The sequence below is a fragment of the Catharus ustulatus genome, chromosome 9, assembly GCF_009819885.2.
Source record: "Catharus ustulatus isolate bCatUst1 chromosome 9, bCatUst1.pri.v2, whole genome shotgun sequence".
Classification (NCBI taxonomy): Eukaryota; Metazoa; Chordata; class Aves; order Passeriformes; family Turdidae; genus Catharus; species Catharus ustulatus.
The window spans coordinates 5,374,874-5,501,162 of NC_046229.1; the positions used below are offsets into that span (position 1 = coordinate 5,374,874).

General features: G+C 45.8%; 5 protein-coding genes and 1 non-coding gene across 12 annotated transcripts; 2 read left to right on the forward strand and 4 right to left on the reverse strand.

Annotated features, from left to right (window-relative positions):
• The first annotated feature begins 13,371 nt into the window (after positions 1-13,371).
• Positions 13,372-74,458, forward strand: USP24 (ubiquitin specific peptidase 24). 3 transcript variants are annotated; one of them, XM_033067433.2, is made up of 67 exons: positions 13,372-13,834; positions 25,725-25,890; positions 26,854-26,921; positions 28,312-28,455; positions 28,908-29,030; positions 29,915-29,950; positions 30,500-30,565; positions 32,075-32,140; positions 32,946-33,020; positions 33,742-33,900; positions 34,996-35,110; positions 35,606-35,709; positions 36,848-36,955; positions 37,404-37,499; positions 37,601-37,762; positions 39,610-39,717; positions 40,312-40,461; positions 41,130-41,261; positions 41,760-41,871; positions 42,113-42,189; positions 43,000-43,140; positions 43,293-43,346; positions 43,527-43,642; positions 44,340-44,406; positions 44,564-44,674; positions 45,048-45,146; positions 45,227-45,397; positions 45,898-45,983; positions 46,110-46,203; positions 46,451-46,606; positions 48,912-49,009; positions 49,747-49,842; positions 49,996-50,224; positions 51,038-51,197; positions 51,479-51,634; positions 52,182-52,252; positions 52,975-53,135; positions 53,549-53,610; positions 53,904-54,095; positions 54,344-54,461; positions 55,755-55,899; positions 56,611-56,730; positions 56,927-57,052; positions 57,258-57,356; positions 57,568-57,650; positions 57,862-58,003; positions 58,325-58,444; positions 58,804-59,027; positions 59,452-59,576; positions 60,129-60,270; positions 61,190-61,340; positions 62,345-62,440; positions 63,084-63,187; positions 63,272-63,385; positions 64,111-64,207; positions 64,420-64,536; positions 65,141-65,233; positions 65,553-65,655; positions 66,483-66,604; positions 67,048-67,161; positions 67,418-67,483; positions 67,754-67,820; positions 69,715-69,793; positions 70,359-70,434; positions 71,152-71,238; positions 71,687-71,797; positions 71,954-74,458. In XM_033067433.2, exons 1-67 carry the CDS (start codon positions 13,529-13,531, stop codon positions 72,014-72,016), a joined length of 7,797 nt encoding a protein of 2,598 aa, XP_032923324.1. In that variant the 5' UTR covers positions 13,372-13,528; the 3' UTR covers positions 72,017-74,458. The 3 variants fall into 3 exon arrangements, 2 of the variants coding, with proteins under 2 accessions (XP_032923324.1, XP_042635496.1); XM_042779562.1 differs by lacking the exons at positions 71,687-71,797; positions 71,954-74,458 and having other exon boundaries at positions 67,754-67,824; positions 71,152-71,239; XR_004418705.2 differs by lacking the exons at positions 67,418-67,483; positions 67,754-67,820; positions 69,715-69,793; ... (2 more) ...; positions 71,687-71,797; positions 71,954-74,458 and having other exon boundaries at positions 66,503-66,604; positions 67,048-67,134.
• Positions 74,459-78,953: 4,495 nt separating this feature from the next.
• Positions 78,954-84,162, reverse strand: PCSK9 (proprotein convertase subtilisin/kexin type 9). The gene is made up of 12 exons (XM_033068138.1): positions 84,025-84,162; positions 83,761-83,946; positions 83,527-83,650; positions 83,227-83,360; positions 82,749-82,890; positions 82,479-82,675; positions 82,186-82,369; positions 81,787-81,957; positions 80,861-81,009; positions 80,597-80,762; positions 80,170-80,351; positions 78,954-79,972 (listed from the first exon to the last, which is right to left on the reverse strand). The coding sequence occupies exons 1-12, from the start codon at positions 84,160-84,162 to the stop codon at positions 79,805-79,807; spliced, it is 1,941 nt and encodes a 646-aa protein (XP_032924029.1). The 3' UTR covers positions 78,954-79,804.
• A 2,319-nt stretch (positions 84,163-86,481) lies between these two features.
• TRNAG-CCC lies at positions 86,482-86,552 on the reverse strand. The gene has a single exon. It is a non-coding gene; the product is annotated as a tRNA-Gly (tRNA).
• A 2,472-nt stretch (positions 86,553-89,024) lies between these two features.
• BSND (barttin CLCNK type accessory subunit beta) lies at positions 89,025-91,790 on the reverse strand. The gene is made up of 4 exons (XM_033067019.1): positions 91,614-91,790; positions 90,557-90,636; positions 89,980-90,222; positions 89,025-89,301 (listed from the first exon to the last, which is right to left on the reverse strand). Exons 1-4 carry the CDS (start codon positions 91,788-91,790, stop codon positions 89,025-89,027), a joined length of 777 nt encoding a protein of 258 aa, XP_032922910.1.
• Positions 91,791-93,071: 1,281 nt separating this feature from the next.
• On the reverse strand, positions 93,072-104,984 carry TMEM61 (transmembrane protein 61). 5 transcript variants are annotated; one of them, XM_033066930.1, is made up of 4 exons: positions 99,881-99,899; positions 99,533-99,614; positions 95,514-95,923; positions 93,072-93,716 (listed from the first exon to the last, which is right to left on the reverse strand). In XM_033066930.1, exons 3-4 carry the CDS (start codon positions 95,858-95,860, stop codon positions 93,251-93,253), a joined length of 813 nt encoding a protein of 270 aa, XP_032922821.1. In that variant the 5' UTR covers positions 95,861-95,923; positions 99,533-99,614; positions 99,881-99,899; the 3' UTR covers positions 93,072-93,250. The 5 variants fall into 5 exon arrangements, with proteins under 5 accessions (XP_032922821.1, XP_032922822.1, XP_032922823.1 ...); XM_033066931.1 differs by lacking the exon at positions 99,881-99,899 and adding an exon at positions 99,747-99,806; XM_033066932.1 differs by lacking the exons at positions 99,533-99,614; positions 99,881-99,899 and adding an exon at positions 104,703-104,984.
• Positions 104,985-113,010: 8,026 nt separating this feature from the next.
• DHCR24 (24-dehydrocholesterol reductase) lies at positions 113,011-122,266 on the forward strand. Its single transcript, XM_033067892.2, has 9 exons — positions 113,011-113,349; positions 114,220-114,375; positions 114,813-114,918; positions 115,175-115,293; positions 115,384-115,647; positions 116,367-116,510; positions 117,372-117,569; positions 118,317-118,495; positions 120,068-122,266. The coding sequence occupies exons 1-9, from the start codon at positions 113,092-113,094 to the stop codon at positions 120,219-120,221; spliced, it is 1,578 nt and encodes a 525-aa protein (XP_032923783.1). The 5' UTR covers positions 113,011-113,091; the 3' UTR covers positions 120,222-122,266.
• The last annotated feature ends 4,023 nt before the right edge of the window (positions 122,267-126,289 follow it).

The following is a 126,289-nucleotide window of genomic DNA, read 5'->3' on the forward strand; positions in this document are numbered from 1 at the left end:
GAGCCACAATGCTCACAATACCCACCTGCTCAGGCTCCTTAAGGAATGCCTCTTTCCATCTGAAAAAGCAATCTGGCACCTTTATTTGTTATTATTTATTTCAAGCTAGTAAGGACATGTCAGTCTTATTGCACAAACCATCAAGGCACTAACTTCAAAAGCAATGAACCTTACACTTCACGCTTATTACCGGGAATAGAATTATAGGGCTTTTTTTTTTTTTTTTTTTTAATGGAGAACTGGAGTGATCTGAACGCAGACTGAACTTAATCTCCTGAACAGGCCACAGTGAAATCTTTATTCCGAGTGTTTCCAAACTGCAGGGCAGGTTGTGTCTGGGTTATGTCTCTCGGTCCCGAGCGTGCCAAGCGCTGCAGCTCCCGGCAGGTCCTTGACACGCTCCCAGCAAATCGGTGTCTTGGCTACCAGCCCGTGGGGACAGAGCAAAGCACCAGATACGGCACCAGGGTGATAAAAATGGGCAGTCGGGGCTGCAGGGAGCAGCTCCGGAGGAAGCAGAGCCAAGGACAGCGCGCTCAGCAGGCTCAGAGGAGGCTGCGATGGGGAGTGCGGGGGGATGAAGCTGAGCCCAGCCTGAGAGGGAAAGGGTTCTGCCGAGCTGGGAAGGATCCATAGGCTATCCAAGAGTGGCCTCTGGTGGCAGCAGCAGAGCTGCCGCCGTGGCAGCGCTCCCACCCGGAATGCACCTTCCTTATCTCCCCACTACCTGAGTGACTCACGGCAGTGAATCAACAACCCTCGCTAAATCGTTTGGGTCTTGCCGGCAGCTCTAAGGTCAGGACGTGGGTTTGGTCAAGCTGAGGCGTGAGAACTGTAAATCAGATTGTCTGGATTTCCCCAGCTTACCTGGGGGTTGTCCAGGCTGGCACAGCCGGAGCTGCACAAGCCTGTCCCCCAGCAGGGAGGTTGTCACAGTGCCCCTGCCAGCAGCCATCCGAGGCTGGCTTCAAATCCTGCCTGGTTCCATAGGGAAAAAAACCAAAAAACACCTCTTTGGATGTTTTTACAGCTTTACCTTTTCATTACAGTTTTAAATAAAGTTCTAGTTCAGAGGCCTAACCTCAAAAATTGTAAATCAGTAGAAAGATATCAAGTGGAGATTTGGGATGATGCTGGGCTTGGAGAGTGCCTTTCCCTGCTGCTGGCACAACCAGTGAGTGTGCCAGGCACAGGAAAAAGCACCAAGGCTGGATATGGAGGCAGGAACTTGCCACTTTCACACAGCTGGTTCCTCACCAGAATGGGAGCCAGGACATCACCACCAGTACTGGTGAGCATCCTCTGCATGGCAGACTCCCAAAATGTCACAAAACTCACCGAGGTCACACAGACACTGCCCAAAAAGGAGGGGTGAGGAGCAGAGGCAGGGAGGTCTAGTGACAGAGAAAGCATTTCTTCCCATGATGGCAAATCTGTACTGAAATTTTTTAATGGCACTTTGCCTTCCTGGCACTTCAACTCCTCCCATCATAATCTGATTTCTGGGGGTCCTGGCTTGAGAAAACCTGAGGCTGCCAGAGGAAAAGGCAGACTCCAGGAATGGGCATTGGGGTGTCTCTGCTGCTCGCCAAACCCACATGCCAAGGGTGCTGCCAGTCTGATGCCCCTTGTTTTCCAGCATCATGGGGGCAAGTGCCAGATCCTGTTAGCCAGCATAGGTTTTCACACCTAATTCTGTGTTTTAGCTGTCACAGGACAAGAATGGGTAAGGTAACCATGTTAACCCAATGACTCTCTGCACCTACTGGCCCTCCAAGACAGCCAGAAAACAAAATCAGGCACCTCAGGCCCATCTGTAAGAATTAGGCACAAAGAATTTTGGGGTTTTTTTAGAAGAAATTGGCAAAGGCAAGCAAACTGAGACATCATTTGAACACCTCTTGCTCTGAACACTGTGTGCAGTCAGGCTTCTTTACATCTGGGGCTGGGAATGCTCTCCCAGGACAGGCACCCTCTGCTGTGTGGTGCTGTGGATCAGAAGTGATTTTTTTTTCCTTTAAAGAGCCTTATAAAGAGTACCAGCCTGGCAGAGTGCTGAGCAGGTGTCCTGTGCCCCAGGACAGTGGGTTTCTAAACAGGGACATGTCAGGATTTTGTCAAAAGCAAACAGAGAGCAAGCCTGCTTCCCCCATTCAAGCACACAAAACATTCCCATGTGGGTAACTCTGCCCTGCTCTTCCCTCTGCTTCCAAGGAGAGTTCCCTGAGCTCTCCCTCAGCCTGCCCAGGCCTCCCCCAGCAGCTCATGGACCCAGGCAGTTTCTGGGAGATGTGTATGAACTCCCCAGCAGCACCAAAAACCCAATGCTCCCATTGCCTGTGTAGGTGTTAAGATTTTGACAGAGTTTGACACACTGTGGGCATAATCCCTGGGGGTTCCCAGAGCTGCAGGCACTCAGGGTGATTTGCAGCCCACATTTGTGTGCACAGTGAGGGGACCTGACCCCCTGAGCAAGGCAGGTAGGAGAGATGAGATGAGATATTTCATAGCGGGGGTTTTGCTGTTTTTTGGGGTTGTGTTTTTTAATCTAGCCCTGTAACTCTATGTGAATACAGAGATATCCATCAATCTGTGCAGCCCCAGGACAGTGGCTGTTCTGAGACACTGTGACCCAAGCACTGCCTGTTTCCAGCTCCTACTCCTCCAAGGGTTATTTGCTGTGAGTACATGCACTTCCAAGTCACAGAGAGTTTTTTTTTGCTGACAGTCATTATTTTGATAAAAGACAAAACAGAAGAACACAATCATACTGAAAAACAGCAAACTCTTCCTCATCCTCACCTCCATCTTGCTGTAACATGAAATTCCAGTAATCTAAAAAAGAGATAGAGAATGTTAATGAGGTTCTCCAGGTCATGAAAAAGATTGAATACAGTGTCAGACTCTGCCAGGGCAACATAACCCACACAAAGGCAGGGAGAAGAACAACATGTAGAAGAAATGGAAAAATGTGGGACCATGACATCCCAGTTGTTATAATACCTGTGCAGAGTCAGCCTGACACAATCACAGCACCAGGGACAGGCTCTGAGTGAGCATAACCTCAAAAGGGGTAAAAAAGATTTGTTGTCTTTCAAACAAGTCTCTGTTCCCAGATTGCTCCCACATCTCCATTACATCTGGAAGAACAAATTCTCTGAAAAGTTTATGTCATAATTACGATCTTCCAACATTTACATAAAACTCTCATTTACAAGCAAAACCAGATGAAAATCTTCCCCTGCATGCTCAACAATCAGTCTAGCAGATTTCTGTGGTTTCTTACATCACTTTCTCACATACAATGATAAAATCACTCCTAAGCTATTTTTCTCACAGTTGATTTCACACAATGCTGAAGCTTCATAAATCTTGCTGTGAACTCCTGGAGGGAATGTTGGAATCACCTACAAAGTCTGCACCTCTGACCGAGTTTATAAATCACAGCACATTCCAGGTTCCAGTAATCTTCCCTTGGCTCAGGGATGCTCAGGAAAGGCAGGTTCCTCAGCCCAGATCCACAGCCCATCCCTGGCCAAGGGAGGGCAGTGTGTCCTGCAGATCCAGCCAGCAGCTCTCAGGGAGTCTCATTTCCTGACTGCAGCCACACCACATTAACCTCCTTACAGCAATTAGATGTTGGGATCCCCCCACCTTTCTGTGTGATCCTACCTGAGCCTTTTGGATATTGAGGTGAGGCCTCAAAGGTAGGTAATTTCCCTCAACTACATAAAATCACAGAACATTCTGAGTTGGAAGGCACCCCACATGAATCATCAAATTCCAGCTCTTGGGTTTACTAAAGTTTTATATCAAACTGGGAGACTTCCTAACAGGTATGAAAGCAATTTTTTTTTTCTGGAAATAACATTAATCAGCATCCTTAATCTGAATGCAAATATTTCCAAACAAGTTTACGAAGGCAAGAAAAGACAACAAACAAACAAATCCTGGGAGTCAGAAATAAGGGTCATGTTCCCACTCAGGACAGCCTGAGAAGCTTCTCTCCTATTAGTCATCAATAAGTCTTCATGTGGAAAGGTAAAAGACAACCAGATGCACTAACAATCCTGCTACATTAACCTTGCTCTTCAGGAGACTGCATGTTTTAAAAAGTCATTTTAAAGTCATTTGCAGCGTGCAGGAGAGGAATAATGGAAGCAAATGGCTGTATCTGCTTTCAGAAGAATTTTTGAGTACAGACACTAACTCCTGCATGCCTGTGACTGGACTGATCCAGGAAAAGGGCCATTCCCTCCTGCACACCAGGCTGAATGTGCTCCAGAAAGGAAAAGTAGAAGCAAGTGAAGGCTGAGGTTGGATGCAGCCTTTGCTGTGTAGAAGGAGCAGAGAACAGGAGAGGGGGCTGTGCAGCAGGAAAAGTGCTTCTCCCTGCCCTGAAGATGGGAAATCACACTGGAACAAACAGAGCTAGTGGGGAAACAACATGCTGCTTCTCCATTTCCTCATCTGCCCCCAGAAATCCACCCATGAACCTCAGGCAACGCTGTGGCTCACAAGTGGTGGATTATTTCCAGCTCTGCCACTAACCTCCTTTGCAGTACTGGACAGATTCTCCCCTCCTGGTGAGGATTACTCTTAAATCAGAGCACGAGCTAGAGATGTAGAATCTCTCTACACATTTATAAATAGCTCACCTACACATTTCACAGGAGGGCAAATGCCAATAAGCAGCTTTAATGGCAGCCCCTACAATGACAAAGGCAGCAGCAAAAGCACTGCCACCTTTCTCCAGCGTGTCCTTTCTTCCCACATCCATCATACTAATGGGGACAATTAAAACCTGGGAGAAGCCCCAGGACACTGACAATTAGTGACTGTAGGCCAGGCCTGAAACATGGTCAAGGATCAGTAGTTACAAGTCTGTGAAACAGGCTGGGCAAGTCATGAACTGAGCACAGAAATGACACCTCAGGTCCTCTCCTCATCCTGCCCACAAGCCTGGACCACATCTCACACATTTTCTGCACCACGCTGTGGCCCTTCTCCTGCCCACGCAGCAGGCAGAGCTTTTCACTTGCCAAACAGCTTGGCACAGATCACAGCATGGGGGAGAGGAGAGGTTTCAAGGCATAAACAAAACAAGCCCAACCTGGCTGGTGGCAGGAGAGCAATTCATCACTGTTAAATCTGGCCAGGAGCAGCACTGTGGTCAGCACTCGCAGCCTTTGGGACGTGCCGCAGATCAGGGCTGTGCCACTTGGCCGGACCCCACGAGCAGAAAAACACAGAGCCACAGCCACAGCCTTCCTGTGCATGACCTAGTGCAGCAAACACTTCTGTTTGTCTGTCTGTCTGTCTGTCCTGCACCCCACGGCACAGCCAAGGCCCCTGAGTGCAGGGACAAAACGAGTTGGATCACTGATCTGCAACCACATCAGCAGGACTGGCTGCTCAGAAGGCTCCCAGAGGAATGTGCTTGTTATGCTGGAGTTTCTGCCCCAAATCCTACAAGCCTACAATCCTGCTAGGTCATCTGATAAGCACCATCCCCAGCAGAACCAGCTCAGGTGCTGCTGCTGACTTCTTCCAGCATTACTATGAATTTAGCTGATTTTAAGCAAATATATTTTAAATTATTGTGTGTGTCTGTCTTTGCCCATTCACCACTATAAAAAAAAAACCCAAAAAACAGACTGTAAAACACAGAAAGTTCTTTCAGTCCCTCAGCACACAGAGCACCTTTCTTTCCGCTGGGGTCTCTAGCTTTGACAGAATCAGCCTCAAATTAAACTGGATCCAGCCTGACCAGCAAAAGGGGATTTCTGCTGGAAGACAGGATTCAGGACTGCTCAGTAAATTAGACTTTACTGGTCAGAGCCCACAGCTCTGGTGCTGTAAGGATGAAGTAAACAGCCTCTGCTCCATAGGTTTTTAAAAGCAGCAGCTAAATGCAGCAGGGAGAAGCAAGGGAATAATTAACCATATAATTATACCACCATGTAGTGTCTGATGGAAATTGCCATCTTGAAGCAAACTGATTTCCACCATGATTATTTGTGGGCTGAGGGAAGTAAGACTTTTACTTCATGCTTTCAAGAAAAAGCCTGGATGTACTTGTGAGAGCAGCATGCAGGCAGCAGAGATTGCAGCTTTTAGGGAGGGCTGGTGGCCCTGCACAGCGTAATGAAGCATTAAAAAACAAGAAAAGCTGTTGCTGCAGTTCGGGAACAGATCAAAGGCTGGGAGCACCCCAGGAGTGAAAAGAGCGCTGATAACAGGGTACAGTAACAGGGCTGATACATGGGTGCGACTCAGCCCTGAAGCACCTTGCTGGTGCAGATAGCGAGCCTGGAATGAGTCACTGACACATCAAATGCCTTGTAAATGGGACAACACGGCTGTGCCTGCCAGCAGGCAGATGAGGAAGGAGAAATCCAAGGCTTTAGGCTCTCACAGCCTTGAAGAACCCCTAAGTGCTTCTGAAGAATTAAGCCTTGTGATGGAACCAGAAGTATTCACACGCTTCATGCAATCCCACCTGCAGATCCCAAAGCACTTTCCCTGGCACGGGACAGCTGCTGCCTCCCACCCAGAGCTGAGTCCCAATTCCAGCTGCCCTTCAGCCAGCACTTCATAATCTGCACAAAATGTCAGAATCTGCCTGAATGAGAAATGGAGAAATCCTGTGAAAACGCAGCCACAGCAACGATGATGTTAAAAACATTCAAAAAGGGAATGAGGTTCTTCCATCACAGCCCCTCTGCCTAAATACCTCCAGATTTTTAGTCAGGATAATGGTTTTCACCTCTCTCACCTCCAAACTCCTGCTGGTGCCAAGCAGCTGCAGTGTTCTAGTACAAAACCCTGGCAGCAGAAGCACAGCTTTGGGTTTCCAAATCCCTGAGGGCACACAAGGTGGTATTTTGACCAAGAAGCAGAGGTGCACTTTAACAGAAGTAGAGGGTTAGGGACCAGTCTTTAATATCAACCATTTTTTGGTGCTGATATAAAGCCCAGCATCACACAGGCCCATGCTGTTTTGGAATGGAGTAAAATAAAAAATAAAAAACACCAGATCTCTAAAATGGTTTCCATTTGATGATTCCCTCCCTCAGACTCCTTCCAACCTATTCTGTGTTTCACTAATTAGAGCTTTAAAAAAAAAAAATCCTGCAGCTTCACAGACTTGTTTCTCAAGCTTCAGTGCAGAATTTAAACAATGAGAAACTGAAGAAGCAGGTCTTGCTTTAAAGGTCAGCACCTAATTCAGAAGGAATCTGCAGAGGGCAAGAAGCCAGCAAGGAGTTCCCTGTTCTGTCACATTGCGCCACGTTTCGGTGTACACCAGGGAAATGCCAACTGCTTTTGTTCCTGGATATCACACACACACCCACCGCAGAGAGCAGCCCTCACCCTCAGCCTGTCACTACAGGCTCTGTCACCACACCACAGCACACACCCTGAGCCAGACTGAGGGAGTCTGAGTTTATCCCATCAGAGCTGGATTTGCTGTGTTGTTTTCTTCCTGCCTAAACAGTCTCCTTGCTGTTCCCCACCACAGTCAATGCGTGTTTGCAGTGGTTTCGTGTTCTTATTCACAGCTTTACTGATTATAAGACTGGTACCACAACAGCCAGGACATTCACAGTGTCACACATGTGTTAACATCACTGGCTCTGTGACAGCATTGAGGGATCCCTGCAAGGGCACCAGCAAGCAAGGCTGGGACAACTCGAGCACAAAACAAAAGCACTCAAAGGCTGCCCTGTACAACTGTGTGGTGCCTCACAGAACTGTTCAGTGCCACAAGAAGTTTCCATTGCAGACTGTCTCACTTCTAAAATGTCACTGCCTGAGCTCGTGCCTGCACAAATGGGGCTCTACAGTCAACTATTACATCAAGTTTCCTCAGCTAATTTGGCTGCAGGAGAGAGTGAGCATCCAAGTGCCTGCCCCTGAGTGGGTCTCTCCGGGTGCTGCTGTAGTTTGACACTGAATATCCTGTTTGTATCATTTCTCCCTTTCACCAGCAGCTCATCCAGAGCCTTTCCAGCATCAGAAATAATTCTGTCTTTGCAGTCCATCTGTAACTGAACTCACAGGTCAACACATCATTTATCTAAACTGACAGTAAAGAACTGCAACCAATACAGGGAGAGAAATGATCTTTTAAAGAAGTGATTTTACCTACAACCACACACATTAAAAATGGATTAGTCATTACTGCAGGTTTTTTTCAGGGCTCTGTTCCAAATCTGACTCTATTGAATGGCTTCACTCTGCACTTCTGCATCTGAGTGCTTTCAGCTTGTTTTAAAGTTCAGCTGTAGCTTTCATTTCCCACAGGCTGCGAAGCTCGTTCCAGGAAGAAGGAACAACCTCCTTGCAGTTGTTTCATTTTCCAGCCCAGAGCTGCGGAGATGTGTTGCAAGACCCACAAGATGCTCTGAGCTGGAAACAAACTCACACAGTGAAGCAGAGGGGGCAGATCTGCTCAGCCCCTGGAGTCAGCTGTTCTCTCCTCTCAGCCCTGTTTCCCTTGACACACTGTTCCACTCTCCACGCTCACGTCATGCTGTTTCCATTCAAGGGAAACAGTATGAAACTTCATTTTTGTATTCAGGAGGCCAGCGGGTACCCAGCTTCTGCTGCAGAAAAACGGTCATGGTTCAGCTCCAGTTCCCTTTGGATGCTGGAATAACAACAGGGACAGACTTGCTGGAGGAGGCACAGCAACACCACAAGATCTGTTCACCTTCTTTCCCTTTCAGCCCCACGATGGTTTGTAGCTGTTGCAAACATGTTGAGGAGCTAATGGTATCCCTCCATCCCCCAAGAGGATTGTTAGATATCCATCGTAAAAGCCGTGTGTTTGAGTTAAATATTGTAATTATGATTACTGGTGTGCATGAGTCCCAGCTTGAAACCACGGGAAGCTGCCTCTGCAAATCATTGCTGACAGCAGGCAAAGCCTTGGCGGCTGCCCCAGCTCAAATCTCCTTTCTCGATGGACAAAAGCTGTGAAGGCAGCAAAAATTCCTACCATAGACAAAGTCTAGAAGTGTTTTGTAGGAATCTGTCAGCTGGTGCTTGTGAACACACTCACACGCTTCCTGTGCTTGCTAAAATCTGTTTTGAGTGAGGCTGCACAGCTACCTGAGGAGTCTAAAACCTCTGTGCATCTACTGTCTTATTTCTACATTGCAACTGTACCTTGGAGGGAGGTATGAAGTTTTTCTCTACACACACACTTTGAACCTCCCTGCTAAAGGCAGCCAAACACAATTCATCAGTATCTGTATATGAGAAATGTGATTTTCAATAACTCAGGGGGATTTTCATTCTCTAGCTCCCAAGGCACTTCCTTAAAATCCACCTATTTCGTTAAGCTATAAATAAACTAGAAACAGGAAACTGGGAGAGACTGGGTGGGACAAGGAACACAAGGAAGGAAGGAAGGAAAGATAAAATCATTCAGAAAACCTAGATTATTTTTTTGCAATACTATACAAATATTTGGTTCTGCAATATCCCAGATACTCTTTTTTCAGATAGTAGAGATATCCTTTGGCCCAACAGGCAGCTACACTAAACAGCAAGTGCCTTGCCCATCCAAAATATAAGATTAGGGCGACCTCCATAAACATTATTTACAAATATTCCTCTTGTCAGTGTTTGGTATCTTTAGGGGTACAGGGACAAGACATTTCTCCCCAGCAAGTTACCTTCTTGCCTCCAGGGGGTGATGACATTTCCTGCAAGACACCAATTGCTCTGCCATCCCTTTGGTTAATCTAATTCAAGTCTACAAAAAAGCTTTTACCTTGCAGCCTGTGGAGAGTGTTTCTGTTCATCTGGTAGACAGGACAGAAGCCCCTTCTTAAAATCCTGAGATCCAACTATATTAGCATCCCAAACCATTAACATCAGTCAGAAAAAGAATGTTCTCTTCCAAACAAGGGAGGTTGGATTCATCCAGGCTCACACACCCTCCTCACTCATGCAACAACTGCAAAGGAATATTTTCTAGCTACTGTAGCCCTCATTTTCATATAACTCCTTCTGTGCTTATGGACTGTAAAGTGGTAGAATCCTGTCATTAAATTTTGTCCTGATTTCCCATATTTAGCCATTATTTATAAACAGCAAGTTTTAATTCATGCTAAGCTTCCCTCAGTAATGTATTCCTATGGCAACTTGAACAAAAGAGGAGAAAGATACTCTCTTATGCTGAGTAAAACACACATGAAATTGAGGATTTGGTGGCAACATAATGAACTTCAGGTCTCTTCTATAATAACCTCTGAGTATTTATGCAACAATCATGGATAGGGCAGTACAACAAAGAGGGAAACAAAATCAGGGTGGCATTGGTGTTTTCCAAGCAAATGGGATTTTGGATGGAATTTCCCAACAGCTGTAAACAACAAGGAAACCTCCAAGTTCAATAAGGCAGAGTCACTTGTTAGTTTGGCTGTGAGTGTATGTTCCACCAGAACAACAGAGTTGTTTCTCTTTGAGGGGAAACACTGCATTCACTGTTCAAATAGCAAAAGAGCTGTAAACACAGGACTGGCTTTAGAACAAATGGATGGAGAAAAGCATAAAAGCATTCTCATTAAAAAGACAAATTATTCAAACACACTTACTGTAACATTGCTGCAGAAGTCAGTGCAATTCTCCATCACACTCTATTTTTATTCTACCATGATCAATCCAAAAGGGCAGGTTCGATGTCACAGCACGACCACTTACCAAAATAGGAGTTTCATTCAAAAATGTCTTTTTTCTGTAACACAGAGGTTTCTCATGTCAGAAATGCCTCAGAACACTGATGCAGTCAGTGAAAAGCATCTACCTTCCACATGGTAAGGCAATCAAATTACTTATAATTGCGTTAATATCTCACTGGCAACTACACAGGCACAAACTCCAAGTTATCTAAAGGCAGATCTTGGGGACATTTGCTCCCCTCCCTCAGTTTATTTCCTTCCCTTTTCTCCTTGCAGCTCCTGGTGCCCCACTGAGAATCACTCACTGTTCTCTTTCGTTGTTCTCAGACAAGTTTGCTCTGCTTCTCCCTGCAACTTTTCTAGACGTGGCAATGCATGAAAAACATTTGCAAACTGGGACTTGCAGGCTGAATAATGTCTAGAAAAGGATGCACCCATTCCTTCACCGAGCTGGAATGTGTGGTCTTGTCCTTCCAGCAGTCTCAAGAGAGGTGCTGTCAGTGAAGTCTGTAAAAAATGCTTTGAGGACCAGCACCCCTCACTGTCAGTTATGTTGAGCTGCTGTGTCCAAGTGTTATTCTCACCTACTGGTAAATTCAAATTTCACCCCAATTTCTTTCAGGACAGCTGGACTACAGGGCGTGAGTAATTTAATGGCAAAGTATCCTCTTCTTCCTTTGTCGCTTGGGATTACAATTAATTCTTCCATTACTTGTGTAGTTTTCACTGATTAGCTCAGCACAAATTTACAGGAGCACTTCCTTGAAATAATTCTAAAAGCAATAATGACATCTAATAAATTTCTTACTTTTTCCTACAAACTTTTTTTTTGCATTAGTAGGGGAAAATTATGCCAACCGACTTCATCAGGCTGTGAGGATTAAACAATCATTTATAATACCCTTTAAAAATGAGAAAGTGTCATTTAAATGTTAGTCACATGAGTAAGCAGTGAGTCAATATTCTGCATATTAACTGAATGCATTTGAAGTGCTGGAGTTTGTCTGAAGCCTGCCAAGATTGAGCCATAACAATTTTTTATAGCTGGAGATCAGCCTGAATAAAAGACCTTCCTGAGATCCAGAAGGTGAAGATCAGAGTCATATGCACATTATTTCCATTCCACTGAATGTCAGCTTAGAGAAAAAAAAATATCAGAGAGGATTGAGCAAGATGAAGGAGCTGTGATTACTTTTCAGGAAAGCAAATAAGGAAAATGAGATCACTGGTGCCATATTGCAATCTAAAAATTAATCCAAAATCTGCCAGTCCAACAGAGTGATCCATCAGTTTGTCTCTTTCAAAGACCAACACCAAGCTCTGAAAGTTCTTGTTGGAGACCTACATACTGCTTGTGTCCCCTACAATTGAAACTTTCCTGTATGCTGAATGTGAGTTGTGTCTGAGATATCAGACAGGGGTTTCTGGATTCCTGACCCCAGTCAGTCACTGCTAACACAAAATAGTTTGCTGAAAACATGAGCCTCCAAAACCAAATGTTTATAGGCAGATACCAGCACTGATCTTGACAAATCTTTTCTCTGTTTCCTACTTCCTCCTCTTCTTTGGAAACAGAAAATGCATTGTTACAATGAGGTAATAAATTTTGGCTGGGAGAGTGCCAGGAGATCCAGATCTGCTGGCTTCTGTGCAGTACAAGAGTTCACCAAGTGTGCTTAAGGACTACATACAACTTTTTGCTTTGGACACCAGAATTTTATTCTTTTCCCTGATTCTACTCTGCTTCATTGTGTATATACTGGGTTGGAAGGTAAGATCATCTAGATGCAACGCCAACCACCTTTCACTGTCCCAGGTTGCTCAAGCCCAGTCCAACCTTGCCATGGACACTTCCAGGGATGGGGCAACCTGTGCCAGAGCCTAACCACCCTCACGGGGAAGAATTTCCTCCTAATATTGTATGCTTAAAGAATGTAATTCCAGTAACTCCACGATGCGCTCCCGGGATCCAAAGCATTCTCCCAGCACTGCCACTCCACTCCATCCGCCACTGCAGGGGCAGGAGCTCTGGGCAGGGGCCGGAGTTCGCTGGGCCATGAACCGACCCCATTCCCTCAGCCGAGCCCCGCCGCTCGCTCCTGCCCTCAGGCTGCCCCGGCTGCGCTTTGCCGGGCCGGCCGTGCCACCGTGATTACCGGCGATAGCAGCCGTGATTACCGGCGGCAGGAGCCGGGCCTGGTAGCCCACCCCGGGCTGCCCATCCCCGGCAGGCCGTGAGACACCGCCACGTCCCGGTGCCGGTCCCCGTCCTGGTCTCGATCGCGGTCCCGGTGCCCATTTCCATCCCGGATCCTAATCCCGGACCACATCCTCGTCCCAGTCCCCATCCCCGGTCCCGATGTCCCGGTCTGCATCTCCGTTCCCGTTCCCATCCCGGTCCGGCTCCCCGCTCCCCTCACAACGCCGCCGTCCCTCACGCGCCCCCTGGGCCACGCCCCCTTCCCACGCCGGTCCATTCATCCCCCCCGCCTCCCCCGTCACGTGACGCGGGCCCGGCGGGCGCTCCCCGGCCTGGGCTCCGCTGCCGCTTCCGGGCCGGGCCGGGCCGGGGGCGGGGCAGGGGCGGGGCCGGGGCGCGCGCGGGGGGGCGGGGCGGGGCGGGGCGGGGCGGCCGCCGCGGCGGCGGCGGCGGGAGGGGAGCGGCGCTCCCGGCAACATGGCGGCGCGCGGGGCGAGCAGCGCCTGAGCCCGGCGCCTCTCGGTCCGCGGGGGTTTCCCCCCGGCCCCGGCCTCCTCTTCCTCCTCCTCCTTCTCCTTCTTCTCTTCCTCCTCCTCCTCCTCCTCCTCGTGCCCCGCTCCCCGGCGCGGCCATGGAGAGCGAGGAGGAGCAGCACATGACCACGCTGCTCTGCATGGGCTTCTCGGACGCGGCCGCCATCCGCAAGGCCCTGCGCCTGGCCAAGAACGACATCAACGAGGCCGTGGCGCTGCTCACCAACGAGCGGCCCGGCCTCCACTACGGCGGCTACGAGCCCATGGAGAGCGGGCAGGGCCCGCCGGGCGGGCACGGCTCCCCCGCCGGCGGGCAGGGCCCCCGCGGCGGCGACGGGGACGGCGGAGGCGGCGGGGGCGGCTTCGACCCTCCGCCCGCCTACCATGAAGTGGTGGAGACCGAGGTGAGCTGCGGGCGGGTGGTCCCGGGGCGGTGGGAGCCGCCAGCAGCCTGCCCGGTGCCGGGGCCCGGCGGGCGGGGGTCGGGCCGGGCATGGGGCCGGGGGAGGTGCCCGGGACCCCCGGTCGCTCCCCGGGCCCGGGACTCCTCATCCTCCCGCGTTCCCTGCCTGCCGCGCGCTCCCGAGCCCGTTCCCTGCGATCGCTGCAAGGTGAAGCGCACCCAGGGTTTTCCTTGGCATTCCAGGAATGTGTGGCTACCGTAGGGCTCTCCTTGTCGCTCCCCCTCTTGTGCCTTCTTGCATAATCCCGGTGACTAAGGGCTGTCTATTTTTTTTAGCTGTTTGCACAATATGAAGTAAATCGCAGTGTGGGTATGACTTTACATACAGTTTTATTTGGATAAGCTGAGCGTAAGTTCTGAAATAGGAACGCGGTGAGGTCAAATGTTTTTCACAACCCGAGCTTAAACTCATAACTTAGGGCTGTGATGTAAAATAAAACTGAAGTGGATAGGAGTGCTGGAGAATGTCAGGTTCTCTCCTTCCTCCTTGTTTGCCTTTCTCTCTCTTCCATCGTCTTCCAGAGCTCCGAACCCTTCAGCCAGCAGATACACTCCTAGTGCTCTCCTTGCTGGCTGGTACAGCCTTACAGTGCTTTCCTATAAAGCCTTCTCCTCCTCCTGGTCTTTTCCCAAAACTTCACAGGGTACTGTTAAGAAAAGAGCTAATTAGTAGTGTCCAGACTCTGGGACTCGTGGAGGTGAGAACAGCAGAAAGCTCCTCTGTGTGATACTAAAGGGCCACCTTGTGCACTCAAGAAGTGGTCAAGACCAGATGCTTAATCTCGTGAATAAAACCAGGAAACTTCGTGTACCCTCCCAGGCTCCAGTGAAGAGTATCCTGAGGGTTTTCTGTGCCAGAAAAGTGCTCCCTTTCTGTGCATGCATGTGTACGTGTCTATAAATACATCCATGAAGAATCCATGGGCGTATCTGGTGCGTAACTACACTTGCACGGATCATCCGTATCCGTAGCCTCGGCGTACTGACGTCCAGCCCTGTGGAATAAAGATAGGTGATCCTGCTCCCTGAGTTAACTGGGTTAGATCCTGAGCTCCCCTAAGCTGCTGGTGTGTGCTCCTGGAGTAAGGTGATCCGTGGGATGGCACGTGTGCCGCGCAGAAGCGGAGCCGCTCTTCAACTTCCCCGACCAAAGCGCCAGGGAACTGGTTCCCAACCTTTCCTGTGAGGGATTGAGAGTGAATGAGGGGTTTTGTTGGCATTTGGGTTGGATGTGGTTATAGCTGGGACAGTCTGCCTTGTCAGTGTGACATTTCAAGAGAAGCTGTCAGTGTAAACTTCAAAGAAGCGCTTTTTTCACCGCTCTTGTTCCCACCACAAATGGCACTTTGACAACTCTCAGAGGATTCTCCCGCCCCCCATTATTTCATCCTGTATTTCTGATCAAATTTACTTATGCTTTATAATAGTTTCCTTTGCACGTTCTTGTTTGCTCTGACTTTTGTTCTTTTTAACCCACAGAGAGAAGTTAAAACATTTCAATGTAGGTAAATCACTGCACAGAGCATTTCAGAAGGACTGGGGTGTCTTGCTATATGAAACTTCATATAAATTCATACCTCAGTTTAGTAATTGGATTCATTTGCATATGAGCATCTGTCAACTCCTGCACGTGCATGCAAAACAGTATTTTTGTAATAAAAGAGTTACATCTATAAAAGTCCTGAGATTGGAATTGTTGCCTGTGCATATTTGTCAAACACTGCAGTACAATTTAACACCTTTTGACATACACTTTATGAAAGGGGGAAAGTGATATATGATCAGTTCTTGGTTTTTTTAATTCGTCAGCTGTAACCTAGCATTAAATTTAATAAGCTACAGCTATTCTTTAAGTGGTTAATCAGTAATTAATCAGGTTAATCAGTAGTTTTCCATTCAGCAGAAGCTTATGGAGCTTCACAGAAAGCCATTGCAGAAGCAGATATATTATTCATTGTAGTCATACACATTATGGTGAAACATATTGTACCCCATGCTGTCTTGTGGTAATTCAGATGTTATTTCTGGTTTTCTTCCTCTCAGTATCATCTCTCTTTCTAACAGCTCTTTGAGTGTGTATTCCTCCTTCCTTCATAATATCAGTTTTAACTTCAGTCAGGAGGAAGTGATGTGTTAGATTTTTGGATTTTATATATCAGCAACAGGAGATCAATCACAGGAGAGAATTCTTAGAAATTTTCCCCCTAGTAAAATGTTCCAGTCTAACGCTTCATGAACAAAAGTTAGGATTAGATGTTATAATTTAAAATAACAAGAATACTTCAGTCATTCTTCAAGACACGTTTAATGGGTCTGTACTTTGAATTTACATGCTTTTTTTGGCTGAGCACACTTTAGCATGCATATAAGAATAGGTCTATGAATGATTAAACACTCTGCATTTTCCCTAATCAGTAATGAATCCATTATGTTTGCATATGCTTATTTGGTCTCTATTACATAATGTTAAAATCTGTTCAGCATTCATGTGGATCAAAGAAAGGCTTGTCTAGTGGTTTTCTTTGAGAGGAGCACAGCAGCCAGATCATATCATACTAGTTAAAACATGTTTTCTTTAGATAAGATTTTAAAAATCAATGTGAATCCTCTTTCAGTGGTCCAGACTACTGGTCTTCAGGTCTGCCTGAAGGTGTTAAAGAAGCTTGAATTTGAAGTCACTGGCCCAGAAGCAAGATAGCTGCTGTGAGCTGGCCCAAAGTATGCCCTGTGCTTTCTTTCTGTATGAGGCTTGAGGTGAAGATATGCATAAATTCCAGTTTCATGAGGCTGAAACTTCAGTTTCAGCAACCTGGTGTTTCCCAGTTACTTCAGTTTTAGGTCAATAGCTGTGATGTGCCTCTGGCTTTGGTGCTGGTAGCATGACCACCCTTAACTCATCAAAAGGAAAAGGCCAGACAAACTTGGAAATGCAAAGGGGGCTTCAGTTCATTTGTGCAATCTTCCTGAAACTGCAGGAAATTCATCTTGAGGTTTACAGCTGGTTGGAAGTTTTGCCCTTTGTAGCACCAAGCCACACTGATAGACTGAGGTCACCTGTTTTTCCAAGAGGTAACTTCGTGTGTTTGACATAACTTCTATGTTTATGTCTGTCGACAGAAGTAAATCTTGCAATTTGGCAAGAACGTGGTGTTTCTGTGTTTATTCCTTAGGCAACATGCAGATTGTCATGGTGTGATTCTGTGCTGAGGGAGGCTATGCTCATCTCTTCATCTGACTGACAGATAAGCTGCTTTATGAACTGCTGCTAAATCCTTATAATTTAAGACAAGACTATAAATGAGTGTGATGACAACGTCTGGCAGTGTGTCCATGAATTGCCACAAGTGCCACAATTGCTGGCTTTAATGAGTTTCAGAGGAATGAGGTGGAGGAGGCTAAGCAAATGCGAGGATTGTGACCAGAGAACTCGAAATTGTGGGGAGGGGCAGGTAAAATATTAAACATATACCAATGGTTTGTATAGCCTTCACTAAAATAATCTTAATTTGCTTATAAAACAGCTCCTGAGAGCCATTACTGTGACCTTTTGGCTAAATTGTGATGAACAGATTATATTACCCCCCCTGGCTATTCCTGTCCCCTTCAGCATGTGCTCTTTTGATTTATGTTTTTTTAGTTGAACTGGATCAAAAGCTCAACATGCCAGATTTTACTAGGTAAGGTTTATAATAAAACTTGCCCAAGATCGCTTTTGAGGTGCTGTTTGACTGCAAGAGAAGGGATTTTGTGAAAAAAAAAAAAAACAGGCTGGCGACTTTAGTGAGTGCCAGTGCCAGGAGCATTCTCACTAGTCATGCTGCAGAACTGTGGTGTTCAAACCCTACCTCTCCTCATTATTAAAGCTCAGAACTGAAAGCAGTTCTGCCACAGATGTGCTGCGTCACGGTGGGTGTGTAACTTAACCTCTGGTTTAGCTTTTAATGTGTAAAATGAAGATAATGGGGTGTGCTTTATTAGGAGAACCATGGACGTTAGGCTTGTGAAGTTCTTTGATCTTTGAATGGAAGGAGCTGTATTTATTTAAAGACAAAGAAGGTATTTAGCCTTCAAGCAAATGAGATGGATTTCACGCTACAATTCTGCACATTTAGAGTCAGTCTTCTCTCTTGTAAGTAGTCTTGAGCTTTGCAAAAGTGAGTATTTCTTGCATTCTTGTGTGGAAGTTTAATAGTGTGGCTTGTCTACGAATTGGCCTTGTAAAACAATTAAGCAATCAAATAAAGCTCTGTGGTGGAGTCTGGCATTGAGTCCCTGGCTGGATGCCATCAGAATGTCAAGTGGAATTAGTGTTTTAGCACTCCTGGTTTTCAGCATCACTGTTTTCAAAAATGAGTGGCCCTGGTGTGGAACCTCTTGCTATATTCTGATTCCATTAACACTTCCTTGAAAGCATTTGAAAGAAAATACTCTGGGTTTCATTATTGATATAACACAGACTAATGGAGATGCTACATGGAGTTAGGGAAGTAGGGGTGATACTGAGAAGTGCAGCTGGTTAATTTTAAATGTAAGCTTTGTTTTGAATAACTCACAAAGTCATTATCATGTAATGTGATTGTTAGGGTAATTGCTGGATTGAGAGGAGCACTCTAATTACTGATTCATTGGTGAAGGTGATGCCTGCAGGGTTAGTGAAGGTGGGAGACAGCTCTGTACAGCCAAATTCTCAGCTGGGCAGGAAGTGTCTCTGGTCTAATGTCCTCTGGAAGCATTTTTTGGTCGTCTTCCCAGTTTACAGTGCTATTCTGTGGCAGCTGTTTAATAAGGAAGTGAAATACTGAGGAAGAATGAGAATAAAAACAAATTAGCCAGTGTTAGAAGTTAATTCCAGCAGATCATTTGGATTGCTTTTGGATTAAGGAACAGTAGCTCTTTGTATGAGGAGGGCAAAGAGGAAGTGCCTGGTTCTTTTGTAAGCTTTTATTTTGAAAAAAACACGTATTTGTGCTGCTGTAGGAATAGCCTTTGGTATATATGTTTCAGGGGCCAAATGAAAAATTAATTTTAAAAGCCAATGTTCCCAGTGTTTCTTGCCACTTGATCTTCCTGCCACTGCTTTACAACAGTTCTGGCTTTTCTGATGCCAGATCAGAATGCCTCTTGAGAGGCATTTAAAGATTTTTTCATATTAGTCACAATTTTGCAATTACACACTGTCAAAATCATCTCCTTTGTCAGTTCTGGTTTTTGTTTTCACTGTACATTAGTAGAGCAGAAGTATAGATGAGTGTTCAGCAGCATTATTGAATTAATTTTCCTTTCCAGACCCTGACCTTTGGTCACTATAATGTTACAGTAACCACTTTATGTAGTGCTCTGCAGCACTCCTCTATTAATTCCCGGTGTTTTGGCAAAGGGATATGCAAGTATTGACTTAAAATTAAGTACTGAAATGTTAAGCATTTGTGATTCATTGTTTTAAAGCACAGTGTTTATCTGATATCACACCAAGTTATTCTGAGTTATTTGGGAGCAAGCATGAGATTTTGTGCTTAGGAAAACTCAAGGGAGAAATAATGGTGTTGATTCCAAGTCTGGCTGTTTGTAGTTACACTAATGAAGTAAGTTTTTTAATATATCCACAGACAATAGGGAAAACACATGGAAGATAAGTGTTTTCCTTGGTTCCTTATGAATGGCATTCCTAACAGTGCTTTCCATGACCTCTCCCTCACCTACAACTTATCAGACTTCAAAATACATTGCCAAAAGTGGTTGTAGTGAATCTCTGCCTCAGATTTCACTGAATACTGTGGTAATAGCAGCATAAAAGGGCAGAGAGGTTCCTTGTATTTTTGAAGTTAAATGGAGGTTTTAATTCAAGTGCTATTTTTAAAGAGCCTCGGTTGTTTTGTTTTGCTGTGATGCTCTGTTTATCTTTGAACAAGTAGGCAAGTACATCAGGGAGTATTGCCTGGTAACATCACACCATCACCCTGGAAATCAGGGAGGGAGTACAACCCATGTTTTCAGAAACTCTTGAGTTAATTCTGAGCTTTACTGAAATTATTTTTAGTTTTCAAATTTATATCATGTTCTTATTCCCAGTCTTGCACAGTTCTTGGTTGTGAGAGATGGGGGGCAGAGGGAAGGTGCAACCATAGGGGTTTTGTGGTTATAATTTGTTATAATCCTTTACAGCTACTTAGAGTTTAGTCTAAACATGCATCCTTAATGGTGTCCTTGTGTAACTCTCAGTTAAGGTCTGTATCTAAAACCATCTGTAAGAAAATTCACTAAATAAAACTGGTTTTTCTTAGGGCATCTTTATGATGGGATGAGAGTACAGATCAACTTCAGTTGGGTGGAGTCTGTAAAGGAGGATTTGTTTTCCTTTAATAGTAGATTGGTATTATTCTTTCATATTAGCATTACAAAACACATTTTTTTTCTTGTGACGAGACTGTATTTGTTTGTGTAAAGTAGTCCATAGTAGAAATTTTAAGAGCTTCATTTCTGTGAAAAAATAGCAAAACAAAACATCTGTGTATCTCACCAACAAGCTTATGCTCTCTTAGCAGAACATAAACAACAAAAAACATTCCTATCTGTTGCTACATTTAAAATTTTTGCATCCAAATATGTTTCTCTGGATGAAAATTCAAGGGTGAGATGCTATATCTCTTTAGAACTTAAAACAGTTAAAAACTGTGACAATACTTTGCAAGTAAATGTCTGTATGTCAGTAAAGCATTCAGGAAATCACAGTGGGTTTTCTTATTGCCAGAGAAGAAACGTAGTGTGGAAATTCCGCACATGACACCATTTTTTGAGTCTTACTAATGCTGACATATTCACAAGAGGATACCAAGCTTGCTCTTAGCAGTGTGAGTTCAATGGAACAGGCAGCTAGAAAATACTCTCCAATTTTGTTCCCACATCTACTTAACATGAGCTGAAAGTTCTTTAACTGTCTGGAAGACCAGTTTGTAGAAAGCAAATAGGTTAAAGGTATGAAAATGTGACAATTTTTTAAAATGTTATATACATTGTTCTTAGTGTTTATGTGTGAGTGCAAGGTGATAGCTTAGAGTTATTGAAAGGCTTTGAATTCTCACACTTGTGTTTCTGTTCTAGGTAACAGAATATCCCCCTTTTAGGAGTTAATTAAAAACAAAAAAAGGTTTGACATCCAGGCTTGAAAGTAAAAGCTGCTTTGTCTGGCAGGCGGAGGGACTGTCAGGTCATGACTTCAGGATTCATAGCTTCTCCCACAAATCGATGGGCACAGTACATCAGAGCAGAGGAAACTGTTTTTATGGGTATTTGATGTATTTCCCTCACCTTGCCTCCACCTGAGCATTGCAGTGCTCTGCAAACACTTGTGAGTGGTCCATCAGTGCTGTGGCACAGGGGAGCATCCCTGCTGACACTTGGCAGCTGGAAAAGCTGTAGCATGGGAAAATTGGTTTCTTTATATTGACTGACTGTGATAAAAACTGAAAGGTGGACCTAAAATTTTTGTCTGCTTCATGTATTTTTTTCATTATTACTTTTCAGAGCAGTTAAACTTTGTCCTCTTTGTAGGTACAGAGTAACAAGGTTTTGTTGGGGGGGTGTTAAACGATGCAATGAAACTTCAAAATCTGTTTTCTTGGCTATAAAATGATGGTTATTTTGTGAAAATCACTTATTAGAGAGGCATGAGGTGGAGGTAACTGCTTGTTCTGCTGGTGTCTTAGTCTGATCCTGTTTCTTGTTGAATGAAATGTGATGGTGGGGTTTTGTTTCCCAAGTTATACTGGATTCAAGAGTGTCAATGTGACTTAACTATGGTGATAATAGATTCTGTTGGTAGCCTCCTGTCAAAATCAAATTAACAAATTTAAATTATAATTTCACTGTAATTTCATTACTAAGGCTGCCAATTAGAATCAAAACAAGTCTTAAACTCCTTGTTATTTTATGTAAAGTGACTGGTATGGGAACTGTCAGTGGCTTTAGTTAAACAGTGTTTGATGAGTTAATTAGCTGAATACTGTGTGAATACATTTTGAAGCTTTAAAAACTGTGACCTTTTGGCAATCAAAGTTAATTCATATTTCACTTTTTTTGCAAATCTTTGTTCTGTGTTACTTTTCAATAGAAGGTTTTATGCTACAGATTTAAGCAATGCTTTATTGATCAGATGTTGAACAATTTTTGTTTATTCAGCCTTGCAAGCAAATCTGGGAGTTGTCAGATCCCCAGAGAGGGAATCTCAAATCAGTGCTTGAGTCTGTTCCTGTGAGGGTATTTCTCCAGGGAGCCTGTGTGTGTGTTTAGCCATAACTGTATTTTCACACCTTGAAAAATAAGCCAGAAGAGCCAAGACTGTTAGAATGAGGGCTTTCTCAGGGCTTTTGTGCAATAAGAGATATGTCAGAAGGGGTGATAAACTGTAGTAAAGGTTTGTCAGTAAAAGTTTGTTGGTTTCATTATTTCAGCTGCAGAAATAGTCACAGATTCATGATGTGCACCATGACTTCCTACTGCAGAAAAGAGTGATTGTAACAGCCTTTTAGACAGTTTTATCTTTGGATGACCCGTTGACCAATATTGGCTTTTTGCTCTTCTGTGGAAGAACATCCCTACAAATCCTTACCGTGTTGGAGGCCAGTCCAGTGCTAAGTCTGTTCAACCAGAGTTGAAGAGTCCTGATACAGATCATCATCAATTGGCTGACACCATTCTGAAGTCACCTACTTGAGGGGAGGGAGATAGCTTTTTATATATATATTTATTTATAAATAAGCAAACAAACCCCACGTGATTCCCCAAAGCCAAGATTCAGAAAATCACTTTTTGGGAGGCTGACATGGCCTTGTATCCTGTTTACTTCTGCATATACCATAATTTTTCTTCACAATTTTTTATTTCCTCCATGGACCTTTGTCAGTAGAGTTTGCAGTGACTGTTCCTGAGCTCCTCAATTACAGAGCATTAATTGTGGATATGTGTTCAGGGCTGTGTGGCATTTGTGAATGTCAGCAGAGAAGTGATTTCTTCAGGCTGTATTGGAGTGTAAGATCTTCAGCCAACATAAAATGATGCAAGAACTGAGCTGATGTTTCACCTTGCTGCAGCAGCTGCTGGTAATAAATCCCTCACTTTAAAGAGCAGTGCCCAAATTGATTTTAAAATTGTGTGGTGAACAGTTTGGACTTTTCCATGTGCAGGAAGATACTAATTATAAAGGAGCAGCAGTAAGTGTTTGAAGAGGCTGTTTCTTGTAGTAGATTTAACAAGTACAACTCAGTCTGCACTAATATAATGTGACTATAGCTGTAATCTCCCAGAAATGCAGAGTGTTAAATTTATTAATGATTTGGAGGGGAATTTAGGTTTTGAGCTGCCTGGTTGTGTGTTTCAGACTGTCACAGGTTTCACAGGAGCTGTGAAGCAATGTGGATGTGATCTGTTCTAAAATTAATAAATAAACTTGATACTTTCTGCACATGGTTTTAGTAGCACTGTCAAGCAGGAAGCCTCATTGCCTCTAATTCCTGGAAAGTGCCAAAGGTGTGTTCCCTCAATGCAAATAGTTCCCATTATTATTAGGGCAATATTCCAAATACAACACTTGTTTTTTGTGTAACACCATCTTTTCACTGCACTGTTGGTAGACTCTAGCAATAGCCCAGATGTGTTTTAAGCATAATTTATGATAATGTGGGAGCTGAATGTACAGTGAAGAACATGTATTATTTCACTTTCCATATGAATTTCTGTGTCATGGAACCCAGCAATCACTTGTGTGGAAACAGGTAACTTATGAGCAGCATTGCTTGGATGCAGATGGGAAAGCAGAAGAAGTGGGTTTTTTCAGCTACAGTAGAAGGTCTGCATTGCTAATCTGCACCTCCTAAAATACCAGTTGCTGTCACTGCTTTTATTTAATGTGAACACTTTCCTCCAGGGAATGAAGCAACTATTGCTCTGTTTCTGTAACATTTAATGAAATGTTGCTTTCCTTGGCTATAATTCGAGGCTGGACTGTAGTCCTTGAATGCCCAGCAATTGGGTGTTTATGTTATACTCAGTCTGCCTTTATTTTTCTAAAAGTTCATTCCTGCTCTGTCATTGTGAGTGCTTTCTTTATAACTGCACACTTGTTTTCTGTAGGAAATGGTTTTGTTTTCTGCATGGGTGTTCTTTGCAGATGCTGTGTAATTAACAGTTTAACTCCTAAAAAGTACTTCTAAATAATTTCAGTGTCTTTTCATGTAGGCCTTCAAACACACATTCTCCAAAAACTGAAGTATTTAAGCAGGGCATGATTTACTGGATGGGAATCACATCGGGCTTCCATGCACAGTGCTGGATAAGGTGACCACAGTTTCAGAAGCTGATGTTCAGGTCTGCTGAAATACAACTTCCCATAAAGCCAAACTGAGGACTAAGTGTTTAGCAGGGGGTTGGAGAAAGGTGGCACTTTATTTCCCAAACAGCAGTAGGTGGTTTTTTCTAAGCAGTGTTCTGTTCCTATAAATTGTCCTGCTGCTCTCCAGAACATTAGTAAGTCCAGCCCGCGTGCTGTCCATGAACTTTAAAGGTTAATCTCTGTACAATTACTGTTCCCTTGGCTTAGTAGTTCAGTACCATTATGAAAGTGAGTGACACATTTAACTTTTTTAAAACGGGTCTAATCCTGCAAATAGCAAATGCAGTGAGAGCTGGAAGCTCTATGTGCATACACACCTGTGTGCAAACATTGATTTCATTCTTGGTATACCATCTCCTCCAGAATTCAGTTCTTTCTTTTGGTTTATTCCTTTCTAGTTGTTCCATTCACTTTCCTGACACTGTCTGGTTTTTACTTTCAAATGTGTTTCCTGCTTCTCCTTCCTCCCTCCATGTCCCTGGCTTCTTTCTTAGTGGGATCTTGTTACCATCACTGCTCTTGTTTTCCACTCTCTCCGTCAGCGGCTCCTGCTCGCTGCCAGGCCTGATCCAGACATTCTGTCCTCTCTCCTGCTGGCTGTGCCTGCTGTCGTGGAGGCAGGGAAAGTCCATCTGAACTCTTTTACACATTGGGTACCTGGCATCTATGGGAGGTTAAAAAATAAACAAAAGAAAATAAATGAATAACTTGTCTACTCTTTCTTTGGCGCTGCTGAGGCAGTTACCTCGTATGGCACTTGGTGGAAAGCAGGGGGTAATTCTGTGTCCTGTACACAGAAATAGCTGCTCTTTAGTGCCACTTGCAAGGAAATCTGTAAAGCTTAGCTGCAGTCACCTGCTTGCCTTTTCCCTCTTACCTTCCAGAATATTTTGCCATTAGGACTTCAGGAGAAGGAAAATTACATTACCTTGTTGGACACCTGTATTTGATGTAGATTTATCTTTAGATTATTAGTTAGTAAAAGAAAATCTTGATGTACTGAAACAGTATCTGTGTTTCTAGTGTGATGCAGTGAAATGGACTTCCCTTAGAGTAAACTATTCCCATGTTCTGCATGAGTTGTTGAACAGAGGATTAATGTGCAAATCTATGGAGATCTAAATTTGTACTCTACAGTCTCCCAGGGACTGGAAGTACTTATCACCTGGCTCTAGGATCTGATATGCTATGGAACAAGATTTGCTGCTTAAATAAGCAATTAGTTAGCAATTAGTTATGTAAACATAGTAGTTATCATCTACACTAAATACATCCAGGTATGTAATCCCTTCAATTCAAATTGAAATACTAAATTCTACTTGAAAAAACACAAGCAGCCTCAGGGTTGAGAATTTGACATGGTTGTTAGAAGCACAGCTGCCTTTTCTAAACCCTTTAATGTGTCTAGGAAACTGTTTCACTTGCACTTCTCTTTTTTTAACCACAGAAAAATGATGAAAATGGGAATTGCTCTGGTGAAGGGATTGAGTTCCCAACAACCAACTTGTATGAACTGGAGAGCAGAGTTCTGACAGATCACTGGTCCATACCCTACAAGCGGGAGGAGTCTCTGGGCAAGTGCCTGATTGCTTCCACCTACCTGGCAAGACTGGGTAAGTTCCCTTTGACAATTACACAAATTATCTGTTCAGACAGTGTCACAGAGTACTGACCAGTTGTGTCTTCCACTTTAATCTTGCTGCTGTGTACTTGCCCCCTGCATAACAATCACATCTCTGGGAAAGTGGTTAACAGTGAACTGTTCTACTCAATGCTGTAAAAAAACCACTGATCTGTTTTTTGTCTCTCTAAAGCAATTTGTTTGCTTAAGTTTTTTTCAAAAAGTGGCACACACGTTTCTTTGTGTTCTAATAATTGTGAGAATTACATTTTTTCAGAGCTAAATTACTGACTCTTTTTTCCTTGTACTGGTTATTTTCCATTCATAAAAGTGAGCTGTCCTCTCAATCCCTGCCATACCGTGCTTGTATAAGTGGTTGTTCTTCCCTGGTGAAATGCTTATATTGCATTGAATCTGAATTTGACTCTTCTTATTCAGTACTTTGGCTGGGGTTAAGAGTGTTATGGAGTTACCACACCCAAAAACTGATGTATAATGAGAGTACAAGAAAGTTTTTCAATCACGCCTGATGGCAGACTAAAGGAATGTTGTAATCTCTTGGAAGAATAGAAGTTGTTAAGTGGTTCTGGTTTGCTTCTCTATTTCCAATCTGTGTTTAAAGGCTGTGCTTCAATTTGATTTTGGAGGGAGGCTGTACAGCATCAGTAAAGTATAAATTGTAAACTCTAAAGTTTACAAGTTACTTATGGTGCTAATAATGTTTGAAGAAGCTATAAAAGGTATTAGGAAATTAATTCTTAGTTCTGAAAGGCAGGTTCTTTCAAGTCATGCTATTTGTGGCTGAGAAAGCATGCAAGTTATGAAGGAACAGTAGCATGTTTACTACTGCTGGTTTGAGTTGGTGTTCCCTCAAATTTGCAACAAGTTCCCTGAGGTCATCTTAAAAAGTAATTTTTTTAAAATGCTGTTAAAAAACACTGTCTTTTCTGTAAAGGTCTTTCTGATTCTGATGAGAATTGCAAGAGGTTTATGGACAGATGCATGCCTGAAGCATTTAAAAAGGTAAGTAGGTACAGTGGGCCAATTCAATGTTTCGTGTTGTTCGTGGTGGAAATAGTGTTTTGTAATTCAGGCAACTCCTGAATGGGTTCTTAGATTACAATCACACTGAAATTATTTTCCTAGACTAAAATCATAGAAATTTAAATCATACAAGGTCCCAATTCTGTAACTCTGGCCAACTTTAGCATTTAGCTCTTTTCTTTTTATCTCTTAAATGAAAATCCCTGTTGTAATTACCAGAGCCCAAAGAGAGCTTTAAAGATCCTTGGATATGGCCACTGGTGGCAAGTTCATGGTCAGATTTCCATTAACTATAGTTTCTGTTATTTTTCTTTGAGAGTTGCTAAGTTCTTTTCACAATCCATTTAGAATTTTATCTTTCACCTCAATTCTCAATGCCCTGTGTTTCTCTGGGCTGGTGTAAATTTTCTCTATAGAGCTCCCCAAACTAATTGACTTCCCACTATTCCATCCATTTTAGGTACTGTCTAAATTTCCTGCTCAGTTTTTAGACCATGTGTATAAAAACACATACATACCCTTTAAAAAGTTACTGAGTTAAAATACTGAGACTATAATTACATCTAAGGAATGCAGAAATTTATAGGAAAAATTATTTTCCCATTTAGTTATCAGAATACTAATCTTACCTACAATAGTTTTATATCACTTGGTATTTTTTGCATATGAAATAAACAATGTCAATTGTTCCTCCAGAAGGATAATCTGAAGAAATCTAAATTCAGGATGTGCTGGGTTACAATTTGCTGAAATATTTACAAGAAACTCTATTAATGGTACAAAAAGTGATTGTATTTAAATTCTTAATTATTTTATCTACTTCTGTTCAGACAGAGTGGAAATTAAATGAAATTTGCAGATGACAGCCAAGTGTCCTTTATAAACAACCATGAAACCAGATTTGAAGAACATGTTTCAGTAGGTGGAAGCAGCATTAATACCTCTCTCTCCTGGTACATGTGCTTTGTTTTCCAATAGAAGCTGCTCAAAAAGTGTGAATTGGTTACCTCAGTTGAATCAGTGCAGCTTTATGGCTGCCTGTTTCAAGATTTAATAGTTGTGTGTTCAATCTACAAACAGATTCGTTTCATATTAGTTGTTCTTTGCAAAGGTTACGGCTTCTGCTAGTGCATGCAAATGGAAAACACTTTGATAGATTTTATTTTCTGTCATAAACTGTGATTTAAGATGTCCTTCCACAGAATTACAAATTGAATTAACTCTTAAGCCATTAATGCAGAAAGAACATCTGGAAAACACACCAGTGATGAGTGCATTCCAAGGAAACATTCTGAAAACAGTCTCAGGATTTGATAAATTGTTTGTGGTTCTGCTCAAAGTTTTAAAAAAAATTGTTTTTCCTTGTTAGCTGTTGACATCCAGTGCTGTTCACAAGTGGGGAACTGAAATCCATGAAGGAATCTACAACATGCTCATGCTGCTGGTGGACCTGGTTGCAGAAAGAGTAAAACAAGATCCTATCCCCGTGGGCCTGCTGGGTGTGCTTACAATGGTATTTGACTCTCTGATGCACTTTCTGATATCTGGGTATTTGCCTTAAAATCTGCAGCCATTGCTTGCTGCAGATATTTTAAATCCAGTATGCAATTCAAAGGAGTGGGTGCTGTTCAAAACTTCTGAAAACTACCAGTTAAAAATCGCATTATTGTCACTTTGCTGTTGTTTTTTTATTTTTCTAACTGATACTTTGAGTTAAGTTCTCTGTTTTGTGGACCTCTGGTTCACATGGTTGTTGGACATTGTCTGTACAGAATAAAGGCTTCAAAATGCTTTGTATGGTGAGAACTGAGAGGCAGGAGCAGGGGCTTGTATTCAGCTTTATTTTTTGCTAGATCTTTAACTATCAGCCAGGAGAATGCTCAGCTGAAATGGTCAAATATCATCAAGATAAGTTTTGAAACTGGGATAAGGCACCTGTTCATTGCCATGGGCTTTTCTTTCAAGGCATTTAATCCAGACAATGAATATCATTTCAAGAATCGAATGAAGGTGTGCCAGAGAAACTGGGCAGAAGTCTTTGGGGAGGGGAACATGCATGCTGTCTCACCCATATCCACTTTTCAGAAGGTAAGCATGACCGTGCTCTAAAAACTAATTTTAAGGTGAATGTCTTTGTTTCAGATAAGATTATTCATTTAGTAGGTATTTGTAACAAAAAGTTAAAATACATCACTAAGAATTATTGCAAATAGATGTGAAGTGTATGTTGGTCTGTAGGCATTAATTTGTGCTCTCCAGTTGTTCCAATTCTCTGTTAGAGGCTACATTTAGAAATGGGTGTACTTTCATGTCTAAAGTAGCACAACAATCTGTGTGTTGCTTTAGACATGAAGCACACAGCGGGTGGATCTGTGTATCTAAGGACTGACATCTGTTTGGTTGTTGAGTGTGAAATGGCCAGGATAACTCCAAGTGTTCAGTTCTACTAGAGAATTCAGGTTTTTCTGACAGCTAAGGATAGAATATCTTCAACTCAAGCACACTGACAACGAGGCAGTGTTTGAGGTTTGTGCTGTCTTGTCACAGTTGTTCTGGATGGGTGGGTCCAAAGCAGCATCAGTGGAATTGATTTCTCCTTCAGGAAACAAGTTTGTGGCCGTAGAAAGAAAATTCTACGTTTACTGCTTTGGGGAAGTAATGTTCCACACTGCTACAGTGCTATAAATACAACTGCTTGTGAGTCAGCAGCCACAGTGTGATCTGTTGCCACAGCACATGGGCAGTGATGTCAGGCAGAGTCCAAAACAGGATGATGCTCATGAGAACAAGCAGAGCTCCAGCTACACTTAATACAGGAGCTGTTACAAACATTGTTTTATTAGTGTAATAGTGCATCCATTTGAGGTGTGGCTTAATGGGCTGAATGGGTCTGTCCAAATGTCTGTTTCAGAAGACAAATGTTTAGCATTGATGTTGCAGCTGCTAATTTGTTCCTGTTCTTTTTGTTCAAGGAACCTCATGGGTGGCTGGTGGATCTAGTAAACAGGGTAGGTAAATATGAACCAGAATTGTTGCAGAGATAATTTCCTCTCCCCACTTCACCTTGCACTGACTTGTTTTTTCATTCCTCATTTTTCTGACAACCACAAAAGAGAAAGATTTTAATCCTGCCTTGTAGAGTATAGCTTGTTAAGTTACTGCCTTCTCCCATGAGCGCCTTTACCCTAACGTGGTACCTGTGACTAGAGGAATTTGGGAGCCCAGCTGAGGCTGCAATCAAAGGTCCCCCAAGCAAAAGTGCCAGACCAGTCAACTGCTGCTTTATCTGATCTACCTTTCTTCCCTATGTCCATTTTTACTCAAGACAGAGTTTCTAGCTTGATGCTTAAACCCTGCTACCATGTATAATTGCATTGCAGTCCCCAGTGTGCCCCTGAATTCCCATGAAATTATAAAACTTTTTTTGGATGGGATATTTCATGGTAAAGGACACTTGTTGGAATCTCAGGAACTGTCAGTAGAGCATTTTCTATAGTCTCTTATTTAAAAAATGAAATACTGTAGTTCACTGTGTAATACTGTTTATTTTATTTCAGTTTGCAGAGTTGGGTGGATTTTCAGCAATTCAGTCCAAACTCAATTCTGAAGATATTGAACTTGGGGTAAGTCCATCTTCTGTCATGAGACTTCTCCCTTTTCATTTTACCCTTCATATAGAACCAGCAGTGTCCCTTTTGGCAGCACTTTTACCTTTTCTTTGGTACCAGAGTAACACTCCCACAGAGCCCTGGAGAAGTGCTGTCAGGCTGGAGGTCAGATGAGGCTGTATGTAAGAATCCTGACTGAAGAGCAATTAAAACTTCACAGAAAAGTGGAGAAATTAGTGTACCTTTCTGCTAGCATTCAGCCTTCTGCTTAGACATCAATCAAAATAGTTTCATTGCATGTTCACCAGTATGTCCCTGGTTTTCTGTTTACTGCACCCATAGCTGCATTTAGCTGCAAGTGAATTGACTTCTGTCATTTATTACAGAAATCACTGTTTAAGGAAAAAAAATCCTTAGGAAGACAGACAGTGTCTAATCCTGAACAACTTTTCAAGAGCAGTGTCTTAAAACTGACTGGTTCAACAGAACTAACCTATTTTTGGTGGTGAAGTCTAACTTAGTTAGTTCTAGCTTCCTAGCCTATATTCAGGAGACTTCCAAGTCTTTCAAGCTTTGGAGAATGAGGAGGCTAAAGGAAAACTATGTCATCTGGAACCTTGTCCCCCAGTATAAAATCAGTCTGCTTTCAGTGACATGCCACTTGGAGGGAATTCAACTTCTTTTCTTGGGGTATTGCTATTTTCTGCTTTATATAGAGATAGGTTCATATGTGAGCTTGACAGAAGAATAAGAAAAACCTTGATTTACATGCCAGTTCTGTAACAGAAACTTTGACTTGACTTTGTTTAATGATTAATAACTGCTTGCTTAGGAAGGAAATCTGGGTCAGTGTCACTTAATTTGGGCCTTGGATTGCACTGCTGTACACTCAGTTCCACAGTTCTTGATCCAGTGTGAAAAGAAGCTGATTTTGATATTATTTATTGGCAAACAAATACTTTTATACATTTAATTTCTTGACTATAAGATATCACTTTAAAATCATGCATTGAAGAGATCTTGACATGTATATGACACATTTACAAAAGCTTTCTCCCACGTATTGCTTTGGGAAAGAAATTTGCCATATGGCTTTAACCTTAAATTTTGCATTCACACTTCTGATTGCTGTAGAGAGCAAGCAAAATGTGACATGTTCCTTTCAGTCTGTTTATTTCTGTGACTGAAACAGGATCCGTCAGAGAACACTGAGCAGAGTGATGAGAGGACCAAGATTAGTGAAAACTGGGAAGGCATTTTTTATTGCAGACAAAAATATGTAACACATACTGTATGCCATGTATAATATATAGCACATACTCTACTGTGTGCCATAGAGTAAATCTTTCTTAAACCATGTGTTGTTGTAAAGGAGTTGCACACCAAAAACAATCATAGCAAATAACTGGAAATATGTGATGTAAGTAATGCTTGTTCACCTTCATTTTCCTTTTAAGCTATAGATTGCTAACTGTGAAAAGATTTCTTAAATATGCACCTAAATACTTGCTGTCTTTCTTTCAGGCAATCTCTGCATTAGTTCAACCATTTGGAGTTTGTGCAGAATATCTTAACTCTTCTGTAGTGCAGGTAAAATGTCTTTGTTATGACTTGTAAGAAGACTGAAAATTAATTTCCAACTGTGTTGGTGTGAAACTGGTGACTAATTTGAAAAGCCTTCAAACCTCACATTGCAGCAAGTACAGGAACCATTTTGAGCATCCTCAGGTGATGAATAGAGGCTCAGACAATGTTCAGATTCATTTTGCAAGCAGTCATCTTAGTCATGTATCTACTTCTGCAGCAGTGAGAAGCTTTACCACTGCCATTAGTAAGCTTGAGCAGTAGAAACCATGTGGGAAAAGAATCCAGCCTAAAGGATGAATTTTGCTTTTAGTTTAACTTTCTGGCTGAGATCAAGCACATGGATATGAGAGTTTACACTGCAAAAATTGTGATACGGGAAGAAAATTCACCAGGATCTCTTTGTATGTGCAAATGTACTCCAGGCTTCACTCCTGCCCTCACCACCAAAAACTGTTGACTTAAGTAACTGAAAGACTTTGATAGAAGAGGATGTAGTTTAGAAGCCCCTGGGAATAAGAGAGGCTTATGCTCCTAATAACTGATGTGTTTATAGAGAGCAATTGGTCCATCTCTTTTTGCAAACCTGCATTACAGTGGTCTGAAATGGCTTCTTACTCTAATTGCTTTTTTTCCCCTGGATATAGCTACCAGGATAGTTTTATCTTTGTTGTAGGTGTTGCTTTATCTCTAAGGTAATGGTGAACTTTCAGCTAAGTATTTCCTTTTGCTGCAGTCACGTCTTTCGAGTGATTCAGTTGATTTCAGGAAACATTAAAATGATTGTCATGCCTTTTCTCACATTTTTTAGCCCATGCTGGATCCAGTCATTCATAAAATGATTAAATATGTACAGAATGTGGAAGAGAAGGACTTGAAAGACAAGGTAATGTTTTACATATTAAATATTTAGGAAGAACTTCCTGCGTGTCTTGGAAATGCTGTCAGTGTAAACTAGAATAGCTTTCTTCTCTGGCAAGAGTACAGCCTGTTCTGAATTCTGACTGAATGACATAATGAAAATGCATTTACACAATTCCATTCAATACCCTTTGCAGTAAATATCTAGTTTATGACCCTTTTTAAAATATTTTACCGCTGTTGCTATCAAATTTTTGGTTTTGTTGGTCCCCTTGTGCAGCATGCTGAATGCTCACTTCTCTGACTCAAAGACATCCACTGTCTTGCAGTCTGTTAAATTCATATTACTGTTGCATTGGCTGTTTGCTTCTGAGAATTTGGTAGTAAAGTGTCTGTGTAACTTGTGGCTACTTCCTGCATTACTCTGAATTTGACATTCAGTTCTATTAAATTGTCTTGACTTTTTACTTAGTTATAAATTGCTAATTTTAAACAAGAAAGCATTCATAAATTGTTGAGCTGAAGGAGAGCAATTTACCAAATCTGAAGCTTTAATCAAAGGTTTCATTATGCTAAAATTTCTACTGTACAATGTACTGTACAGATGTACCAGCTACTGTATTTTGAGTAAACAGTTTCTGTTTGGTCACTAAACCTGCTCTTTGTAAGTCACTGACATCTGCAGCAGTATAGCAAAAATACCAATGCTTCTGTTTGTGCCTTTTTTGTTGTTTTGTTTCAAACAGAGGCTGGTGAGTATCCCTGAGCTCCTGTCTGGGATCAAACTGCTGTGTATGCGCTTCCAGCCTGACCTGGTCACGGCGGTCGATGACTTGCGGCTGGACATTCTGCTGCGCATGTTGAAATCCCCCCACTTCAGTGCAAAAATGAATTCCCTCAAAGAAGTAGGTTGGCTTTTTTTGTCTGTCTGTGTGTGTGCACAAGAGCATGTGTTTGGGTAGGATGGGTTGTTAATAAGCCACTGAAACCACAGCCTTAAGAACAGTGATGGCGCAATATTTCCTTGTAAGTTATGTTGCCTTAGCAAAGACTCTGTTCCAAATTAACATCAAAACAAGTTAATGTAACAGGAATTGTTTCTAGTATTAGTAGCCACTGCAAGGCCTGCCCGTTAGACACAGTTTCAGAATTGCACAATTCTAAGAAATGAGATTTTAGATTGATTTATAAGCAGTGGGCTATGCTACTCATTGAATATTCACTCTGGGATAATCCTGAGCATCCTGTGGTATAACCCATTTTTCTCCTTTCACTGAGAGGAAACAAAAAAACCCAAATGGAACTTGAACCTGTATCAATGTCTTAGCCCACTCATATCAGGTCATTGCTCTACATATTTATAATATTTTATATTGTATTTTTGTATCACAGTTGTATGTGGACACTGTACTGTTTCAGAGTCCATCTTTTCTGCTTTTTTCCTTCTCTGTTTATGAGAATATTGAGATGCTAAGCCTCATTGCTTTTTGGTTCTTAATCATAAATGCTGTGTATCCGTGGTGAATTTATAAAAGTGCAGCTTTTGAAGATTTTAGCAGAAATGTGCTCTTTCTCCCTCGAGTAAGGAGCCTGTATCAGTTCAGTATTGGGTAAAAAGTAGGACACTGATTTGAGTGTAACAAGCAGAAGCCTGAGATAACCTACTTCTGGTATATCTGTAGAAAAATACCTGGCAGCACAGGCCAGCTTTTCTGTGTCAGAATGGGAATAAGATTCTGCTGCATCAGAGACTGATGACATGGTATTTCTGGTGAGGAATTTGCCTTTAAATGGCTTATTAAAAAAAAAAAAAAAATTTAAGAAACAACACCCCACAGAAAACAACCAACCCAAAAAATCCCAAACACCTTCTGGATATTTCAGGATTCACATTTAAGTTTCATCATGAACCTTTTTGAATAGATTTCACTCTGTGTGTATGTGTGTGTGAGATGCAGGTGGGAATTTTTTGTTAAAATCTTATATTTGGCAATTTTTAGGTAACAAAATTAATAGAAGACAGCACTGTGTCCAAGTCAGTGAAGAATGCAATTGACACAGACCGGCTGCTGAATTGGCTTGTGGAAAATTCAGTCCTGTCCATTGCTCTGGAAGGTAAAAACTCTCACAAAGCCTTTTGGCAAATTCTTTGAATTACTTAAATTTAAAAATCTCATCTCTCCTTTTCAATATATTTTAATGAACACTATTAACCAAAGTTCAAAGTTTTTGTTGTCTCCAAAACAAAGTAAAGTACTCCAAAACCTGTAACTATCATCTTGTCCTCTGTTTGACACCTGTGCAGATGTCTTCTGCTGTAGCTGGTTATTTTACTCTCAGTTTGTATATTGTTAGCCTCTAAAAAAGAGAGAAAATAGATGTTTTTCTCCCCAAGTAATAGCATTCTGTAGGTGTGCTGTCAGATGTATGAAGCAAAACAAAATAAAAATGGAAACAGCTTTGTTCTTTTTCTTTGTACTGATACTTGTCTGTACCATTGCTTATCAAATGTAGATAGCTTTCTCCCTTTTAAAAGAATTAATTCTTTTATATTAATTTATGTATCTAATACTGTTTGAAATGTATTCATTGAGTTGCCTTTATTTACAGGTAATATAGACCAAGCACAATACTGTGATCGTATAAAGGGAATTATTGAACTGCTGGGCAGTAAATTATCTTTAGATGAGCTCACTAAAATTTGGAGAATTCAGGTAAGCAATCAAGACTAAGCAGGTGCTTTTAGACTGTCTTACAAAAGCAAACATTCCAATGAAGGGATTTTTAAAAATAATCTATACATCTCTATTGCAGTGTGGAGGTGTTGAGATTTTAACAGATTAATTGATGCAAAGACTTCCATCTGCTTCTTCCTTACCATGTAAAATCAATTGTTCTGGCAATTTCTTGTATCACAGCTGTTAAATCCTGTGATGAAGTTCAGTTCTTTGCAACAAGTGTTAAGGGACTGCAAAAGTATTTGATTTGGCAGAAGAGGTTAAAACAGGTGACAAGAACATTTGTCTAAACCAAACTAGGATATTAATGTTTGTGGCTGGAGGTATAGATTTAAAGTCAGAGTGTGACTTTAAAGAGAGTGGGCTCCCACTGTATGAATTCCCATTTACCTTCCTGTACAGACATAGAATTGACTGCCAGGTCATCTTTTGGCCTTCACTTTAAGGATATTCATCTGATTACTGTGTAGGGAAGGTGGTTTCAGTGTTGATGCAAATGACACTTGGAAACTTTGACAACAAACTAATCTTCCACTGCAGGAAATGGTTTTCTTCTCTGTGCAAATGTTGATATTTTAGACCTAACTCGTTGAACACTGTGAACTCTGCAGTTTGTGTGGCATGGTAGCAAGTCTTTAATGCTTAGCAGAGATGAAATGTGATTCTAGCTCCCTCACTTTTATTCTTTAATAAAAAGCAATACTTCCTCCCCCTCTCTGGCTGTTGTTACCATGGTGCTTCCATCCATGTGGGAGGAGATTTTGTATTGCTCATTTTTGAGTAAAGCCTGGAAGAGTTTCAAAGATTCAACACCACAAATGTGAACCTCACCAAGCAATAGAAAAGGTGATGTTTGTACTGCTGCCACTGCAGCAGCTTGAAGCTGCAGTAATGATGGCAGACTTGTAGTTTCCTGCTTTAGAATTGCTTCCAAAAATTTCTCAGCCAGGGAAATGAGGAGCACAGACAGTTTATTCTGAACTTGTGTTTCTACCACATCAAAAGCTGCTATTCTCACTCTTTATTATGAGTAGTAGGATAATGCTTACATGAAGGTTTTTCTCTGGCTTGTTTGGGTTAAATACCCACCTTCTTGTGTTTTTTTCCTTTTCAGTCAGGACAATCCTCCACTGTGATTGAGAACATACATACCATTATTGCTGCAGCTGCTGTGAAGTTTAACTCTGATCAACTCAATCATTTATTTGTGCTAATCCAAAAGGTGAGTTTTCACATGCATTTACATTCCTTAGAAAGAGAATTGATAAGATGTACATCCTGCCTACTGAAAGGCAAATGCCTTGACTACAGTGATATTTTCTAAATAAATGTAACATTTGCTGTTAAAAAAGCACTTTTACTATTAACTTTTATATTAACCCAGAAGTCTAATCTGTTACTGTCTTACTAATTGACTTGGATTTTAAGTGCATTAGGTAGCCAGTCCTAAGGGACTTAAAGTGAGATTTTATTATTATATTTAATCCCTAATAGTATTTGAAAAAGAATTGAGCAAATTAGGACTGTAACTGCCAGCAACAGAAGTAAGGAAATACTTGTTTGTATTTTGATTTTCCTGCAGTAAAACAATTGTGGATTATATTTTTGTGTACACTTGAGATGTGACAGCCTGACAGAGATGCTTTAACTTTGATTTCTTTGCTGTGCAGAGCTGGGAGACAGAGAGTGACCGAGTGAGGCAGAAGCTGCTGAGCCTCATCGGCCGCATTGGCCGAGAAGCACGAGTGGAAACAACCACTGGCAAGGCAAGTGGATGCTTTTCCTTTGGATTTTTGATTTATTAAATGCAGAGTTGCTAGCCTCTGTACTTCCTAGGTCCTGACTATCCTTGCCCTTCTTCCTCCAGGTTCTGGAGGTACTTTGGGAGCTGGCTCATCTTCCAACGTTACCGTGTAGTCTTATCCAGCAGGCCTTGGAGGAGCACCTGACAATCCTCAGTGATGCTTATGCAGTGAAAGAGGCAATCAAAAGGAGCTACATCATCAAATGCATAGAGGATATTAAGAGGGTTGGTTTATTATTTTATCTTTTCCAAAATAAGATCTTATCTAGCCTCAGTGTTGCCCTTTTCTTTCAAGATGCACAAATTGTGTGTCCCATCTGTAAGTTCTTACCTTGGGGAGTCCTCGAGAGGGGTAGGCTTTGTGTGAGCCACTTTGTTGATCATGAGACTCATAGTAAGTCTCTTGCCTTTGTTTTAAGCAAAATTTCAGCACAAGGAGTGATCAGTTTATGGGAAACTACCAGGATGGGCCCAAGGTTAGAATTTGCAAATGGAACCACTGTAAAGGTATGTCAGTATTTTAACTGTCCCTTTCATGTGAAAGCCTAGATTAGTTTTTGTTTGGTTTTTTTTTTTGAGTAAAGCATGTATTCTGGCATGACTATTAAGTCTCAAAATGCAAAACAGTATTTCAATCATAGTAGTTTTGTATTTTAGTGAAATACTTAACTCTTTTCCTGTAACATAAAGAAGCCATTCCCAAAGCTGCCTGTACTGTCTCCTGGCAGCAGCAGAGATGTGCATGGCTTAAAAGATTGCATATATTCTCTCCTGCACTGTTCACATAGCAAGCAGTTTTTCTTGAGGCCTGCAGGAATGCTCCTGTCTTCTTTTTTTTCAGCCTGAAGTATGCTGTAAATAAAGAAAAAGGCTTGTATTTTTTTTGTTCATTTCTTTCATGATAAATTAGGTTTTGTCTGTGTTGCAGCATCTGTAGAGGATTATAGATGTTTAGGAAGTATAATATGTTCTTGATATTGATCACACTTGTGTGTGTGTTCATGAATATGAATTTCAAATCTTGGGTTCTCAATGTTTGTGAAAGTTGTAGTTTTTTGGTTATGTTTTTTCTTTTGGATCTTCTTATGCTTTCCCAATCTCATTCCTTTTAATTATATTCTGGCAAGGGCTTTTACAGAGGTGCTGCATTGGGAAACACTAACAAAAGCTGTAATTGTAAACTAGAAGGGGTTGGGGTAAGCATACAGCAGACTTCTAAAATACATGGTGTTCTTATCTCCCTTCATTAGGGAAATGAAGGCATAAACTGGGAGGGAATGCAATGTTAAGGCAGCTTTCTCAAATTTGTGAGGGAGTCTTCAGTGGAGAGCACTCTGTTATGAGCAGGTTCCTTCAACCTCTCTGAGTGTGTAGGTGGTATTTGGGTGTTGTCAGTATTTAAACCAGGCATCACTTCTCTGAACAAGCAACCTCAGTACTGGTCTGTGTGGTCAAACTTTACAGAAAATGAAGCCTCCCAGAAAAGTGATGAGCAGTTCTAAAAATGAGGTAGGAGGGTTATTCTTTGTAGGATCTCTTTCAAAATGCAGCTTAAGTATCCTCTGCTTCCTATCAGGAAGCTGCTTGCAGCACCAATCAGAAATTTCTTTTCTTTTAAACCTCAGTAGTATTTGAAATTCTTTTTTCTGTTGCTCTTCCTTTAGTGGTAAGTAACGTAATTTGACTGGATTTGCCCTTTTATGCCATTTTAGACCTGCTTCATCTCCTGTAATTGAGGAAGGTGGTGGTTATCATCTCTCCCTGGTGCAACTGAGTTCTTTTTGGCTACTTAATTTGCATGTTCTCTAGCAAGGAGCTGGTACTTTGGGCTCAATAATAAGGATAGCAAAATGGCATATTTTTGGTGTGTCTTGTAGAAAGTGAAGAAGGGCACTTTGAGTGTTTGAAAAGGGAGCAGGAATGAGTAACTGAAGCCAGCAGAGGAGGTAGCTGCTGTTATGAAGCAGCAGCATTAACAGATGTTAGTAGGCTTCCAGGAGTCTGAGAGGAGAGTTAATCTGTTGTTGAGCAGGTACCACATGTGTAATTGTTTTTACCTTTCCTGCTACCAGTCGTCCCAGCACAATAATCCTCAGTTTGTGTGGGTGGTGCCAGCCTTGCGTCAGCTCCATGAAATCACACGTTCATTTATTAAGCAAACTTACCAAAAACAAGACAAGGTAAGGCTATATGCTGACAAGATTTTTGAAGCTTTTGTTGTGTCTGTGTAGCTCTGCCAAACGTGGAAGTTTGAATTTAGAAAATAAAAATAAATTAGCTAAAAAACAATTTTTAAAGTAGTTTAGTGATGTAGCATAAATGAACTGTTGGTTCACAGAGGGGCTGTGCTCTCCCTTTGTGAGTGTGTGTTTGTGTATGTATAAATCTGTTTGCTGTGTCAGGACTAATTTATTTTATTCTCAGCTTTTTGTAGAATAATTAACAGGCATGTTTGTGTTAAGAAACAAACAATGGCTAATGTTTAGACCAATTGCTTTGTAATTGAATTGACATTGACTCTTGGAAAACAGACTAAACTACCAGCAGTCATGTGTGCTGTAGTGGCTGTGTGGAGGTGTGGGGCTCTGCAATCTGCAGCACACGCTGAAAACACCATCATCAGGGGGGTTGGGAGCTTGGAAGGGGAACAGCTGACTTTGAGGGACTCCTTCTGCTAAGAGATGTGTGTCTGTAGAAGAGCAAATTGCTGTATGCACATCCCTGCTTAACTATCACTTTAAAAACATCTCTTTCTCTTTTATTCTATTGCCAAGAGCATTATCCAAGATTTAAAGAAAAACTTTGAAATAGTGAAGTTGGTGACAGGAAGCTTGATATCCTGTCACCGTTTGGCTGCATCTGTGGCAGGCCCAGGAGGGCTGGTGGGAGCAACACTGGTGGATGGCCGATACACTTACCGGGAGGTACCGAGTTTCTTTACCTTGTTTCATTCTTGAAATTCACTGGAAAATAATCACTCTAGTTTTTAGTTCTAGTTCTTATTTTTTATAAGTTCTACTGCTTGTCTATGAAGACTTGTTGTACCCTTGTTGTTATGTAGACACTACACAAAATTACAAAAGTTCCTTAGCAAAATCTTTACCTGGTGAAGAGTAGATCTCCCCATCCTAGGATCTGTTGCTGCCAAGCCTGTGCAGCTTCCAGCTTCTTCACCAGCTTCAGTTCCTGGTAGAGGTGATACCCTTGAATGTGTTATAAAACTCTTAATACCTGCAACAGATTTGCTAATTAGCATGTAGAAGCCACACACACAAATAGCAGTCTGTTGCTAATGCTTGATAATTATTTTCTCCATGCTAGTTTTGACTTAGTGTGAAATATCACCACCAGCAAAGTAAGAGCAAATCCAAGGGTACTTCAGTGTTTGTTTTTAGAAAGCTAGCCACAAAGTGTGTTTAAAATAGAAATAAGTCTCCAAGCAGTTTCTGTTTCCAGGCTTTTCAAAGTGTACTATTGTTTGATGACTAAATATGCAAAACAAAAAAAAAATTAAAAAAAAAATTAGGATGCTCAGAGTTCTTGTTTCAGAAAGAAAAGTCTTAAGCTTGAGTTTTTGTTTCCTCTTTCTCAGTATTTGGAGGCACATCTAAAATTTTTGGCATTTTTTCTGCAAGAAGCCACCCTTTATTTGGGCTGGAATCGTGCCAGGGAGATCTGGGAATGCCTTGTAACTGGCCAAGATGTTTGTGAGTTGGATCGAGAGGTAAGAAAAACTTGAAAAGTTGGTTTCTGTGGTTGCAGAAGGAATTTTAATGGATCATGAGCAGCATGTGTGTTTGTTGAGACATGTGGAGTGTGAGTAGCAAACACAAACTAGTTGTGCATTTTATGCTTTGTGTAGGCTACAGCAGCCACTGTTAGGAGTTCACTTATGGCCAGGATGCTCTCTTAACATTAAATTTGACTGGGAGAAGGACACTGGCTGGGAGATTAGTTGGAGATGTTGGTTTGAAAAGGGCTACATGGAGGTTGGTGCAGACACAAGAGAAATTCAGCATTATTTGGTGATGAGTATGAAGTACCCTAGAGCTGCAATGCAACCTCCATAATCTGTGAGGTTACCCTAATGAGGTTTTGAACCTCTTGCTGTAGATAAAACTTCTGCAAGATGAGTTACTGTGGAATCTGACATAGTTTGCTGTATAAAACTAAAATATTTGGTGTGACAATGGGGTGAAAATTGTCTGTCTTTCATTCACAGATGTGCTTTGAGTGGTTTACAAAAGGGCAGCATGATCTGGAGAGTGATGTGCAGCAACAGCTCTTCAAGGAGAAAATTCTTAAACTGGAATCATATGAAATAACTATGAACGGTAAGAAAATGAATTTCAACAGATTTGGGGTTGAAATATGTACCAGAAATTTGCTTCCTAATCCTTCAAATCAAAAATTAACCACCTCTATAAATCAGTGTAATAAAAGGGTCTGTCATTTTGAACTTTATTAGTTATAGAGGGAAAAGATCATCTCCTGTATTTGAGAACTTTACTTTTAAAACAGAGAAGCTTAGACTGACCAGCATAAAAGAACCTGCACCTTTTTTTTCACTCTCAGGTTTTAGTTTATTTAAGACATTCTTTGAAAATGTGAACCTGTGTGACCATCGACTGAAGAGGCAAGGAACTCAACTGGTGAGTGTGTTCTGGCAAGTTTGTTCCTGTGTCCTCCCTGTGTCCTCTTAGGGCCAGGAGGAAGTGACAAGGATTGTGTAGCAGCTGTTTGACATGGTTATGTCTGTATTAATGGCTAGATTGTCCTTTTATCATTAACACTGTTAAATTCTGAAGCTAAAACTTTGACAATTTCAACAGTTAAAATTCAGGAATTGGTAGCTGGAAGCTGGTTTGTAATTTGTAAAACTTTGGAGGAGGAATGACTGAACTTTTTTAAAATTATTTTTTATTTTTCTTCTTTGCATGGGAGTTAGACTTATCATATTTAAATTCTCACCTGCTATCAGTTTTAACTCTGATCCTTCAGTGGTTTTGTTAAATTAATTGTTATGTGTTAAGTAGTTTTCCATAGGCATTTTAGATCTTTATCACAGAACTTTCTTCAAATGAAGAATTTTTTGCCAAGTATCATAGCAGGTTTTGTGATGGTTTATTGTGTGGTTAGTTATCCTATTGACTTTTTTGAAACAAATTCCATTCTAGATTAAATTTCTTCATGCTTTTAAATTTTTTAATTTTTCAGTTGACTGAGATTGTTCTTTGGAACTTGCTTATCCACCAGTAAACAATTTTTTTTTCTAGTATAAATGCACAAATGTGCAGCAGTTGGTTTAACTTCACATTGTGCCAAAGTTTGGCAGCATGTTGGAAAAGAAAATTTTTAAGTTTTAATCAAAAGGTGCTTTTCCAACAGTTTTGTCCCTGTGGTTCAACTTACTGCTGTGTAAGAAATCCAGTCATGTTTTACTGTTGTTCTTTCCTGTGCAGAGCGTAGAAAAACTGGAATTAATAGGAATGGATTTCATTTGGAAGATTGCAATGGAGTCACCAGATGAAGAAATTGCCAATGAAGCTATTCAACTGATAATAAATTATAGCTATATTAATCTAACTCCCAGATTGAAAAAGGTGGGCATATGTTTGTACATAAATGTGCTTTGACGTTCATAAAGTCTTGATACTCCGCATGTTCAGCTGTGTGATGTGTTGGGTTCTGTCAGATTGGGTAATTCCCATGATTTTAGTGTAAATTCTAATTCATTTGTACATTTTATCTTTAGGATTCAGTGTCACTCCACAAGAAATTCATTGCTGATTGCTACACGCGATTAGAGGTAAAGGACAAATTTTAATTATTCTCGTGCCTACATCCTTTTGATTCTGTATCTTAGAATAAAAATACTTGTCTTGGTAATTCCATTTAAAGAAAAAAAAAACCTCTTAACACAAATATTTTTTGTCCTCTGAGCCTTCCAGGACATCCTGACTGTCCCTTGCTGTGCTCTGTGTTGCAGGCAGCCAGCTCTGCACTCGGTGGTCCAACATTAACACACGCTGTCACAAGAGCCACAAAAATGCTTACAGCAACTGCCATGCCTACAGTGGCAACATCAGTTCAGTCTCCTTACAGGTAGGCCAGCCTCTCAAAGAATAAATGTGGCAGTAAACATTTGCTCCCAGCTGCTTCCCACAAGATTTCGAGTGCTAGTTAAAATTTTTGGTAATTGGTAGTTGTACTTTTTGGTGGTTCCTCAATTGAATATTCCAATTGCTATGCAATAGGAGTTCCAGAGATTTTGAAAAACCTGTGTTTAAAAAAATACAGCAAGGAAACAAAGAAAACCAAAACCAAACAGACATTTAAAAAGCCCAAAACAACTAATCAAAACTAAAAAAACCACCTTGCCTTCAACCCCGCAAAAACCAAAACCAACCAACCAAAACATAAAAACCCCACAGGTTATTACCAGCCTATTATCATGTAATATTTCTGTGGCAGTGGGATTTAGGTGTGGTTCTTCTTAAATTAGGAGAGAAAGGGTTGTTTTTTCAACCTCAAGCTTAAATTTAGTCATACCTGAATATATGTAACTTAAATACAGGAGCACAGGGTGGGACTTTTAGAAACATGACTCCTCCTCTGAAACTGGCAACATCTCAAGCAGTACAACACAAACCTCTTGGTCTGTTTTCCTAGTTCATTTCTGCTGAATTAACTCCAAGTTCAAGGAGGTTCCTTCAAAATCAGACAATTCATGGTAGTTACCCGTGGGCGTTGGAAATGAATCTGCAAGACAAGTTACTCTTGTTTTAATGTTTATCTTTAGGTCAACTAAACTTGTAATAATTGAGAGACTGCTGCTGTTGGCAGAGCGTTATGTGATAACAATAGAGGTAAGATGTGTCATTTCCTACTAGGCAAGGCTAAGAACACAACTTCCAGTTTTATTACAAACAGTAAAAGTTATTTAAGCATGCAGCCCTAGTTACTCACCATCACAGAAATTTCTTTGTGTTCAAGATATTTACTGTCATCCTTCTCTTCCTGTAGGACCTTTACTCTGTTCCCCGAACTATTCTACCTCATGGTGCCTCTTTCCATGGACATCTTTTAACCCTTAATGTTACATATGAGTCTACCAAAGATACCTTCACCATAGAGGTAGGTGTGCCCAGCTTGTGTGCCATGGACTGTTGGTTGTGTAACCACTCTTGGTGGATTTTATGCCTGGACTGAAAAGAGTAAGGTAGTTATAAAGACTCATGTAAATTTCAAAGCTCTTCTTGAAAATGTTAAAAATATGTATAGAGAAGTGTCTGTGGACCAAATGTATTTTGATCATTAATGAATTCCAGGATGGGAAAAATAAGTTTTTTGCTCACTTTGGGTGTTGGTCTGTGCTGTCCTATCCTGTTACTCTTATGAACAATGCTTGTACCACCTTATGCAAGAAAACTCTTTCAGAAGATTTTTATTTTTCTTGGCATTTACTGCTCAAGCAGACTTACTGAACCAGTGTTGTTTAATTTCACAGGCTCATAGCAATGAAACTGTAGGAAGCGTCAGGTGGAAGATAGCAAAGATGTTGAATTCACCTGTGGAAAATATACAGATATTTGCCAATGACAGCCTGGTATGTTAACAACAAAGAATTCCCATTCTTTATGAAATTGAGTCTTTCCCAGAACTAAACATTAATTTTTTTTCTTGCAGCTAACAGTAAACAAAGATCAGAAACTACTGCACCAGCTGGGCTTCTCTGATGAACAAATCCTTACAGTAAAAACATCAGGAAGTGGGACTCCATCAGGGACCTCTGCAGATTCCTCAACCAGTTCCAGCAACAGCAGCAGTGTATTTAGTTCATCCTATGCAATGGAGCAGGTAGAGTATAATATGACCTGAAGCCTTCCCTCAGACTTTTCCTGAAGCAGGGATAGATGGGGAGAGAGTAGGAACTCCAGTAAGATCTTCCAATCTTTAGTAATGTGGTTTTGTTTCAAACTGCAATTGAAAGAAATCATCTAAATACACAACTGCCTTGTGCATGCAGGCTGGACTTTACAGTCTGTACTCTGTCACCTATGGTAGCTTGGTGTTTATTCATCCCCACAGAGTCTTTTAAACAAATAGGTCCCATCTGGTTTAATTTTGAGATCACTCCTGGTCTGCTTTGTATTTTACTTGTCACAACAGCTGACTTCAAAACTTGACTGTTAAAAGGAAAATGGAATTATGTAAATGTTGTCTCAGCCTAGAAAGTAGCAAGGATTTCTGTGGGTCAGGTTGGCATCTGGGCCATTTACTTCAGTGAAGAGCTCTGTTAAATTTACATGTAGCAGAGAAGGGAGAAAAAGACCTTTGTATTTCTGCTTAATTCTCAGGAGAAATCCCTCCCTGGAGTCGTCATGGCTCTCGTGTGTAATGTGTTTGATATGCTTTACCAGCTTGCCAACCTGGAGGAGCCAAGGTAAGCAGATTAAATGGTTACTGAGAATTAAAGAATTGCTCCCAGTGCCCAGTTTGAATACTCACTCCACCCTGTGCAGTGTGGCTGAGCCCTTGTTTTATGCATGTACTTCTGATTTATTTTCAGAATAACACTGCGAGTGAGGAAACTTCTGCTGCTGATTCCCACTGACCCAGCTATTCAGGAGGCTCTTGATCAGCTTGATTCCCTGGGAAGGAAGGTATGGCTTAAATAATCATGGTGAGCTATACAAAGAGGATTTTACTGCCAGCTTCCTTAAATTCCCTGTCAGATTATTATACACAGAGGGTTTGAAACTACAGCAAAATAACGTTCATGTTAAGTCAGTGTTCATTATTGACTTATTTCCAAGCAACTAGAGGTGAGAGAGTTGTAAGAAATGTATTCCCAATTACAGCAAAACACAGGAATTTCAAAATATTTCTTCTGTGGCTTTTTCCTCCTAGAAAACACTGCTTTCAGAATCCAGTTCTCAGTCCTCAAAATCCCCATCCTTGTCTTCAAAACACCAACATCAGCCCAGTGCCAGTTCAATACTGGAAAGTCTTTTCAGATCTTTTGCTCCAGGCATGTCTACGTTCAGAGTGCTCTACAATTTAGAGGTAAGAAAACAAATTTGTTTTTTTAATGTGTTTCTGAGCAGTAAGAGTTAAGTATTTCCAAGTTTTTTTGACCAGGAGTCCACTGTTATTGGATCATTATGAAAAGTACAAATATTGTGACACAGGCTGCTTTTGTGCATGTGGTAAATTTTACATAGAATGAAGGGGACAGGAAGTTCCCTTTCAGAGATTTAAATGAGAAACCAGACCCCTCTTTGTGTGATTTGCAAGGTGGAAGAAGTGTTCTGAAGTAAGTGGAGAGGAGCAAAGAAACATTGAATTCTTACTGTTTAGACAAAATTCCTGCTTAAATCTCTAGATCTCTGAATATGCAATTTTTAGTGTGTGTATATATAAAAAGTACATATATAAAAAAAGTTGACCCTTAAAAATTAATGGGAGCTCTTTTAAGTTGGATTGATTTTATTTGATTAAATTTGTCAGAAACTTCTGTGCTGTAGAAGTCTCCCATTTTCTATCTAAGGAGCAGTGTTTTTACAAAGCATTCAGCTGGGAAGAATCTTCACCATCCAAATGTGCAGGGTTTTTACCAAGAGGCCTCTGGCCTGTAGAGTGGAATATGCAGAACTTTTTTATCCCTAAGCATTCTCTTCAATTATTTAGCCAAAATGCTGGATTGGGCCCTGTAAAGATTCTTTCCTAGAGTTCAGTGAATAGGTTTTAAGGATTACAGGAGTTCAGCTGGTGGTGTTGGTAGGACACAGTAACCTGCCCACTAAAAGCTCAGTGTTTAGTTCTACTTGCAGGTCCCACTGTTTATAAGGACCCATGACAAATGTGATTTGAACAACTTGAGGTTGGAGGAACAATTGCCAACTGCTTCCAGAACATTAGACAAAATTATTCTCTTTACTTCATGGTGTGTGCCAAGATTGCTGTAGGAATTTTCTCGTGGTTGCTTCCCTTTAGGCTTCCACAGTCTAATGTTAGCTCTTCATCTTCCTACACTGTCATCACACTCCTGCCTTAGGATTCCCCCTTTCTGTACAGCTGGAGTGAAAGATATTTGATTATGTCTTCAGAATATGTTGACAAGTTCTACAACTCAAAGCAAATGGTTCAGGGTGTCTTGTTGAACTGACAAGTTACATTGCAGTAGGATGGGACAGTTATCTGCTGCTTCTGTGCCAGAGAAAATAATAAAAGCAAGTAATAAATTGCTTGCTTTTCTGGCAAGGGATGAAAAGTAATAAATTGGATTACATATGTAGATTATATGACTGGACTTGTTCCTCAGCTCCAGTCAAGCCAACTGGAAGATGGTTTCTCTCAGGAAAAGGAATATGTGATTTTTTTTATCCCCTCAGCTGGTGATCTGGTGAAAATATGGGAACCAGTCTGAACTGCTTTCTGAAAAAAATGTGCACAGGAAATTTGCAGAACATATGAAAGAAATGAAAATTGAATGTTGCAGATGTCCAGGGAATGATCAGATTTCATGCCTGGAATGCTGTAAAACATTCTTCTGATCTGTGAGGAGGTGTATTTTGTTTGCTGCATTGTTGGCTGTACATGCCAAGGAGACTTTTCAAGAAAGCAAATAATATCTGTGGAGTTTTCTGGGATTTTGGGGGAGGGCTGGGATTTGTCTGGTTGTTGGGTTTGGGGTTTTTGCCAGGGTTTTGTTGGTGGGTTGGTTTGTTTGGGTGTTGGGGTATTTTTATATGAAATGAAACAAATTATAAACATAAATGAAACCTGACCCACAGAGACCACAGACTTCCTTCTAGCCGTGTTTCTGAGGTATTTACACTCTGAAGTTTAGTGCTGATTTAACACAGGAGGGATGAGAGAGTGGTGATGTTCATAAGGCCTCTAGAATTACCTGAGCCATCTTTTCCAAAGAAACACCAGAATCATAGTAGTACAATTATATTTCAGAAGGTGTGAATCAATAAGGGTGTTTTATGGGATACTGTGAATTGAAAATCCAGAACCAAGAAGAATTTGGGCTCCTAAGAAGCACCAAGTGAACCAGAAGATGACATTGTATTGTACTTCATCCATTCCCTTAACATGTAAACTGCAGTGAGAAAAAAATGGTTCAGAATGAACATCTGTAGTTGCCATAAGTGTCCTAAATATTTGAGATATATTGAATATATGAGATTTCTCTTACTGACTACAGTTTTGTGTAAGTGTATTATTAATTGCTTCATTTGTAGTGGATTTTTTTTTCTGTTACACTTTCAAACTTCAACAGGTAAAGAACACTAAGAAGGGTGGTAGTTTATTCTGCTTATTTATTTATTTATTTGTTTGTTTGTTTGTTTGTTTATTATAGGTGCTGAGCTCCAAGCTGATGCCAACTGCAGATGATGAAATGGCAAGAAACTGTGCCAAGTCTTTCTGTGAAAATTTCCTCAGAGCAGGAGGTTTGAGGTTAGATTTCAAAACCTTGACTCAATTTGTAGCACTTCATTTAGTTAGCAGTTGTGTGTGGTTTCCTATTTCCACACTGTAACACACTAATACACCTGCAGCTTCTTTTTCAGAGAAGAAAAATCCACCCAAGGCTGTTTTACCACTGTCCAGTTGCTGTCATATTTAACAGAGCACATGTTACTAAACCTCAAAATCAAGTTAAGCACAAATAAGCTTCTGAGGTGTGGCTCGTACTAGAGTAATTGATATTTGGATAGTTTTTCACATTGAAGAGTTATAATCCAAATTTGCAAATGTGTGCATTGCACTCCTCTGTATAGATACCAGTGGACATTTTAAGCAAAGTATAAGTCATGCAGTGGGAACCAAATCAAATTTGTAATTACAGTATTGAAAATTCAGACTTTGTGTAAGAGTTGAGGCCCAGTGTGAGTGGTTTGGAAAAGCTGACAATACTGATAGTGTAAGATTTATCAAGGATACTTTGCTTTTAGTAATTCTATCCATGACATTCCTCTGCCCAAGAGATCCTGAAGCATTTTCCAGCAGGAGCAGAAAGCTTCCATCTGTAGATAAAGAAGGGGAAAATGAGGATGTTGGCTTCCAAAGAAGTCAGTTTGAACTGGGACTCAGCTGAGTGAATAGGAGGAAGGAAAGACAGAGACAAATTAATTGCAGCTCTCCTAATGTGAAACATTTCCAAATGGAGTTTGTCTTATCGATTTGTTTTTAAGCTTGGTGGTGAATGTGATGCAGAGAGATTCCATCCCATCAGAGGTGGACTATGAAACAAGACAAGGAGTCTATTCCATCTGCCTGCAGCTTGCAAGGTATGTAATTGCTTCTCATTAGAGAAAGTGCTGCTTTCTTGGCTTTTAGCGTGCAGCTTTTAATATTTCAGATTAATTGGTACTTTGAGTTCTGTTTCATTCACTCTGCAAGCTTTCAAATGCAAGCCTGATGTTTTTCCTCTGCGAGTGCAGGTTCTTGCTGGTTGGCCAGACAATGCCCACGCTGCTGGATGAGGATTTCATTAAGGATGGGGTGGAGGCTCTGTCCTCGCGGCCCTTTCGCAACGTCAGCCGGCAGGCGAACAGGCAGATGTCCATCTGTGGAACTCCTGAGAAGTCCTCCTACCGCCAGCTCTCTGTGTCTGACAGATCCTCCATCAGGGTAGAAGAAATCATCCCAGCTGCAAGAGTTGCCATACAAGTAAGGAAGTGCCTGATGGTTTTGATGGAGCAGTGTCATCTCCAATGACAGAGATTTTTAATCAATCTGTCTTTTTTGCCCTGGCTCCATGTAAAAGCCTCTGAAAATCTTGACCATCAGTGTCTCTGAATTCTAACATATTCTCATAAATTATTTTGGTGCTACAAAGGGAAGCAGTACCCAAAAGTGCTTACAAGAAATAGATGTACTCAAAAATCTTACTTGTGGTTTATCTTCAGTCACGCTTAACTCTTAAGATCTTACTTCTATTAATTTTCTGTGAATTGAAAGGAGAAGTTTCCTGCTTGAACTTGTGGCTTTATAATCTATGATCCTTTGAATTAGAAAGAATTGGACAAGATTTTTTTTCTTCAAATAGCTCATTAAAAATTAAATTTGCTCGATGGTACTGTGGAGAACAAAGGAAATTTTTTATTTTCTGTACCTTAAGAAAATGTGACTTGAAAGCCCATTGAGTCCAGTTGAAAGAAACCTCATAGTTAATGTGACAAGTATGCTGTGTTAGGTTGTTGGGCAGTGCTTCCCAAATAGATTGAACAATTGAAATCAGCATGCCTGCCTCCAGATAGGTGGCAAGAGTATCTGTCCTGGTGGAGGATTTAAAAATTAATTACTTCTCCTAAGATAACAATACCAATCTTTCATTGGGAGCAAAGATCCTTGAACCTGTGTAGAGAAGAGAGAGGGAAAAAATGTAAATGTCATGATCCAGAAAATCCATTCCTCTTACCCCTATGATTAGCAAAGATTGTTGGATATCACAGAAGTAACTGCAGTTTCTTTTTCCCCCAGACCATGGAGGTGAATGATTTCACCTCCACAGTGGCTTGTTTCATGCGCCTCTCGTGGGCTGCTGCTGCAGGACGCCTGGACCTCGTGGGAAGTAGTCAGCCCATCAAAGAGAGCAACACTCTCTTTCCTGCTGGGATTAGAAACAGACTTAGCAGCTCAGGTGGGTTAAGTGTGTCCCTAAACCAATCTAAAAGCATTTGGTTTAATCTTAATTGAACACTTCAGGAGCTTGGAGCTGAATTCATTGGATGTTCATCCTCTTGAGTCTCCTCCAGCTCCATTATACAATTAAATAACAAAAAATCTGAGCAAATTTACGTATATTCATCAGAAAAATTTTTAAATTGCAGAGAACTGACCAAAAGCTGAAAACATCTTGAGTAAATTTTAATGAATTGCAGCACTTGTTCTTTTTTTTTTTTTTTTTTTTTTTGAATGCAGGAAGTAACTGCAGTTCTGGAAGCGAAGGGGAGCCCATGGCACTGCACGCTGGGATCTGTGTGAGGCAGCAGTCTGTGTCCACCAAAGATGCTCTCATTGCTGGGGAAGCCTTGTCTCTCCTAGTAACCTGCCTTCAGCTACGTAGTCAGCAGCTAGGTATGGAAAAAAATGGGATTATTCACTATTTGGAGTGTAAGCCAGGTGGGAGGAGGCTTTTGGATACAGTCAAATTAAAAAAAAAAAAAGAGAAACTTGTAGCTTTGTTAGCTGAGACAACTCAAGCTAAAAACACAACATTTCATTAAAAATTGCATAGATTTTTTTCCAGGATTGAAATAAACCATGTAGTGCTATGCCTTGGTGAAATGTTTTGGGAAAGCTGATTTACTGCCAGAATATAAATATTTGCACTGCCTTTGAAGTCTGTAATTCTCTGGGTGTTGCTGTTTGCATAGCTCCTGTTTAGTGCTTGAGTCTTTGTGTTCAGGAAGTGTAAACACTGGTGGTGCAGGAAGGCAAGGAAAATGCTGTTACAGCATGGTGGCAGCCTCTGGTGAGGGAAGGAGATCAGGAAAATGGCTTTTACTGCTTTTCTGTATTGATATCCTTCCTCTAGGTCCTGTGGTATTTTAAGGCAAGACTGTAACTGACTTATTCTAAAATAATATTTTTAATAAGATAACCTGGTGCTTTTCTGTTCCAGGATCTTTTTACAATTTGCCTTGTGTTGCTGATTTCATCATTGATATTCTGCTTGGATCACCAAGTGCTGAGGTGAGGTTCTTCCACTGAAAACTTTCTAAGTGCTCCTTCTGAAGTGTGTATGTTTTGATAATTTCATATGGTCTGAACATAAAATTGTTTATTGCAAGTATTGCCACAGATTAGTATTTGAATAAATAACCTTTGCCTAATTGTTAGTAATTCCAGTATCTGGTGATGGGTTGATAGAAAATGCTGTAGTATTTCATTTTCTAGGCTTGCTTTATCCATGAGATGCACAGGACTGTGCTGTTACTAGTCTAAAGAAAATAGTCTCATTTTGGTGACATAAATTCTGTAAAATTAGTACTTTAGGGAAAGTTTCAGGTAATTTTTGTTTGGGTAAAATTTAATGGATTCTTCTGAACTTCTGAAAATTTACTACATGTGTCGGAACCCTCCTGAAATTCATTCTTTTGGATTTAAGATTATCTTGGATAGTCAAAAATCTATTGACTTTTATGCTTACTTCATTTCATCATGTGCCATCTATTTTGCATGAAGTCATTGCATCTTTCCCCTTTATCTGTATTTATTAATTTGTATTATCAGAGATTTTCACTCAGGGATGAACAGGGTCTGTTAAATTTCTAGAAACCCTGGCTGTGGGTGCAGAGCTCATAGCTTGGTTTGCACCATTGCAATGTGCATTTTTTCTGCTAGATTTCTAACATAAAAAAGAGTGTGGGGATTTCTGCAACCTTTGATTAACAATGCCAACGATGCTGTTCCAGATCCGTCGCGTTGCCTGTGACCAGTTGTACACCCTTAGCCAGACAGACACATCAGCTCACCCAGATGTACAAAAACCAAACCAGTTCCTCCTGAGCGTTGTTCTTGGGGCCCAGCTGCCTCTCTGGTCACCAACCAGCATCATGAGAGGAATCAACCAGAGGTAAGGCACTGGGTGTTCATTGAGGAAGCAAATCTGGCACATTTTGAAATGAGCAGCACTGTGGAAGCTCAGGGGGAACAGGGATTAGCACTTGGCAAGTGTTGGAAGTAAACATCCTGCAATTTCTACAGGAGTAACTGAGAAGTTAAAGCATGTTGTTGTTCTGTTGTCAACTGATAACTAACTAGAATTGCTATGAGGTGAGGGAAGAAATGAGGATTAAATATGATTCCTGACATTCAGAAGTAGCTGCTGGGAAGGAATGTTTTTTTTAAAGCTGTAGCATGCAGAAGCATACCTAGATGGTTATGCTGCTTTGGGTTAGATGGACAGAATACACAGACTTTGAAGACAGCTGGCTAGAGAAGTTTATGACTTTAAATATGCCTTTCTTCAATTTATACCCATTTCAGACTTTTGTCGCAGTGTACAGAATATTTTGACCTGAGATGTCAATTACTGGATGACCTGACATGTAAGTATCTCAGACACCTGATTCAGTCATTCTTATGGCAGCTTTCAAGCTTATTCTACATCTTTCTGCAGAAAGGGGTTACTACACCTTGAACTCAGAGTGACATGCCAGTGTGCTAAAGCCTGGCATGGTCTGTTCTTGGCATTGGGTAGCTGCAGGGCAGCTCCTTCCTTCTGGAAAGGGAACTGAGTTCCTTGGTGGAAGGTTTATTGATACACATGGGGGCAAAACTAGACCATTACCAAAGTGTTTGAAATTCTTTGTATTTATTTTTTTTTTTTTTTTCCTTGCAGCATCAGAAATGGAGCAGCTGAAGATAAGCCCAGCTGCCATGCTGGAAGATGAGATCACTTGGCTGGACAACTTTGAGCCCAACCGCACAGCAGAGTGTGAGACCAGTGAGGCTGATAACATCCTGTTAGCAGGACACTTGAGGCTCATCAAAACTCTGCTTTCACTCTGTGGGGCAGAGAAGGAAATGGTTGGTGAGTATTCCTCTTTAAATGACTAGAGTGATATGAATTCTGCATTAACACATGACTAGAGAGCCATGTGAAGACATCAGTAGAAGTGATACAGAGCTATAGAGGACCGATTTTGGCAGTACCTTTAATATTGGATAAAACATTTGTTAATGTGGTGCCATGAAGTGATTTTGTTGTTATGAAACACCTTTTTGGCATTTGCAGTGATAATGTAAGTATTTTACAGTAGATGTGGATTGCTGTTTCAGGTTCATCTTTGATTAAGCCATTGTTGGATGATTTCCTGTTCCGAGCATCCAGGATTATTCTGAACAGCCATTCCCCAGCAGGCAGTGCTGCAATCAGCCAGCAAGACTTCCATCCAAAGTAAAAATTCTTCTTTATTTTATGATGAGTTTTGTCTTGAATGTCATGAATGCAAATGTCAGTATTAAATCCTACAGGCAATAGGATTTAATACCAGTGGTGGAGCATTTCTCCAGTTTTCTGCACTTCCTACATGGATGCCCAAATAGCATTTTATACTTTTTTGTATGATCCAGTATCCTTGCATTTCTGTACTTCAAAGTCTGTGCTTTGTTAGATCAATGATGAATCAATGAACTTCAGGCACAACTGAGTGCTGATTTCGTAAGTCCAAAGAATATTCCTTTAGCTCATTACTGCTTGGGAAGTTGGCTAAATTGGAGCATGAGCAGAAAATTAACTTCCCAAGCTCCGTGTAAAAGAGAATTTCAAAAGTTCCACTACTTTTTTTTCCCTTCTCCCTACCTATTTTGTAAAAAAACTAACACCAAGCAAGTCTCCTTGCACCTGAGAAAGATGGTATAACCTAGAATAGATCAACTGGAGAAAAAAGAGTGGGTTTTCTCCTTCCTGTCACAGCTGTTATGACCATACAGTATCTGAAGGGGTGGGTGTAAATTAGCTCATGTGGAGTTCTGAGCTAATGCAGCTGCATTGTTTGAATTGCACTGAGTAGTTGGTGTTAGATCAGGCATATCCTCACTGCCTTTCCACAAACCCAAAAGAAGGTTCCAGTGGAGCATTTAACAACCCCTGAAATGAATGGGACTTGATCCACCTTAGTGCTTTGCTGCATTGCAGTTCATTCCAAGCATGCTCTTTTGTTGTAAATGAAATAAAACCTTTTTCTTCAGAAGAAGGGGCTGCTGTGATGAATGACCACTGAAAAGAGCTGAGTTGGGAGGGTTTTGTACTGGCCCTTAGCTCAGGTCTCATCTCTTGTAGTGAGGATATTGTCTGGTCCAGCTTTTCCCAATCTTCCCTCCTTGTAAAAAAGTCATTTTGTCTCCATCAGTGTTACGTGATGGAGAGTGTCTGTCTGTCTTCAGACATGCAAATTTTTTTAGGGCAACTCCTTTTCCTTGCTACTGAATGCTAGAAGTGTATCCATGTCAGTAAAGGAGCCTTGTTGAAAGGAGTATTCCTCTTGCCACTCTTCTCATTGGATTCTTCCCCATTGTCCTGCCCCAAGAAAGAAAAAAAATAGCACTCTGCAGTCCCTCAGGAGTGTTTAATCACTCCAAGTGTTCTTTAGAACATTAATTGTTGCTTGTTCTGAGTAATACAGCTTTCTGGAATTAGAAATAACTGAGTCATGTAGCCAGTAGTTCTCAGATGTGGTTTTCTTTGCAGGTGCAGTACAGCAGACAGCAGATTAGCTGCTTATGAAGTGCTGGTAATGCTGGCTGATAGCTCACCCTCCAATCTCCAGCTTATTACAAAGGAGCTGCTTTCTATGCATCACCAGTGTGACCCTGCACTCACCAAGGAGTTTGATGTAAGCAAGAAGCTTTTTTAATTAGTGTTAGCATGGTTTGGAGTGCTGTGCATGGTTTATTTTGTTGCTTCATTCATGAGATTTCTATGGTCTTCAATTTAAAGTGCCACAATGCAACTAAGGGTAAATGCAGATGCATTTGATCTTCCTCAGAAACAGATACTCCAGTGTGTCTTTGTGTGTTACTGTCTGAGTAAGGAAGAAGTATTTCCTAAATATCACAAATTTTATTTGCTATTACATTTTAGGCCATTTTCAGCTGTGTTGTGCAATGTGTTAAATATTTAAATGACCATATATACAGTGGTCTTGCAGTCTTTCAGAATTTGTATTCCTGGTTCTCCATTAAATTGTTCTTAACAGCTCATATACAAGGGAGAGTTTTAGACTGAAAGAGAGTAGTTTCAGGTTACATATTAGGAAGAAACTCTTCCCTGTGAGGGTGGAGAAGCCCTGGCACAGGTTGCTCAGAGAAACTGTGGCTGCCCCATCCTTGGAAGTGTCCAAGGCCAGGTTGGACAGGGCTTGGAGCAACCTGGGATAGTGGAAAGTGTCCTTGCCCATGGCATGGGGTGGAACTGGATTAAAGTCCCAACTCAAATCCATTCTGTGATTCTACAATATAAAGGTTGTTATAAAATCTATAGAATGTTGTTGGAGTCTCATGCTTTTTATAAGTTATTGGGACAAAAAATGTGTTTGTCATTCTAGTACCTTCCACCAGTGGACAGTCGCTCCATTTCTGGATTTGTGGGACTGAAGAATGGTGGTGCTACTTGTTACATGAATGCTGTTTTCCAACAGCTCTACATGCAGCCTGGTCTCCCAGAGGTAATTAGTTCAGCATCCAATAAAGTTCTTTTTTTGGAATTACTTGAACCACTTCATCTTAGCACCATTTGTAAATAAATTGTAAGGTAAAAAGTCAACTGTGTACATTTTTAGTTGTAGTGCTGTATGCCATGGCAACTTACAGTAATGATTTTTTCCAAAAACCAATTTAATAAGGTTATTCATTTCCTTCCAGGCCTTGCTTTCCATTGATGATGATACAGACAATCCTGATGACAATGTGTTCTATCAAGTTCAATCTCTTTTTGGTCATTTGATGGAAAGCAAGCTGCAGTATTATGTACCTGAGAACTTTTGGAAGGTATTGCATCTTTTTGTTTAGAATCTATAGCTTTTCTACTTAAAAAGTAATCATTTATTCACCCTTTTCTAATTGCAGAATTTATAAAGTAAGTTCTAATTCAAAAAATCAAAACATATTAAAATAATTAATATAAAAAACTAATTTTCTTAGTGATATATATATGAAACAACCACCTTTTAACATATATTTATATTTTATATAGATTTTCAAGATGTGGAATAAGGAACTTTATGTTAGAGAGCAACAGGATGCTTATGAGTTCTTCACCAGTCTTATAGATCAAATGGATGAATACCTCAAGGTAAAAACCTCAGCAATTTATTTTCTGGTTCATATGCATATCCTTGGTACCTTTTTTCTGTTTTTGCTTTGATCTTTAGAAAAGAAGTCAGAGAGCCATTTGGTTTATTTTATAATCTGCACAGCATTCAGGAGTGTAAAATTCCTACTGATTTATTGGTCTTCCACCCTGCAATATATCCAACTGATGTCTAACTTTATATCTCCAACAGAAAATAGGAAGAGACCAAATATTTAAGAACACTTTTCAAGGAATCTTCTCTGATCAGAAGATCTGCAAGGACTGTCCTCACAGGTAATGTCACATTTAGCGTATCAGTTACCAAGTTATGGGCTCCCAGAACTATTAAAATATGTAGGTCAAAGTAGCACTGGAAAGTAGATAAATGCCCCTGTGAGCATCACAGCTTTGATAGCTGCGGAGCAAATGCAATATTCTTTCCTAAACATATGTCTTGTTCCTGCCAGTTGGGTGAGTCCTAATCTGTTTTTCTGCTTGAATTTAGGTATGAACGTGAGGAAGCCTTCATGGCTCTCAACCTGGGTGTGACTTCCTGTCAAAGCCTGGAAATATCACTGGATCAGTTTGTTAGAGGAGAGGTTCTGGAAGGAAGCAATGCATACTACTGTGAAAAGTGCAAAGAAAAGGTATTGATTCTTCCTTTTTGTGAAAGAAGATTCATGTGCAGTTTGTTTTCTAAGCATTACATGGTCATGGAAACCATGCTTAGATGCTGCTCACTCTTGCCACGTTGAAAACAAAAGGTGCAATGCCTGTAACTCGTGTTGCAAACTACAAATTTAGAGGGATGGCAGGATGGTAAAGTTTTGTGTAACATATTGAGATATATCCCAGTTATTCTATGGACACCCTGTTCCCCTGGCTGGATTTTCACTGTGAATCTCTAGAAGGATGCTGCAGATTGCCTGAGGTGTCAGATAGAGGTGATATTCTTGTTTCTTTTCAAGAGAACTACAGTGAAGAGAACCTGCATTAAGGTCTTACCAAGCCTGCTGGTGATTCACCTGATGAGATTTGGCTTTGACTGGGAGAGTGGCCGTTCTATTAAATATGATGAACAAATAAGGGTAAGAAAACTTCTCTTTATGGTACCTTCCCCAGCTACTTTGTGCAGTGGTCTCTCATTCTTTCTATTCATTTTTCCTTCTTTTCCCCATGTTTTGATGCAAGGATTTTGAGTATGTGTACACTTACAACATGATAGTGCTACAGAAAATAAGTGCTTTTCCTTAGATAGCAACATTCTCGGGGTCCTTTCAGAAAACAAGGCTAAAAACCTCCTTAAAGAGAGTTTATTATTTGACATCTGTGTAATAAGCATAAGAAGTTGAAGTTCCATATTTTCCTTTGTGGGAAGTATTGATATCATTCTCATAAAATTACGAGGAGCAGTGTCTTGATTAATCCAAAATATCTCTTCAAACAGTTTCCCTGGATGCTGAACATGGAACCTTACACTGTGTCAGGGATGGCTCGTCAGGACTCATCCTCAGAAGTGGGGGAAAATGGCAGGAGCACAGACCAGGGAGGAGGAGGAGGCTCCCCAAGGAAGAAAGTTGCCCCTACAGAGAACTACGAGCTCGTTGGTGTGATTGTCCACAGTGGGCAGGCTCATGCTGGGCACTACTACTCCTTCATCAAGGACAGGAGGTAACGGGCAAGAAGGTTCGTGGGGGAGGTTTGAGAGCTGTCTAAAGGCTTCTTGTTCTGGGAAAGTGCATGGAGCCATCCAGAGCTCTGCTGGAACCACTCTTGCCTTTCTCAACACCTGTCATGAGGCAGTGATGTGGGGCATCAGAGAATAAAATTCTTGTTAATTCTTATGTACCTCATATTGCAGCTTGAGGGCATCCTGTGACACTGAGTTGCAGGTGATGTGCTTCTCAAAGTTTTAATCAAGGTTCTTTTTTAAAATGCAACTTTGACATCGATTGAACTAAGCTTTCTTCTTACTGTCAAAACATCTGTGAGTTCAGGCTTGTCACTTCTAGGCTATTCAGGGTGGTTTGTATTTTCACTGAGACAATCAACTGACTTTGTTTTCTGTTGTGTTTCTGTTCTGTTTTGATCACAGAGGATGTGGAAAAGGAAAGTGGTATAAATTTAATGACACTGTTGTTGAAGAATTTGATTTGACTGATGAAACCCTGGAATATGAATGTTTTGGTGGAGAGTATAGACCTAAAGTCTACGATCAATGTAAGCAGAAGCACAGACTGATCTGCAGTGGCTTCAAATTTCATACTGGTTTCAGTAGCAGTAGAGCTTAGTCCTTTATAGGTTCTTTAAGTTACTTGAACTAATAATCCTTCTGAACCATTTTTTCCCTAAAACCTTCCCTTTACTGAAGAACAGAATAGCTTGTGTGTGGCCTAGTATTAATTGAACTATATTCACTGTTGTTCAGCACTTTGTAGACTTAATAACAGATTGAAAAGCAAAATGGCACCTTGTTAATATAGTTTTAACCAAACATAAAACAGCCCTTATTTGAGTATAGTGAGAATGACTTTATAGAACACTGTGGCATCATATTGTTGAACTTTAAAATGTTTTAAGGAATTTATTCCAAGTACGTTTCCAATATTCACCTGTTTCATAATTGAGACCATTTTAACCACATGTTTTGATCTGACAAATTCATACTGCTGCAGTTCACATTATTTCTACCCCCAGTTTTGCTTCCATATAGGAATTGAGAAAGGTGCTAAACCTTCAAGGGCCTTGATGGGCTGCCTTTTGTCCCCACAGCAAATCCCTACCCCGACGTGCGCCGGCGCTACTGGAATGCCTACATGCTGTTCTACCAGAGAGTCTCTGAGCAGAACTCTCCTGTCCTGCCAAAGAAAAGCAGAGTCAGTGTGGTGCGTCAGGAAGCTGAGGACCTCTCCTTGTAAGTTCCTCTTGTATCTGTTGGAGCCCAGAAGCCCTGGGAGTTTTGTGCTTTCTGTGCTTTCTGACACTGACCCCCAGGGGAACACTGCTTTGGACTTGAGGCTTTGGAGAAAGCTTCTAAATTTGAGTGGTAGAGTTAGAATCACTGGTGTGCAGTTAAATAGAAGTGTGTAATTTCACATGGTTTGGAGTTTGAGGTTTTTAGAATACAGGAATAGGTATGGGACAAGATGGAGGTTCTTGGGAACTGTCCCTTTCTCCTTTTTGTTCCTTCTTCCTAGTTTCAGGTAGTAATTTTTGGTTGGATAGTTAGTGCTGCACCGTGGGTCACAGGGGTTTGGTTATTGGGTCAAAAGTATAAATAATATAGGTGTTAGCTCTTTATTGGCTGTTTAGCTTTAAAAGACCTTGTAACTAGCTGGATTCAGCTCCATTTTGCTCATTTTTAGGTGATAGCTAGAAGTGCTGCAAGAACACTGTGTACTTTAGATAAGATTTAGCAAACAACTGAGCCCAAACATGAAAAAAATCCATCTCTTGCACTTCTATCCTGACTCTGAGTGAAGCGCAGAAGAAAATGAAGACACACCAACTAATAAAGTGGGGCAAGAGCAAACCCTCTACAGTATCCATAAAGGTTTCTCTCATATTGATATTTAGACCTGTCTCCACAGCTAAGAATTTAATAATTCCTGTCCAGCAAAGCAATGTATTGACCCTTCTGTTGTTTTGAGTTGGTTTTTAAGCTGTTTGTTTACTGCTGCTATTGCAGCAAGTTCAAGCTGACAGCCTCAAGGAATATTCAGACTGCCATCAAAATTGCCTTAAGATCACTCTGGCTGCACTGGTATTTTATACCTAAACTGTAGATCTGTTGTAGGATTTCTTTATTCACCTTCAGCTTGTTTGTGTTTCAGATCTGCTCCCTCTTCACCAGAAATTTCTCCCCAGTCATCACCTCGACCCCACAGGCCCAACAGTGACCGTCTGTCCATCCTGACTAAGCTGGTTCGAAAAGGAGAGAAAAAGGGACTCTTTGTGGAGAAAATGCCTGTGAGAATATATCAGGTAAAACACCCTGAAAATGGCAACTGAACTCTGCTCATGTAAAATTTGAGCATGTAGTGAGAGAAATAGTTACTTTTAGAGGTTACCTTGAATTCCCTAGCAATTCTGGATTCTGACATAGTGTTACTAACAAGCTATTTAGTGATATGTGATTGTAAGTTTAGCTGTACCCTCTCACAAAATTGGCCCATCAATTCTTTGCTTTGAAGAAACTGCAGGCAGATGAATCAAACATGAGATCTGGCAGCAGTCAGCATGCAGGCAGGGAGAGACAGCAGCAGAGAAGGTGCTTCATTTGGAATACACTTGAGAAGTAATGGAGATGATGGCAAATTACAGTGATCCTCAAGTTCTTGAGTTGACAGGAATGTAGAAAGAGGAGGAGCAGTGGTGAGAGCCTGCATCACACACACAGGGAGAATAAACTGCAGGCTGTGTCTGGCCCTCCACATGGGGTGTTTTAGGGCATTCACAGTCACTTTGGACATTCTGGTATCTGGGATTGTACTATTACAGTGAACAGAACTTGGCTCCAGTGTATTGAGAGTCTTACAGCAAAATCTCATTCGAAAAAAAAAAGACTTGGCATTTAAATACCTTATTGTGGCTGCAGCTTGTAATTACACCAGGACTCCTTGCTCACTGCATCTAAATTTGTTAGGCAAGCCTTTCTAGTTTGAGGGATGTTCTCTTGACTTGTTTATTAAAAACAAGCAAGAAATAGAACTTATCTGCAATTTCTTCCTTTTCTCCTTTTAATGGCCAAACGATTAAATCCCTCATCTGGTGTTTTTGTAATATCTTTGAAAGAAAATCACTGGTTTTATACCAGGACTGTTAAGTCTTCTGTATGTATATTTCCCTCTGCTGAAGTAGTGGTTCAGAAGGAAAATAGAGTAAGTTTGACACTGATTTTTAAACACCATACATTAACATAAAAGATGAAGATTTAATTAGAGAAGTGTATTTTGACAACATTTCTTTTTCCTTCTTTTACTTTATAGATGGTGAGAGATGAAAACTTGAAATTTATGAAGAACAGAGATGTATACAGTAGTGACTACTTCAGTTTTGTTCTGTCATTAGCCTCCCTGAATGCTGTAAGTACCTGGATTTTAATCTTAGAGTGTTCAAAGTATGATTGGTAAAATGGCCACAAAAGCTGTTTGAGTCAAACCAGGAAAACTGGAAGAGTTGACATGATTTTTCTTTTCCAGACAAGCTATTCCTTGTCTTCAGTAATTTTAGATGCTGATAACATTTGTCTCAAAGCAAACTCCAGCCTCCTTTTCTAGTACTGGGAGAAACATCACTTTTCCCCAGTAAAATTTATTTAATAAACCACACCTTCTATAATGATGCAAACTGAGCTCTAGAGGGACAAAAGTCCCTCTCCATATGGAAGGTCCAAAAGTTGGTGTTAATTACCTCAAAGTTGATAGAGTTTGATTTGTAATAGTTTCTTAATTAAGTTTTTCTAAATGGAGTCATAAGCAAACAGCATTCATTAAACTTTTGAAATCCACACATCTAGCTGGCCTTACAGCAAGTTTGCTCCTGTTTTAGCATATTTTTTAAGCAGCACAGTCAGCACTGGAGACTGGCTTAGCACAGAAAAATGCTGTGGTTTGTTTTTTCCAAGTGAAGCAAATAACTTAAACACATCAACATGTTCTGTTTAAGAGACAGCATGTGTTCTGCAGGCATCCTTCTGCTCTGGAGTAAATTTGATATTTCTTTCAGACTAAGGTAAAGCATCCCTATTATCCCTGCATGGCAAAGGTGAGCTTACAGCTGGCAGTCCAATTCCTCTTCCAAACCTATCTCCGAACCAAGAAGAAACTCAGGTAAACCAAACAAAAAACGTGGTTTAGTTTTGGGAGTTTTTTTTTCCTCCTGGATTACTGATAGCTGTCCCTGTTTTGTTGAAGGGCTGATACAGAAGAATGGATTGCCACCATAGATGCTCTGCTCTCCAAAAGCATTGATGCTTGTCAGTGGTTGGTTGAATATTTCGTTGGGCCAGAGGGCCGGGAGCTTGTAAAGTAAGTGCTGGTAATTCTGTCTGAGGTGTTTTGTGTCTCATGTGTGGATAAAGCTTCCTCCTAACATGATATATTCCTAAAAAAAGTTGACTGTGCACATTCTTTAAACAGACACTTTAGATAATGACTTGGGTTTTATTTCTGGTATTTTCTCTGTGCAGTTTTGTGAGAATGTTAAAAGTCAAATTAGATAGTGCAGTGTGTACATGGAGGAGGATGCAGGTGATGAATTCAGTGAAGGGACTTGAAATGTGTTTAAGTTTGTGTGGTCAGCCCTGCAAGTGGTGGGAAAGGAGAACATGGTGAAAGTGTTGTGGATAAGGCAAGTTAAATACTTACCTGACAAAGATCACAGATAAACTGGAAAGATTTTCTTCTTGCCAAGCTAAGGATCAGCTAATAGGTGCTTTGAAAGCAAATTATTGGGGATCTGACATGCTGAAAGAAGTGTGTCAGTGTAAAGAAAATGCTATCTTTAATGTGCATGGAAAAGCAGCATCCTATGAGAGCTTTTTTGATGTAAATGAATAAATATATTTATAGAGATATTATGAGCCTTACTACAAGCAGGAGTGTGTGAATGTAAGTTAAAGCTTACCCACAAAAGTACAATACAAAAGGTATCTGGACTATTAAAATAATAAACACTAAACACACTTCATCACAGCAGCTGTGTGTACATGTTGATTCCAGCTCTCTTTGCAGCTTCACCTTTTCTCTTGCAGGACTTTCCTCCTGGAATGCAGCGTGAGGGAGGTGCGAGTTGCTGTGGCCACTATCCTTGAAAAAACCCTCGACAGTGCCTTGCTTTATCAGGAGAAGGTCAGCGAGTGTCACCTCCTCTCCAAACATCCCCTTGCTTGCCTCTCCCTGGTGGCTCTTTCTCAGTTTGTAGGCAGAGCTGATCCTGGCTGTAGCTCTTCATTTCTGGAATATGTTAATGCTCATCTCTTCCTTCCCAGGGAGTATCTGAAGCACTTTGGGTGTTTAAGCAGTAGATAGCTCCTTACATTCAAAAATTTTTTTTTTCACAGTTAAAAACTCTACATCAGTTACTGGAGGTGCTACTTGCTCTGCTGGATAAAGATGTACCTGAAAACTGTAAAAACTGTGCTCAGTACTTTTTGCTATTCAATAACTTTGTACAGAAGGTAAGAAAACATTGTTTTCTCACAACTATTTAAACTTTAAAAAACAATAATAAAGCAGCTAGTGATCCTTATTTATAGAAAGGTTTGCAGCACAGTGAAACTCAGAAGTTTTATTAGGAGTAATCAGGTTTGTTTTGGTTTTTTTGAAATATGGATTAGGATAAAATCACACTAAAATATACCGGCAATATATACCAATGGAAGATGTCATTCCCAATGTCTGAATTTTGGTTGTCTGTTTTGAAGGGTTACAGGGGGTTGTTCTTAAAAAAATATTATATATAAATCAAGCATTCAGGATTTGGGATTTTTATTCCACGGGGAGCAGAATGACTGAATTTACCATTCCTATTTCTCTATTCTTTTTACCTTCATTTTTTTTCTTGTCAGACTTACTGTGCATCTGCTGATTCTGCTCTGGTTTGTTAATGTGCTGTGTAGAATGAGACAACTCTTTAGCAGTGTACCTTATTGATCTGTGTTGGGTTATTAGGGGGGTTTTAGAGTAGAAAATGCAGGTTTTAGCCTGTGCATTTTACTTTTGCTGTCTTGAGTACTAATTCTTCACCTGCACAGGAAGGTAATTTGTTGTTTTGTTTCACAGCAGGGAATAAGGGCTAGCAGTCTTCTCCTCAGACACTCTGCCCTGAGGCACATGGTCAACTTTCTCCTTGGCCCCAACAGGCAGAGCAACCAGGTAAAATCAGGTGTTGTGCTCTATTTTGACCTTCCCCACGTTTATTCTGATGTTTAAATTATGAATAAATACTTTTAATGTAATAAAATAGACAAATCCTTCAATTATTCTATAAACCTCATGCAAGTGTGAGCCCACCTATGTCTAGCATGGAAATAACTGTTTTGGCAGAAGTGATCATGATGTTTTTGATAACAATAAAATTTTTACCCTCTCCAAAGTATTGTACCATGGTGAAGGACTGTAAGAACATTATTTTGACTTAACAAAGTCAATTAAATAAACCAAAGTTAATGAAATCTGTCTTTGGCTCAAGCAGAACCGCAGGTGGAGTTCAGCCCAGGCACGTGAGTTTGGGTATCTTCACAACACTGTAGCACTGCTTGTCTTGCACTCTGACGTCTCCTCACAAAGAAATGTTGGTAAGAATTGGTTTTTTGTCTTTTGGTGATTTGGCATTTCAGTTACATTGACCGGGAATAACTTAATATTACTGAGGAAAATACAGTAGTTTTGAATTTAAGGCAAAAATGGTTGATACAAGTTTGATTACTTCTGATTTTGCTATAAATATATTGAGAGGCTGTGGCAAGCAGATAGATAGTATTTTAAGGGATTGTAATCTTGATACTGACAATTTTGTACCTTCTTCCCTTCCCCATATGCCTAAAAGGTCTTTCCTCATGTGAGTGTTGGCTGAACAGATTCACAGGCTGTATTTTGTTTAGACTTGTGCTGTCTTTTGCTAATCTAAAGGGGAGTATTTAGGCTAAGCTACTGAATAGCAAGCAATTAAAGACTCTCCTATTTACTTCTTACAAGGGGCAGAAATATCCAAATAAAGATAATAAAGGAAAAGTTAAAATCTTCACTTTCCTGAATGAGGAATTTGATGTTGTCTTTTAAAAGAATAACTTAATTTCTTTCTGAGGTTGAAAGCAGAATTATAAATATTCTGGGTTTGATGAATGTGCAAGAGTGATTGAGAGTAAAACTAAAACTCAAAGTATTGATAGTCTGTGGACATTTTGCTTTGCCCTTCTTGCAGTTCTTTTGTCTGTTGTCACTAAAACAAGTGACACTTTAGTGTGCAAGAGATTTGTTACTTGGAGTGCTAGCACATTAAAGGAACAATAAACAAGTTAAGTGTCATGAGGGATTTTGTGGTGCCAGATGAGCAGCAGTGTGTTCAAGGTGTGTTAGAACAAACTAATCTATGAGTGGATTGTTTTTGTATTTGCTATTATAGCTCCTGGTCTCTTTAAGCAGCGTCCACCTCTCAGCATCACTGCTTCAGGGCCACTTCTGGCACTCCATGAAGAAGTGGAAGCTTTGCTATTCCTGTCTGAAGGGAAACCCTACTTAATGGAGGTATCTGTTCTAAATTCTGCCCTGCTTGAGCCTAAAACCTTATCTGATGTATTCCTTTGACATATCCTTTCATGAAAAACACTGAATATCCAACAGTAATGGCTATTTTGAGCCTAAACCTTTAGTTTCTTGCCCTCTTCATATTCTAGTATGTCCCTAAACTTTGGGGCCTGGTTTTATGCACATTTTGCAAGGACCTATGCAGCTTTTTACCATGTCAAATGCCAGGTGCTAACTTCAGTTGATCTGACTTAATGGATGATGCTCGACCAGGCCCTTGGATGTGGGCATCAGGAGCTCTGCTGTGAGGACAGGAGTTCAGCCTTCTGGGCCATGCAGGCACTGGGAAAAAGAACTGCATCATTCCTGGGAAGGACAATCATTGTGTTACAGACTGATTTTCTGGAGGACAGCTTTGTGTGAAGGGTGTGCTGTGCCCACAGGTGATGCACGCGCTGCGGGAGCTGACGGGGTCGCTGTCGGTGCTCATCGAGATGGTGGTGTACTGCTGCTTCTGCAATGAGCACTTCTCCTTCACTGTGCTGCACTTCATCAAGGTACACACAACACCAGCACCAGCCTGTCCCATCAGTGTTTCTCACAGCTTTTGGTCATCCTGTGCATTGTGCATTCTAACAGCACCACAGGACAATCAGTACGGTTTGTTGGATTTGGAGGGGGTGTTGGGGTTTAGGTTTTCTTAGGCCTTTACTGTTTAAGTTAATGGATTTTCAAAAATCTGTAAATCTGTCTTGAAATTCTTTGCTTTATCAGTATATTTTGCTATCTAAGTGACTTTGTTTTTACATGCAGACTCAACTGGAAACTGCTCCACCTCATGAACTGAAAAACATATTCCAGTTACTCCATGAGATCCTGGTAGGTGAAGGGTAAAGACTTCTGCAGGATAGATTTTGTATTGATGTATAATGAAAAAAGTCAGGATTGCATTGGTAATTTCAACATCAACACATATTTTAATCCTTCAGTTTGAAGTCTTATTACTTCCTAAATTTCTGTCTTGATAATCCAGTGACATGAAACTTCAGTCTTAGTTGTTTTGCTTGTGAAAGTGGGTAAAACCATTCCATAGAATAGATACAACATCACACACAACTTACCTAAGTTGATACTTTTCTTTCCTAACAGGTTATTGAAGACCCATTACAAGTAGAGCGCATCAAATTTGCCTTTGAAACTGAAAATGGATTAATAGGCAAGTAAGCCAGTGGGTGAACACTCCTGTCTCCTACTGACCCTGATGGTGGTGGGGGTTCACTCCATCTCCTGGTTCCTGATCCTCCTAAACTGTTCTACTTCTCAGGGAAAAAAACTTGACACATTTGATTTGGCCACTGCCAGTCCAAAAATGCTCTAAGAAAATCCAAAATAAGCATTGGATTGTTATAGTGACAGCAAACTAGAAAGGAATTGAACTGAGAAAGAGAGCTAACTTATTTAAATAAGGGGCAGATTGAGGTATATGTGTAATTGGGGGGAGGAAAAGTACCTTTGATTACCATGACACAGGAACTGTTGGAATCCTGTAACCTTAATATTAATTTTTATTTCCTACACATCTCAAGACACTGCTGGTCTTTTTGTTTTGTCAGCATCCCAATTTCCATAAAAAGAAGCTGGTTCAGCACAGCAGGATGCTTGCCCTGCTAACTGCAGTAGAGCCTCACAGTGGGACAGGTGCCTCCCACCTGTTACTGCTCATTCAAAGTGTTGTCTCTCCATTGGATAAAAAACTTCACTGAACTTACTGAAGCATTCAAAAGAACAGAAAAATCCCACAAGTAATGAGAGCTTGTTTCATGTGCATCAGGAGAAGCAGCTTTGGTGTGTAAATGGCATGTGGGGTAGCACAGCTCAAGCAGCTCTTTCATGGCTGTTTGGGTGAGGAGCTGCTTGCTTTTGTGGCTTTCACCTTCAGTTATTTTGGATTCTGATTTAGTGAGAAGGAATATTTAGCTTTGTTCTTTATTTCTCTCATCAGTGCTCCCCTGTTTAGTAGTTTCCATGTATGGCTGATGGCAGAGAAGGAAATATGCAGCAGTGTAAGAGAATAGCTAAGTGATTATTTTAATTTCTGGATAAATTGGTCCCAGTTGGACCAATTCAGTGCTGTAACTTGGGCAATACATGACCTTTTTTCCTCTGCAGAGAAGTGCAAATGTTCAATTGGATTTTTATGTTGAAGGCTTTGAGAACTGCCCTAAGGTTTGGGAGTGAAAGCTGTAGTTTTGCCTTGAAGTTTCCTCACAACAACATCCCTCACACTGAGCAGTTTTAATCCAGGAAAGGGAAATCAGCAAATAATAGGTTTTGGTGGTCCTTAATAGGATGTTTCTGCATAATTTGTAGTACAGCAGTGCTGTAATTTTAATCATCTGCTCTGCTTCAACAGTATTAGAACTGGCAATTTGCAGTTCCCAAACAAATTTTGCCAGCTTTGGAGGATCCACTACAGCATTCTTTGCTGACTGCTATGGACAGAGCAACTTTTGATAGCAAATCTGATTGGGGCAGCTCCATGGAAATCTTTGTGCTTCTGCTCAAAGAATTTTGAAAAAGAGGTGGGAATTCATGGTACAGAAAACTTCCTGCTAGGAATGGCCTGAGGTTTTGCCCAAGTCTCCCATGGCTCAGTTTCATGGCTGTTGAATTCAGCTATGCTTGTTTATGTGAAGAAGCTTAAACCATTCCTCTGGCTTTGCAAACTTTGATCCAGGTAGAAGCTGGTGATCTGGTTCATTTATGGGGGTTTCAGACAATTTTTTTTTCCTTCAGACAAATGTAACCATAGTGATTATCTAACATAGAATGGATTATAGGGGAAGAATAACTGCATTAGGGCTGTTTAAAATGCAGGTACTGCATTTGAAAGATCAAAGTGAAAATGCAGCAGTTCTATTTTTAATCCAGTAGAATTGTGGAAGTACTGAAGGCTGCCAGCACTTACAGCAGTGTGTTTAACACAAATACTCATGCTAACATCTGTAGAAACAAAATCTATTCCCTAAAATTTTAGCTTCATCTTTGTTTCCAGACTGGTACATGGAAATGTGGATTGTGGTTTCTAATCCATGTGTTTCTCCCCACAGCCTTGATGCACCACAGCAACCATGTGGACAGCAGCCGTTGCTACCAGTGTGTCAAGTTCCTGGTTACTCTGGCTCAGAAGTGAGTAGTGAAGGTTTCAGAGTTTCAGATCCCTGCCTTAGGTCCCTCTGTGATTGTTAAAAAAACCTACTACTCCAATTTTTTTATTTGGTTTTATCCTTTGTTACTGGTGCAAAATCACACGTGCCAGTATGAAGTGAAATCTTTACTGGTTGGTACCTAAAGGGATTTCTCAGGTAAAAAATGGTAATTGCTGTTTATAAAGAAAAAGACAATTCTGCAGAGCAGGAGTATGACATTAACACCAGATAAACATAGGGAAACTGTTCCAGATTTTTGAAATATGATTCCTAAATTCTCTTTGTTTAGAACTTGGCCCTATGTCCTGATAAAGCATAATTCTGAAATGTGTGAACCTGTGGGGTAGACTGCTTTGAGTAACTTTTGTTAGGCATTATTGCTCTTGCTAATTCAATTAACAGCAGGGCTGTAGAGTTTAAGTCAGTTTGCAGTGATAACAGTGCACACAGAGGGCAGCAGTGCAAAGAAAGAGGAGTCTGTATTTTTTTTTGTGTTGGCCAGAATGCCTTGTTCCTGACTAATGAATATAATTTCAATTCCCAAGGTGCCCTACTGCAAAAGATTACTTCAAGGAGAATTCACACCACTGGAGTTGGGCTGTGCAGTGGCTACAGAAAAAGGTAATTTGACTGTAACAGGGAACTTGTCGCTTGTTTAGAACAATAATCATGGATGGATAATCTCCATCCTCTGCATGGCTTTCTGAGATGGCTCTAAAGACAAAACACAAGCTCCTTCATTTTTTACAAGGACTACTTGAATGCAGCTAAATCTGATGCAATGCCAGAACTTCAGTAGCCCCCCACGTGTTTCAGGCATAAATGCATTTCCAGTGAATAAAACCAAGTGTGAATGGTTACAGTGATTATTCTTTGCTATGTGGGAAGCTTTCAGTGCCACTGTATTCGTGTTGGAAGGCTTCAGTTTTTTTAAAAAAGCAGTTTTCCATTGCCTGTGTGTTGATGCAGGAGAATGTTTAAATGATTGGATTCCTTACAGAATCATCACAGCTTTGCACAAAGCACAGCTGTTGACTGATACAGCTTTTCCTCCCACACGTGTAGTGTTTGTTCTTCCCTCTAAACTCAACACAGTTTGACCAATATGTCTTTCATAAATACCCAAGGACACTTTGGAAACTTAGATCTCAGCAGAAGTTGGTTGCTGTTTTTTCAGCTGAGGGACAATAACTTTTGTGACTGCATTTAAAGTGACTGTGCCTCAGATCTCCAGCTTGCTGCTAGAGGATTCAGGAAGCTTGTTCCAGTCTTAGTTCACCCACCATCACAAGTAAAAATCCAATGGCAAATTTATGGCTTTCTTGGCTTTTTATGCAGATGTCTGAGCATTACTGGGCTCCACAGAGTAATGTGTCCAATGAAACATCCACTGCAAAAACCTTCCAGCGCACTATTTCAGCACAGGTATGTGTCAGTCCTGGCAGAGGATGTTAAACTTGCTCACTTCTTTTCTTGGAAGCATCTTTGGGTTTGACAGCTTTAGTCATCATCCCTAGAACTGTTCAAAAAATATGTGGATGCAGCACTTGAGGCCATGGTTTAGTGCTGAACGTGGTGGTGGGGCTGGTTTGGTTGGGACGTGATGAGCTTAAAGTCTTTTCCAGCCTTAATGGTTCTGTGATATTTCAGTGCACTTCAGGCTGTTTTTCCTTCAGAAGCTCAAACCCTAAAAAAAATTAACCCTTGAGTGACATTACTGAATACTCACAATTACCTGTGGTGACTCAGCTGTCTCACTACAGCAGCTATTATTGTTTTAAAACAACAATAATAAAACAATTTTTTAAAAATAATTGTGAAATGAAGTGATCACCATGACTCCTGACACTCTCTTGGACTGTTTCCACCTCAGGACACTCTGGCCTATGCCACAGCCCTGCTGAATGAGAAGGATCAGTCTGGAAGCAGCAATGGGTCAGAAAGCAGCCCTGCCAACGAGAATGGAGAGAGGCACCTGCAGCAGGTAAAATAAGGGCAGATTTCCCCTCTGCTGTGGGGCTCTGGGGGCAGCTGCTCCCTGGGGCTCAGGTCAGAGCCATGACTGACCATACACACAACAGCTGTGCATCTTAAAAAAGTGACTGTGTCCTTCTCTCCCCATCCCTTGTGTGTTTGGAAGGGCTCAGAGTCTCCTATGATGATTGGGGAGCCTAAAAGCGACCTCGATGACGTTGACCCTTAGAGGAGATCCCTGTGAACACAAGACCCAACTCAAACATTCAATGCCTGGTACCTGCTGGAGCTGGAGTCGTGTTGCTTTTGCCATTGGAAGTCTGGGGGAGCAGTGGCTTTACAGGACCAGAGGAGATGCTGAAGGAGGTTGTTTCCCTGAAAGATAAAAGCATTTTTTAGCCATGAAGGCTTCAGATCAACAAATGCTCTACAAAACTGCATCTTCACCTGCAGTAGCTTGTGACAGTCCAAAACACCGAAACCAAGTTTGTCAAGAAGATTTTATCAAATACACAAACGCTAGTGGTTGAATTTTTATGTGAACATTAAATGAGTGAATGTAAAACTGTTGCTTTTCTGTGATGCTGCAAAAAAAAATTCTTTTGGTTTTTATACAGGAAAAAAAAAAAAAGAAACAGACTGCCCTTATGTATGGAGGGCAAATTTTTAATCTTTCTGATAATATTGAATAGGAATATTCAAATTTCTGTAAAGATGTGTGATGACTTACATTTCATTGTAAAATATTAGTTAAAGAATGGGTTTACATAAGGACTTCTGTATTTAATATGTCTCCCTGCTAATTTGTAAAGCTGGTGATGAGAAGGATCAGCAGGATTGCTCTGTAAGAAGAGTGATTCCTTACAGAATGATTTGGTAAAGGAGCTCTGGAATGAGTCATCTTTCCCAGTATCTTTCCAAAAACCCTTCAGACAACTGGGAAGGGCAGTAAAAGAAAAGCTTTGTTCTCTAGGTATGCAAGCATTTATTATTCAAGGATGTTGGTGAACTTAAAAAAAAAGTTAATGAGTAGTCTAAAAGAAAAAAGCACTTTAAGAAGGAATTCTGTTGCAGTTTTACTCATTAAATTTTTTTAACCTTTGGAGACATATTGAATAAAACGTAGTCTCAGTCATGGATCTGCAATCACTTGCTTATGCTTTGAAATTACTGAGAAAGTTGGTATTGGTTGTATATGATGAATAATTCCTTGAGTGAGCTGGGAACACTGTTGTGCAGATTTTATAGCAATCTTAACACAGGGAAAGAAAGAATTGGCTTCGTTTGTATTTTCACTTGACCAGGCAACGTTTAAAATATCACAGCTCTTTTAATTTGCTCACAAATAACTGGAAACCAGTTGGGATGATTTGAGCACAGTTTTGTTTTCTATGTCAAGTGCAGTTCAGTGATTTCTGGCTCTGGATTCAAGCTTCTTTTGTGCCAACTAACTTCATCTTTTGTACATTTTGTGTTTGTCACATTTTCTGCACTGCTTTTTGCCTTTATTTATGGATTCTGCCTTACTTTAAAAAAATTATATAAACAAACATGCACAGAAATGGGGGACATCTTAAGGAGTGCCTGGGTACCTCCAGAATAGACAAATTTGCCAAGTTAAAGGCACAACCAGCCAAAAAGTGCCTTTTTTTGTTTCTTTTCACACACTGCTGCCAAAACACAGAGCAGCAGACAGCTTTTCACTGTTGTGCACTAATATTGAAAGTAACCAGTCATTTCACTGTTGGAAGTAACCATGGGATGTGATGTCAGCTGTACAGCTTTATAACTTATTGTGGGGTAGGAGAGCTGGCAGCACGGAGTGCAGGGCAGGGGGGCACCGTAGTGAATCTCTCACTTCCCTTTTCCAAACAATGTCTTCATAGACACACGGCAGAGTTAGCATTTTATAAATGTTTCTGATGATGTGCTGGGACATTTTAAATGTGACACGTTTTAAATTAATTTTGAAACCTAATAATTTCTTACGGACACCCCCCTTCCTTCCTTCCTTCCTTCCCCCACCCCCAAATGCTTTGGTAGTGGGTCACCAATCTCCCCAAGGAGTCAGTACACAGCGGTGATGGGAGAAGCTGGGCATGTTCCCATGGGTTGGCACCACTTGTCACTTCAGGTTCCTGTTATTTCCTATGGAAACAACATCCTCGATAGCTGCAGGCCCAGGGAAGCATTGGTGGGAATTGCATCAGGATGGTTTCATCACCACTGTATACTTGAAACCAATACAAACTTTTTCACGGTTCTGCTCACGCTTGTACAAAGTCAGTGGTTATAATTTGCAATAAGATGATACTTGGTCACTTATTTTTGTTTCCAGCTGCTGTCATTTGAACCTGCTGAAGATTATTTTTTGGAAAATAGAGTTCAAGAAAAAAAAAAAAAAAAAAGACCAAAAAAATACACCTAGTTTTTGTGTAAATTGTGATGCATTTATATGTTGTAATTTTTACTGCCAATCTTTTTGGATGAAAATGTTTTTATACAGCTTACAAAATGTTCAGTGAGGAGCAGCCACAGCCTGCCTGTGAGCACTCGGGGAGATACTGTCCGATTAATGCATAGACATTTGGCACTGGAAAAATAGGCAGTCTTGATGAACAGTTGATGGGATTCCTGGTCAATGGAATAAAGTTATTCCTTTCACAGAAAACTAGTGTAATCTTCAGACTGTGCACACACTGCTACGCTCTTGTCTTGTTGATCCTCTTACCCTGAACCTCCCTGGGCCAGCCCTGCCGATGCTGAGCTCCTCAAGGGTGCCCTGATTGCTCTTTTGGCTCCTGTCCAGAGTCAGTGGGAGCAGCTGAGTGGCCCTGGAGCTGCCCTGCTGTATATCCTTATGCCAGGCCATGTGCTGGGGCACTGTCACATCTGTACCTTGTGCAGCTTCTCCTGACCTCTGCAGGGTGATTTACCCTGGCCACGCTCACAGCTCACAGCGGCGGATTAGAGCGGATTTTGTGTGTCAGATCCGAGATTTGTGGGTGAGCTGGGTGTGAATTCATCCTGCCTCCCACAGGGACAAGGGGCAGAGAGCTGCACACAGAGCTGGTGTTCCATTTCTCACAGTAATTTCACGATTATAAGCCGCACCATTTTGACTAAAATTTTGGTCCGAACCCAAAGTGCGGCTTATAATCAGGTGCGGCTTATATATGGACAAAGAACAAAAAGTTGCTGTTTTAGTTTAGAGGACAGGTGTTTGCTGAGAAAGGCAGGAACTTCTCTTTGAAATGGAGAATGTAAACCCCCTCCTTCCAAATTATTATAATTTTGGAATCAAGGGGCTTTCAGGCAAAGATATGGGAATTAGGAATAACAGTTCTTTACTAGGGAAATTAAAATAGAAATACAGCACTACAAAGAAACAAACTCCAAACCCTGACAAAGTCAGAGTACAACCTGACACCCGTCAGGCAGGGTGTTGGCAGCAGTCCCATCCCATGGTGGCTGCATCCTCCTGCAGTGACAGATGTGGCTCAGTTGGAGCAGTGCTCCTGTACAAGGTGCAGTTTCCCTCCGGAGCTCCAGTGGGGATGTGGAGAAATCCGGTTTTCCTCTGGAGTCCAGTGGAGAAAGGGGCTCCCTTAGTGTCCCAAAGCCTCTGTTTTTATCTTGGTAAGAAATGTTGGGCTCTTCCCCCTGGCTGGAGCAACTCCCAATGGGATGCAGTAATTTTATCAGTCCCACAGTGGGACTCAATGGCCATGAGCAGAAAATGACTGGCTGGAGGAAGGATGGGTTGTGAAAAGATAAAGAACAATGCCCTGCCTGGTTTCAATGGATGGCCCATTAGCAGAATATCTCCCATGGAGATAAGGATCACTGCCCCACCCTCAACAGATGGTGATAGAACAGATACCTTTTATCACACCCTGTATTGTAACCCAAGACAGTTGCCAACACCAGGACATGCAGTTTATAATCAGGTGCGGCTTACAGTCATGGTATTTGGGAACCACAGCCAGGGCTGCCATCCTCACTCTGCCTTTGTCCCCTGCTCTAAGGAAAAGCACTTCTCACTTTTCCAGCCTCTGCTCCCCGCTGGTGGGCCTGGGAGCATGGACTGGGCATTGCAAACTGCTGCCAGGACTGGGATCAGCATCCCTGGGATTAGCCCTGCTCTCCTGAATGTGAGAGCTTTTCCACCTACCCACGTACAAGGCACAAAGCAAGGGCTAATCTTTTAATATTGTTTCCTTCCACCAAGCTTACGAAGGCTTGAAGTGAGCTGGGGAAGCTCTGTCTGGCTTATCAGGAGTGGAACATGCTCACACCGTGCTGGATCCTCCGCTCTCACAGGGAAGGCAGCCGAGTTAAAATCCTGATGTGTGTTTTGAGAGGTGACAGCCCAAGGAGTCTGCTGAAAAATCACCCTCGGTGTCAGAGCTGTCCAGGAGCTCTCAGGCTGACATCCCTTTTTCTTTTCTGCCTCTTTGTGTGAAACTCGGGTTCCAGCTAATGAATTTATGGGCTGTAATTATGTCCATGTTATATAATTACAGTAGTTTCACGAATACAAGCCGCACGGATTATAAGCCGCACCCCCGGTGCCTCGACAATGTTGCTGTCTTTGTCAATAGATAAGCCGCACCCCGAATATTAGCCGCACTTTCGTTCGTCGCGAGAATCCGTGCGCAGCTTTCACAAATTGGCCAATTAGTAAGAGGATCGCGGCATAGCGGGCTTTACTGGCTCGGGGCGGGGGCAGGCAGGCTCGGCCCGCTCATGGTTGCCGACGGGGCCGGGTGGCCCAGCTCAGCGCCACGGCTCGGCGGGGCTGGCCGGGTGGTGCTGCCGCCGCCGCCGCCGCCGGGCTCGCTGGCCCCCCTCTCCCGTCAGCACCGCCCCGCTGCCGCGTTCGCTCGCCCGGCTGGCAGGGCTGCCGCCGCCGCCGCCGGGCTCGCCGTCCGCCCCGCTGCCGCTTTCGCTCGCCCCGCGCCGCGCCTCGCGAGCGCCGCGCCCGCCCCGCGGCGCTTTCGCGGCTCGCGGTTCGCGGCTCGCGGTTCGCGGCTCGCGGTTCGCGGCTCGCGGTTCGCGGCTCGCGGTTCGCGGCTCGCGGTTCGCGGCTCGCGGTTCGCGGCTCGCGGTTCGCGGCTCGCGGTTCGCGGCTCGCGGTTCGCGGCTCGCGGCTCGCGGCTCGCGGCTCGCGGCTCGCGGTTCGCGGCTCGCGGTTCGCGGCTCGCGGTTCGCGGCTCGCGGTTCGCGGCTCGCGGCTCGCGGCTCGCGGCTCGCGGCTCGCGGTTCGCGGCTCGCGGCTCGCGGCTCGCGGCTCGCGGCTCGCGGCTCGCGGCTCGCGGCGGCGCTTTCGCGGTTCGCGGCTCGCGGCTCGCGGCTCGCGGCTCGCGGCTCGCGGTTCGCGGCTCGCGGTTCGCGGCTCGCGGCGGCGCTTTCGCGGCTCGCGGTTCGCGGCTCGCGGTTCGCGGTTCGCGGCGGCGCGCTCGCGGTTCGCGGCTCGCGGCGGCGCTTTCGCGGCTCGCGGCTCGCGGTTCGCGGCTCGCGGCGGCGCTTTCGCGGCTCGCGGTTCGCGGCTCGCGGCGGCGCTTTCGCGGCTCGCGGTTCGCGGCTCGCGGTTCGCGGCTCGCGGCGGCGCGCTCGCGGTTCGCGGCTCGCGGCGGCGCTTTCGCGGCTCGCGGCTCGCGGTTCGCGGCTCGCGGCGGCGCTTTCGCGGCTCGCGGTTCGCGGCTCGCGGCTCGCGGTTCGCGGCTCGCGGCGGCGCTTTCGCGGCTCGCGGCTCGCGGTTCGCGGCTCGCGGCGGCGCTTTCGCGGCTCGCGGTTCGCGGCTCGCGGCGGCGCTTTCGCGGCTCGCGGTTCGCGGCTCGCGGCGGCGCTTTCGCTCGCCGGGCGGCGCTTTCGCGAGCGCCGCTTTCGCTCGCCCCGCCGGCAGGGCTGCCGCCGCCGCCACCACGCTCGCCGGCCGCCCCCTCCCGTCTGCACCGCCGCCGCGTTTCCTCGCCCTGGCCGGCACTGCAGGCCCCCGCACCGCCGGGCTCCCCCACGCTGCTGGCCCCGATTATGCTGGGCTTCCCCCGCTGCCAGGCAGCCCCACCCGCCGGCCTTCCTGCTTCTGCCATGCTCCCCTGCACTGCTAGCCCCAGTTCTCCCGGGCTCCCCCGCCCTGCTGGCTCAGGCTCTGCCGCCCGCCCCCGACACTGCTGGCCCCGCCTCTGCCAGGCTTTCCCACCTCTGCCGGGGCCGGCCGGGCTCCAGCTTGGCTTGGGGCTGCCGCGGGCTCTCACTTCCGTGTTGGCAGCTTTTAGAATTTTGTTAATAGATTAGCCGCCCCGGAATATTAGCCGCACTTCCGGGTTTCCACCAAAATTTTGGTCAAATTGGTGCGGCTTGTATTCGTGAAATTACTGTACATGTTTGGATTAGGGTTGGGCTTTTGCCAGCTTTAGGTAACAACGTAGAATTAGTTTCAACCTTTCAAAGTGGTGTTTTGTGCTGGGTTTGTCTTCTCTTGCCAATTGAAGCCGGAGTAACAGAGCTGCAGGGATGGGGAAAAACACCCAACCCAGCCAAGTCTGGCAGGTTAACCTGGAGCTTGAGGTATCAAACTGCATTTTTTATCTATCCTCAGATAACACCACAAAAATTATATATTGTAGTACCAGGAGGCTGCTAAACACTGACAGAAAAGTGAGACCCAGCTTTGGTGGCTTCTGGAGCTTCTCAGCCTCTCCCTGCTGTTGCCATCCCTCTGAGCCAAGCTTTGTCTCCTTCCTGGGGCTCCAGCCCTTCCCAGGTGAAGGAACAACACCAACCCAAGTTCAAGGGCATGTTCCCAAAGCTGGATGATGTTTGTTTCCATAACTGGAAGCTCTTGCCCTGCACCACTGTTGTTAAAACAAACTTCTGCTCTTTCATGTGTGTGCACAACACAGTCCCAGAGACAACCCAGCTGTGGGCAAGGGTGCCTGTGCTGTCTGTGCCAGCTTCCAAAGGTGCCCCTGTCATCCAGGAGCATCTTGGATCCCAGGCAGGGATCAGATCCGATGTGGAGGCCTGGGGCTGCTCACTGACAAGGCAGAGCTCTTTGGGGGAGCTGCTGGATGGGTTCCCCTTCCCTCTTCCAGACCAGTTCCCCAGGGGGATGTCAATGAAGCCAGACAAGAGCACAGGTCTATGAATTTTATTTTAAAAAGACATTTATAAAATGTTCATTTATAAAACTCCAAATAAATATTTATGGTACAAATGTAAAAACTAAGGTGCTAGGAAAGCTTTTTCTTCATTCTGTTTTTTTTTTTTTTTTTTAAGGAATTACAGCCTCCTGCAGTTCTATGTGTCCTGGGAAGACCTGAAACTGTTAACACAAAACACCAGCAGATCATTAACTTTGACTTAACAGCAAAAAAAGCACTAATGAAGCAGTAGCTGACTGTAGCAATGCAGATAAAAATCTAATTAACCAAGCAGGCTGTTTAAACTACAGCCCTTGCACTTGACTCAAAAGTAAAGAAGTCTCCTAGGAATACGATTAGGCAATTATAAAACTGCCCAAAAATGGCTAAACTAAGATTTTCCAGGTGCTACACAGCATTAGCTGACAACTAATGAGCAACTAACCAGGGAAGGAAGGAGCAATCCTCACAATACTTTTTTCTTCGAAAAGGTGGTGGATTTTTCCTAGGTTGGGTGACAACACCAAGGCTTGTTCTGTCAAGGTGTTTATAGGAAGACACAGTGCATGGCAGGGAAAGGGTTCTGGGACGGCTCCAGTGATGGGACAGGGCTCCAGCTGCATGGGGGATGCTTGGAGAGCTCTTGCAGAGCCATCCTGGATGGTGGCCCTGGATCCTGACCCTGCTGTACGCAGTGGGGAGACGAGTTCATCCCCCAGCAGCACGGCAGCCCAAGTGTGGAGTCATCAGCTGCATGTCAGAGCTTGGATTGTTCTGGAAACCCTGGAAAGGCACCGAGCCAGGGACACACAGCTCAGCAAAGCCTCCATCCCTGCAGTGCCATGGAAGCTCTCCAGCTCAGCCTGTCCCTACTGCCGGCTCCGGCAGCAAACGGCGACGGCCGCGGCCGAGCTGCTGCCAGGGACAGCGGCTGCCACGCAGGAATTGTCCACGGCGTAGGCTCCCATGGAGCCAGGGCTCTGGGAAAGGGCGTTACAGCCCGTCAGCGTCCAGCCAGCGTCACAGGACACCGTCACCTAACCGGGAGGAGAGGTCATCATGGCTCAGCAAAGGGCCTGCCTGTCCCCAATGTCCCCAGAGCTCAGGGTGATGTGACTGCTGCCACCCAGCTGCATCGGATGGGGTGTCCCATTGCAGGGACAGCCACAACGGGCTGAGGGACAGGCAGAGGCAAAGACACAGCACCAGGCAGAGGAGCATGGCCCGTCCCTACCTTCTCCTCGGGCTCCAGGGCCGTGTGCTCCTTCAGCCGGCACTCGAGGCTGGTGGTGGGGCAGCACAAGGCGTGTGCCATCACCCCTGTCCTGCTGGCACAGCGGCTGGGCCCCCTCCTCAGCCCCACCACGGGCCTGCCGCCAGCACCCAGCACCACGGATGGGGAGTGGAAACTGCACCCTGCCCGGGGAGAGGAGATATTGGCACAGGGCAGCCATGGCAGCATCCCAGTGCACACTGTGGTGCCAAGGATGTCCCCAGAGAGCCCTGAACCTTTCCCACTCCATGCACACAGCACATGTACCCTTCCCTGCCACATCAGCAACCACACCCACCCTTTTACCCCCGAATCCCAGAGTTTTTCTGGAAGAAACACCCTTGCCCACCAGGCTCAGAGGTCTGTAAGCCCGTGTGTTGGGTGTTACCAGTCAGCACATGTTGTCCTGGCGAGCACTCGGCCCCCTCGGCCGCCGGGGAGCTGGTGTTGATCTGGCATTCAGCCCTGGGCCTGGTGCAGCACCTGGCGATGGCGTAAACCCCCTGGCCCCGGAAAGCGCTGTGGGCCACGCACTGCCTGTGCCCGTCCTTGTCCTGAGGATGGGGCAGCGCAGCGTCACCGGGGGCTGGGGACACCTCCGAGGGCAGCGGGCACCCCAGGGCAGCACCTCTGCCTGCGCAGCTCTGCTCACCTCCATGTGCTCCCCCAGCCCGCTGCTGCTGCGGGAGAAGCTGGAGCAGCTGAGCATCTCCTCGGTGCTGGCACAGCGAGCCACGGCCCTGCCGTGCCGGGCCAGCCCCGAGCGCTCCGACCACACCGAGCGGCAGAGCAGCTGCTCCTCTGCAAGGGGGGACACCCACAGTGACACCCAGAGTGACACCCAGAGTGACACCCACAGTGATACCCACAGTGACATCCACAGTGACACCCAGAGTGACACCCATAGTGATACCCACAGTGACACCCACAGTGACACCCACCGTGACACCCACAATGACACCCAGAGTGTCACCCACAGTGTCACCCACAGTGTCACCCATAGTGATACCCACAGTGTCACCAACAGTGACACCCACAGTGACACCCAGAGTGACACCCAGAGTGTCACCCACAGTGTCACCCACAATGACATCCAGTGTCACCCACACTGACACCCACACTGACACCTACAGTGACACCCACAGTGATACCCAGAGTGACACCCAGGGTGTCACCCACAGTGTAACCCACAGTGACACCCACAGTGACAAACACAGTGACACCCAGAGTGACACCCAGAGTGACACCCACAGTGACACCCAGAGTGACACCCACAGTGACATCCACAGCAACACCCACAGTGTCACACAGAGTGTCACCCACAGTGACACCCACAGTGACAAACACAGTGACAAACGCAGTGTCACCCAGAGTGACACCCAGAGTGACACCCACACTGACACCCACAGTGTCACCCACAGTGACACCCACACTGACACTCACAGTGTCACCCACAGAGTCACCAGTGCCCCCGGCACCGACCAGGCTCCATCTCCGCCCATCCATGCAAACGGCGGCACTCAGGCTCAGCCATCCCCGGCACAGAGGGACGGAGAGCGGCACAAGTGACACCCTCACCTGCTGGCAGCCGGGTGGGCAGCCCAGCCACACTGTTGGGTGTCTGCAGGCGCTGCTCCGCTGGGAACCACGCCGTGTCCACGGCGTTCTTGCTGGAGAAGCGCAGGAGGCGCAGCCGGAGCTCGGCCAGGCTCAGCTGGAGCTCGGCGCTGAGCAGCACGGCAGCGATGCCTGCAAGAGCCGGGGAGTGACAACCAGAGGGGACACAGCCACCTACACAGCGCTCCCACGGGCAGCACAGCTCCAGGGACACGGGAGGAGCCCATCGGGGTGCGGGAGCGCTGTGCGGGCTGCACCAAACCAACCCCAGCCATTATGGAACACAGAAATGCCTGAAGCCCTGTGCCAGCACCAGCGAGTGGAGGGCCAGCCCTCCCTGCCCCGCAAAGCGCAGCTCGCCTGCCACATGTGCGGCCGCCTGCGACGTGCCGCTCCGCGCCGTGAAACACGTGCTGCAGTCGCTGGAGGCGCCGATGATGTCGTCCCCCGGGGCAAACAGGTCCACGCAGCGGCCGAAGTTGGTGCCCAGGGTGCCGATGGAGGCAGGGTGGTCCTCGCTGTCGGTGGCACCGACCGTGATGACCTGGCAGTGACAGGGAGGGATGGCACGCCCAGCCCCAAGCCCGCCACTCACCCGGAGCTGGAGGGGATGCTGCGGTACCCAAGCCTCAGGGATGCCCCACAGCCCGTACCTCCGGCTCGGACGCAGGCGAGTAGAGGCAGGCATCGTCCTTGTAGTTGCCGGCAGCCGCCACCACCACGGCTCCCGTCCGGGCCATGCTCCGGCAGCCCGCGTTCAGCGCGGGGCTGCGGGCGCCGGCCAAGGGCAGCAGCAGCACCGGGGGCGCGTACGGCCGAGCCCCCAGCGTCCTCTGGATGGACTCCAGGGCTGCGAGGGACGAGACTGTCGCAGGAAGCGCCGGGAGGGATCCTGCTCCTCTCCGGGGCGCGGGGTCACTCACCCATGAGGGTCCCGCTGACGGTGCCCTTGCCCTGGCAGTTCAGCACCCGGAGGCTGCGGATCTTGGCCCCCGCGGCCACCCCGGCGTCGCGCCCGCTCAGCACCCCGGCCACGTGCGTCCCGTGGCTGTCACACTTGCTGGCCTGGCACAGGCACCGCGGTTTCATGCCACAGCCGGTTGTATCAAAGCAGGTTTGTAATCCCACATCTCCCCCACCCCTTCCCAGCTGGATTCTCTCTTACCCGACACACACCCGTGCTACCCTAGAACACTTTCCTAGAAAGAAGCCCTGCCCGACTCAGCCATATCTCTAAATAAACCACTTTGAGAGTCCCAATATCACCCAGGACCACAGCTCCTGTTGCCTGTCCTGCCCAGCATTTGGGTCCCTTGTCCTGGAAAGCCTCCTAAACCTGGATTTGGTGGATGCAGGGGGCTGCTGTGGCCAGGATGCAGCATGTGGCACCTCAGGACTCACCTGCCTGTGGAAGTGGGTGCCATCCTCCTCGGGGATGCTCTCGAAGCCAGTCACAGTCACCTTGCCCTCGATCTCCCGGTGGGTGCTCTGCACGCTGGTGTCCAGCAGGAAAATCTCGACCAGGTCACCTTTATCTGCCAGTGATGCAGCAGGGGAGAAGGGCAACCACCATCACGGTCAGCACAGGCCACCTGGGCTGCTCCCGGAATGCAGCTCCAGACCCGCAGCACCACGGGGCCGAGGAACTTTCCCATCCCTCTTCCTCCAAGAGTCGCCCCGCTCACACACCCCGGCGCTTACTGGGAGGGCTGTAGGCTCCTGAGCTGGGCTGTGGCGGCACGATCCTGCCCAGGTTCCAGGGAATGCTCTGGGCAAACACGTAGGCATCCTCCTCGATGTACTTCACGTGCGGCAGCTTCAGCGCCTGCGGGGAGGACACGAAGCTCCTGTTGCCCCCAGGCTGGCGCTGCCCTGCCACCAGTGCCCACCGCAGCTGCTGTCCCCTGCCACCACCCTCTCCTCCGATCCACGTACCGTGTCCAGGAGGTCGCTGCTCATCCTCACCAGGAAGGCGGGCAGGAGGTGGAAGACGTGCAGCAGCTCTGCCCGGTGTCCCCGCCGAGCCGCCCGGGCCTGCAGCCGCCGGGCCGTGCCTCGCAGCTCGGCCTCGCTGCCCGCCCGCAGCATCACCAGGTAGCGCCCGGGCAGCCGCCAGGATGCCTGCGGGGACACGAGCAGCGGGCTGGGGTTCGGGGGACACTCAGCAGCATGGCTGTCCCCCCACCCCACGCTCCTCACCTTGGCGGCGCGATGGAAAGCAGCGAGTCCCGGAGGGGCGGCCCCGACGGCGGCTTCCCCCTGCTCGGCCGGCCCCAGGGCCAGAACCAGCTCCGCCAGCGCCAGCAGCAGCGCCAGCTCCAGCGCCCGCGGGGACATCGCGCACCCGCGCCCCGACGGGCAGCGCCGGCAGACAGCGGGACCCTGCGCACCCGCGGGACCGCCCAGGGGCCGCTGCGCACCCGCGGAGATGAGGGGCTGAAGCGCAGGGCTGGAGCAGGGCCGGGGAGCTGGAGCGGAGCCGACGGGCCGGAGCGCACCCGCGGATCTGCGGCCCCGGAGCGCACCCGCGGATCTGAGATGCCGGAGCGCACCCGCGGATCTGAGATGCCGGAGCGCACCCGCGGATCTCAGTCCCGGAGCGCACCCGCGGATCTGAGATGCCGGAGCGCACCCGCGGATCTCAGTCCCGGAGCGCACCCGCGGATCTCAGATCCCGGAGCGCACCCGCGGATCTCAGTCCCGGAGCGCACCCGCGGATCTGAGATGCCGGAGCGCACCCGCGGATCTCAGTTCCCAAATCTCATCCGCGGATCTCAGTCCCGGAGCGCGCCCGCGGATCTCAGATCCCGAAGCGCACCCGCGGATCTGCGGTCCCGGAGCGCACCCGCGGATCTCAGATCCCAGAGCGCACCCGCGGATCTCAGATCCCAGAGCGCACCCGTGGATCTCAGATCCCGGAGCGCACCCGCAGATCTCAGTCCCGGAGCGCAGCGGCGGATCTCAGTCCCGGAGCGCAGCGGCGGCCGCGGCTCTGCCCGTCTGGCCGGGGCTCAGCGCGGCGGGGCGGGGATCACGCCACGGCCGCCGGCCCCATCGGGCCAACCGGGCGGGTTAAGCATTAACGGGGCCGCGGGAGGGGGCGCGGGGCGGCGGGGCTGTGGGGAGAGGGCAAACGGGGCCGCTGCTCACCCCCGGTCCCGGCGGATCGCTGGGGGCTCTGGCGAGCAAAGCGCAGCCGCTCAAGGACTGTTTTCAGAAAGGGCTGAAAGCTTTAATGTGCCTCCTACTGCCTCGCTACACGAATAAATTCCCGTGAAATCCTCTAATCCTGTTTGGGCATTTTTTTACAGAGTCGTCACACATCGCAAATGCCCTTTTTGCGGGAGGATATCGGCGCTTTCCCGAGGGTCTCCAACGCCGCTTCCCACCTCTGCCCTCCCGCAGCACGGGGATCCCACACTGCCCCACATCCCCAGTGACCTTCGGCAAACCCCGTCCCTGCTCCCGGCTTTTCGGGGAAATAGGAACATATTTGTGTTTTGGCTGCTTGTTTTTAAGCTCTTTAGAGGTTATATGTTTGTATGGATGCACATGTTTTATACAGATGTGTGTTCGTGTGGGTATGTATGGTTTGTATTAATTTATGTTTTACATGGGTGTACGTTGTAATTCTGTGTAAGCATATATGTGTTTCATATGGATGTGTGTGGTTTGTATCTGTTTTAAATGGATGAACATGTTTTATAATTATGTGTATGGATTGCATGGACATTAATGCTTTATGTAAGTGTGTATGTTTTATAAGGACGTGCATGGTTTATATGGATGTGTGTGTTTAATATGGATGTGAACAGTTTGCATGGGAAATGTTGATTTTTTTAATGAGACCTCAAGTGAGGGACACCAGACCCTGCTTGTCACCCACTCTGCTGCACAGAGCTGACACTGGAAGGGGTCAGCGTTCAGGACACTGATCATGGGGACAAATCTCACTCCTGGTTTTTGGCTCACCCTCCTCGGTGCTGTTAAATCCCACAACGCACCAGTGGGGCCTCAGGAGGCTTCTGAGAGAGCTGAGCACAGGGGGGCCCCATCTCAAGGGGGACAAGTCTCCCTTTCCCTGTTTTTGCACAGGGGACAATCCGTGTCCCAGGGAAGGATGGAAGGAGCCCGAAGAGGAGGGAGGGGGTGTCGGTGATCCCCCCAGTTCCACGTGCATCCCCACGTGCTGAGGAGCCCATGGAGATCTTAGCACAAACACCCGGCCCCAGTGCCTGGGAAGGGATCTGCCTCACACTCCAGGAATGGATAGAAAAGTGGGGGTTTTTTTCACTTGAGAAATCATTCAGAAATAACCTAAAATTTGCACCTTGTACAGCAAAGCTCTGTTTTGGTCCTGGCTCGCTGTGGGGCTTCCAGCGCGTGTGTCTGTGTAAAAGGGAGGAGGAATGAGAGCAGAGGAGATAGCAGAGAAGATCTCAACAAGGGGGAGGAGTTCCTAAATCCCGGCCGCTGTCCCGTCGGGGGGAGAGATGCGGCTCCGGGCCTTGCGGGCACAGGGCTGGGTGCACTGGGATGGGCCGAGCATCCCGTCGGTAAAAACAGCATTCCCCAGGGATCTTGGGGGACTCATCAGTAGCGAACCAGCGTAAGATTGCCACACTACGCTTTAAATGTGAGGATGAAACGCTGCGCTGCACCAGCCGGGAATCGAACCCGGGTCGCAAGAATGGGAATCTTGCATGATACCACTACACCACTGGTGCGCTGGTGTCACCTCTTCCCGCGGGCCAGCAAGGGCTCGGACCTGGATCCGTCCCACGGGGGTGACATGTGTGAGTGACACTGCCAACCCCTGGGGACGGTGACACGCGTGAGTGACACTGCCAGCCTTTGGGTATGGTGACACTCGTGGGTGGCACTGCCAGCCTTTGGGGACGGTGACACGTGTGGGTGACACTGCCAGTCCCTGGGGACGGTGACACGCGTGGGTGACACTGCCAGCCTTTGGGGACGGTGACACGCGTGGGTGGCACCTCCAGCACCTGGGGACGGTGACGCTCGTGGGTGGCACCGCCAGCCCCTGGGGACGGTGACACGCGTCCCCCCCTGCACAAGCTGAGCTGGACCCGGGGCTGCCGGCGGTGCTTAATGCCATGCAGGAATGTCCCGATTCCCACAATGTTTAACCTCTGCCGGCGCGGGAGCCGAGTCCTTCAGCTCAAGGATGCTGTGCCGGGGATGGGGGATGCACATCCAGCTGCGCGAAGGGAGAGGGGAGAGGGTCCAGGCCCTGCCTCTGCCTGGAAAAATGCTTCTGAAAAACAGATTTATTTGGCCAGAAGTGAGTGCCAAGCCGTGAGGTAGGAGTTCTCTGTGAGGAAATTCTGAGTGTTCAGCCTGGAGAAGAGAAGGCTCCAGAGAGCTTAGAGCCCCTTCCAGTACAGAGACTACAGGAGAGCAGGGAGGGACTTCGGACTGTGAAGCCCTGGCACACTTTTCCCAGGAAAGCTGTGGATGTCCCATCCTTGGAAACATTCAAGGCCAGGTTGGACTTGGAGCAACCTGGTCAAGTGGAAGGTGTCCCTGCCCATGGCAGGGGGCTTAGAACAAAATTCTCTTTAAGGTCCTTTCCCAGCCCAAATATTCTGTGGTTCTATAGATAAAAACCTGTGGGTCTCTACCAGGTTCCCACACTCCACAGGAGCAGTGACACAGAGTGACATCCTGCCCTGGGCACCTTCTGAAACTCAGTGAGACATGGCCCAATCCAAACAGCATTCCCAGAGCCACCACACTTCCCCACACTGGGAAGGACAGGCAGGAGCTGAGTACATGCAATCAATCTGGTAATGCTTCCTCCTGGAGAGCATCTCAGGATCTTGTGACAATGTTTAGCCAACACTGAGCCTTCATTCCCCACCCTCCTGTTGGCCATAAACACCCCAAGTGCGTAGGTGCTCCCTGCCCTTCTCCCTGGCTGCTTTGGTGACTCCAAGGTGAGCGAAGGGTGCAGAGTGTCACAGGGGTGTGACGCCTCAGGTACAGCCTTTCCTTGCACATCCTGCCCTGTACCTGCAGAGCACTCCCTGGGTGGCAAGGGAACACAGGGACATCCTTCCATGGCTCTCATGCTCCCTTCCCCTCGGTGCTGGAGGACAGCTTTTCCCCACTTTTGTACTTGGGGGCTGGAACTGCAGGATTTTTAAGCTCCCTTCCACCCTCAGTTCTGTGATTCTATGAATTTTGCTGAAGACATGTGCTCCCAAGCCAGGCACAGATTCAGCTCAGCTTTCCCAAGACAGAGCAAGGGACTCTGAGCATCCCTGTGCTGTTGGACCCACTGAGGCTTTGATCCAAACCCAGCTGCCCTGGGGAGGCTCAGCCTCACACATCCCTGCAGTCCCAAGCAGCCAAAAGCTGTGTCTCCCACCAGTGCTGCCATCTCTGTGTGCTGTGGAGAGTCTCTGTGCTGTCCCTGTCATGGTGACAAACCAGGCTGACCCATCCACGTGGATTGGAGCAAACACTTGTTATTCACAGAAGGTTTGGGGGCGGTGGAGCCAGCATGCAAACTGCTGACACTGACCCAGCGGACAGTGTGCAAAGCCACCACCTCAAGTGCCACCACCAGGGTTTTGGCTCAGCTGTGTCCTCCTCCCTGTGCCCTCAAGAGTGCTGGAAACTGGTCCTGGTGCAGGACATAGGGGATGTGTCACCTCCATCACCCCTCTCCCACCCTGGAGATAAGAAGGCTGCCTGCTGCAGGAGACTCAGACTGAATTTTAATATCAGCAGAGCTTGGGTAAGTGGGAAAAAGACCTTGAGAACATCTCTGCCTGGTAAAACCCACCTGCACTGAGCACATTTTACTTACCTAAACCTGATCTTGTTCCAAACAGCACAGGCAATCCTTTCCCTTCCCAAGCACAGCATTTAGCCCAGATCCTGCCCAGCCCAGCTTCTCTGTGCCCACCCAAACGGCTTTGGCGAGCATACCTTGTCCCATATTCTGTTGAATTCAGGAGCTGGGTGTCCCGCCTTTGGGTTTGGGGGAAATGACACCTCCCGAGTGGCTGGGTGTGCACAAGGGGTGCAGCATGGCACAGAGACAGGCGGGACCCTGCGGCCACTGCACTTTTGGGGACAGCCCCCTTTCCTCCAGCCTGTGAACCTGTGTGTCCCCTCCAAAAGGTGAGTCCATGCCAAGTGGAATTCTTGCAGTTCTTTCCAGGAAATCAGTTTTCAGGCTCAAACACGCTGTCAGTCTCCTTGAGCAGCGCATCCGGCTCCTCCTGCAGCCCGTAGTAGAGATCATCCTCCGCCCCGGGGTCTCTCCGGGGGGACCGGGGATGCTCTCCCCCGGCCGGGGAGCTGCTCGGGGTGCGGCCAGCGGAGGGCAGGGTCCGGCTCGGTGGTGTGGGGCTGCCGGGCACGGAGCCCTCCAGCGATGGCGTGTCCATCTCCTCCAGCAGCGATGCCAGCGGAGCATCCCCCGGGGCTGGCCGGGCGGGGCTGCGGGGACAGGGTTACACCAAACACGGCTGGGCAGGAGCTGCGGCCCCCCCAGGCAGCATCCCAGCATCACCAGTCCCCCTGCTGCGTGGCTGGAGTGCCCTGGGATGTTCCCATCCCTTGGTGCCTGCCTTTATGGGGACACCCACGTGTCAGGTTCCTGCTGCAGTGGCTGTCCTTGCGTTTCCTGAACCTGCAGCTGCACCCATTCCAGCTGTAGCTACATTTTGGTAGGTGCCCAAGTCCTATGCCCCAGCCTGAACAGTGACCCTCATCACCTGCAAAGCCCTTTGGGACCTCCCAAACCAATGCTTGGGCATCATGTGTGGTATCTGGTTTGAGGGTCACCTGCTGGGCATCGCATTTCTGTCAAAGTCTGAGCAGGAACTTTGGGGTTATTCTTGTGAGGGATGCTGTTTATATTGATGCAAAGGCAAAAGCACAAACATCAAAATGCAAATTGCAACCAAAATTCTAAATTTCCTCCTGGGAAATAATTTGGTTCAGAGAATCTTTGTTGGTTGAGATGTCAGTGGGGCCAAGGGTGTGGAGGCTCAGTGCTGTGAGAGCAGCGAAAACCCCTCTGCATCCTCTCCCTCCCCCAACACTGGGGGTCTGATCCCCCATTCTCACCCCACATCCCACCAGTTCCACCCCAACCCCCCAGGAATCACATACCAGCTCCCTGCTGCTGTTTCCAGGCGAGGTGCCAGGTCCTGGAGGGGGTCTCCAGCACCCCCCAGCTCCCGGTGGATCTCTGCTCTGGCCTGCACGGCTGACTGGGAGCAGCTGCGGGGTCTGGGCTGTGCCGTGGCTGGGACTGGAGCTGAGCTGAGCACCTGACTCTGTACCTGCTCATAGGATGGCAGGCTCTTCTCGTAGGGGCTGGTGGCCTCTTGGTTGGGGCAGGGGGCAATCAAGCTGCAGGAAAAGGGATAACAGGGTGCTGAGCAGACCTGGACCTTGTGGAGCTGGGAGATGCTCAGGCACATGCACACAGGGCTCCAACACCTGAGGGAGTGGCTTTAGAGGTCGCCAAGGCACTGCCCACACCAGCAGCAGAGCCAGGGGATGCCTGCAGGAGCACCACTGGATGCTCTGCATCCCCCAGCATCACTCAGGCTCAGCCCTGGGGATTCAGGCAGCCTTTGCCGCTCCCAGCCTGATCCCTGCTTGGCATTTTGTGCAGGTGCAGCTGTCCCCAGTGTCAGAACCTGCCCTCAGGGCACACACATCACCCTGTTGTGGGACCCACCCTGCATCCTTCTGTGGCAGCATCGAGGGTTTGTGGTCCAGGAACCGCTGGGTCTCGATGTCCGCAGGGACAAACGTTATCTGGGGAAAAGAGAGGCAGAGCCCAGGGGCTGTGCTGGGCATCACAGGGACCCTCAGCCCTCAGGGTGGGAAAAGGGCCAGAGTGTCCCCTCAGCTGGGTTTAGGGTCTTTTCCCACCATATTTGGATGTTTTCCTTGGAAATGGCTTTTTTGAGGGAATCAATAAGGAATGAATGAATCCAGCACAGCCCTGCTCTCAGTGCCTTTGCCCCTGCAGAGTCACACATGTCCCCAAGACCAGAGGGAGTCCTATGGCCCATGCAGGAGTTCAGTGGTCAGGGACCACATCCTTGAGCCTCGAGCACAGTGGCAAAGCCACATCTCCCTCCTAGTTGGGACTGAGCTCAGCTTCGACCCGTTTCTGCTTCACCCCAATCCCAGAGAACACAGCTGCTTTCAGAGGTCCCAGCTCGCCCTGGGTCCTGAGGTGGCTCCACCACATTTTGGAGGGCAGCCAGGTTGTTGACAGACCATCCAGCAGCGCCCAGATCAGACCTACAGATGCCCTCTCCTTGGAAAAAGCCCTTTCTGCCAGACCCGTTTCCCAGGGCAGGGACGCGTGGCTGCTCCCCGTGCTGGCAGTGCCCTCTGCCAAGGAGACTGCCAGGTGGGGGCTGGCTCAGGGGGCCAGGACCCTCTGACCTCCATGGCCACAACAATCCCTTCCTGGATGTCCTGGGAGCCTGCCAAGCCCCAGATCCCAAGGAAGAAGAGATGAACAGTTTACTTCTTTGGGATTATTCCCTGCTGCCTGTCTGAGAGCAAAGCCCAGGCTCAGGGAGTGTGCAGGGTGAAGGAGATGGGGCACATCCTGCAGGCACCAGCAGGGCACAAACCTCCCAAAACAACAATTCCCCCTCCAGATTGCTGCAGCTGGCTCCCCTGGGGAAACCGAGGCACACCCACAGCAGCCAAAGCCCCCCAAACCCAGCTGAGCCCCCGAGCCCCTCAGTGCTCAGCAGCAGGAGGGATCCTACCTTCGGGTAGCACTGGCACATGCTCCATGTGATGCCCACGGCTACGAGCAGCACACCCAGGACGCAGAAGGTGATGTAGTACTGGGGCTTCTCCACGCTCATGATGAACATCCCCACCATCACCAGGAAGAAACCCAAGATGATGAACCCGTAGCGGAAGTTTTTCTCCTCTGCCATGGGCTCCGGCTGGGAGAGGCAGCAGGAGAGATTTTGGGAATCCCGTCCACCGGCGGCTGCTGCCTGCTGAGCACACCTGCAGCGTAAGGCGAGGAGTGGTTCCTCTCTGCAGAGGCTGCCAGGAGCTGAGGATCAGCTGCACGTTGAGCTGGTCCTGCCCAGGGCTGAGCCAGCCAGTTTTTAATGGGTTTGTAATGAATGCAAACACTGCCCCGCCGTTCACACTCCAGTGGAGCCACCCGCACGTGTCCGGGTAACCTTCCCTGCAGGCACACTCAGCCGGACCCCAGCCTGGGGAAGGGACAGGGAGGGAGAGGGGAGCACGCCTGCAGGGATGGGGACCCGGAGATCAGCTGGTGCTGCTGGGATTTTCCCAGCCCTGGGCGCTGGAGCTGGACTTGGCCATAACTCAGAGCTGGCACAGCCCCAGATTAGGGGGATGCCAGAGCCCAGCAGGTTCTCAAGGGCTGTGGGACTGCAACGGGAAAAGAGGGAATGCTCCGGGGTCTGTTTGGAGGAACAGACCCTGCCTTGCTCTGGCTGAGTGCTAGGGCTGCCTCACTGGGCAGCAAGTGGGCTGAGAAGGAGGAACTAAAGCAGAAAAGGATGGGGTGAGGTGGGTCCACCAAGGGAGAGTAAAGACAAAGTACCCCCGTGCCCTGGGTACACTCAAGTTGGAGCTGGGGTGTTAAAAGGTGTCACCTTCCCACCACACATCCAACAGCCTGACAGTGTTTGTTTTATTCCCTTGATTTATTCCCTCATTTTATTCCCTTGATACACCTGGTTTATGACAAATAATTATATTATAAACAGTATGTTAGACGTGACTGTGGCTCCACAGAGGACCCAGGGCAGCCCTTTATTTTGGTGGGATGCAGGAACAGGCAGCATCCCTGCCACAGCTGCCCTTTCCTCCGGGCAAGGCTGCACACCCTGGAGGGTGGAGGGCAGGGAGGGAGGGGCTATGCCACTCAGGATGGCTTTTCCAGGAGGCTGCCTGAAATGCCAAGTGCACTTGGATGCTCTGACCACAGGCACGACCCGCTGAGCATCTCTAGCACCAAATGAAGTGAGGCATGGGGAGCCAGCATTTAGGGAAACAAGGTGGAAAGGATGGAGACAGGGCTGGAAGGGGCATTGCAAAGGCAGAGAAGCGAATTGTGCAGACAGAGCTGGGCTTCCTCTGGCCAGATTACTCGGTCTTTGCTGCCTGGCTGGGCAGCTCCCAGCCTGACAGGAGCTCCCCAGGGTGGGCCAGAGCAGGGAATGCAAAGCCTCTGAAACCAGCAGTGGTTTTATTAAAAATACGAAAGTTTTTAAACATGCCAGTTATCCCCGACGCTCTGAACACAGGATCCACCATCCCAGCAGCTCCAGACACATCACTGGACAGCCAGGAGAGCCAGGCTGCCCTTCCCACTCCTCCCCACCCTCCTCTCACCCCCCAGTGAAGAGGCTCAGTTTAAAGCTGAGGGACTGGGCAGCCGCCCGCAGAGTCCCGAACGGGGCAGCCCCAGCTCAGAGCCCCGGACACTGATGTTCTCATGGATGTTCTCATGGATGTTCTCACGGATGCTCTCACGGATGCTCTCATGGATGTTTTCATGGATGCTCTCATGGATGCTCTCATGGATGCTCTCACGGATGCTCTCATGGATGTTCTCATAGCTCGGGGGAGGCGTTGCCTGCTGCTGCTCGGGCTGTGCCGTGTCCAGCCAGGAGGGGCTGGGGCGGAACAAGGCGCTGTCGGAGGAGCTGCGCCGGCGGCCGCCCTGCCAGCCCTCGTCCTCCTCCAGGTAGCGGTACAGGGGCGGCGTGAGCTCCTCCTTCCTCCCCGGCGGCTGCACATAGGCTGGGGCACCGTGGGCAGGTCTGCAGGTCAGGGCTTCTTCATAGGTGGGGATGGCACTGGCGTCCCAGGAGCTGCGAGGGAAGAGGAAGAAACCCAGCAGTGCACACCATCAACATCCCAGCACCCAGCTGGAGCATCCCAGCACCCCATTAGCTGGAGTATCCCAACATCCCATCAACCCCACTGTCTGGAGCATCCCTGAGCATGATTAACACACTGACAGGTTTTGCTGATGTGTTATGTGTCCAGAGGTGACCATGTCAGCTGCTTCCTGGCATCCGTGAGGTTTTGCAAGAGGGTCCCATGGGCAGAAGAGTGTCCTCATCGTGCCTAACCCCTAATTCAGCCCCTGAAGAACAGAGGCTGCCGACAGAGGAGGGAGCAGTTTGGCACAAGAACCTGAACAAGCCTGGACAAGCACCAGGCACCCCACCACGGCCACACCCCACTCCCATGCCAGCCAGAGCCCTCCCTGCACTGGCCAAGCCTGGTGCCACTTCCAGCAGAGTTTTCCTCAGCAAACACAGCTTGTGTACAGGAAAACCTCTGACAACCTTTGCCCTGCTTGGCACCCCACAGAATGGTGCAGTCCCAAAGGTGGGGATGCTGTGAAAACAACTCATCACTGCAGATGAAACCCAGCCCAGTGTGCTGGCAGGGCACAGCTGGTCCAAAGGAAAAGCCATGTGCTCCACAGGGATGCTTCCATCCTGAACTTGGCAGATCTCTGTCCCAGACAGACCGCCCCAGGCTTCTCTGCCAGGGATTTTGCCAAACAGCCTCAGCTTGCACAGGAATGCTGCCTTGGAAATGTGGAGAGAGGGATTTATCCCAGCACAGGATGCTTTGCTGGGGCTGGAGGAGCTGCTGCAGCACCAGCACTGCCAGGGTGCTGCATCCCATCCAGCAGGGGAGCTGGGAGCTCAGGGAAAGGGACATTCCCCACAGGGACACAGCAAAGTCCCTCCCTGGGACAAGGAACAGATACTCAGAGCAGCTCACAAGCTCACAGATACCCAGATGGGCACTGAAACCCCTGGAGCACCAGGAACGTGCCTCCCACTCCAACTGTGTTTTTATGGTTTAATGTTCTTTAGAATTTCTTTTAGTGCTGCTTTTCCCCAGAGCCCGATTTATGCCGGAGCCAAGATCTTTGCTGTGACCCCATAAAGCAGCACTGGGAAGGGTCAGCTGGGTCTGCTTCCACAGCAGTGTCCAGGGGAAAAAAAAAGCCCTTTTGATCAAAAAACTTTTAAATGAAGAAGTGGGGGTAAATCTCAGGCTCCACCTGGAAGATTCAGGGAACCTGAAAAGCAACAGTGGTGTTGAGGGCAGGGCAAAGAGTCTTTCTATATCCTGAAATAAAGGATCTTCTGCCTACATCCCTATCTTGATGCCAGTCCAAGGATTATTTTCCTTTTTTTTTTCCCATTTAATTCCCTTGTAAGAAAGATTAAATATGTTACAAACACCCTCACCCTTACAGAGCATTGCAGACCTGGGAGACCAGGACTGGAGCTCTGAGTGACCCCTCCCCACCCCCACATCCAAACCTTCTGCCAGAAAAGCAATACATTCTTCTGCTTGGTGGCCCTGCTAAGGAGATGTGTCCCCTGGCATGTGATGGCCCTGCAGGGCAAGGAGAGCTGGATGCAGCCAGCGTGGGCACGGAGGGGGTGGGCAGGGAGGGGACTCTGGGTTGACATTAATGAGCAGGAGCATCTGCTCGGGGAGCAGGAGGAGAGCACAGAGCAGTGCTGCTGCTCCTGTGAGTTCAGCAGCCAGCAAGGTTTAGGCTCAGCTTTAGGGACAGCCAGACCCATCCTCCGCTCTGCCCACCCAGGCACTGGCAGGGACGAGGCTCCCACCTGCAGTTCCACTTCTCCGGAGGCTCCGCCGTGAAATACTGCAGGTCCCTGGGGAAATGGTACTGGTAGCGCCGGGACACCACCCTGGCGTTGGCCTTGACGGACCAGAGGAGGCCGAAGATGAGGAGGATGCCGCCGATGCCGCAGCAGAAGAAGCTGACGGAGCGGAGCAGGGCGCTGGAGGACGAGGAGCTGGGGACGGCCTCGGCCTCTCGGGGAGGCAGGAGGCGAGCCCCGCTGCTGGAGCCCACCTCCCCATCACTCCACCAGGCAAAGCACAGCGTCCCCGTCACCAGCAGCACCGCCCCCGTGATGGTCAGGCCGTAGCGGAAAGAGGCGGCTGCCATCCTTCAGGAGAAGGTTTTAGGAGGGGAGAAGAGTGAGACAAGGCATGAGAGACAGCCCACGTCCTGTAAGACAAGAAAGGAGCCAGGTTTGAGCGGGAGAAGCTCATGGAAGACCTGCCAGAGGAGGAAACGACCGAAGGAGGAGGTATCTGAGGCTTGCAGCCTCTTTAGCCATCATTACTATCCATCATAAAAGGCATTTCCACCATCTCAGATGGAAGCCCTTGGGAAGTGCAAAGTCAGCGCCAGGTTGGACCCATAAACTTCCCAACAGCCTCGTAAAAACATCCTAATTTTCACAGAACAACCCAGCACTCCCATAAAGGCAGGAGACACCCCAGCCCCGGGCGCTGTCATAGCTCTTCTCCTTGGGTTTTATTCCAGACTTGCTCCCAGACCTGGGGAAGCACCAGCTGGGTTTCCTGGGCTTTCAAAGCATGGTTTATGGAAAATATTGGAGAGAGGGACATAAATTTGAGATGTCATCACTTGCAAATTATCAGTGTGCCTGTTTTCTCCTCCAGAACTGATGACATTGGAAAAATCAGCTCAGTCTTCATCCGCATGAAGTTTGGCACACAAAACCTTGCTTGTCTTGGTCAGCTCCAGTGCAAACCTTCTCAAGTTCCTGTCAAGATCCATCCTGCAGGTGCTAAACCACCTCAGGGTGATTTGGGGTTGGTTTGACAACGAAACAGGTGAGGTAGTGCCACATGTTCCTGCTGGGTGGCCCTTCTCAGCTAAATGTCACATGCAGAGAGCTTCCCTGGGGCTGGAAAAGTTTGGGATGTGGAGCTGGTCTCTGATCTCAGTCCCCACTTCCTTCTCCAGCAAACAGCAAGCATCTGCTCCCTCAGCTTGTGCATCCCCAGCTCCCAGCTAACCCACTGAGCAGCGAGGCAGAGAGGTCCCACCACGTCCCCTCTGGCCCTGCTCACTGCCCAGCAAGAAGATGCAGGTTCAGCTCCCACATCTCAATGGACAAAAAGCTTTGGACCGTGTGGGAATTGAGCACCAACACCCCCAAAGAGATTCAGTCCTGGGTGACTCCACTGTGAAGGTTTGTCATGGTGGCAGTGCCAGAGGAGAGCCTGCCCATGAGGGATGGCCAGCACAGAGGAGGAGCTCGAGCAGAGGGCGGTGGACAGATGGATGACCCACACTCAGCTGTCATCTCTGCCTTCATCACTTTGCCTGTGTGTCATTAACAGGATATAATGTGGTGGCTGTGGTCTCCATTCTGCCAGGCAGGGCTCATCTCCTACAGAGGGGTCTTAAATTACACCCTGAGATCTGGAAGTGCAGAGCCAGAGCTAGGCAGGGAGCAGAAGTCCAGCACGGACTTGGTGTCATCAAGGTCAGGTGGAATTATGTTATTTCAAGCTGTTATTTATCAGATGGGCCCACTAAATGGAAAGGCAAATTACCTTGTAGTGAAAGAAACACTATCTGATCTAATCGACATTTAATGAAGGAATCTGATGAAAAGTGAGATTTAGGAAAGTTGCAGGGGTGGGAGCCCCAACAGCTCACTCCAGCTTTTGTCCCAGGGACACAAGCCCAAAATGCCACCAGAGCTGACTGTGGCCACCAGCTACTGGGAAGGTAGTCATGTTCCTGGGCTGAGAAAAGGCAGAGCTTCCCTCTGTAACGGGGAGCATGTTTGGATGCTCCCTCCTGAATGGCAGGGGCTTGGCTGAGCTGAGATGGAGAAGAGGCTGTTGGAGATGGTGTTAGATGCTGTCAGGGTCAGCATCCCCAAACCATCACTGAACATGAGCAGGACACAACAGAGGAGCTGGACTCAGGCTGCCCTGCAGCACGGGATGCTCAGGAGAGCACAAGGACCCCACTGACCCGTGAATTTTGGCAGCTCCTTTGGACAGCAGTGCATTTTCACGTAGGAATTTCAGGATAATGTTTAGAGAAAAAAACATCACCCAAGAAACCCCCAACAGCAAAGCTCTCAATCCAACTGTGTGGAGATGTCAGGCCACTCCAAACTGAAATACTGGACTGAACCTGCACTAAGAATTGAAATGTTCACCTGCTGCAACAAACACTCTCCTCATTCTGGGGTCAGACTGGTGAGGCTGATGCTCTGAACTCCCTGGTGAGATTTAGGAGATGCTGTGATTCCCCCGCCTGGGCACGGGGAATTTTTGCAGCTTCCAGCACTGAGCACATCTGGGAGAGCTGGAAACGAGGGGGAGGCGGAGAGAAGGTGGAGAAGCCTCTGGTGGAGAAGCCTCTGGGAGGTGATGGATTGACAGCTCGAGAGAATAAACTCTTCTCTCTCCTGACAAACCCAGCTCAGCGCAGGGAGCGGCGCTGAAAGCTCCCCCAGCCTCCCGCACGTGCTCCCGCAGCGCTGAGCGGGGGCAGCTGGGTGACACTGCCAGTTCTGGGTGACATCACCAGTTCTGGGTGACACTGCCAGTTCTGGGTGACATTGCCAGTTCTGGGTGACACTGCCAGTTCTGGGTGACATCGCCAGTTCTGGGTGACATTGCCACTTCTGGGTGACATCGCCACCGCTGGGTGACATTGCCACCGCTGGGTGACATTGCCGATTCTGGGTGACATCGCCAGTTCTGAGTGACATTGCGAGTTCTGGGTGACATCGCCACCGCTGGGTGACATTGCTACCGCTGGGTGACATCGCCACCGCTGGGTGACATTGCTACCGCTGGGTGACATTGTCAGTTCTGGGTGACATCGCCAGTTCTGGGTGACATTGCCACTGCTGGGTGACATCGCCACCGCCTGGTGGCATTGCCAGTTCTGGGTGACATTGCCAGTTCTGGGTGATATCGCCACCACTGGGTGACATCGCCAGTTCTGGGTGACATTGCCAGTTCTGGGTGACATCGCCACCACTGGGTGACATCGCCAGTTCTGGGTGACATTGCCAGTTCTGGGTGACATCGCCACCACTGGGTGACATCGCCAGTTCTGGGTGACATTGCCAGTTCTGGGTGATACTGCCAGTTCTGGGTGACATTGCCAATTCTGGGTGATATCGCCAGTTCTGGGTGACATCGCCACCTCTGGGTGACATTGCCACCGCTGGGTGACATTGCCAAGCCCCCTCTCGTGCTGCCACAGCGCTCCTGACCCTCTCTGAAAGACCCAGGGTGTTGTCCCAGCACACCAACCTCTGGAAGAAGAGGCTGGAGGAGCAGGGGCAGGGAGCGAGGTGCGAGGCTGGGGCAGGACCCGAGGCTCCCGGAGCCTCTCCCAGCTCCACTCCCGGGCACTCAGCATCTGCACAGCAGCTGTCCCTCCCCATGAGCATTCCCAGCACAAGTTTTCACAGACCCACAGCAACTGCCGGCTCTCAAACACTCTTCTCCACTCCCCGAGCCACCCTGACATTTTGTTCTGCCCTGTCTCCTCCTTTGACCTGCTCTGAAATAGTTTTCCGGGGAATAGATTGCACGTTGCATGTACAAACAGATACGAATGTTGATAGTTTACATAGTTCCAGTGAGATGCTGAGAATAGCTGCCCCCATATAAAGTTATGCAGATGGTGATTCATAGGGTCTACTAAGCATTACTCAGAAAAACGCTCTTTTCAAGCAACACGAGAAAAGAAAAGAGTTTTGAACCTCTCCCACCGCCATCAAGCAGAAATCCACCTCCACACCCGTCCCTCTACAGCACTTACAGACCGTCCTTCCATGCGGGGCTGGAGACCTTTAACACAGAAGAAGAACGCCGGGTAGGGATGCACCAAAGCGTGAGCATGCCTGTGGGGAGATCCCTTCCTGACTCTATCCAAATTCGCTGTTTGTGCCAGTTATCAGCGAGGGTTTGGTCCCCACTCAAAGCAAAGCAAAGCGCTGCCTTGGCAGAGCACCCGAGAACTCGTGCGCGCTCACCTCCCCGGGCAGGTGCGGGCAGAGAGGAGAGCCCCTGCATCCCCTGAGCCCGGCCTGACCCCCACGGCTGTCCCCGGGGTCTGTCCCGCCGGGGTCTGTCCCGTGTCCCCCCGCCGCCCCCGGCCCGCACTCACCGCCGGCAGCTCCGGAGCGGCGGCTCCGCCGAGCCCGCGGGGCGGGCGGCGCCGGGGGCGGGCGGGGGGCGGCTCGGGGCGGGCAGGGACCGCCGCTCCCTCCTTCCCTCCTTCCCTCCTTGCCTCCTTCCCTCCTTCCCCCCTTCCCTCCTTCCCTCCTTCCTTCCCTCCCGGCTCCCCGCAGCCCGATCCCGTCCGGCGCTCCCGGAGTTGGGACACCGCTGCGCTGGGGACATCGCTGCTGTCCTGTGTGCGGGACACCCGCGCTGCAGCACGGGGGGCTCTCTGCCCTCAAAGCCTTGCTTTAGTTCTCCTCACCCCTGTGTCTAACGCTGATATTGTTCCTTGTCCTCTTTTTCCGTTCCTCGTTCCGAGTTAGAGTGGTTTGGGTTTGGAAGGACCTTTCAGCCCCCCTGAAACCAGCAGGGATATTTTCAACTCGATCAGGCTGCTCAGAGCCCCATCTCACCTGGTTTTGAGTGTTTCTGGGAATGGGACATTCACCAGCTCTCCGTGCCAGTGTTTCATCAACTTCACTGTAAAAAAATCTTTTTTTTCTTTATGGTTAATCTAAGCCAACCCTTTTTTAGCAATTGTTTTTGTTTTATTTTAGTTTAAAACCTGCAGCATTCAGGACACCTGGATATTAAAAAAGCTGAGGGTGCTGTGATCCAAATTTCAGGATATTCGGTATGACAGCATCTGGATTCAGGCACAATTCCTCATCACGGAGCTGGAGGGAGATTTGATCAAGAGCTGCCCTACCGTGCTGTGCTGCGGCTGTGCATCTCACAAATCCTCAGATCCACAGACCCACCACGCTGCCCTTGGGCTACAGCCGAGCATCACTGACAGGCAGAGCCATTTCTGTGGCTACCCTGGGTGCTGGTCCTGCACTGCTTGGAGCTGCTCATCTCACCAGCTCTAAACCAGCTCAAGGTTTGCCTGCACACGCTGCAGGGACTGCTGCAAACCCCACTGTGGAATCCATATCACAGGTGATTAGAAGCCGCTCAGCCCAGCTGAGAACATGTGGGTGTACAGCCCCACTTCCCTGCAGCCACTGGGGAGTTTTACAAATGGCAAACTGAGGCACACGGAGGGCTGGCTCACACAGGAGTGGGGTGCAGCAGGGTGGGTCTCCATTCTAGAGAAACTTGGGGCAGAAATCCCCAAGGACAGCACCCAGCGGTGTGGGGGCACTGTGAATCAGCAGTCACCCTCTTGAAGGACAACAAGACAACTTTTCCAGCTCCTTACCTGCCCAGAAATTGTGTTTAACTGAAATTTGATTGTCAAACAGTGTCTGAAGCACTTCAAAGTGGTGTTAGTGCATGGTTCCCTGCTGTTCCCAGCACAGGGCTGCAGAGTGAGATGGCTTTGTGCCAGCACTGGTTTTTCAGCCCCATAACAATCCACACCCTTCTGCCTTGCCCAGAGGTCTGGTCTACAGGCACCCACAAACCCATAACAAATATTCCACCACAAGGCAGAGGCTGGAAGTGCTGAGTGCTACCAGCACCTCTGTCTGCTTAGCAGCACCTTGGCCAAAATGTGTTTTCCCCCTCTGAGAACTTTCCTGCTCGTGGACAAGGTGCTGCAACACAGGGCACAGGGAAAGGGCTTCTCCAGAATCAAAAGAGAATATCTGTGAAAAATATGTAAAACATCCCATGTATGGTGAAACTGCAGTGGAGAAAACAAGGAGATATAAAAGATAGTTACAGCCCCTGCAAGAACAAGAACAAAGGAGGAACGGGAAAAAGATTGTTCCAGTAATTGCCTCCCCCAGGTAAGGATGCTGAGCCTGAGCAACGCTGCTGGCACAAAAAAAGTGCTGCTTTTTGATTCACTGTTCACCTAATTTTGCTGCGGCAGCAAATCACATGTAAAATAGTGCATTTCACTGTATAATCAAGATAAATAAGGCAGCTTTTTCATTAGGGGGGGTGTGTGCAGAGGCATGCACTTTCTGCCCTGTCGTGACAGGATGGGCGACACCAAGAGCACAGAGTCAAGAATGGATTTGGATGCACCAAGTCCAGAGCACAGGCTCCCTGCCAGAAATCTGATTGTGGGACCTGGGCCAGGCCACAGTGTCCATCAGTGATTTGGCACACAGGACACTCACCCCATGCACAGCTGCCCCCAGCAAGCACCTCTGGTCACACAGAGTCACTGCAGAGCCACTGATGTGGCTTCAGGGGTCACATCTCTGCAGGCATAAGGTGTCCATGCTGTCAGATCCATGGAGAAGCCATTCCCAGGGGCTGGCACACCTCGTGTTTCCCTTAGCATGGGCCATTGGGCACACTGGGTGCAGCCTGCCAGGCTGATGAGGGGCTGCAGCACACAGCCATGAGGATGTGCAGATGGGAGAGAGTTCCTGCACCCAGCACGTGTAAAGCAAAGGAGAAACCTCCTGCTGTTTATCTTTGCCTTAATTTGCATCTTCTCAAAATGCCTAATTAGTCGTGCTAGTTGATACACTGGCTCAGGCACTCCTACTTAATCCAGTCAGTACAGCCAGGCTTTGGAAATATTTGCCCTACATCTTCACACGATGCAACATTCCCCGGTGTCCTTTGGGGCTGGACCTGCACTGGACATGGATCTCTCTGTGGCAGTCCTGCTGCAGGGGCAGCTGCAGGGTTTGGGAGCACTCCTTTGTGGTCTCCAGAAGGAAAAGCCAAGCATTTGGATGTGAAAGGGGAGCAGCCCCCTGATCACAAAGTGGTGTGTGGTTTTTTAGCGAGTACTCCTTCTGCAGACCAGCTGTGGTTTTGAATGCCAAAGTCCTTTTTGTACCACGATATGCACTTTGTAATACATCTTATTATTTAGTTCCCATGGCTTTACTGAGTTTGAATTATAATAGAAGAACAAGATGTGTATAAAGTTGTTTAATATCAGTTTCTGATGTGGTTCCTCCATTAGCCATGTCCATCATCTAGCAAACCACGCGACCCAAAACCTCTGAGTGTTTCAAAGCTTAAATGTTTGCTTACTCAACTGTAATGATGTCCCAACCAGCAGCCTGTAAATCTACACCACACTGAGGAACACAACTATGGTGGAAAGTTTTGGAAAGGGACTTGTAAAGTGCTGGTAGCATCATCCACAGAGGACTTTATAGACAAGCAATGTTCTCAAATTCCTTCAGCTCCTCATTTGGGACTTGTATCAGTACAGGAGCACCTGGCTGAGATGCCAACTCCTCTTGGGGCTGTTGTGCAGAGTTGGTATGATAAAGCTTTGGGTTTCCTGTAAGGGAAATTTCTGTGTTGCAGATGAGGACAGAAGGAACTTCCTACAGAAGGAGCTTTCCAACAAAATCTACAGAGGATTTTAAATCTGCCTAACAAAGGGTTGGGAAAGAAAAGTTAAATCCTGACATCTCAGCTCAGTCTTTAGTCAGACAAAACTTTTCCTGAGCTTCTGGAGATTTTTGCCTTAGGGAAGCCCTGTGTCTGAGCTTCTTTCTGTCTTCAGGAAGAGGCACCATGGCTGTGTTACACGTGGGTAGCCCACCACACAGCGTGTTTGACATGCCACAGCTGCTGCAGCTCTGCTGGAGTGTGAGCTGCACTGAGGAAACATTGATTTCCAGCCCTGTGGGCTCCTCAGTCAAGCCTGATGTCAGTCACATCTATCACACCTGAGCAGAGAGAGCTATGGGAGACCTGCTGGAACACAGCAGCAGTTTGCTTTACTCCCACAATGGATACCTGAGCTTGACACTCTTGTGTATCCTTGATTCCAAATGCTGATGTTCACAGAAGCAGCAAGAACTTTGATTAAACACAAAACTGGCTAAATTTGCTTCCCAGTGAGCATAACATTAGATGTGAGCTGAGCTACAGCTATGCTGACATCCCCAAGACCTGGTGCATTTTCATGCCTCTGCAGTCACAGAGCACTCCAGGGAGCAGGGAATGGGTCGGGCTTTGTTTATTTTTCAGCACAAAAATGAAAAAGAGAAGCTCAAAGCAGCATTAATTACAAATTTTAGAGAAAAAGGGTGGAGCAGCCATCCAACACACACCTATCCCAGATGTTGCACAGCTGTTTTCCTTTTCCAGTGCCCCTGCATTATCCCACTGCCTGCCTTGGCATCGGGCTGCCCACAAGCACTTGTTCACATCAGGGTGCTGTGCTGGGAGGGGGCTGGGGGTTATAATGCTGCCAGCAAACATTGCAAACATTTTGTTGGAAGCATGACAGCCTGGGGAGAGACACAAGGAGTGGCTGAGAGGAGGAGTGTTTCAAGGTTGCTTAAAGAATCACCAGCAAAGCTATCAGCAAAATCAGATTTAATATAAAAGCGACAGCACAATGAAGTTTGTTGGCAAGGTTCACTCTATTACTTACTAGATGGTTAAAGCACAGAGAGGGGGAAAAAGCAAACAAAAAATCCAATGTCGATCAATCCAGATTGATATAAACCCAACATTATCTATGTGAAGGCTGGGACACAAAAGGAAAGGAGAAGGTAAGGATAAAAAGAAATACATCCTAAAGGCACAACAGTTCTTCAATCAACAGCATTTAAACTCAACAGAACTTAAAGCTAACAGGTTTAACTTATGTTATCAGTCAAGTCAAACAATATAGCAAAGGATTCATATAGGATTTACCATACCACAACAGTAATTTCCCTACAGGCCCAACCTTCTTACAAATCTAAAGTGTTTAGGAATCCAGGAGAGCAGCACTCCCAGGACATTTGATGCAGCACATGCACACTTGCATGCACATCAGCATAAACAGCCTGTACAAGATACCTGTGAGAAATTCCCTTCTAATTGAGGGAAATACTCACCCAGGATGCCTTTGGTGCCCTGCTGTGCCCAGAAGCCTGCCTGTTTTCTTCAAAGCTCATCTGCAGCATCAGCTGTTGACCCAGTAAGAGCTCTGTGATTTCTGCCCGCACACCTCGCCTCGCTTTAACCCAGAGCATTTACATCTCCTTACAGGGGTTTCTAGGTAACTGAAGACAATTTTGAAACTCTGCAAAAAATGACAGGAGGTGAGTTTGGGAAATAACAGGCTGCAGCTCCTCTGTAATGGCATTAAAAGAGTCAGAGGATATCAACACTCATCTCCAGTGCCACAGCTCCCTCAGTGGGGAATTTGCCTCCACTCTGGTCAGCTCTGTGGTGTGAGGCTCTGAGGAGACCCCACTCCTGATGTTCTCCTGATTTCTGCCTGGAAGAAACAGCACTAGCAGGAGATTTCTCCTATGGATGGTGCTCCCATCTCTTCCCTCGATTTGTCAGTGTAAAACTGACTCTGTACTGGCTTGGAAAAAGAGGGGGATGTGAATGTGAGTAACAGGCATTTGCAAAGATGCATGTGAAGAAACAGCTGGAAGATATTGCCTAAATTAGTTACCTTCAGACTTACATCAGCACCTCAGACTGACAGGACCTCACAGAAAGCATCCCTGAGACACAGACCTGCCATCCCAGATGGAGAGCACAGGCTTCCCTGCTCCACTTCCCTGGGAAGCTACCCAGGACCCAGAGAGTTAATCTTGCTCCCCAAAATGTATCCTGTCCTTTTCTTTGGCTACTCATCTTATTTGAAAAGGTGTGGTCTCACTTCCCTGTGTGCCAGAGAAGTGTCAGCTCTTTTTGGCAGACAACTGATTTCCTCACAGAGGGATGAAACTCTCCTGCCCTAATTCACTCTGCCAGTTTCAGCATGAGGGAAAATTCATCCCAAGCCTATAACCTGCACTAGCCTGGATGTAGGCAGACACCTCCGTGCAATTAAAGTTCAGAGCTTATTAAAGGCTCTGGGCTGGTATCATAGATAATGATAATTAACCTCTCTGGGATGAAATAGTGGTTTATTGCTGGCTTATTTCTCAATCTTTTCCTTAAGCATTCTGTAAAAAAATGGGCCTTGCCACGGATGAGGAGGGCAGGAGGAGACAGAAAGCAGCTGAGTCTGCAGCTCAGCACATGAGGGGCTTGGAAGTCACCTGGAGTTTAACAGGAGCTGGGGGCAGGATTAGTGCATTTACCCATTCTCAGATTTTTTCGTGTGTCACAGGGTTTCTGTGGATGGGTATTTAAAGGCCACTCTTCCCCATGGGCAGGGTGCTGCAGCAATCATATTTTGATGCTTATTGGAAGTGTGAGAAATTGGGGTTTGGTTGTGTCAGGAGGTACTGAAATTGCTGTCTCATTTTACTAGCTATGGCTCCAACCAAACTGCCAAACTGGATTCTACAGAAATTCCCTGTGTTAAAGGAAACTGAGCAATCACATCCTCATCATCTTCTGTGCAGACACCTTTTCCAGCCCCTGATTTGCAGAGCTGAGGACCAGTCAATTTATCCAATCCAAGTCTGAAAATTGTTCTGTATCTCCATGAGATGATCCACACATGGGAGCACATCTTGTTCTTCTCCACAGAAAGGGGCAGGAACCTCTTCTCAAAGCCTCCAGCTTCCTTCTGCTCAGTCCCATACACGTGGGAGTCGCTTCCAAGGCACATCTGCTGTTGAAAGGAGCTGAACAACTTGGAGGGAACAAATACTGGCAATCAGCTTTCGACCTGATTTTATACTGAGTTTTCTAGTGAAAAAAGGACATTTGTAGTCTATCAGCATAGCACTGAGCCACGTTAAATACGCCTCCATTTATCTTCAGTAAGACCAGTACAGTTCCTTATTACTGGAACAATGGTATATTTTTATCACCCTTAATTATTAACTTATCTGGCTGCGTTTTCTTCGTTTATTAAAAGGATATTCTAGGTGACTTTAACAGCTATACAGCTCTTATATAACCAGCATCTTAAACTCTTTTTTCCCAGCCATTCTTTTCCATTTTTTTTGCTTTGCTCACAGCTTTTCTATTTTTCTTTGGCATCGGTAAGTAAACCCAAAGGGTACCACTGATGTTTTTGGAGCATGGCCTGGAGTTTTTTCAGTTTACATCATGTGAGAGTGGGCCCATGAAATTTTTAAAACGTTGAAATAAATAAAAGAAGACAGAGTGACAAAGTGACAGCACCAGACAGAGAGAATGGCCACAGTCAAGGCAGTGTAAGCCTTAGTGCAAGTATCCTTTATTTGGATACTGGGAGGTTAAACACACAGGCAGGTTGGCTGAAAATGGGTGAAAAATTTTGCCTGTACAGAAAAACAACTTGTAGTGTTTTCCTCCAGCCTTCACCACGACTGGATGATTCCTGGATGCTCTCATAGCCACTCCAAGCAAGAAGATTCCAGAGGCAAGTGATGGGAGAGGGTACCCTACAGTCACTCCCCACCAGTGTGGTTCACAACTGCCTTCATGACAAAGTTCAAGAGTCTGAATAATGCATTTATTGCCCTTCAGTGCCTGCAGCTCGTTTCTGATGCCCAGCACAGTCATTGTCCCCAGGATGTCACTGATAAAGGAGACAGGGGAGCACCACAATTTCTTCACCCACTTCTCCTCCTCACTCTCAGGGCTGTAAAGCCAACTGATGGTTACCACTCTGCTCACCTAGAGGAGCATGGCCTTCCTCAGCCTGCAGTTTGAGTGCTGGAGCCCCAGTTCTTCAGTAACCAGCTCTCCACAACCACAGCCATTTCATTTCTGTCACAGAGGACACTACTCTGGTGACAATGAAGGGAGGGCTGAAATCCTTTCCCAGTCTGGCTCCCTGTTTTGACAAGAGATTCTTTTTATAAATCCCAGACAGGGTATCCTTTCAGAGGCAGTTGTAAAGCTGGATTTAACTCACATCACAGAGAATACACGAAAGCTCTCGTGTGTTCTGCAGCACTGGGGGTTTTTTGGTGGCTCTGTGAACGTGCTGACCAGCAGCTGACCTTGCCTCCTGATGCAAAGGATAGGACACACTCTGCCATTGTCAGTATTCCCCATTTCACTTCACACCCTGCATCTGCTTCCCCCCCAGGTGGGGATGGGTCCCACCAGCCCCCTGCAACAGCTCATCACTGGAGGAGTGGGGCCTTGGACATGATTGGTATCACAGCACAAGGGTTACAGCCTTGATTCCTGCAGCACCAGCTGTTCCTTCTCTTGGTGAAGCCCTTCCCAGTGTGAACAGGGTGACTGCAGCCTTGAGAGGACAGAGGAAGGCAAGGGAAAAAGAGCAAAGTCACCCCAAGGACTCAGGGTGGACCAACCCACACGGAGAGCTTTCCCCACCACAGATGTTAAACAAGTCCTTCCACATTAGATCCACCTACACCTAAAACACCAATCTAACCTCACCAATCCAACCTTTCCTAAGCCTTCAGTGGGTGTTTCATTTCCCCTGAGAGCTATCTGGAAGTTTCTAAAGTAACTAAAAATGCGTTTTTCCTTTTTGACCCATTTCCCAAGGGCCAGCTGCTGTACCAAACCCTCTGCCCTCCTCTTCTTCAAGCCACCACACACCTCTATTCCCACACATGAAACATTTGTGAAACCTGAGAAATATGTCCTGGGCAAATAGATATCCCATTGATAAATACCTTTCAAAAAACCCATCTGGAAGCTGGTCAGGTAAACGCATCAGGTAAACACATGGACACTGCATTCCCCTCCAGGCTTTTCCTTCAGGCAAACTGAACATACTTTGGATTTCTCAGCAGAGGGAGCTTCTCACAAGCAGTTTGAGCACCACCTCCCTCCAGCCCTCTCCTGTTCCAAACAGCAGCAGTTTTGCACCACACACACGTGCAGGAAAACCAAAGGCAGGTGACTCCTAACCCTGAGTAACCATCAGCTGGTTTGTTTATGGATTTAAGCAGGCTTGCAATTCTTCATGAGTTTTCATTACTATTCCTATGAAATGCCTGTCCTTTCAACATCCTGGTGCTGCTCAGCAGCAGCTCTGTGGCAGTCAGTACCAGGGCTGTGAGAGTTTGCAAGAAAAAATGGGCTTTTTAATGCTTTTCAATGCCTTCCTTTGGTGCCACTGAAGGCCTCTTGATATTATCCTTATGGAGACAGAACTCTTCAGCCTACTTTTGTGTGCAGCTCAAATGCTGTGTATGTTATGGCCATGCAGTGTGGCCAGCAGGATCAGGGCGGTGATTGTCTCCTGTGGGTGCTGATGGAGCCACACCTCGAATCCTGGGTGCATTTCTGGGCCTCTCATGACAAGAAAGACATTGAGGGGCTGAGATGTGTTCAGAGAAGGGCAGCAGAGCTGGGAAAAGGTCTGGAACACAAGTCAGAGGTTGAGGGAGTGGAGAGGGGGCTCAGCCTGGAGAAAAAGAGGCTCAGAGGGGACCTCCTCAGTCTCTACAACTCCCAAAAATGAGGTAAGAGGCAGATGAGGGTTGGGGTCTTCTCGCAGGGAACAAGGGACAGGACAAGAGGAAGCAGCCTCAAGCTGTGCAGGGGAGGTTTGGATTGCACATCAGGAATAATTTCTTCACCTAAAGGGTTATCAAACACTGGAACAGATTGCTTAGGACAGCAGTGGAATTATCATCCCTAGAGGGGTTTAAAAGCTGTGTGGATGTGGCACTTGGAGTGGTGGCCTTGGCAGTGCTGGACTTGATGATCTTAGGCAGCTTTTCCAGCCTAAACCATTCTATGATTCCATGACTCTGTGTCCCTTTCCCCTGTCTCCTCGGACAAACAACTGCATCTTTTATCCAAAAGCCTTTGCATGGTTGCCACCACGCCCTGGGTAAGGAACAGCCCCGTGCAGGGCTGGCAGGGCTGTCTGGGACGATGGATGTCACCTCCCCAAGGATGTCACCTCCCCAGGAGGATGGGGAGCTCTGGTCAATGCCAGGCCCCTGCTCTGCTCCCAGCACAGCACACCAGGGAGCTCATCTAGGCAGAAAAAAATTACTGATTTAAAAAGAAAATGTTTAATTCCTCAGTCAGATCAGCTCTCCAACCTGTTCCACTGAGTGACAGCAGCAGCACTTGTACTGCACAGCATGCCCAGAACAGCATGAGTGGGCGGATGGGATGGCAGGAGAGGGAGGGAGGGAGGAGGAGAAGGGAAAAGGACTGCTTTTTTAAGAAGCACTAACAGCTTAAACACACTTAAAATGTTAATTTAATTGAAGAAACCAAGGATTTTAGTCTCACCGAGCTACCAAGGGAACCTTAGCTCTTCCAACCGGATTTGCAGATGATGTTTTCTTAAGCCTACATGGATCATTGGATGATGTTTTGCTCAAATAACTAGAATAACCAGAACTGAAAACCAGCACAGTTTCTAATATCTATCTCCCCTTCCTTCATCCCCTTCTTGTTCCTGTGTTTTCTATGCCTGGCATCAGTAGCTACATGAGCAATTTGACCATAATCTGAATTGTGGTTCACTCCTCTGCTTTAAAGTAGTTTCACATCACAGTATTTGAGCTCACCTACCCCCTTCTTGTTGCCTAGGGCCTTACAAAAACAAGAGCAAAACATGAAAAACATTATAAGCATTTCTAATGGTTCTTCATAAAAACAATTTCAAAATAGTATTTACACTGAAGGCATAAATATGCCCTTATGAATAAATGATGCTGTTAGTCAATAAACCCAGTGCTTGATCACATTCAGATCAGGAATAATTATTTAGGCCCTTCAGAGAGGTTAAAATAACCTCTCTTTGGGCATGGGAATCTTCTTCTGCATGAATAATTTCCGTCAGCAGATGAACTGATAAATAAAAGCAGATAACATCAATCAGCTCAGATGTATGAAGAGCTAGTGAGCAGACTAGGCACAAGTGCAACAAATATAATTTGTCTACAAATAAATCTAGTCTGGAAATTAGGAGACCCTTTCCAAATATGAGAGCTGTGAAATCCCAGTCTAGTCCTTCAATAAAAGCAGTAGGACAAAACCCATAAAAGTAGCGTGCTAAAATTTCCATCCCTGGAATTGTTCCAGGCCAGGTTGCATAAGGAGTAACTGTTTTAATGGGAGGTGGCTCTGCCCATGGCTGAAGGGTTGGCATTAGGTGATCTTTAAGCTGCTTCCAAGTCAAAACATTCTGTGAATGATTCCATGTAATCATGAAGTGGGCTTCAAAACAAAGCCTTCAATCAAGACAGCTGAAGGTGTGGCTGAGCTCTGGGCCTTGATGCCTCCCTGGCTGGAGTTTCCATCTCCCAGCTATCAATCATCTGAAGGACAAGGTCAGCATTTCTCCTGCTGGCAAAGAGAAGTCACACCTGACACTTGTGTCACATCACCATGGCTGTGCTCCCACGGAACACCTGGATTCCATGCTCCTCTCTGAACCCAACAGTGCCTCGGCAAAGTCTCTGCCATTCCAGAGTCCCTGGCAGCACTGGCTGTGCCAGCACCTCCTGGGGCTGTCACTGGACCTCTGCCACTGTCCTCTCAAGCAGCACTTCCCTTGAGGGATATTAACTTCAAAAAACAAAGCCTCATCTTTCTCACAGACTTTATTTATCTTCTGTGGTTCCATCATGGATAGGAATTTTCTGCCAGGGTTTTAGAGAGCAAGTTGTGTTTTGGCAGGAAGTGCCCCCTTCTTGATTCTAGAAATGGAACTGAGAGGAATGTTGGATTTGTCTTTATAAACAAGCTGTGGATCTGCTGGTAGATAAGACTAGCATTGAGAGATATAAATAAAGCAAAAAGGACTCCTCTCTCTCCTTTTGGACATAAACCTCTGGTGTTTGTGCATTAATTTCCCTGACAGAACTGCATGGCACTTTGGACTTTCTGTCAGAGGCACCTGCACTGCTGGGTTCTCTGGTGCCTGCAGCACAGGTGAGGGATGCACAGTGAGGGATGCAGAGGTGAGGGATGCACAGTGAGGGATGCACAGTGAGGGATGCACGGGTGAGGATGCACAGCAGAGGGATGCACAGTGAGGGATGCACAGTGAGGGATGCACAGGTGAGGGATGCACAGTGAGGGATGCACAGGTGAGGATGCACAGTGAGGGATGGACAGGTGAGGGATGGACAGCTGAGGGATGGACAGCTGAGGGATGCACAGTGAGGGATGGACAGTGAGGGATGGACAGGTGAGGGATGCACAGTGAGGGATGCACGGGTGAGGATGCACAGGTGAGGGATGCACAGTGAGGGATGCACAGTGAGGGATGCACAGGTGAGGGATGCACAGGTGAGGGATGCAGAGGTGTTTTGTTCCACACCCCAACCTAAAGGCACCAGGGTGCACCCCTTGCCCAGGAGACACGGGCCACCAGAGCACCACCAAGGCTCTGTCCCCTGCCCTGACTGAGGGTCCCCTCTGCCTCAGCCCTTGTCCTCTGCCGTGTATCCCACTCAGCCCCTGCCTCAGGACCAGTGCCCGCCCCTGCCCGAGGGTCTGAGCCTGTCCTGGTCCCCATTCCCAGCCCTGCCCGAGGGTCTGAGCCTGTCCTGGTCCCCATTCCCAGCCCTGTCCCGGTGTCCATTCCCAGCCCTGCCCGGGTCTGACCCTATCCCGGTGCCCATTCCCAGCCCTGTCCCGGTGTCCATTCCCAGCCCTACCCGGATCTGACCCTATCCCGGTGCCCATTCCCAGCCCTGCCCGGATCTGACTCTATTCCGGTGCCCATTCCCAGCCCTGTCCTATCCCGGTGTCCATCCCCAGTCCTATCCCGGTGTCCATTCCCAGCCCTGCCCGGGTCTGAGCCTGTCCCGGTGCCCATTCCCAGCCCTATCCCGGTGCCCATCCCCAGCCCTGTCCCGGTGCCCATTCCCAGCCCTGCCCGGATGTGACCCTATCCCGGTGCCCATTCCCAGCCCTGTCATATCCCGGTGCCCATTCCCAGCCCTGCCCGGGTCTGACCCTATCCCGGTGCCCATTCCCAGCCCTGCCCGCTGCCCGGGTCTGACCCTATCCCGGTGCCCATTCCCAGCCCTGCCCGGATCTGACCCTGTCCCGGTGCCCATTCCCAGCCCTGTCCTATCCCGGTGCCCATTCCCAGCCCTGCCCGGGTCTGACGCTATCCCGGTGCCCATTCCCAGCCCTGCCCGGGTCTGAGGGCTCCCCCCTGTCCCCAGGCGGTGACACCCCCGCCCCGGGGGGGGCCCCGGCGGCCGCGGCGATGAGGGGGAGCGCCGGGCCGGGCGCGCGCAGCCAATCAGCGCCCTCAGCGCCTGGTCCGATCTCCGCGGAGCTCTCCGATTGGCCGCCGCCCTCCCCTCGCCTCACGCCCCGGCCAATGGGGGCGGAGGGGCGTGGCCCGGGCGGCGAGCGCGCGAGCGGCGGGCGCGGCATGGCGGGGTCCCATAAGGGAGCGCGGCCGTGATGGAGCGCGAGCGGGCGGTGGGCGTCATGTCGGCGCTGTGGTCGGTGGGCGCGGGGCTGCTGCTCCTGCTGCTGTGGGTGCGGCACCGCGGGCTGGAGGCCGTGCTGGTGCACCACCGCTGGGTCTTCGTCTGCTTCTTCCTCCTGCCGCTCTCCATCCTCTTCGACATCTACTACCAGCTGCGCGCATGGGCCGTGTGGCGGCTGCACAGCGCGCCGCGGCAGCACGCCCAGCGCGTCCGGCACATCCAGGAGCAGGTGAGGCACCCGCACCGCGGGACCCCCGCTTGGCCGGGGCACAGCGTGCTCTCGTCCCGTTCTCTGCCATCCCTCCATCCCCGCCCTGCCTCCCCACGCCGTTCCATTGCGTGCCGGGATGGGCAAAGTCCAGCCCGAGCGGGGAAAAGCGAAGTTCCAGGAGGTGCTCCATGTTAAAGTTTTGCTCCACCCAGAAATGCGGATGTCTGTAGTGATTCTGTGCCCTCTGGTATTCGTGGCAATTCTGTCACGCCCGTTTCTGTTTCCTGCCTTGTCTCCCATCACAGATAGAGATGGGTATTAATGTGCATGGCGTTGTTGGGGTTGTTCATTGGGTTTTGGGTTTTTTACCAGCTGTAGTAGCAACCCAGCTTTGGAGAAAATGCAGTTGGTTGTTCTCTAGGTGTTAACCACTGTGGTTTTGAAGAATTCGGGACTCATATGTATGGCTTACACATTTTCCTTCTCAACTTTTGCTAGAATCCTAGGAGGCTTTGGGTTGGAAGGGACCTTAAAATCATCTAATTCCAACCTCACATCTTCCACTAGACCAGGTTGCTCAAGGTTGCTTCCACTGGAGCAGGTTTTCTCTCTTTGCGTGGTCATTTGCAGGCTCAGCCCACTTTTTGTGTGTTTTGGATTAGAACTAAGATTATAACACTGATAACACCTCCCGTAGAGGACGCTTTTTTAACTCTCTGTTAGTGTCATGTTATCTTTCTGAATCCTCCCCCAGAAGAAAACCCCAGATCTACACGATATTAAAAATGTGTCTTCTACATAACTAAACCACTCTGGCCAAACTTTATTTAGAAGTTCAGAGTTCTGCAAAGAGACTTCCAAAGCTCTGACAGCTGTTGGCTCCTGCAGGTCCGGGAATGGAAGAAGGAAGGCAGCAAGAGATACATGTGCACAGGCCGGCCCGGCTGGCTCACCGTGTCACTCCGTGTGGGCAAGTACAAGAAGACTCACAAGAACATCATGATCAATTTAATGGACGTTCTGGAAGTAGACACTGAAAGACAGGTAACAAGTTCCACCACAAAGCATTCACTGTAATGGGTTTTTACAGTTTTCTTTACAATACTCATAGCTGAAGGGATTAGATTCCACAAAGAACAAAATTTTGTAGCAGACCTGTCGAATTTCAAGGTTTTGCAATGTGTGCTTGGATCGTTCTATCTTAAAAAACCCAGCATATGGAATTGCTTGGCTTTTATGTGCTGAAGTCTAAAAGACCAGATTGATTTATGGGTTTGGGCACTGAGCAACAAGATGTTGAGGCAGAGGAGGAATCACTAAACAGTTCCCACTATTTTTAGTAGCTCTCTTAGGAAAGTGAGTCTCTGAGTTCTGATAACAGATGGAAGTGTATCCGGTTAGCCATATTTTGTCATCATTAATGCTGAACTCCTAATTTATGTTTGTTGAGAACTTGGGATTTGGGTGTTTTTGCTTTTTAGGTAGTTCGTGTGGAGCCTTTGGTGTCCATGGGCCAGCTGACTGCATACCTGAATCCCATGGGCTGGACCATTCCTGTGGTGCCAGAGCTTGATGATCTCACAGTAGGTAAGGGTTGCTGATGACAAGAGACTGATTCTGCTGCACTTCCATTAGGCTTTTTTATACAGTAAAACACTGCATTGTTTTAAAGGTTCTAGAAGTAGTCTGTTGAACCTTATGTTGTTTGTGGTATTTATATTATAAGCACTTCCATTTTTTTTAAATAGTCTTAGAAGAGCCTATAAAGTGGGGGTTTGCTGTCATAAATCACCTGCATTTTAGAGTGTGTTTCATTTGATTTGTTGTGTGCTCTCTTGATAAGGTGGCCTCATCATGGGAACTGGCATTGAGTCTTCATCCCATATCTATGGACTTTTTCAGCACACCTGTGTGGCCTATGAACTTGTTCTTGCTGATGGAAGCCTTGTGAGATGTTCACCAGTAAGACAAAATGTTACTTTGCTATCATTTACAATGTCATTGACAGTTGTTGGTGTGGATATATGATTTAGTATGACATACTTTTTGCAGACTGAAAACTCAGACCTATTTTATGCAGTGCCTTGGTCTTGTGGTACTCTGGGTTTCCTGGTTGCAGCAGAAATAAAAATGATTCCTGCCAAGAAATATGTCAAAATACATTACGAGCCAGTAAGAGGACTGCAGAAGATTTGTGAGAAGTTCACTGAAGAGTCTAAGAAAAAGGAGAATAGTTTTGTGGAAGGACTTTTGTATTCCTTGGATGAAGCAGTCATCATGACAGGAGTCTTGACTGATGAAGCTGAGCAAAGCAAGGTAACTGAAGGGAAGTTACAATGGAAAAAATGCTCCCAAAGTCTAACTGAAGTTATACTAGGATAAAACCATTATAAAATGGGAACAATCTCTTAACATAGGATTAAAATTTGCATCAGTCCATCAGAATATTTTAAAGTATAACCCTTTTCCTACTATAACAGAGTCTGTTCTCTGAATCTCTTTCATTGATGAGAAATGACCCACTAATTTAATTGTTCTAGCAAATAATTCAGTCTACAGCCTCTTCTCTGCAGTACCTGAGGAGGAAAAGAAGGATCTTTTCTCACAGACTGAACAATGCTGCAGTTATTCAGAGTAACTCTCTTCCCAGCAAGCTTTTAATTCTGTTATTATTAATAAAAACACATCAGGAGGGTCATGCTAAGTGTTCATGCAAGCCTCCACCCAGATGTTTCCTCTCTGCCATGTGAGATTTTGGATTAATGGTGGGTTTAGAGATTGGCATTTTAGGAATTCAGTTCTGTCACATTCATGGGCTCTTAAATATCTTGTGAGTGCAAGCCTTACTTAAAACTTAATGGCGAGAAAGGCAAGAAGGAGCCTTGCAGGTGGTGGAGTGAAGGCTCCCTAGATGTCTTGTGACAGTCTTATCCAGAGGGTATAACACAGGTTCCTCCCAGGAAAGGAATTTGGGGACATGCTCTGTTGTCTAGCAAGGAGTAATTGTTACCTAATGAATGCATGTTTTCTTGTAGATAAACAGAATTGGCAACTACTACAAGCCATGGTTCTTTAAGCATGTGGAGAAGTATTTGAAAGCTGACAGGACTGGAGTAGAATACATTCCTTCCAGACATTATTACCACAGACATACTCGCAGCATCTTCTGGGAGCTCCAAGTAAGACCAGTTCCAAAATTCAAATATATCTGCAGGAAGGTACTCTGCCCTTTCACAGTGGAGGAGGTATAACTTCTGTCTTTCATGGCAGAAAAAAACAGCAAAGTTTATGGCAAGTCTTGCATTTGGGTACAGCAAATCCAAAGATACTTCTTCACATACAAGGCATTATATCAGAAACTCCTGATTTTTGGTTCAGTACTTTTCTCAATTTAGACCTTAAATATGTATTTCAGCATTAAATTTTTGTACCTACTGAGTGATTTTCAAATTCAGATGGTGAGAAAAAACATGGATGTGAAATGCTAGCTGAAGAACTCCCCCACATAAAGTAACTGTCATTAGGTCATTACTTTGAATTTCATAAATGTGTTTGTCATGTGTACTTACGCAAAACTTTACTTGACATTCTGAAATACTCCTCTTACTACATTTTGAATTTCTGGACTGAGGTACCAGATCCTTTCAGCTCCTGCAGAAGGTAAACAGCTGTTGGCTGTGCAGGTGGTAATTAAAATTTTACAGCTTTGAAATATGTTGGAGAAATTTAGTTATTCTTGCAAAACTTCTGGAAGGTTAATTCCTTGTGCACTCCTCCCTTGGCTGTTGCAAGATAATAGATCTCTGAAATTATTTGGGGCTGGGTATGTTGTGATTCATCCAGCTGAAAATCAGTGGTAACCAGAGGAGGCGTGGGGCAGGGCCCCTCTAATCTGCTAATTTGTACTGTCGTACTACAGCAAACTATCAGCAATTAAACTTATTGAAAATCTGGCTTAATATTGCCCTGAGGACTCTGAAGTGTTTTTTTGGTCCACTTACACTTTCTTGAGTCAAACTCTTTTTCTTTGCTCTCTGCAGGACATCATTCCTTTTGGCAATAACCCTGTGTTCCGTTACCTGTTTGGCTGGATGGTCCCCCCAAAAATCTCTCTGTTAAAGCTCACCCAAGGAGAGGCCATTAGGAAGCTGTATGAGCAGCACCACGTTGTGCAGGACATGTTGGTGCCAATGAAGAACCTTGAAAAATCAATCCAGACCTTCCACGTTGACCTTAATGTAAGAACACATCTCCCCAGAACGCAGCAAATCTTGGGTTGTTTGTGATAAGAACTGTGACTGTTGATCTTAAGACAGAATGTCCTGCTTGTGTAAAAGGTCATTATTGTGTCCTGGAGAGTGCTGTGCTTTGTGAGTCCATGGTGCAAGGCTGCAGTAGAAATAAACATAGCTTTCTGAAAAAGAGGAAAATTAAATCAGATTCGAGCTTTGGTAGAAGCCAACACTTCTAAAAGATTTTATCACTTACTAAAATTTGAACTGCTCTTCACTTAAAATGATTGGTGATCTCACTAAACACCAACTGTGGAGCTTCATTTCCCTTTCTTGCTTTTATTTCTGAATTTATTTTAGTTAGTGTAGAATTTCAATTTTGATAATTTCCATTTTGGACTGACCGGGAAAAGAAAACACCTCTTTCTCTTTTAGCTCAGAATGTTTATTCAGTTGTTATTTGAGCTCAGTTTGTGGGTTTGTTGTTTTTTTTCCCCTTCTAATTTCAAGTATTCAAGGGGAGGAGATGTAATTCTAGGAGGACACTTTCAATCTATTTGTGTTATGGTCATTAGAAAGTCCAGCTAAAAACAACACCAGGACAGCTGGGAAGGCAGAGCTGAAAGCAAAGGTTTCAGTCTGAGATTGGGAGGAAGTTTTCTTAACTCTTTAAAAAATGTGGCAAAATGAAGAGCTTAAAGGATGATTGTATGTAAAAAAAAAAATTGATAAAGTGTTTTCCTGGCCCTGCAGGTGTACCCTATTTGGTTATGTCCTTTCATACTTCCCAACAATCCTGGTATGGTCCATCCCAAAGGAAATGAAACCGAGCTCTACGTGGATATAGGAGCTTATGGAGAGCCTAAAAGCAAACAATTTGAAGCCAGGGCTTCAATGAGGCAAATGGAAAAGTTTGTAAGAAGTGTGCACGGGTAAGGACCCCACTCCTCAGAACAGAGAAAATGTAATATAATTCTCACCCATGTGGTTTAATCACAGTTATTTACCCCACAGAGCTTTAATATTTAATATTGCATTAATTTAACCACCACAATAATTGAAAACTAATTTACATTTCTAATTTAGGTGGGTTTCAAATATGATTTCACTTTATTATTTGCTTGCAAAACCAACCAAACAAAAGGACACACTGGCTGAAGTTCTTGCCGTGTAGTTGGGAGCTGGGTGACTTCAAGTCACCTTTCAGCTCTGAGAGCAGAGTCTGCTGCTACAGAATACATCCTTGGAATACATCATTGAGGACTCCCAAAAGTTTGGACAGCTTCCCTGCCTGCCCTTGGGACTGCTCTCCCTGAATCCTTGCAGCATCACGGAGCGGCTCTGCCCTGTCCTTGCAGCACGATGTCCTTGCCCAGGGGGCCAGCCTTGGGTTGTCCCTGCTGTCAGTCCCTGTGTGCTGGTGGCATTCTTTCCTCCCTCAAAACTTGTGCTCCAGAGCTTCCTTTTCCCTGCCTGGGTTCTTATTACAGGACCACAGTGGGTGTGAGCCATGTGCCCACCATCTGTCACGGACTCGAGCCAGCCTAATTTGCTGGAGCGGTGTCAGTGGAGAAGCAGCCACAGGCTGGTTTCTCAGGAACAAAAAGCAACTACACGGTATTTTTACACCATCAGGGTAATTTATCCCCATTTCTATTTTGACCTACTTCTCAGTCTAACAGTGATCATGTCCCATGTGGCTGAGCAATAATGGCAAGGCTGCTTCGAGATGATTTGGGGGCTGCAAATGACTTTGAGCTGCATGAAGTGATTTGCCAGAGAACAAAGCAACCCAAAGTTAATTTTAAGCTTTTTTTTTCATTAACTTGAAATTAAGATTTTAATTTAAACCTCTTTACTGACAAAGTTTGGTCTGTTTTCTACCTGTCACTGGGAAATGAGTAATGGATAAATTCTTAATCCTCCAGTTTTGTAATCACACAAAACAATAGAGCTTTTATGTTAGGTTGTGTTTTGCTGCTGTACTCTAATGGTAGCTGCAGCTTAGAGAGCACAGTATGGAAGTGAGGAAGAGTCGACAGCAGCAGAAGGATTTAATTTGTAAATGGACCTTTGTTACACCATGCTTTGTTTACACTATGAATTTGTCTTCTTGGCCTGGTCTCATTTGGTGATGTCTTGCCTTCCTAGTTCTATTCTCAATGTCCACAGAAATGAAAAAGTCAAAGGATGTATTGTTACATCTCTCTTGAATGGATATTGTAATGCAGGCAAATATGAGATTCTATGACTGCACCTACATGGATCCTAAGAAAATAGGCAGAAGAAAAAAACCTAAATCCACAAAACATAATTGGCTTAGTGTCCCAGCATAATCCATGTGAGCTATTGTATCTGCTTGTTTTTAAAAAACATTGCTGATGTTTCTTTTGTTAAGTATTTGCTATTCATAGCTTGCACTGAATTTTTTAAAAATCTTCTGTATCAAATCTTGTGGCTCAATTAACACTGGATCTCTGTCTCTTCTTTTCCCTTCTCTCCAGTTTCCAGATGCTGTATGCAGATTGCTACATGACCCGTGAGGAGTTCTGGGATATGTTTGATGGCTCGTTGTACCACAAGCTGAGGGAGCAGATGAATTGCAAGGATGCCTTTCCAGAAGTGTATGACAAAATCTGCAAAGCTGCAAGGCACTGAGCCTGGCTGGGCTCACCAAGCAATCAGGGAAAGAGGAATTTACCTATAGCTAGTCAGTATATCCTAAAAAAAAAAAAAAAGCTTTATTGCTCTCCAAATAAGCTCATTCTTATTGATGTTTAAAGGTATGAATTCCTGCTTTACACGTTTATGTTTAGTATTTCTTCGTATGTTTTAAAACCAGTTTTCCAAACTCAGAGTGATTGTTTTTAAGAAATCTGAAGTGCTAGCCTTTGTATCTAATGTAGTGACATAGGTGAGTTCACCTATTTCCAAGCAGAACAAAAATAATGGGAATGGATGAAGACACTGGAGTTAGACCAGCTGTGTACCACAGCTATATTTAACACGACTTCTGAAAAAGGGAGGGAGGGCTCAGAAATAGGTGCCAAAGCTGAACACATTGTCTAATTAATCATGTTGTTAAAAACATTTGCCTCCAGTCAGTGTCCTGGAGCAGCTCTGCAGTGGCTCATCCACATTCCATCATGCTCCAGCTGTGTGGTGGTGGTGCTGGGCTGCTCACGTTGTCCTGCACAGCAGCTGAGCTCCCCAGGCGTGGCTTCTGCTGGAAAACTGAGCATTGAGGTGTGAAGAAGATGCTTTTTACTTGTGCCTATCAGATTTGTACTGATTTTGATTATGAAGTGCGAATGGATGTAGGTTTTTTAGGTGTTTTGTAGTTGGCCAACAGTGCATTGGTTTTTTTTTTGCCCCAAAGTATCAATGTTCTGGCTTTGTAGACCACTGAAAAAAAAAAATTGCTGCTATTTCATATAGCCAAATTTTAATTTCTTTATGGGTCGGTTTATTTGGGTTTCTTTTTGGGTTTGTGGGGTTTTTTTGGGCTTTTTGGTTGTGGCTTAATTTTAGTGCCTTATAAGTACTCAGTTGGAGGAAGATATGGTTTATCTCAGACTGTTCTGTCCTGGCCTGTAGGAGAAGGAAGTCAAGGCTGTGTTTAAGGAGGTTTGTTAGAGCAAGTGGCTGTGGATAAGAACTCTTGATGTGAAACTTGATACACACAGGCTTTGGTTCTGACTTGAGTGACATTTTTGCTTTTCATTTTAGCTGGGTTAGGTTGATAGGCTTTGTAAAAGGACTGTTTCAGTCACCTGGAGAGGAAATAACAGCAAGTGCTGTTTGTTCCCTCTTCTGCTGCTCGCAGGTGAAAATGGCACAGTCATGGACTTGATACATTGGAGTGTAGAAGTGTGGAAATGTTTTGACCCTGTAGCCAGAATCAGGGTTCCAAACCAAGCCTGTGTCTTGTCCAAGCAGTACTGAAAATTGTTACTTGAAACCTCACTGAGCCTGAGGGAAAAGAAAGTAATTTTCTTGAGGCTTGTGTAGGGGGTAAGACGGAGAGCTTCTCAAACAGTTATCAGTGGGAGGTGTAATTTTATTATGCTTGCTAAACCAATGATTTTATTTATTGATAGATGGATGTTTAAGGTCCAGATGAAACCAATGATAAAGCAGTAGCAGGAATAAGCTTGGGCTGTAACTCAGTGATGCAAGTAAGGTACCCCCTCAAATCTGCGCAGGGGCAGCGCTCCTTGGGGAGACACGGCCAGTGCTGCCCGAGCCCTGGAGCTGTGTCAGTGATCCAGGAGTGCCTGCCACGCCTCCTGCCTGCACCAGGGGTACACAGGAAGGCAAGTGTTGATTCTCAGGGTGTGACCTGCCTTCCTGCCCCTACGAGGGAATTGTCTCTGGGGTGAAGCTACGATTTAGCCCAGTGCTTGTGTGATAGTCTGCACAGAGCAAGAATGGTTTGGTTAGCTTTGAAAGGGCAATGTTAAAACAGCTAGAGGATATGCAAATACTTCTACTTAGGCTGTGTTTCACTTATGTACTGATGATCTTTAGGTATGCACTGTGTTTGTTTTTTTCACTCCTTAATTTATTGGCAAACTTTGTATGCCGTGATTGGGTACTGCAGTGTATCAGTCACACACATGCACACACATCATTGCTGTTGCTCTTGGTTTTTGGTTGTATGGGCTGTTGAAAATAAAGCTCTGGCCGGCGTACTGTTCCAAGGGGTGTCTTGTCATGAGTGATTGCTTGCTTTTCAACAGCTGTTTATCATTTCTCTCGTGCTTCTTGTGTCGTTCCACATGGCCAGTGATTACTGAGAAAAGCCTGGGTAAGAGACCCAGGGCAGTGTGAGGGAGGTGATGTTTGTAGGAATGTCTTTGAAGTCTGTGAGCCTTCATTTATCTTTGCCCCAAGACACACCTGCAATAAAAGAAATACCTCATAGCTGAGCCTTTAACCCTTCAGTTATGCTCCACTAGCTCCACACAGCTTCATTATGCCAATTGTCCCAATGTTTTACACACTCACACATCACTTCATTCTTTCCCTGTGACTTTTTGTCCAAGGACGACAAACTTCCATTTTGCATTTAGGTGCTACCCATTGGCAGTGGGTGGTTACTTCATTCTTCTCATTTCATGCTAGTAAGTCTAATCCCTGCCTTGAATGAGCAGCCAAAAGTGCAAGTGAAGACTCGGTGCATTCTTCAGCCTGAGGAGTTTTACACCCACCTCTTCTATCTCCTTGATAAATGCCTTCATGGCAGCTCTGCAGGCTCAGTGGTAACTGTTCTGCCCCTCCCTGAGGTACACCTCTCTGGGTGTATGCTGCTCTTTTCCCAGGGAGAAAGCCAGGCTGCCAAGTGCCTCAGCCCTGCTGAAGCTGCAGTTCAGGTGCCAAAGCCCTTTGTACCTTTAACCACAACCCCTGCTGGCCTTGGCCTAGGCTGTATTTCACAACCCTCCTTTGTAGCCCCAGCAGCATTTCTGTACCCTCCCTCACCCACATCACTGCTCAGGCATTTCCCTTCAGAGACCTCCCAGGCATTTCCCTTCAGAGCCCTCCTCCTTTGGAACAATAGCCAGGATTTCCTTAAATCGCTGCAGTTTTACCTGTGTTCCATTATCTCCCCCCACCAAATGATAATTGCAGATTAATTAGCATACTTAATCAGCCACAACTAACATGTAATTACACCTAGATTTAATTATTCCTGTCTGCTCTAAACACTTGTACAAGACTTGATAAGCTTAACTCTAGGAGAGCCAGCATGTTCCCAGTACATTTTTATGGCCAGCTTTTGTTGCTACTGACATTTTCTGCTCATCTCACTTTCTCCATCGTCTTCAAGTTTTCATACCCAGCTCATCTTTGCTATGGTAGCATTTTTTCAGACCCAGTTCTTTGTGGAGTTGGTGTGGACCTGGGGCTACTCAGGTGTGGCAACACCACCCATAACAGGTATGTGCAACTCCTCTAAGGAGTAGCAGAGTTTGAAAGGATGCGTTTAACCCTGAGTGAGCTGCTGTGCCATCACACCTTCCTTGGGAGGATGTGACATCCTCTTCTCATGTATGTAATTTCTCTAAAGTCCCAGCTGAAAATTACTGCTCAATGGTAGTGTCATTACCTCCCTCCTTTTAAGTTTCTGTTCAGCCAGACAGAGCAGACAGGGTACCCAGTGACACAGTACCCAGGGAGAGCCCAGCCAGGCTCCTCCAGGAGCAGCTCTGCCACAGCAGGCCATAAAGAGTTGATTATCCCTGCAGGCTTGAGCACACTCACCAGTCACCTACTGCCAGCTGCAGTGAAGGGCAGCAGTGTCACAACCTCCCCACTCAAGTCTAATCTGAAAGTTCCCCACCAATTATGAAGATGTCTTGACCTCTTTCAAGCTGCCTGTTCCTCACTCAGCTGGATAAAGGAGAGAAGCCATGTGGATTCCTGCTGTTCATCCCTAGCCAAGGTGGGCTATTTCAGACTAAAGCTTTCCTTGTCTGCTTTGAGCCCTTTAGGCTTTGTTCTGGTTCTCTGTGGGGAAGCTGCCAAGATGAATACAGCTCCAGGAATGGGTACTGAGGGAAGGGCTCCTACCTGTACTGCCTCTGCAATGTGCTGCTGATGCTGCTAGAGGAAAAACTGGCTTTTAAGAGCAGAGTAAGACTTTTTTTAGGATACAAGGAGCTCCTAGCATCTAAAAGGATTCAAACCCAGCTGCCCTCATCCATGAAGTGCATCTGCTTGCTTGCAGGTGAAACAGAGCAAAACTAATGGGAAGGGTTGTCCAAGCATCCCTTGAAAAGGGCAAAGGCCTGAGGATGCAGGCAGAGGTCACTGCTGAGCTCCTGCCAGGCTCACCTGCCTGCAGGCACTGTGTGCTCCGTGCCCAGCACATCCTGTGCTTACCCCCAGGCTGCTCACAGCTTGAGCTGGGTGTCCTGGACCATGCTGTGCAGAGAGTCCCTGTGCACAGTGCTGCTTCCCAGCACGTACAGACAGTCTGGAAATGAGAAGAGCTACATCAGTGAGTCCAGCTTTCCCCCACACATCCAGCTCTCACCCAGCTGCCCATGTGCCCAGGACTGCCTGCAGCCACATGCTGACAGCTCTGGTCCCCAAGGACCACAGGGATGGTGGCAGCCCTTGCCATGGCAACTGTCACCGTGGCACCCAGCATCTCCATTCCCCAGGGAATGTCTCCTCCCCTGTGCAGACAGGGCTGGAAAACAGCAGGGTTCTGGCAGGGCAAAAACTAAGTGAGCAGCTGTCTAAAACACCTGAGGGTCACCCAGGAGGGAGCACCTGCACTTTGGATAGCTGCCAGGGTGCAGAGGGTGTGTGCAGGGATTTTATATCCCCAGCAACTCCCCAAGGGGCAAATCAAAGGCAGGACCTGTAACCATCACTCCACTGGGCATAAAAACATTGTCCAGCAGTTACAGTAATATCACTGGAGGGGTTGAAATCAGTGAGCCAAGGGTGTGAGCCAGCACTGTGGGGTCACAGACCCTACAAGCTGTGTAGGAGCACATCCAGGGGTGGATGGGATGTGCCTCCACTCTGTGCCAACCCCAAGCCCAAAGTACAAACCCTGTGCAGGATGGAGAGAGGTTTGACCACTGAATGACTTGGTTTCTCACTTGTCCTGACTTCTCTTCCCTAACCCTGGCCTGGTGCTACAGGGGATGCTGCTGGAAGGGGAAGAACCATTTTCCACCACCCCAGTGGCTACTCTCACACTGACCCCTTGATCTCTTTGTTGCTGTGCCAGGGACTGATTCAAGACAGCTGCTATTGCCTGCTTGATCTTTCATTTATCTTCTCCCCACCCTCAGCATTTTTCCTCCCGGAAATCCCTCGGGGCAGAGAGAGGGAGGCCCCAGACAGGAGCTGAGCCCCTCAGTCTCACCATGTGCAGGGCACGCCCCTCTCAGGCCACACGTTTGGCCCCAATGCCATAAATCAGCCCCAGCAAAGCAGCAGGGGAGCAGTTAGGTGAAAGGCTGCAGGGACAGCAATACCTTCATTAGGCTCCCCCAGCACAGCTGGAAAAAATAAGGAGCCCAGACAGGCTTTCAGGCACATAACCCCTGAGCTGAGCCCCACATCCAGTCCTGTCTGCTGATTTAATAAGAGATCAGCTTTCCCCACAGACCACATCTCCTGTGTAGCCTTAACCCCTCCTGGTTAAAACACTGCCCTGGCGAATCAAACCAAGATGGTTTTGTCCCTTTGATCAGCACAGCAGGTAATAAGTCACCGATGGAAATGTGTTTAACTTCCCTGGCTCCAACAAGAGAAATGGAGACAACCCTCCCATCCTGAAGTGCCTGGTGAACATCTCACAATTCCTGGACAAGCAGGAGATGGACAAAGGGATTTGCAGCGTGGCTCTGGAGGGACACACAGCAGCACCTGTGTCCAAGGTGTGAACAAACTCCCTTCCCACTGGGATCCATCCTGATCCTCCAGACAGCCACAGCACCTCTCCCAAACAGCGTTTGCAGTGCCTGTCTAACTGTGGTGACAAACATAGGGAGAAGTAATTGCATGGCAAAACCAGTGAAGGCTGGTCAGAGAGGGAAGTTACCACCTGTCAGCCAGGAAATCTGAGCCAGATCCCAGCTCCAGCACTGAGCTGCTGAGGGACTCCCACAGGTCCCTCTGGGCACACGGAACGTTGAGTCACCTCACAAAACTGGCTCAATTAAAGTTTAATGGCTTTAATGCTTCTAGATAACCCA

Excerpts from the sequence above, each read along its gene's own strand:
- USP24 (XM_033067433.2), top strand. The coding sequence starts at position 13,529 with ATGGAGAGCGAGGAGGAGCAGCACATGACCACGCTGCTCTGCATGGGC. Across the intron at positions 13,835-25,724 it reads ATGAAGTGGTGGAGACCGAG|AAAAATGATGAAAATGGGAA; the intron begins GTGAGCTGCGGG and ends TTTTAACCACAG. Across the intron at positions 46,204-46,450 it reads TTGATTCCCTGGGAAGGAAG|AAAACACTGCTTTCAGAATC; the intron begins GTATGGCTTAAA and ends TTTTCCTCCTAG.
- PCSK9 (XM_033068138.1), bottom strand. The coding sequence starts at position 84,162 with ATGTCCCCGCGGGCGCTGGAGCTGGCGCTGCTGCTGGCGCTGGCGGAG. Across the intron at positions 83,651-83,760 it reads GCAGCGACCTCCTGGACACG|GCGCTGAAGCTGCCGCACGT; the intron begins GTACGTGGATCG and ends TCCTCCCCGCAG. Across the intron at positions 80,763-80,860 it reads GGCTGGGGGAGCACATGGAG|GACAAGGACGGGCACAGGCA; the intron begins GTGAGCAGAGCT and ends CCCCATCCTCAG.
- BSND (XM_033067019.1), bottom strand. The coding sequence starts at position 91,790 with ATGGCAGAGGAGAAAAACTTCCGCTACGGGTTCATCATCTTGGGTTTC. Across the intron at positions 90,637-91,613 it reads TGTGCCAGTGCTACCCGAAG|ATAACGTTTGTCCCTGCGGA; the intron begins GTAGGATCCCTC and ends TCTTTTCCCCAG. Across the intron at positions 90,223-90,556 it reads CTGCCACAGAAGGATGCAGG|CTTGATTGCCCCCTGCCCCA; the intron begins GTGGGTCCCACA and ends CTTTTCCTGCAG.
- TMEM61 (XM_033066932.1), bottom strand. The coding sequence starts at position 95,860 with ATGGCAGCCGCCTCTTTCCGCTACGGCCTGACCATCACGGGGGCGGTG. Across the intron at positions 93,717-95,513 it reads CCGGAGAAGTGGAACTGCAG|CTCCTGGGACGCCAGTGCCA; the intron begins GTGGGAGCCTCG and ends CTTCCCTCGCAG.
- DHCR24 (XM_033067892.2), top strand. The coding sequence starts at position 113,092 with ATGGAGCGCGAGCGGGCGGTGGGCGTCATGTCGGCGCTGTGGTCGGTG. Across the intron at positions 113,350-114,219 it reads TCCGGCACATCCAGGAGCAG|GTCCGGGAATGGAAGAAGGA; the intron begins GTGAGGCACCCG and ends TGGCTCCTGCAG. Across the intron at positions 116,511-117,371 it reads GCATCTTCTGGGAGCTCCAA|GACATCATTCCTTTTGGCAA; the intron begins GTAAGACCAGTT and ends TGCTCTCTGCAG.